Here is a 144,179-nt window from a genome sequence, read left to right on the forward strand (position 1 = left end):
CACAAAAACCGCCAGGCTCTTGAATAGATTGTTGGCCCATGACAGCCTCAGTGAAGGCAATGAGTGAACTTGAGAATTGGCATCAAAGACTGACTGGGCGTGAGAGGTTCACAGCTTCATGTGTAACTGGCAGTGACCCAATGTCAATATCTATGACAGCCGTTATCACACATCAGAAGTGCCAAAAATGGCAGGATTCAATGCAAGTGAACTCCTCATACTGACTCTTCTAGCCATGAAACGTCAAAAGAATCATTGCATCAACCATCATTATCTCTATTTAAAATGACGCTATGATGCTGAGATGTATGCATGGAGCATGGTGGCACCACTTGCTAAGAAAGCACTCATTATAGAGTGTTTATAAGTTGTAACTTATGGCTTTACTAATCATTTACAAATGCTTTATAATGTTCCGACTTTAATTTATGGAAACTGAAGCATACAACAGCTTCACTAAAGAAATGACATTATTTTATATTATATATATATTATATGTAGCATTCATATAAACAATAATGTATACAGAAATATACTATAATGTATTTGTAAGCAGATTGAGTATTAAAAGATTTGTCAACAATATAACTCCTCCTGTTAGCACCCATACGTGGAGGCTGTTGTATAAACAGGTGGATGCAATAGTGATAGAATAGAATATGACATCATAGGAGAAGTTATAACTTTTGGCAAAGACTGTGCATTAATAAATACTTTAAAATGCCTTAATGCTGCATACAACTACACTACTACTGTAGTGTGTTATGTTATGAAAAGATAGACTTTTCACAACCTGGCAACCAAAGGTTGTTCTCCCAAAGGATGATTTTAAATGGATCTATAAAGTATTGGCACCGTTAATAAAGCCATTAGTTACAACTTACAAACCCTTTATAAATGACTATAATTGACAGTGGCAGTTTTTTATTCTGTGATGTAAGGTATTTTTGTCAAATCAATCAATGTTTATGGTGCACAACATGTGACAAATGAGACACTCTGGGCACTATGACCCAGAAGATAGCCTACTCTTCATAAGGAGAGAGAGAAAAAAAAAAAAAAAAAAAAAAAAAAAAGAGAGAGAGAAACAAGGCTGTTATCAGTGGTACTTGTTTGATGTCAGAGTCTGTATAAAATTGAGACTTTGGGTTGACTCACCATTCAACCACAGGGGGCCAGAGGAAGCACAGCTCTAGAAGACTTCTGCCCTACATGCGGATTATCTGTGACATCTTCCCAGATGTTGGGACATCAGGAAGCACTGCTCATCATTTACATTTACATACAAACCTTTTCTGTCTGTTGTGTAGGCCTACAACAGTTAAGAAGTTTTCTTTTATGGCTAAAAAACGGAAACGTTTGAACAGTGGGGAATGGATATTTGCTTCAACAATGTGGCATATGCACATTAATACCTGAAATAGGCTAACAGAAGCAAATGAGGAAGAAAGGAATCAGTTTTTATGTTTAAGACTTACCACCATTATGCCATTTATGTGACCGGATGACACGGATAAAGAGATGTCCATCAAGAGAAATGGCACCTTAAATGACAGATATCTCAGAGGGTGACATCAAATATGAGAACAAGTGACTAAAAGTTATGGAGCGCTCCGGTCAAGTAGAGCCAACTCAGCCGGTGAACACCACAAACGACAGTTGTATTACTGATCCATCCACTGTGGATGTCAGCGCAGAGAGTCTCGCATATCAGATCAGTCTGGCGGTGATTCTTTCCGGCATAACACTCGCCACCACTTTATCCAACGCGTTCGTCGTAGCGATAATCTCCCAGTCGAAGAAACTGCAAACTCCTGCGAACTTTCTGATCGCCTCTCTGGCCATCACCGACCTGCTGGTGTCCATTCTGGTGATGCCCATCTGCGTCCTCTACACGGTTATCCACACCTGGACGTTGGGACAAATCGTGTGCGACATCTGGCTCTCCTCGGACATAACGTGTTGCACAGCGTCTATCCTCCACCTGTGCGTAATCGCTTTGGATAGGTACTGGGCCATCACGGATGCGGTGGAGTACTCCAAAAAGCGCACGCCGGGGCGCGCGGCCGGGATGGTGGCCACAGCCTGGGTCATCGCCATCTCCATCTCCCTGCCTCCTCTCTTCTGGAGGCAGGTGAAGGCGGAGGAGCTGACCAGCTGCAGCGTCAACACGGATCATATTTTCTACACCATCTACTCCACCTTTGGGGCTTTCTACATCCCCACATTGCTGCTTATTGTCCTCTACGGACGGATATACGTCGAGGCTCGGAAACGGATCCTGAAGCAGTCCCCCAAGAAGGTGGGGAAGAGACTCACCTCAGCGCACCTGGTCACCAACTCCCCTGGATCCGTGGCGTCCACAACCTCTCTGCAGTGCGGAAGACACGACACCCAGTCCAGCGACACCGGGTCTTCAACAAGCGAGAACCAGGTGAAAGTGACGGTGTCGGACGCGCTTTTGGAGAAAAAGCGCATTTCAGCAGCCAGAGAGAGAAAAGCGACCAAGACTTTGGGGATAATCCTCGGCGCTTATATCGTTTGCTGGCTGCCGTTTTTCATTTACACATTGGTGGTGGCCACGTGTGAGACATGTTTTAATCCCGAGTTATTTGACTTTTTCACCTGGTTGGGATATCTGAACTCCCTCATCAACCCGATCATATATACAATGTCCAATGAGGACTTCAAGAAAGCTTTCCATAAACTTGTGCGCTTCAAATGCTGCAGGTCGTGAACGAATGCTCCTTCAGTCTCCCATAAGATTTATTTATGTATTTATTTTTGGATATGAAGTTCTAAAAGTGTATGACAATATAGAATAGTAAGAAGGCCATGCAATATAATTTGTGGAACTCATAGACATTATGAGATGTGCATGCAAAAGAAAACATTCATCGTTAGTCATTTGGTCCAGTATGGTGATTTAAAATGCCAGTGTTTATAAAACAAACAAAGAAAATCTGGAGTAAAAGTGTTTCACATAATTTAAAGCTCAAACCACTGCAAGGCAAAATTATTATTATAATTATTTAAAAAGCTTTATTTAATTAAAAAAATAAGATTTACTGTAGTATTGAGAGAGTCTAAAAATTACCTCACAAAATCCATTAAACGTGTCATATAAGCTCCTATTGATGAGCACATTTGCTATGTTGTAGGTTAAATTGAGTGATGGGTTGTTAATATTCTGTATGGATTCCTGTTTGGGTGGTACAGTGCATTAAAGCAATGCACAGCGCGTTATTCCCATGCAAGGACTGACCTATTAATGCCAGTAAGCAGGAGAGATCAGAGAGATCATGAACAGCTGACTTGATAAAAAGGATCCTTTTTGCATTATGTGTAAAAATATGACTCCTACATCGACAATATGTCTATTTATTCTGAAAAACAATATATTTGTATTATGGTCATGGACTGCTTGCTGCTACCCTGTATGGTTGTCCTTTGTTAGTCACAATCATGCATTTGAAAAAAAAAGGAAAAGATTCATATCGGTGTCAAACAAAGAAACTGTAGCTGATATGTAACCAGCAGCGAAAGCTAATCATAAGTTCAATTTTGCAGAACAAACACCACCTTGTTTTACTCTGTGTGTGTGTGTGTGTGTGTGTGTGTGTGTGTGTGTGTGTGCGTGCGTGCGTGCATGTGTTACATTAAATCTGTACCTACAGTATGTTATGTTCATGTATGAAATGGTTTGCCATCTCATGGCTATAGAGAGTGATTTAAAGGATTTGTCAGCGTTATGTGAATTAAAAGGTATGTTGTTCTGGGAATCTATCTGTTCACATTCAGAGATGCTGTGCAATAAAGGCTTTAAAGTATTTGTTTGGCACACTTGTTCTATGAGTGGGAATGTTAATGGCGTTTAAATCATGACTCTGGTCAAAACTTCTTCCAAATCTGCAGTAAAAACATTTCTTTCATTGTTGTTGGCATGTTGAAAGCAGCACAGATATTCTGACAGACCACTTGTAGTTTTGTTTTAAAGCGTTACCTTGAAATGAAATAAAAGAATGGAGTAATGGCCCTCAGCGTATCACGATTATGTCAAAATGAAATCCAACAACCTCTTGAGGCGCTCACTGAACGTGGCAGAGCATTCACTAATACAGATTAATTTGGATGATTGGGCGTCTTTTCACATCAGTTCCTCTTGACATTTCTCTCTAATGTCACAATGAGAGTTTGTTGTGGCCGAGATTCTCACTAAAGTTTGAACTCTCCGCCATCTTCCTGCCCTTTCCGTCTCTTTGCTGCCTTCCTCCAGGCGGAGGAGGACACAATCTGCGTGGTGAACGGCTGTCACAGTTCAATAAGTGATGAGAGTGACAGTGGGCAATGCTCTTCTGGTGTACTTCACACATACAGAATGGGGCACTTATATTGTCAACTCACATGCAAACACACTTTCCATATTATATGAATTTTCATATGGCCCGTCATGCATGAAAGATGAGTGCACCTGAGCAGGCAGACAAAGCATTTCCTGGATTTTCTGGAGCAGTTAACAGTATGTTGAAAGACTGACAAAAGGAAATCTTATGATATATAATATATACACATATCTTCCTTCAGAGGTATTGGACATTAAAACAAAAACTTTTGTTGGACGATGAGCAATAGCAAGCCCTTTGAAGTTTGAGTTACAGGTTACAAGTCCTTGCAGATCACCAGCGCATATAAGTATATAAACAGAAGCTCCTAGAACATAATTATAAAATGTAGGTTTAATTATCAGGCTAAAGAGAGATTTATTATTGCAAAGGTATTTGTGAAGATTCATTAGAAACACATTTTGTCCTCAATCACACCACCTAATAATAAGAAAAAGTAAACAATATAAACATAAAACACTTCAAATTACAGTCACCTGAGTCTCAAAAGACTAAAGTCAATCTCTGTTCTACCTATAATTCAAGTCGACTGCAGACAGTTCGGTCTGAGATTCAGGGTGTGTTATGTCAGTAGCGGCTAATGTAGCCTCGAGCCACTAGCTTCAAGAACCCCTAGATTTCTTTCATTTAAAAACTTGAAGTCTTCAGACACAACTGATGCTGACTCAAATGAGATCACTTGAGGCAATTTATCAGATATTATGCAGCTCCCTCTGGAGCTACAAAAGGCTTTATACACCGTTTTACACATAGAAGTCCCCAAGACCTAGCCTGACAAGCCAGACCCAGATCAAGATGTTGGATCTGGGAACTCACCATTGACGGAGCTCAATTCGAGGGGCGGGATAAACGGTTGTCTTTCAAATTCCCTCTGCACGCAATAGGATATAGAGCTACAACCAGGCAGAGCAACGAAGAAGGTAGCGAAGCTAGTTGATAGATTAAACTTTTGCCGTATCCGTTCGGCAAAACTCCGAACACATCTTCCTTTTTTAAGAATGATTTCTGTGCCGTTCTTTGTTCTTTTCTCAAAGAAAAGCTTAACTCCAAGTCTTCCAGAAGACCGCTGTTCCAAGCAGCAGCAGCCATAAGCCCGCCCACCGACTCTATACACGATGTGATTGGCCTGACCAGAGTTTGGTTTTTCCAGCTCGCAAGTTAACGGAGAGTGCCTAGACCCCCCTGGCTGCAAATTAAATTTGCTGCCGCTAGGGTGCGTCTAATTTCTAGGCTACCCAAGACCTGTAAACAGACTTTGAAGGCTGGAGTTTTACTTTAAAATTCTGGGCAATTTAATCTTTTATTCAATATTTTCATTACACATACAGGATAGCACAAGTGCTCATACTGCAGATGTCACACAGTCCCTCTGAATGCATGCAGAGATTGATACAGAGCGGAGTTGATCCGTTATGGACCAGATAAACATTAATTTAACAAACAGGGTTTATGATTTTGTGTATCCAAAGGAGTATTGCATGGCTCATGTAAGTAACAATGCTTTACCCCCAGCTGCAGAACAGTACACATTATCCTTTTGTTGACACAGAATGATTGCATTGTGCAAGCAAATACATTAATTATACAACCACTTTTTTTTTCTCATAGCTGAATGTACTGCATTGCTGGTTTGCCACAGGTCTGCTGTGGAGTGAAGGATGATGCTGATAACAGCTAGTGAGGCTGAACACATGGATAATGAACCTATAAAATATTCTTTCGCGGAATGTAGTTTGGTTTAACAGCTTTATTGTTTCAACCTTTCTGGTCTAAGAAGGTTCGCAGCATCCATCAGCTGAAAAATGGAGGCACGAGGGCCCATCTGCTATTAATAAATTACCAAGGGGATAACAATTGACCTTGACAGGAAGGAAAACGAGTCAGCATGTCATGTATTAGGCAACGGGACGGTAAGGAGATTGAGGGTGAATAACAATTAGATATCAGTTTTCAGCCATCCTCATTCTGTATAGTTAGCATTTTTTAAGAAATCCTGTTGTACATAGCATCTGTGCTAATGTGACAAGATGCAACTTTTTATTATTTACATCTACTCCTAAAATGTTTGTTTGCAAAAAATAAGCCAGTATTGTTAAATAAAACAATAGGCTAGACTTTGCAACTTATTCGCTTACACATAGTTTTGCACATTATGTTTTTCAAATGTTGACCATTGAATTAAAGCTTCGGTCAAATTAAACCCATTCACTTGCATTGTAGGCATGTGAATGGACATGCACAGACATAAAAGCCTAAACAGTGTGGAAATTCATCATATCAAAACAATTGTCATTAATACCTATTGGCAAAACCATTAATCTATGTTGTACTTTGATCAATACCTGGTGATAACAAGATGATACAGGTCTAAAATTGGACAGTGGAGTCAAAAGTGGAGCAATTTTTCGCCTTGTTTATGCCCACAAACACTAAACACACCTCAGCTCATGTGTGGATGAGGGTTTCACTGAGAAGTGCACACCATGTTATTGTGCATGTTAAATCACAGCCTTCAGTCATGCTTTCTCTTTCCGTGCTTCACAGCAGATCCATTGCCACAAGCAGTTTCAATAAAGTAGTTCAAAGGCTCGCAGCACTTTGCATTAGCTTCTCCTCCAGCTCACCTATGTCTTATCATGTGTTTCTCTGAACCATAAACTGGGATTCCCCTGCAGTCCAAATTAGAAGGCACGCTGTATTTGGCTGCCTTTATCTAGAAAATGCTAGTAATTGTGTCAAATAATTTCACCAAACTGGTAATCTGATCAACTGGCTGTGTTTACACCTGTGGGACCGTCACTAGTGGAGCTTGGTAAATCTATCACACTTAACATCAATACTGGCCTGACAAGCAATATATCACCAAATTAGGCCATTCTATGTGGTGGTGGTGGTAGAGGAGGTGTGCATGCTGCTGAGGATTTGGTTGCTCTATGATCACCCATCCACGCTGCATGTGTGCATCACTGGCAATGGGACCTCAATGTATGAACAGTGAGAGAAAGAAGGGTGTCCTCTGTTCACCTGCATATTGGTTACGCAAAAACCTCATTAACTCAGATTACAGTGTCTTTTGTGTTAAATCATGAATAGACAGAGAAAGTTGGATCACTTGGATGTGTTAAACCCCCATTTAAAGCAATCTGGTCAACTGAGTTTCTTGCAGTTTTTCCTAAAGAGCTAGAGATAAAATGTTTTCACCTGGCAGAGATGAAGTGTGGTTTGATTTGAGCATGAAGTATCATACATTTACACACATGAAAGAATCAGAAATGCATTGTCAGCTACTTGCTACATTTAACAAATATCCTGCTACTACTTGTGCTTTCCATTACTGAGTCTTTCAAGGCACACAAAGTTGAAAGTAAGAAAACTAAACTGTTGTCTAATAAGGAGCTGGTGGGAGTTGGTTGTAGTTTTGTGCTGAACTTGAGATATCCCTGCTCAGCAGTCAAACACACTAAACGTTACTGAGTCCTTGTGGCAGACACTGCTACAACACAGAAGATGGCATTTCAACACAAGAGGTAATTTTGTTTCTCTGTATAGCTCACCTTCCCCTTCTCCAGCACTATGTCTAAAATATATTTGCACCTGGACATTAGTTTGGTATTATTATTATTACATATATATATATATATATATATATATATATATATATTATAAATTATTATTATATTATAGTTTTCTAAGTAATCATCACAAATATTAAAAAACCCAAATCTTTTGGCAACAACAATTTTGTCAGAGGAACAATTCTTGCAATAATAAAACAACATGTCAACCTCACACATAGATGGATTTCGGTTTGATCAAGAGCCTTGAAGAATATAAATGAGGGTTTTTCCCTCACCTCGGGGATAATTTACATATTGTGTATTAACCTTTTGATATTAAGCATGAGAAGGTGCATTGAGATGGAAACATGACTAGCATGTTTGTAATTTCCCATTTTCACAAGGAATAACAATACAAAATGTCACTGAAGCTATTAGCATGACATTTGCCTGACAGAACCTAATTCAGCCTTTTTTCCCCCGCCCCATCTACAAACCCCCAAGCTTCCTGTCACTCCAATAGGCAACATACCTCCTCCCACTCAACCTCGACCGCACTTTAAAACAAGCTTCCTGATCATGTCACACAGTTTAACACACAGGTATGCTGTTTAAGTTCAGGATCAAGAATAATTTACCTTCAATATGCAAATAATAATCTTACCATAATCTCTTATCCACTTTTAGTTTCTTTATCAGCTTTCCGACAGTGTGGGACAGAGAGGTCTTCTGCTCTAAAGCTGTCACACAATTTCTTGGATGGAAGGGGAACATTTTTTATTTTTCTACTCAGTACAAACCTTTGACAAGCATAAGGAAAATAATTCTCCACCAGCTCAGGCAGAAATCAACTACATTTCACTACAAAGCCAAATTGCAGCAAGCATTTAGTCAAATGGCAGCTGATGAAGTTTTAGTATTTGATTCCCCTTTGTAAGTCAACCACAGTATTTATTTGAAGTCTACTATTAAGTATCAACTAGGGATGCACCGAATATTCGGCCACCGAAAATTTTCGGCCGAAAATGGCCCAAAAGGGCATTTTCGGTTTTCGGCCGAAATACTTTTATCACCGAAACAATACGGCCGAAATGTTGTGATGACGTAAACAGAAAACGCGACCTGCACGTGTGTCAGTACCCGATCCGTTCCACCTGCAAAGCGTCTCCTAAGCAAAGAGGTTGAGACGGACCACGGAGTGAAAACAATGAAAAGTACGCTCTTAGAGTCTGTCAGCACACGTTTCAGTGAGATCTGTTCGGATCCTCTGCACTTCATCGCGACTGTACTTGATCCGCGTTATAAAGACCATTACTTGGATGCGGAAATAAAGCAGGGCGCACGAGAAATGATCCAGGCCGCGATGGATGCGGAGAACCCGTGTGGAGACGGAGACGCGCCCAGCGCAGGAGGAGATCAGAGCGCAGAAAAAAAGACTTGTCTCGCTGCACCAGATGAGGGGCATGCACCCTCGTTGTCTGATATGTTCAGTGAAATCCTGCAAGAAAGTGCCTCAATTATTAATAATAATAATAATAATAATAATAATAATAATAATAATAATAATAATAATAATAACAATAGGTAAGCTATTCTGTTCTTAGGCTACTGTATACGTGTCGCGATCAGATTGTAGCCATATTTCTGCTAGATATTTTTTAATTAAACTTTAATATTAATTTATACAATTGCAATGCCTGTGATTTTAGTAAAGTTAGTACACAGTCATAGCCATAAATGCAAACATGGGTACTAAAAATTGGCTTAATTTCGTCGGGTGTTGTGGTTGTTGCGGTTTCGTCTTGGTTTCCTCTTTTGGGTGTGGTTTCGTCGCCAAGAATTTTCATTTCGGTGCATCCCTAGTATCAACACTTATAAAATACAACACATTATGCATGTCTCTGTCAAGAAAAATAAATAACTGTATGACATTACCGGGGATGCAGCTGTAATAGAAAGTTGCATTGACACTTTTCTGACTGATATAGTCCATTTTTTCCCCGGCCTGACTCAAATCATATGAGTTAAGTTGAGCTGTTTTCCTGCAGCCATGCCACAAAACTGAATGGACTCTTGGGAAATCATTAAATGAAGCATGAATTATATCTGCCAGTGTGAGATCATATGGAAAATACAGTACAGCATCTATTGAGGCAGCTGCATGGACTAACAGTCCCATTAAATCTGCAGTTCAAACTGTGGTGACTGTGACAACCACTACACACACAAGGAACCATACTACCGCCTTCAGGTTTTCTTCACTGTGAAGAAATAAAGCATGATCTCAGTGCCTTTGTGGGGTGTGGTCTGATCTATTTACCATCCATCTGCAGCTGCGTATCCAGGTCAACTTTCTCTTATTCCCAAGGTCCACATGTTTATTCCTACCAGATGCCACACCATCTTAAATTGCATATCTCACTTTTGGAGGTGCAGGTCACCCCCATATTAGAGTGATGCGAGCTCACCCTGCAGAGAAAACTCATTTCAGCCCAATTTAACTGCAGGAGTGGTGTCCTAGGGAGTCAGAGGTGTTATCCACCGCACTGCAATCTTCACTGGTCGACCCTGGCGTTCCTCCATAACACATTTTCTGACTATGACTGGTAAGTAGGTAATCAATTTGTCATTACAAAAAAAAGATGGATGAAGATGTTGGCCAATGAGAAATAACCTAAAATGGAGTAGAAGCAGTTTTAGGTTAACCTGCGACTCCTTCTGTGCTGCCTGATTGGTTCTGGTCATTAACCTCATGACTGCCTGATCAGGATTGTTACATTTACATTTAAATCGTATCACTATGGCACTCTTTGGTCCTGAATATTCCATTTGTTAAGACTACATTTCAATATTATGCCCCATGTAAATGGAATAGCCCGCATTTTCTAATGAAATTGAACAGCCTAATTCCATTTAATCACTTTAAATGTCTTCTTTATGAAGCCATGTATACTGAATGTACATGTGCATTTTGAGTTTAACATTATGTAACTGTTTTATGTGTGTACTGTGTATTGCAACTGTATAGTGTATATGTATATTAATATTAATTGCTATGTTCGGTGGTTTTGTATGTATTATAATTTTGTATGGCATGTAATCAGGGCGTCATTGGAAATGAGAGCTTGCTCTCAACTGACCCTCCCCAAATAAATAAAAGTGATCGACCAGAAATATCAATGGCGTTGACTATCAGAAATGCACATGACCAAGATCAAAACTTAGTCCAAAGCTAATTTCTAACTTTGAGGCTCTCTGTGGATGATCTGAATGTGGTGTACCTGTTCAGTAAGAGGTTACAGCATGCACCCTTATTTTTGTGTTATGACAGGTACGCATGTTTTTTTACTTATCTGGACATTTCCATAAATGAGGAATAGCATGTTGGCTGTTTCACCATTTAGAATTTAAATGCAGTGAGAAAGCTGAACATCTTCAGACAAAGCGAGAGCTCTCTACTCTGAGTAAAGCCACGGTGACATGATTAAAAATGTCTGATCCACTTAATCTCAAAGTCAACACACAAACAGGCAAATGCACACCTTAAAAAGACAAGAGCGCAGATAATCTTCATGGCGTTCTTAGATCTGGTACATGCTTCTACATTTTCTGCTTTGACTGGTGTAAAAATATGAGGGCATCACATCAGTCAGGAGCCACGGCAACCTCACAGTAATACACGTGTCGGCCTGTGGTGGATGTAGTTTTGACAGGTTTATATTTTGCAGTGGATTTAGTCATGCTTTCCTCTATTTGGCTGCTCTGGGCTGTAAACAGGTGTGGATTAATATGGCTGGACATGACAAATCCCTGATGGGCTGTCAATTGACCTGACCCCCTTCTTCGCTTCTCACCCTTTTTATTCCCCTGCCATGCAGCATTGTTTCTCTTGATTGATCACACTATTTTTCCATCTTCTCCTCCCTTCATGTCTGCCTGTCACTCTGCCTCTGCTCCATTATCATTACTCTTTTCCTCCTCAGCCTCCCTCCCACCCCATCTCTATCACTGTCTCTCCTGCTGCTTTACTCCATTCCTACAAGATAAAACAAAGCCTGCCCATGGGGAACGTGATAAACAGGCTACATTTTGCATGTAGTTTCTCATAATACCATGGGCTTTTTTGAACTCTGATTGCATATGACGTCTTTAATAGGTCATTTAAAGCTGCCTCAATCTGATATTTCATCACACGTATGATATGCAGATATCTCTTCAGGAGAGAGGTTCCTGATGTATGCCTTGATGTCATGACGTCACATGTTTTCACAATTGTAGCATATTTTTATCTATTCAGTGATTGATATTCTCTGCCTGCAAGGTTGAAGTGTCTCCATATATGATTTGTCCTTGTGCAACATTATATATGAGTGCTTACAATATGTCAACATCCTGGGTGTTTGGAAGTTTGGTCTATCCTGTTGTTTTAATTAGGCTAAAAATACATGTCTCCTGATGAACATTTGATGTGATTTTGAGGCCTATAAGTGAGTTTTAGAGTGAACCTGTCATATGTTATGTAAGATGCACGTGGATACATTTGGATGCAATTAGTGTTTGAGACAAATCCAAACTGACATGGCATTTGGCCAATAAAATGAATTAGTTGTTATTAGTTTGTATTCACTGTGTTACAGATTTCTCTGTGGACAGCTACTGATTGATATTTATTAAACCCTGCTGTGTGAATGTTTAGTGCAGGTTTTCCTATGAAAATGCCTTGCTGGGATTTGTCTTTTGCTACAAATCAGTGACTTTTTGGACTTATTGGAAAACACAGTGTTGTGGTGGAGTGGAGATAGAGGACCCAAATGCAGAGAGAGAGAAGCAGGCAGGCAGGTGATGGTTGGAGCTCAGGGATTTATTTGTACCAAAACAGGGAGCAAACCAACGAAAGGGATCCAAAAAGCAAAGGCCAACACAAGGAGTCCAAACTGAGGCAGGCAGGCAAAAGGCAAAGTCCCAAATCCAAAAGTCCCCAGAGAAAAGGTTAACAAAAACCACAGGGGAGATTTCCAAAAACACATTTGACAGGATAAGACACAGGGCAAGGACACAAACGGATGCAAAATGATCTGACACGAGACAAAGGGAACACAGAGGCTAAATGAACAAATGAGGGACAGGTGATACAGCAGGTGAAAGACATCAGGGCGGGGCAGGACAATCAACAAAGGCGGGAAAACACAGGAAGTAAATTGGACAAGACGAGACAGAAAACCAGACTATCAAAATAAAACAGGAAACCAGAAAAACACAATACACAGAACAAGGAGTAGTACACAGTCAACAGGGTAAACATACACAAACAGGGAAATACAGGAAAAACTAATACAAAGAACGAAAAGTGTACAACACAAAATGCCGGAACCATAACACACGGTTTACTACAACTTGGGTTCCTCAGCTGGAATCACACTGGGGACATTAAAATCACATGGTATGCATCTTTCCAGTGATTCTTAAAAAGGGGTCCGTGCAAGGTTTTCAGATTCATTGATTTAAATTATATTATCTTTTTTTATTTATTTTTTTACAAAAGGCTTCATAGTTCAATGAATATTTACATTTTTAAATCTAAAATAGTTAATAGATGATGTTCTAATCTAACAAATTGTATATTATATTAAACAGACAGAATCTGCATTTTATCATATTTATGCACTAAGAGCTTGTTAGAAAAATTATTCTTAGACCAGTTTTGCTTCAGTTTCTTTGTTAAACCATTTGCATCCTGCTGTTTTAGTATTTCTGTGTTTTAGTATTTCTGTCTTTCATGTGTTAATCATGAAATCTGAGTGACCTTGCAAGGAGCACAGGATGTATCCCTGAAGGCAGAGCGCATAATGTGGAGGAGATGCCGTGCCTGACCAGAGATAAGAAGAAAAGCTACTGATTGCATGAACCGAATAACTAACTTGACTCCCAATTCCTTTAAAAAGCCACTGTTGAGAACACTCTTCAGTCATTTACTGTACTTACGCTGAAGTGCTGTAAACTGATTCTGCTTGCGCAAGTAAAATAACTTAAAGAGAACTCCAGTGATTTTGTCCATTCTTTGATAAATAATTATCCTAACAAGACTTCCCACTTCTCTTGATATGTGTGTGTATGTTCTGAAATGCACTTCAAATTAACAACCTTTCTTTTGATTTGCATTTGATATTTTATTTAGGTACAGGAAGGTCTGGCAATGCAAGACAAGGTACAGTGTTACTTGCAGCTAATTTAATTAATGTCAATTGCATTGTTTAATGGGTATTCTGTGTTGAGATGGTGGAAATGTTTTAAATATACACTACCGGTCAAAAGTTTTAGAACACCCCAATTTTTTTAGTTTTTTATTGAAATTTTAGCAGTTGAAGTCCAATGAATAGCTTGAAATGGTACAAAGGTAAGTGGTGAACAGCCTGAGGTTAAAAAAAAAAGTAAGGTTACCCAAAACTGAAAAATAATGGATGACAGCTTCAAGCACAGCTTAATAGTGGTTGTAATAAGCAAGTCTCAGTTTCAACTGTAAAGAGAAGACTTCGAGCTGCAGGTTTGATAAGTCGAGTTGCAGCAAGAAAGCCATTACTAAGACGTCTAGAAGAAAAAGAGGCTAAGAAACATCGTCAATGGACTACTGAAGACTGGAAGAAGGTGTTATGGACTGATGAATCAAAATTTGAAATCTTCAGTTCATCACGCAGGATTTTTGTACGCCGTCGAGTAGGTGAAAGGATGGTTCCTCAGTGTGTGACATCAACTGTCAAACATGGAGGAGGAAGCGTGATGGTCTGGGGCTGTTTTGCTGGATCCAGGGTCGGTGTGTACAGAAGTGAACACACTCAGGTTAAAGAAATCTAGTTGGTCAGGGGTTCATCCTACAGCAAGATAATGACCCAAAACATAAGTCCAAGCTATGCCAGAACTACCTTAGGAAAAAAGAACAAGATGGTAAGCTTAAAAACATGGAGTGGCCAGCACAGTCACCAGACTTACCCATTGAGCTGGTTGGGGATGAACTGGACAGAAAAGTTAAAGCCAAGCAACCTACAAGTGGCACACATTTATGGGAACTTCTGCAACAGAGTTGGGAAGAACTTTCTGAAGAATATTTGATTTCCATTGTAGAAAGAATGCCACGAGTGTGTTCAGCTGTTATATCTGCCAAAGGGGGCTACTTTTGATGAGTCAAAAATGTAGAATGTATTTTGGTTTATAAATTAATTCCATGATTTCTTTTTTAACTTAAATTGTTCATTTGTTCTATTCTTTCATTTCAGAGTACAATAAGACATTGAACTGCATGAATTTCAATAAAAACCTGGAAAAATTGGGGTGTATGTCTACTTTCTTTCTAATGGCCTACAATTATTTTGTGTTGTTTCACGTAACTAAGGCTATAGAAGTGTAAAAAATGGGCTACGTCAAGTTATAGATAGATAGATGGACTTTATTAATCCCATTTACTGGAAATAATAAATAAGATAAAAAAATTGTGTAGAAGTGTAGAATAAAAATGTACAACCTACATACATGTATATACAACAAAATAAAATATGGTATATTAAATATGAAGTAACCAGTGTGCAATTAGAATAATATGCAATATTGTAATGTGTGTGGTAATGAGATAGTCATCTCACAGACAGCTGTGAATCGTTGTACAGTACAGTTTTATGGAATGTGGCAGGAAGGATTTTTTTGTAGCGGTCCGTGCGATATCAAAGCTGTCAGAGCCTCTTAGAGAAGGTGCGCCGCTGGTGGACCATGGGGTGGAGAGGATGGTCAGGGTTTTCCATGATGGATAACAGTTTGTCCAGTGACCTCCTCTCCACCACAGCTTCAAATGTCTGCTGTTTGCAGCCAATAACGGAACCAGCCTTCCTGATCAGTTTGTTCAGTCTGTTTGTGTTGCTGGCTCCGATGCTGCTGCCCCAGCAGATGGCGGAGGAGAACAGAGCGCTGGCCACAACAGACTGGTAGAACATCTCCAATATTCAGGTAATTCTTACCAGCCCACTCCACAAAGTTGTCCACCAGCGCTCTCTACTCTCCCTCCTGTCCATCCCTTACACCAAACAGCTGCAGAGTCATCAGAAAACTTCTGTAAGTGACATGACTCTGAGTTGTACTGGAAGTCTGTGGTGTATAAGGTTAACAGGAAAGGAGAGAGCACAGTCCCCTGCGGAGCCCCTGTACCACTCACCACCACATCAGACAGAACACGGTCCAGACGGACAAACTGTGGTCTGCCTGTCAGGTAGTCAGTGATCCAGGAGACTGTGGATGCACCAACACTCATCAGCTGCAGCATCTCACCTAGTAGCAGTGGCTGGATGGTGTTGAATGCACTGGAGAAATCAAAAAATGTGATTCTCACACCGCCGCCACCGCCATCTAGGTGCAAATGAGCTTGCTGCAGCAGATAGATGACAGCGGATGGGTCCAGAGAAGATCTCACCTGCGGCCTCAGGCATGCAAAGACCAGCCTCTCCAGCACCTTCATCACATGGGATGTGAGAGCTACTGGGTGGTAGTCCTTGAGGCCAGATGGAGTCGACTTCTTGGGGACCGGGACAAGGCAGGACGTCTTCCATAGCAGCGGCACCCTCTGCAGGCTCAGGCTCAGGTTGAAGAGATGCTGGAGAACAACACACAGCTGACTGGCGCAGGTCTTCAGGACCCTGGGGCTGATGCCGTCAGGGCCTGCAGCCTTGCGCTGGTGAAGCCTCTCCAGCTGTCTCCTCACCTGGCCAGGTGTGATTGTTAAGCAGGAGGGGTGCTTAAAGTGTCTGTGGAAAGAAATGTAATGTGCTGTAGTGGTAGGGGGATTGGGATAGGTGGGCACACCACTGGGGAGTGAGGTGTGGGAGCAAGGGAGGGAGGTAAGGAGGCAGTGAGGGTGTGTGGGGGGTTGGGGGTGTAGTAGAAGAGGCAGGGGATGGCTGTGAGCTAAACTCTTAGACCGCTAGTCCTATTGTATTCTGTTCTATTCCTTGGTATATATACTGTAACTATGTGTTGAACTTTGAACGAAATGTGGGAAACAAGTGATTGGGAGAAAGTGAATGGCAGGACCCTCGTCGTTGTCACAGTTTGAGGTTGTTAGCTCCCTACAGGATAGAAAATATTGCGTTTATAATTTACACTGCGACTACCTCCATGTTACAGCTACTTTCCATTCAAGTCTGAGCATTTTATGGGGGAATTGACTATTTACTGAGTCAAAGTGAAAGAGTGTTTGTGTTATCGTTCATCATTGATCATTTTCCTAATCAAAGTATGGTGTGCATAACCTGCATTACACATTCCAGCGAACAGTTGGTTTCCGTTAATTTATGTATGTTATGAAAATCAGCTATTAGACTTCAAAGTTGCACACTTGGTAATTCATCATAACCCCATCATGTCTGCATTTCTTCAATAGTTGCGCTATTATTGTGTTTTATGGCATTGCATGCATGCATGCACATTGATTGTGCACAAATCAATGTGCATTGCCTCACAATAATAATGTAACACTAACAAAATACTCACTTGACCCATTAGCATGTTTAGAACAGTTGGTTTTTGACACCTCAGTAAAATAAACCAAAGGTGGGGAAAAAGACATTTATGGGCATCCAGTGTGAGTGATGGACCTCTCTCTTCCCTCATTTGTATGTCAACTCTCTATTACCAACTTTCAAAGAAAGGCAAAAAATGCTAAAAGAAAGGACTGATTTATTTCATATTGCGCACACACTCATACAGTATCTCACAAAAGTGAGTACACCCCTCACATTTTAGTAACTATTTTATTATATCTTTTAATGGGACAACACTGAAGAAATTACACTTTGCTACAATGTAAAGTATTAAGTTTACAGCTTGTATAACAGTGTAAATGTGCTGTCCCCTCAAAATAACTCCACACACAGCCATTAATGTCTAAACAGCTGGCAACAAAAGTGAGTACACCCTTATGTTAAATTCCCATAGAGGCAGGCAGATTTTTATTTTTAAAGGCCAGTTATTTCATGGATCCAGGATACTATGCATCCTGATAAAGTTCCCTTGACCTTTGGAATTAAAATAGCCCCACATCATCACATACCCTTTACCATACCTAGAGATTGGCATGGTTTTATGTCGGTTAGCCTAATAGCTGGTTTGATTTGCATTGAGAGATGATTTTATGGAAAGTACCCCATGCCAATCTCTAGGTATGGTGAAGGGCATCTGATGATGTTGGGCTATTTTAATTCCAAAGGCCAAGGGAAGTTGAATCAGGATGCATAGTATCTGGATCCATGAAATAACTGGCCTTTAAAAATAAAAATCTGCCTGCCTCTATGGGAATTTAACATAGGGGTGTACTCACTTTTGTTGCCAGCGGTTTAGACATTAATGGCTGTGTGTTGAGTTATTTTGAGGGGACAGCACATTTACACTGTTATACAAGCTGTACACTTAATATTTTATATTGTAGTAAAGTGTAATTTCTTCAGTATTGTCCCATTAAAAGATATAATGAAATATTTACTTGAATGTGAGGGGTGTACTCACTTTTGTGAGATACTGTATGTGCATCATTAACTACCACATTTCCATAAGCAATCTACCTTATAGTGAGAACAAAATACTGAAATGCATTGCTTCAGGTTCCCGGCAACTTCATCCTTTTGGCATGTACTTTTCAGATTTTCACTTCACATAATCCATCCACTGAAATTGATTTATTCAACAGAAATAATTGATTTCCAAATGTTCCTAAAATATGTCATTTATAGAGTGTTTAGTGGGTCATGAGTTTTAGGCAAAAGTAGCTTTGGAAATAAGAGGTTTATTTCTGAATGAGTTATTTGTGTGTCTGCAGAGGCTGAACTCCTAACTTTCAAACAGTCACTGTGTGGTTTGGACAATTCAACATGCTGCCCTCTGTTGGAGTTTTTTTTTTGCAAAGTCTGCACAAAATTCTGAATTAGAAGCAATTAAACCCTCTGTGACACACTTTAATACTGGATATCTGTAGAGTACTACTGACTTGGCAGGCTTATGGTTACAGCAGCAATCTCTTAGCATGAGCAGGGCTGTAGCTGGGATTTTAGAAACACTGAGGTCATTCATCCAGTTGCTCCAATTCACCCTAAACTGCTTAATTATTTTGATGTTTCATATTAAATGTATTCACTTCACTGTAAATATGAAGTTCTAACTGCTTTATGGGCCTGCTATTGAACCTCAATATATTTTGAGTGCTGGCTGAATGCGTCTGCATCCAGTATCTAAGATTCTAAGCCTTTTTTACTTATTTACTTATTGATCAAATATTTCCTGATTAAACCTAGAAACATTATTTTATTTTATTCAAGCAAAGCTTTTTTGTTTCTTGATTGGAGTCGAAACTGTCAAAACATGCTTCTATTCCCCAAAGTATCATATAGGCACTAATAGAAATCGTACTTTATTTATGTATTTTATTGGTGCAACAGAAATCAAATCAAATTTAGATGTATTACTGAACATAGACTGGAATCAGCCTGTTGCAAATGTGTAAGTATTTAATCGTAAAATCTAAAATCCCCCCAGGTCACTAAACAATCTAATTTCCAGACAAAACCACGAGGACATGACATCAGTGTCACGCAGAAAGATTATCTCATCCCCCACATTTAAGATATTTTACTGCCACTTACTGATGGTTATACAAGAATACAGCCAGACCTGACCTTTTACATGTCCACACAGCAGTCAGTAGCCTATGTGTCTACATAAGTGTTAACAGGTTCAAAGGCATAACAAGTTCAGCGGCAATTATCTCAAGGCTACTACACTTATGAACAGATCTTCATCACAGATTATGGACGACTAAGAACACCCTCACGTATGAACTCCAGTACCAGGTCACAGAGTTGAAGTTGGCACAGACACTTAGACTTCACACTGGCACTTTCACTGCTGCAGGCCTAGTAGAGTGGATCACATCGATAATCAGCCCAGAGGGGATTTTCCCAAAGAGGAGCACTACGACAAACAGGACTCTAATATTAGACATAATGTAGCCCTGAGGCACTAGTCTTTCTCAGTTCTCCAAGGGAAGGTTGAAAGCTGGGACCTCACTGAAAATGATTATCAGAGAGTTTTAATGTTACTTTGAGGTATAGGCTACATCTTATACAATCTTTAGGGGAAAACACAGTATCTACAAATGTTTAATTTATAAAAAAAGAAAATAAACATTATTTTGGTATTTACAGTAAATAGTTATAGTTATTTAATCAGCTCTGTACTGTCTGTCTACTAATATTTACAGTATATTGAACTAATTCAATACATATAAATATGTGATTTTAAGGTAGTTTAACCACACCAATTGCATGAGTTCCACAAGTGTCAAAAATTACAATGGAAGTTATTGCTGCTACTTCATGTTGGCTTTGTAGGGCAGCTCAGATTTTTGTTATGGCCTATTGCTATTTGTAGAACACAACTACAAATGACCATAAACGTGGTCATTACTGACATTCAGAGATTCATGCTTTTTTATTTTTCATATAGGCCTACACCTGCTGGCAGCTGAATATAGTGTGGCTTTAGTGATTGGTTGGTAGGTAGGTAGGTAGATAGATACATAAACATAAATCCATCCATCCATCCATCCATCCGTCCATCCATCCATACATACATACATACATACATACATACATACATACATACATACATACATACATACATACATACATACATACATACATACACAGACTTTATTAATCCCAAACAGGGACATTTCTGAGTTACAGCGGCAAGGTACAACATGCCACACAGCACCCTACAGAACTGGTACTGAGTAACCTAATAATAAATACATTTAATTAATATAATTGTGGATTAATGCATGACATAAACACCATGGGTTGCTGCTGTTGATTATCATTATTCTACAATTCAGTCAATGGCTGGATATACTAGTTTAAAAATGGACCATACAGTGTATGGGCTGGATGCTCACAATGTCCCTCAAGTGTGGAAAAACAACAATGTGCATGTCATGTCATCATGGACCATGTGAATTATGGGGAAATGTGAAAAATGTGAGAAATGGGAAATGTGAAATAGCACATTATATCAAAAAGTATATTCTGATTTTGCATCCGTCCAAAGTAGTTGTCCACCAAAAAAATGCCACTGCACAATGCATACTGTAATAGCTTAAGTTATGGATCATGGATATAACAGCATAGGTGTCTCGTTTTGCCAGACTCTGCCAGCCAGAGAAACCTAGGCTCTGTCCCTAATGAAATAACCAATTCTGACAGATGGCAAGTACCACTTCCCCTCTGCTGCATAATTTAAACTGACCACTCTAATTGGACCATGATTCGAGTCATCAGCCAGCGGGAGAAGGTCAAGCTTGTCTGAGCAAAATCCTGGTTAAGACTGACAAGGATTTGTTTTTCTTGGGAAAAATATCAAAGTGACTCATGAATATACAGTGAATCTCAGAATACATTATTACCTACAAGACTCAGCTACACGATTTGGTTGCTTTTATGCATAAATGATGCTAAAATTCAACAATGATGTTGCATTAGTGTCAGTTTATTTTAGACTTGAACTTGATAATGATGCTTAGGGCCGAATGTAAATGTATTCTTTATCCTCACCCTGAACCAACAGTCTTTGACTTAATTAAGCTAGACTGAGACCTGATATGTGAACCTGACCCTAATCCTGAAGGATTTGGGTCGATCACATACTGGAATGGTCAGGTTTGACTACACAACATATGCAAAGTGTGCAAGATAGGACTTGGCATTCTAAACTTTGTTGATACATGTAAAGTTAAATTTACATTTTCAGTTTAATTTACCTAGGGAGGTGAAGTATTTATAGTAGATTTTATGTTAAAAAAGTCAACATGAAAAAAGCAGTCCTCACAAATGCCAGTGTGGGTACTGGGGCCTCCTTCAGTATATAAATATATGTGGTGTTAGTTTTGTTGTATAATCTTCTCAACCCAACTATGTGACAGCCTGTAACTGTCTGATATTACCTAGTTAAAGTGTTGAAGTCCACGCTAGTAAAGAAGACATGAAGGAAGTTCTTCTGACTACTTTTGTAAAATGTCAAGGTCTTGCATGCAACAAAAGATTTAAATATTATATTGTGATCACCCCTTTCCATTTAAGCTAATATTAAAGCCCAAATTAAATGTTTTCTCTTTTGTTTTTGCTGACAGACATTTTGCTTCATGAATGCAAAGTTAGAGGTACCAAGTGGAGTTTTTGACCACGAGTGGTGCTGTAGAGCATTGATGTCATATATTCTACTAACTTCAGAAGACAGTAATTACCCTGACCTCTGACCTATGACCAACCATTGGAGAGAGGTAAGCAAAATGTATCCCTCAGTAATCAACACAGTATCACAAATATATATCAAATATGACTATGTGAAATATAACCATATAATCTTGAATTCAGTGCATGTGTTGGCTCTCTGATTTTAAATTGCAGGGAATTGAGATTTTTTTTTTGACATGTTAGCAACAACTTCTGCCTCTAAGTGGCCAAAAAACTGAATAATACTGCTTCAAAATGTGTCCCTTTTCATGAAGGAACAATTATTAGTTCAAGTTCAGATTACTGTGTCAGAAAACAGCCTGGATGGATTATGTTGCTCTTGAAGAGGCTTATTTACTGTCGCAAATTGTTAACAACCAACAAGGGGCGGCTAATCCTCTTCACAAGTAGAGGAAGGGTGGAGACTTAAAACATGGAGCCTTCAGCACCCTGATACACCATAACAGGAGAGGTCCCACATGCTTCAACCATTACCTTCAGCACCCAATTCAGCAGAGAGAATAGAGGAACAGAATCTTTGACGGAGACTTTCCTGATCCGGGCTTTTTTCTTTCTTTCTGCGAAGCAACGCCAAATTATCTTTGGATGGGACAAATGTGGAATAAGTGAGCATCAAAAAGACACCTCAGGAAGTGGAGTTGGGGTCATTGGTTCCTCCATCTCACAGGTAACAGTGCAGATAACAGAGGAGGAGGACCAAACAGCATCAGCAACAGCCAACAGGGTTAGATGTAGACACTGCTCTTTACAGGAAGAAGAGAGCCCTGAACTTGGCTGTGCAGCTAGAGTAGGAACAAGGTACATTGTTTGACTGATAGCCGTGTGAACAGCACAGAACAAAACGGCAATCCTGACCTCACTTGGCACCCAAAATTGTTGGCCTGAGAGGCAGGAATTTGCTGTGGGCACCCAGGAAGGATACATCTAAACTGAGAGAGAAAAGAGGAAGAGCTAGGCAGTTGGACAGTGACATGTAGAGGCGAATAAGAACACGCAAAGAGTCTGGGCGTCAGTGATCAACTTGGGACAACTGCAGGGAGTAGTTATCTGGTCGAGGCTGGTTGGCAGATCCCCAAGTTTGTTCAGCTAACAGATGAGGGTCCAGAAGGTGGCTAACAGGATGAGGCCGGGCGGCCACGTGGACTCGCAGGGATTACAAGCAGCAAGAAGAAGGTAAAAGGATTAGACTCAAAACGGAGCCTGCTTTTTTAACCTCGTCACTGTTTGTCACACTGACAGCGTAGAAGAAAACTCCTGAGCCAAACCACCGTCTCTCTACCTCTCCTCCCTCCCTCTGCTCATCTACTCATGCAGCCACCTCGGTTGTCTACGGGAATCCAGCAGCATCCAATAACTAAATTCTGCTGAAGAACTGAGCTGGAGCACAGATAGGAGTGGACTGGACACCCTCCTTTTGGTACATGCTAACTAGCTGAAGACCTTGTCAGCACAGATGTGGACACTGTTGCACACTCTGCTAATGGACTCAAGATAAAAGAGATTGTGGATTTTATTGTTATTTGCAACAGTCTCTTTACAAATGACAACTTTGGGCTTGAAAACTACATAAATTAACCCATCATGCTTTTGAAGTCAGGACTATTCTTCACTTTCTGTCTGTTTACCCTCCAAGCAAGTCGAATCAAAGGTAAAAATCCTGTAGGAAGACTGGTATTCCTGTTGAGATGTTTCTTTCAGTTTGTGCATTTCTGTTATGATTGGAGAAAGCGATGCTGTGTGTATTCACACAGACGTTTGCATTAGTCTTTGCAAGTTTTTTTGTTATTTTTGTTAACAATCTAACTCTTTAAGGCTGCACTCTTAGCAAGTACAGATGTAATTCTGTATATATAGCAGTAAGCCACTAATATATTTCTATTTGCTTCTTTCACACACACGCCAAGAAAGAAGGACCCAACTTTGGAAAATGAAAAAGGTCACTGTTCATTACTTTATGTTTAGGTAATGACAAATTATTATTTGATGTGAAGACCTTTCTGCAGGTTTTCTATCATTGAGGTTCTACTGTATGACGGACACTTAAAGAGATGGTGATCCACTTCAAGGGCAACAAGGTTTTTCTATTTAAAGATCTATCTCTGCAAACTTCATAATGTTAGCTCATCTTCAAACAGATTTTTTTTGCGAGCCAGCGAGCCACTTTTAAGGTTATGGATATTCACTATGAATTATACGGCTGGAGACATATAATAGATGTTCACTGAGAAAGATAGCATCATTTCACAAGTGATAACATTTTCGTCTGCACTGGTTGTCTTGTTTAGTGTGATGTGCTTGGGTGAGCTCATTATCCTGAAGTAAACAAAAGCCATTCTGTTCCCAGTGTCGCAGGACACTAATCTTTTCTGGCTTGTAATTCTGCTGTGAGGCCTTTTTGCGGCTACACTGGGCATTTAGGCCTGCTCAAACACTCCCTCCTCTCACTCAGGCCCTCATGTCTCTGCATGTGCAAGTCAGGCTTCAAGCTTACCGATTTCCAAAAAACTAATTTAAAATGCCTTGCTTGTGTGACTATTAATGGAAACACACATGATTTAGCTAAATTTCAGGCCCCCCTGATCTGCTAAAATGTTTGCAAGTGGAAGGTTTGTCAGGTGAATGGGTCTGCCTGACAGACACTAAACTGGGGGATATTTGCCCACAAAGCTAAAGGCTGCAATGTCAATGCCCACACATTCTTTGCATGTTCTTGGTGTTGGGCCAAATTTGGATTTGAGGAAAACAATGGTGTTCATTGTAGAGGTTATTATTTAGATGTAATACAGTGATTAACACAGTGTTTTCTTTTCTTGCTCTACCATTTATGTCTAGCTAAATATCAATGAATGCCTGTGTTTTTCAATTTTTAAGTTTAATTCTAATTCCTGAATTATGACACAACATACATGCATATTCCTACTTCTGTTGTGGTATGACAGCATAAAGGAGGTTTACACAATGTCAACAACAGATACTGTATCTATACAACAACCACCACAAACTGTGACCTGTGAACACAAGTCTCATTCTCAACAAAACAGAACATTTTAAGCTTCACACAAGGCAGTTTGTTTGTGTGTTAGCATGCCCAGCTACTCAATCTTTTTTTTCTCCCACAACTAAATCTTAACACATATTCAAGTTGAATGATGAGACAATGTCGGAGGGGTGCAAGGGTGTTTTAGTATTGAATTGGTTAATAATATAACATGTAACATCACATACAAAACAAATACAACCGCACAAACAAACTCAGAGAGACTACATCTCTGTAAAACTGTAGTTATTAAAATTCCGACATATCCATTACATAATTATTATTTTTAATATCATTGTTATTATTGTCATAACTAATGGTTCCTTTCATTACTGGTAACTCTTTCATTAAAAAATAGTATAAGGAGGCCATCACAATTTTCCATAGCCCAAGGTGATCTTTACATTTAGTTATTTTTTAAATTAGAATATCAGTATATCCAAAGGTTTTACCAATAGTTAACAAAGATATAAAACAAAGAAAAACAAGAAATCTTCCATATCATTTTTACAAATTTTCTGATGATCAACTAATTGATTAATCAACTAAGCTTATTATTACTATAATTTCATCACTGTATGATCAATGTAATCAGAATTATCTAAATAATTAAATATTTGTATTAATGTTTTATATCCAAATACACTATTATTACCTTATGCAATAATATATATATATATATATATATATATATATATATATATATATATATATATATATATATATATATATATATATATATACATACATGCAAATGCAAATTCACACACTTGCAGCATGTTCTTGCTTGACACTCTCTGGACTCTTTCTGTGTTCTCCTGCTTGTGGTCCAGTGTTCACCATGCTGGACATGACTTAATGGCTGTCGTGGCGATGCAGTATCAATGCACAAAGATTTCCCTCTTCTTGTTCATCTTCACAAAAATACAGCATCTCCAGCTAAAAGTTCTGTGTCTGATGCCAACAGAAATTATATTATTTACACTCACTCTTTTTATTTTTCTGTTATCATTATGTTCCCTAATCCAAAGGATTATTATTTGGGTCCAACGACCTCCAGCTTGTGTTTTGGGGCTTAGAAATCCTGGCTTATTGTCTTAGAAAGAGGTTTGCCACCTGGCATCACAATGAGTCTCTTTCTTCTAAAATAGCTTTATTCAATGGGGTGACTGTGTTCAGGAGTGTTGACTGGCATGCTGGCTTGTGTAATGGTATGGAATTACCTTCCTGTAATTCCTGTGGCCAACTGAGCTTGTTTTCTTTACTAAGGTGAAATTTTCCTCATAATGTGTACAGCATTTCAGTGATATCATTTAAGGAAATAGTCCTGTCTGTTATGGCTGGAATGTTTTTGTGCGGTTGGATTGTTTTTGTTAGCCACTAAAATCAGCTGGGTATCCACCTGCACCTCATTTTAATCTCTTTAAGGTTTGCTTTGCACGCACATCCTTTTTTAGCTGTCATCCTCATGCCTGCACTTCTGCACATTCACACCTGTACGCTGTCCAGCACCACTTCATCCTTACACTTTGGGCCACTGAGCAGCTTCAGTGATGCAACTTGGGTCAAGTCACCCAAGGGCATCTCAGCAACTGCTCCTTAGGTAGAAGAGAGTGTTACTCATTCGCTTTCTCTACACATCGGTGCACTTTCCATGGATTCACAATTAAACCTTTCCAGTCACAAACCAGCTCCTCAAAGCTAGGACCTGAAAGAGATACAAAATTCACAGGATTTCTTTCTGCTAAATTGTCCCTAAATAGACTCTCAGTGACTCTCTGTGTATAATATACTTTTCACTGCAAAGCCAGATGCTATTTATAGGGAGCGGCAGATCAAGCAGCAGTTAACTTACAGTAAGAGGGCTGGACAGATGCCATGAGGTAACTTGTTGGATTAAGTGTCTGTCAAATTAAATACTCCTCCTCAGTGGTAGTTGTTGTTAACTGCCTGCTTCTTGGATACACACTACAAGACTAATAAAGGTAGATATTTAAAGGGAACTTCAGTGATGTAGTATTGCACTTCCATGCAACTTGATAGCGTGTTTTATTATACCCCCAATGCCCATGTCTCTACAAGAAAAGCTTTCTGTCAATATATAAAAAATCTCAAGCCCAATAGAGCTCAGTGTGATTCCGGAAGTAAAAATCTCTTTCATATATTCTAAATCAGGATTTTGATTATTAGCCATAATGTCGTAACCATCCAAGGTAGACTTACCATGAGCTGTGAGATTGTGAAATGGGTTTATGCTCCCCTGAATGTGTATGCTATCAACCTTGTTTGAATAAAAACATGTTTTATTTGTGATGTCATGGAGAAGTACTACACTTAGCGTAACAGCGACGTCTCTGATTGGTTGTTACCAACGCTGTAACGCTGTTACAATGGAAATGTTTACCGAACCTGAAAATGGCTAGTGAGCTGCTACTCTGGAATTCTACGATCGTTATATACACAGTCTTGTACTTTTGCCTTTTCTTATACTTTCGAATGTTTTTCTTACGCATCACTGTGACATCATCAGGGTTGTTGCTGTTTTCACAGGATTTCACGGTTCAACTGATCTTTGTATGTGAAATTGGTTCAGTGCCCCTTTTTCAAAATAACCCTCTGCTTTGCTTGTGATAAAGCAAACTGAGTTTTGTTGCCAGCGAATACTATTTGTGGTTTTGCTTTCATCCATAAGGGCAAAGGCTACATGTTTTAAATGAATAGCTACATTATTAAAAATCAAATATACCCTTATGATAAATAAGCAAGATTTTTGTGTTTGCATCTTGCATAATTTTCCACGTGAGAAATCTCACACTTACATGATAGTCAAAACAATTTCAGCTACTGTACCTATCACGAATTGGTCACACATGTTTTATGTTTAATTGAATACTGAATACTGTACAAATGATTATATTTCTTCCTGAACTTACAACTTCAATGACTGCTCTTGCAGACCTTCATGACCACGGTTTTTCTGGACTCAGAGATGTGAAGTACAGACACTTTCTAGAAGCCTCCAGACCTATCAGACACACCACAAATGTCAGAGCAGAGCAGGACGGCCATCGGACGAAGAGGTCAGCGCTGCTCACCACGGGGGTCAAGGTGTGTCCCCAGGAGACGATGAAAACAGTCATCAGCAGCCATCGGGCCTATTACAAGCTCAGAGGTAAACTGTAGACTTTGATGTGAGCTCATGTAATTGTGAATTAACTTTTTGAAGTTTAACTTTATGCATAATTATGACCTATAGTGAAATGATAAGCCTTTTCTTAACCCTTGTGTTGCCCTTCGGGTCCCAGTGACCCGAAGGACAACACAAGGATTATGTACTTCCGTTTACTTTGTTGAGAATTGCTCTCTAAACAAGGGTTAATACAGCACCTTAGTTCTTGTTTGTACAGCATTTTGGTCAGCTTAAACTGTGTTTAAATGTGTTCTAGAAATAAACTTTACTTACTTACTTTACTTTGTTGAGAATTGCTCTCTAAACCCTGTTTCTTGTAAAGGGAAGTACATAATCCTTGTGTTGTCCTTCGGGTCACTGGGACCCGAAGGACCACACAAGGGTTAAACATTGACTCTGTGTCAAAATGAGAATAAAGCACTTAATCAAACAGTTGGGCAAATTTCTGCTTTCAAGTTTTGTGCAGTTGGAACGAAACGAAAAAAAGATACTCTAATCCTCTCAAAGGTGTATGGTTCTCTTAATCTTATCAACTGATGTACATACATATACATGAAGCTAAATATAGATGTTTGTTATTTGTCTCGAGTGTTTAGAGCCTGGTGACATTGACATGATGCCACTGAATGATGCACTAAAGCTCTTTTAGGGATACACATACTGAAGCACTTCATATAATAAAATTATATGCAAATATTTTTTGTTCAAGAGGGATGAATTGTGGATGATTTAAGAGGCAAAGATTGCTACCTTGGCTATTACAATGACATTGTATAAAATTGTTCCACAACAGCTGCTGTGGCGTATGATTTTAAAATCATCATGGCAGATTAATTTGGTGTATTGGATGTAATCGCACTGCTCATTTGTCAGAGAATAGATTTCCCACAGGCATCACATATCAAATAATGTGGAGCTTGTTTCCCCCAAAAGAGGCAGCTAAAACATACTGTGGCTTCAGGGACTATTTGTGCTCCTGATTTTAATATTCGCATAAATGTCATTGACATGCAAAGCTTTAAATATACAGTTTGACATTTACTGAGACAGGCATTCCTACCTTTTTGTGCTGTCCCATTGATATCACTTTAAATATATTTTGTGATTTATTGTAGCATTGTGCCATTCTAGGCTGTTATGCGCTGCATATTCATATGTGAAGCTGCCAGGAAATGTATCTCTGAGGGGAACACAATCTTATTGCTTAATCGCTAAATCAAACTCCCCACATGCAGAGATGCCAAGATCAATACCAGCAATCCGTTTTATCTTCAGTCATTTGAGTTCTCCATGCTGTAATTTTCATCCTGTCTGCCCTTGTTGCAAATACAGTATATGTAATGCTAGGTCTAGTCATCCTTTATATGCTTTTTAACACACATATACATATATATATATATATATGTTGGATGCATTTTATTCTAAAAAAAACACAAAATTACATGACATCTTTTCAGTTTGTCAGGAAGCAATTTGGGAAGCGTTTCGGATCTTCTTGGACAGAGTCCCAAACTCAGAGGAGTACAGAGCCTGGCTTCACACCTGCCAGCATGAAAACCTCTGCATGGACGACCTGGCCCAGAACTTCAGCAGCTCTCAGGAGCATCTGGACCTGGTGGCCATAGTGAGTCCAGCACCCGGACACAACTGAAATACCTTCAGTAGTCCACTTTTATGGGAACATGTTCATACTGCAAGGCAGTTTTCTCATCAGTCTACAGTGTAAATCTGTGATAGTTAATCTTGTTTTTTTATTTTCAGAGAGTAGCCGAGCAAGCTGAAATTGAAGGGTATGTGCAAACCTTCTTAAATGTTGTGTTAGATGTGAGTTCCCTGTTTCTAGAATCCGCCTTTAAAACAAAATATGTGCATAGGACAAATGTTTTGTTTGTTTTTAACAGTGCAAAGTGTGAATTAATTGGTAAATAATGTAGTGTTTTTATTTTTCGGAGAGGCAATGAAAGCATTAGAGGCACCTCTGCTCAAAATGTTAAAAGAATGTTTGAACCAACCTTTGCCACCCTAGACAGAAAAAGGAATTTTGGGGATATTAGGAAAAAATTAATATTGGATTCTTGACCATGTCAGGAATTTACTAAAGCAAATGTCGTCTATCTAAATTTCTAAGGTAAACATTATTTTATTTTCAGAGTTATCACTGGAACCACAGAGTCAGGAAGGGATTGTGAGTTGAACACTAACGCACCAATACTGTTCAATGAAAGCAATTTAATTACTTTATAAACTATCAATACATTTTCATAACAGCATCATACATTAACAAGTGAGTTGCTGTTTTGTCTCAGGCACATGGACACCGGCACCTTTTCTGCTACCAACTGAGGCTGATGTGGTAAGTTAACCCACAATATTTCAGAATCGCATGTTAAGGTTTTGAATATTTAACAATCCAAGCACACACAAAATCAGGTGGCACTAGTCTAACAACAATGTCATTTGGCTTTTCCTTGGAAGATCCCAGAAGACCCCAACATGATCAAAGAGAACTATGAGGAGTATATTGTTGAGTTTAGAGTCACCATCGTGGACCCGGCATACAATAAGCTGCTCAGTAACCCAGGGGCCGCACAGTACCATGAGATCACACGAGAGCTCACAAACAAGGTGAGAGCCAAGTGTGACTTTACAGACCCACAGTGAATGTTAGCTGTCTGCTTCTTTACATTTCTTTACACCTGATAGCAGAGCTGTGTTTTAAACGCTTTTTAAGAAAATTGTGCGTGTATTATTACACTTTGTTACACAAATGCTGTTTTGTCACCTGTAATCTCTTGGCGGACAAAAAAAATCCTCCTCCGTCTCGCCCTAAATTACTCTCCCCTTATTCTTCCCTCCTTTCACAGCACTGTTGTATCATTATGCAAGCTGTCTTACAACGAGATCAATCTGATTGCCAACTTCTATGGCATTGTTAAGTGTAATTCTCACCTTGTTGATTTAACAGCTTTTAGGTCGCAACCAAGAGACTTTAGGTAAGACTTCTAAATGACCACAAGCCTGAAATAGTAAGATCTAATCATAAAGATTATCTCTGACTAAGAAGGCATTGGACTGAGGCTCTAAACACAGCTCTTAAGAATGACTTCTACTGGTATAAAACCATTAGTATATTATTAAACAGTACAGAGAGGCAAAATATTTTTTTTATATTTTTCAATAAGGTCATAGAGAAATGCAAATAGTGTGCACTTACACTAATCAGGTTCATTCCTAAAACTTTGATGTCAAGCCTTCAAACATAATGGAAATGTTTGCCCTATTTAAAAACGATGTAGTTTTTGTTGCCCATTTTACGGGATTAAGAAACAAGAGTAACGTCATCTGTGTGTACAGTGCCTTGCGAAAGTATTCGGCCCCCTTGAACTTTTCGACCTTTTGCCACATTTCAGGCCTCAAACATAAAGATATAAAACTGTAATTTTTTGTGAAGAATCAACAACAAGTGGGACACAATCATGAAGTGGAACGAAATTTATTGGATATTTCAAACCTTTTAAACAAATAAAAAACTTAAATATTGGGCGTGCAAAATTATTCAGCCCCCTTAAGTTAATACTTTGTAGCGCCACCTTTTGCTGCGATTACAGCTGTAAGTCGCTTGGGGTATGTCTCTATCAGTTTTGCACATCGAGAGACTGACATTTTTGCCCATTCCTCCTTGCAAAACAGCTCGAGCTCAGTGAGGTTGGGATAGCGTTTGTGAACAGCAGTTTTCAGTTCTTTCCACAGATTCTCGATTGGATTCAGGTCTGGACTTTGACTTGGCCATTCTAACACCTGGATATGTTTATTTGTGAACCATTCCATTGTAGATTTTGCTTTATGTTTTGGATCATTGTCTTGTTGGAAGACAAATCTCCGTCCCAGTCTCAGGTCTTTTGCAGACTCCATCAGGTTTTCTTCCAGAATGGTCCTGTATTTGGCTCCATCCATCTTCCCATCAATTTTAACCATCTTCCCTGTCCCTGCTGAAGAAAAGCAGGCCCAAACCATGATGCTGCCACCACCATGTTTGACAGTGGGGATGGTGTGTTCAGGGTGATGAGCTGTGTTGCTTTTACGCCAAACATAACGTTTTGCATTGTTGCCAAAAAGTTCGATTTTGGTTTCATCTGACCACAGCACCTTCTTCCACATGTTTGGTGTGTCTCCCAGGTGGCTTTTGGCAAACTTTAAACGCACTTGACTTTTATGGATATCTTTAAGAAATGGCTTTCTTCTTGCCACTCTTCCATAAAGGCCAGATTTGTGCAGTATACGACTGATTGTTGTCCTATGGACAGAGTCTCCCACCTCAGCTGTAGATCTCTGCAGTTCATCCAGAGTGATCATGGGCCTCTTGGCTGCATCTCTGATCAGTCTTCTCCTTGTATGAGCTGAAAGTTTAGAGGGCCGGCCGGGTCTTCGTAGATTTGTAGTGGTCTGATACTCCTTCCATTTCAATATTATCGCTTGCACAGTGCTCCTTGGGATGTTTAAAGCTTGGGAAATCTTTTTGTATCCAAATCCAGCTTTAAACTTCTCCACAACAGTATCTCGGACATGCCTGGTGTGTTCCTTGTTCTTCATGATGCTCTCTGCGCTTTACACGGACCTCTGAGACTATCACAGAGCAGGTGCATTTATACCGAAGACTTGATTACACACAGCTGGATTCTATTTATCATCATTAGTCATTTAGGTCAACATTGGATCATTCAGAGATCCTCACTGAACTTCTGGAGAGAGTTTGCTGCACTGAAAGTAAAGGGGCTGAATAATTTTGCACGCCCACTTTTTCAGTTTTTTATTTGTTAAAAAAGTTTGAAATAGCCAATGAATTTCGTTCCACTTCATAATTGGGACCCACTTGTTGTTGATTCTTCACAAAAAATTACAGTTTTATATCTTTATGTTTGAGGCCTGAAATGTGGCAAAAGGTCGAAACGTTCAAGGGGGCCGAATACTTTCGCAAGGCACTGTAGCTGTCATGGCAACTACCAATTCTTGATATTACTCTTTTTACCTGTTTTTAGTTTGCCTAATTCTTCGCGTCATTTCAAATGCCCTGCAGAAGTCCTCAATCTTACCACCTTTAGCTATCAGCTGACCTCCATACCCAAATGCACACCTGTTCCCAATCCCTTAATCAGCTTCCTGTCACATTTCCAGGCCACTTCACTTTCAGCTTGTTATGTCTGCATTTTTGGATTTTTGCTTACCTGCATGCATTTCCCCCTTCTGCTTAGTTTGCCTGTTTTGAATAACCACCTATAGACAAGTCATGCTTTGAATTTCAGGCACAGTAAACCTTTTAAACCTGTCTGCCTCTAATTCATGCTTTTACGTCCATTACCTGCAATACTGAGCCTTTACAGTAGCACATGTGCAGCAACTAACGGTTATTTTCATTATCAATCAGTAGGCTATAGACTATTTTCTCGATTAACCATTTCATTGTTTTGTCTATACAATATTAGAAAATAGCATAACACACCTGTTACAATTGTTCCACAGTCCAAGGTGATGTCTTAAAATGTCTTATTTTGTCCAACCAAACTGTCCAAAACTCAAAAATATTCACTTTACTATTGTGGATGACAAAGAAAAGCATAAACATTCTCACAGTTGAGACACTGTAACCAGGGATTGTTTGCCATTTTTGCTTAGAATAGTTGCCATTAATTTTCTGTTGAGCAACTAACTGTTAAGTCGAACCGTTGCAGCTCTAGTGTAGACTGGGTAAACCCAGCCCGATCCTCCCGGCGATTTGATTTCGCCCCTGCAGCTCAGGCTGGAAACCGGAAACCTGTACGTTTATCTATCTGCTTCCGTTACAAATTTGCAGGAACCAATCACAAACTGGCTTATCCACCTGGCGTGCTATTGGGGGGTTTAACATGATGACGATAGAGAAGCGACCAAGCAGCTTCTTGTTTACATTCAACAAGCCGGCCACCGAAGCGCAGCTCTCCATGGCAGCAACCCATTGATGCCGCTGTCGCTGCTGTCACCTGGATTGTTGGTCTGATTGGTTGAAGGACTATCCAATTGCGTACAGAGTCATTTGAACTATGCACGTTGATCACGCCTCTTGTGCAGAGAAAATACAGAGCCGACTCCCCAGACTAATGTTCAATCTAAAAGATTGAGCTTGGTCTGGTGATAGCCAGACTAGCTCTAGTGTACAAAGTAGCAAATGTAATGTGTTGTTTTTATTGGCTGATGTGCTAATGTCCAATGAAAACATATCTTCAAAATGTCATCAATCCTTCAGTAATAAAAATCACTAAATATAGAGATCATGGATTTTACTAGATGGCAAAGCCCAGTACTGCAAAGCAGAATGATTGGAGAGAAAATGTTCATGTTTCTTTCACACTTTTGTTTTTCTTTTATTTAGATGATTCGTGTGTTTGAAAAAGTTCCAGGATTCAAAGAGATTCGTGTTCTAGGATTTCGGTGGGTTTAGTTTTATTAAAGGTTTTCTTAATGGATTAGCTGTAATTGTGCTTTGTAATAATGATTGATTTTTGACAAAACAACACAGTAAATAGCTCAAACATAAATTTCTTATACTATTCCCCTGAAGTGACTTTTATTGAAGCATTATATGGCTCAAGTCTCAAGAGAAACTATAGCATCCACAAAATCCCCTCTTTTGTCTTAGCAGACATCCATTAGCAGTAAGGTCTGTCTGTTCTGAGCGTTTCTGACATGATTTATTCTGTTGATCAGCTCAGAGGATGTGTCTGTGCGTTATGCCGTGGTCTTTAATGGAGAAACAGAGCTCAACGATGAACCTGAGGGTCTTGAGGAGCCTGAAACAGACGAGGATGTGAATGCTCCTAAACTGAAGCACATCATTGTAAAGGCCTTCAAACAGGAACCGTCACTGGACATACAGACACTCAGCTTTGAGGCTGGTAAGCATATATATATATATATATAACATTTAACTAAATAGACTAATACTTTAGTGCTCAGAATAGGATTTTAAAGCTTTATAAATGTTTTAACTCTTCCTTTTCAGTAACCACAGTTTATTCAGTTGCGGAGCTCGGCCTGAACCCTGTTAAGGGCGTTGTATCTGAGTACGACACCGCACAGGCGCCGACAGCGGACAATACTTTCCTCCCTACTGTGGCAGTGATAGAAAACTCTTTGGAAGCTTCTGCAATCAAACCAGAAACACACACCGTTGTGCCTTTCATCCCAACCATCTTCCCAGAAAGCACTCCTGCCGTCATCGATGAGACTCCGTTAACGTCATCAGCAGAGGAGGAATCCACAGTAGATTCTGCTGAGGAGCACGGTGACATTATAACATCAGGCACACATCTGGAAACTATCACAGAGCAAGGAGAGGAAGCAGAGCCAGAGGTGGAGGAGATACCACCAACTGAGCCTGATGACGGAGGTGAGGCTGACCCTGAAGAACAGGTGACAGACGGTAAGGCTGCTTCAGGTCTTGGTTCTGCTGATGGTGGGAAAGCAATGGGAGGATGTTGTTATGGTCTTAAGACACAAGGTACAAGATACAGGAACAGCTGATCGGGGGAAAATAAAAAGAACACACCCCCTGGATAGAAAAGTAAGAGGGAGAAGTACATTTTAGTTGTATTTGAGTTGATGTTACCAAAGAAATTAATATCTAAAAGTAGACAGAACATTTCTAAGAATAGGAGTAGATGAAAAACAATTAAGAATTTAATGCATTTTACTGTGCTTCATTTAGTATTAATATTGTTTAACAACACTTTATTTGATTAGTCTGGTGATGATCCACACTTTACTTGGTGGTGAAGAAGTATTTTTTTCCTTTTTTGTATGCACCATTAACCCCAACATTGAGAGTAACTTTAACTGGCATATAAATGTTCAACTTAATGCTATTGCATTGCTAAGTGTCACATGAAACTCCAAAGACTTTCTAGTGACACATTCAAGCCACTCGATAGTGAGTATCAGCACTGGACTGTACAAACAAAGACTGCCCTATTTTTTTCTTCTTTTACTAACACATATCTGCACAGAACACTTGCCTCGTAGGAAATGGAAATGGTAGTACAATAAGGTTTGGTTTTTTCACACAGAGATGCTCCCTGCCGAGGCAATACATCATATAACAAGCAACCCATTAACAAGCAATGGCCTGCTGGTGGTCCAAACTCATGCTGTACAGCCAAACTTTTTTTGGCTGTAAATTTTAAACTCTAGTGGAGTTTCCAACAAATGTATCAGGGAATGAATTTGGGGTAAATGTGTATGAAATGATGCACTAGACATTAACAGTATTTTAATTTGACGGACCTCATCTAACATGAAAGTTAGATGAAAGATCGATACCACTCTCGTGTCAATGCATTGAGTTTGGAGCTAGAGGTTAGCTTTGCTTAGCATAAAGACTGGAAGCAGGGGGAAACAACTAACCTGGCAATTTTCAACATAAAAAAATTTGCCAACTAGCACCTAAAGCTCACCTATTGAATCTCATCAGTTTAATTTGTAGACATAGTAATGTAAAGGTTACAATTTCTCTCTCTGCTTCCAGTCTTTATGCTCATTAGGCTAATCGAGTCCTAGCTCTTAACTTAACTCACAAACATGAGAGTGATATCAACCTTTTTTTCTGAAAAAATATTGTCAAATCATCAAAGCAGTGAGATATAATGGTTACGTTAGGCTACCTATCAGATGAAACAGAGTGACATGATCCAGCCTAAGAGTGTCCTTGTTTAAATTGCAACAATACATGTATATAACAATTCTTGTACCTGTATACTTCTTTCATACACAAAATAACTCCTTCTGGTCATAACACGTCTTCTCTGAAATGTTTTATTTTACAAGAACCTGAACCAGCTGGTGGGGTCACAGAGGAACACCCAGAGCAACAGAATGAGGACCTTCCCTTAGCAACTCCAGACTCCCAACCAGAAGAAGTAAATACTGATACACCTGTGGAGGTTAACCTGGACCTGCCAGAGTCTACAGAGGTCACAGAGACATCTGTCATAGAAGCAACAGTCACAGTCGCTACACCATCACCTCATGAGGATGTCATCCAAGGCATTGAACCAGAAAAAGACGTGGAGTCTTTGGCATCCCCTGCAGAGAGCAGCGAAGCCCCTGAGGACAGAGATGATTCTAGTGGAGGGCACAGTGGAGCGACCTCGGTCTCAACAGACCTGCCTCCTGAGAACTCAAACATTCAAGAGGATGGAGGGTCAAGTCAGAATGGGACCGAGGCGGATGTGAACGAACCTCTGGAAGAAGAGAGCGGTAGTGGATTCCCCTCAGAGTCTGACGAAGGCCCGTACGAATCCACGGCTGCACCGACCATGAGACAAGCCAGCACCCCTCTGATGACCGCAGTGGATAAGGGCAAAGAGTTAGTGGTTTTCTTTAGCTTGAGGGTCACTAACATGATGTTTTCTGATGACCTGTTCAACAAGAGCTCCCCAGAGTATAAGTCACTGGAGAATACCTTCCTTGAGCTGGTAGGTACACAAGCTTTTGTGCTGGATATCATGCTTTTGCATGCTTCATTCTCATATTTGCTTTTGTAACCCAAGCTGAAAAGTGTGATAAAAGTACAATTTGTACAATATATAGGCCTACTGTTGACGATGATGATATTTTAGTAAGAGAAAAAAATATTTTACAGTAGTCCCAAATTGGTGCTTAATCTAAATTGTGTTGTCCTGCACAAGTGAGGATGCACTTTGCAGCAAGCCTTATCCTCACATTTTTTTAATCCTAAAATAAGCAGTAAATTATAATAAATGATATTCTTTCTTCAGCAAATTGTATTTTTTTTTATAAAAGTGTTAAAGTGTGATAAGGCTTTAACCAATCGCCAAATTATAGATCAAATCCAATGTATGCTAATGCTGTAATTTCAGAGGAGGCATTGTTAACAACAGTATAAAGAAATTATTCTGTTTCACTTAGACACAGCAGTCTGGGTCCAGAAACTCGCCAAATCCTGGAGCTTCCAGTAAATCTGGGCCTGGGAGAAAGACGACTTTAGCCTCAATACCGGTATTTTTTTTTTCCATATTGGAACTACATTTCCAATGCCTCAGAGAGAGCATGACCTTTCTATTTCTACTAACTAACCTTTTTGAAATGCAGTATCTAACAATCTGAAAGCACCTAGCGTTTCTAACATTTCTGAAGTACTCAGCTTTAGTTTTCAGCGTTTCTTTTGTCCTCACATTAGACATTACACCTTCCTGCTGCAGCCGCTCGTCTATTGGTTTTATCTGCGAGTCTGGTTCTAATGTGGCATGCTTGTTTTTGTGTGTTTTGCCTTAATTATTTTGAATTGTTCTAGAGTTTTGTCTTTTTTTAAGGACTGTTTGGATTCTGTTTGACTCATATTCCAGCATTTCCGTTTTGTACAATTTGTGGCTGCAAGGGATTTGTACAAAGTTCTGAGCTATAAAATCCAAAGAGGCTTCTGCTAGTAATTGGAGATTTAAAGAGGTAGACATGCTAAATGGTACAACACATTAGCATATTGATACCACTCTCAAATCTTTAAGTGGTATCAATCTTCTCATCTAACTCTAACAAGAAAGCAAATAAGCACGTTTTCCAAAATGTCAAACTATTCCTTTAAAGAACAGCATTGTAAGCAAAAAATCTTTTGTCATTTATTTGTACAGCTTTGTTAAGCTCTCTGGTGTGATAATAATGTAGCATACACTCATCAGTTATTTGACGTTTGTGTTTATGTGTACAGTGTAAGTGTGGTTAGGCTAGTTAGTTTCTCACCAACAAAATCCAGATTTTATTTTTGTACATTTGTTGCTCATATGTATGTTGTGAGATTGACCGGTGTGTTGGTGCATATTTTGAAGCCTTAAAGATAAATTTGCAGAGTGAATAAATGTGGAAATGAATTAATGTGGAGCAGAATAATTTGATAATAGGCTTAGTTAACCTAATAGAAAAGTCATGCAGCTTCATGCATTTTGTATTGCTAAAACTACATTGCTTTGCACATGGTAGTCTGAATCATGAGACCCAGGTCTGCCTTAGTCATTGTAGGACTCAGAGGTCTGTCACTTGTGGTAAGAAGCTTTCAGTAATTCTGGTCAGTTCCTGAACCACACACATTGTGCTATTAATGGTTCCAATCTGCTTAGTGCGACATCAGTCAGGTTACATCTGTATGCATGTTGCAGTAGTCTTACTGTGTTGGTTATCTGGTATATACATACTATTTGTATATACTACTGTAGGCAACAAGACAATGAAATAAAATAGATAATTTTGTTTTGGAGCATTTGTGTGTAAATGCTAATTTTTAATCAATGGTGATATGTGCCCTTTACATTCAATTTTATGTGGCAAATAGGCTACATTGCACATTGCATTTACATTAGCTGGGTACAAGCAGGTGAGGACTGTGTCTCTTAAAACCTGTACCTTATTAGCGAACATCAAAGCAAGAAGCATTACTTGACATCCTTATTTAGTTTCAAGGCTTACCCCAAGGTTAAGGGAGGGGACATATTTTTAGGCTTGTGCCCTGTGTTATGTAAAGGCCTCAGCCTTAAACTAAGGAGGTGCATCGATACAAATTGGATTGTCTGTTTGCTGCAATGCAAAAGGTGCAGAGTTAATCTGAGCTCCTACAGCTAGGCTTAGTTTTCAGAGTTTCTTTGATGATATAGCTTTCTGAGTTAATAATGTGTTATATTTTCATAATTATCACTCATTTGTTATAGTGATACACAAGACTTTGAAAAGTTGGGGTTTTGGTGATTCATGTTATGAATTTGATCTGTTTTAATTTTGTATTCTGGAACAGAATGCATAATTTTCCCAATTAAGTTTTTGAGTTTTCAATTACTTTTCATAACATATATAGAAATACACAGTGACTGCACTGGATCAGAGAATACAATATGAAGTAGTAGGGATACATAATACAGAAATTACATACACAGATGCATATTACAGGCAAAAATCTAAAACAATAATGAAAATAACACTCCATCTCCAATCTTTAATGGTTGCCCAAACCGTGGTTACTGCAGCTTTCCTCATTAATCAATGTATTTAGCTTCCTGGCAAAACTAATGTGGTCAGACGTTTGAGCTGGTAAGTATTTACCGTATACTGTCTATTCTCACTATCCCATTAGGAATTGTCAACATATTTTCCTTTAAATGGGCTACTTAGGCAGAGAAGGGACACTTTGAAAGAAATATTTCAAACTGGTCAGTGCTGGTTTTTAAATCACTGAAAAATAGCAGGAACTGATAATGAAGCAATGTCAAATAATATTATATTCTGCAGCCCATTTAAATGGACATAATGTAATGTTTTGCTGGATATTGGACCCCATTTGTGATACTGTACATTCCCTGTCTCTCATATATATGTATACATATATATGAACCATTATCCTACAGTGGCTTAAAGTTCCCCCTGCTATATTTGCCTTTGCCTCCATTACTCCTGTACCTACTGGTTTGTGAAGCAACCAATAAAATTGGACATGGAGGTTGGAATGACTTTATTTGCTACGGCAAATCATAAAAAAAAAAACATTTTCATGGCGGCATAATATTCCTTGTGTTTTTTTTTCTTTTTCTTGACATCAGAGAAGGGATGTTTCATCAGGTTTTCCAAAAAAAGAACCAGTAGATACATGTGTAACCTCAGAGAAGCATATGTGAAATTACGGTTGTGTTTGTGTCATGCTGTCTACATTTCTATGGCTAAAAAGGAATCTACAGTATGTCTGTTGTTCCTTGGTCCACAATACAGACTGCACTGAGGTTTGTTGTTAAAGAACTCGGCTCTGACCTTGTGTGGAAGGCAACAGAGCTACAGATTGGTATCTAATCTACAGTGTACGTGTAATACTTGACATATTGCATTGAGACAAATGGATGACCAAACAGCAAGCTGTGTCCAGTCGTACTGCAGGCTGCTGCCCATTTGTTTGGGATGTTGGACCCTCTCGTACATAGAGACTATTAGCTATAGGGAACTAGCCCCCAGTAAACTGTCTGCCAGTGATAAGTGAAGTAACCCGATCAGAGCAGAGCTCCTTAAGGCCTCTTATCTCCCGCTCAACAGCCAGGCCAGCTAAAGCAGTGTAATCGCTCCCTCTTACACTGCGGCTGTTCAGAGCGGTTCAGATCGATGAACATTGATGCAGGTCCATTACTTGAGCTGGTTGACTTCCTCCCCGCCTAAATATCCCCACCATCATCAGTCCGAGTCCATAGCCTTAAAAGATTGGTTTCTCAGTTAGGCTATCTGAGCTGCAAGTCTGTGAGAATAGTTTTCAATGCAACAATATGGAAAATTGTAAGATATGAGTAAAAATGTGGCTGCATAGATTTTATTTTACTCCACAGATGTTTTTTTAAACCAGGAGTTGCTGCTGCTGATGCTGTGTAATGTAAGGCAGGGGGCATCTACAGAAACGTAGCTAAACTGTATAACAGATATAGAAATTGTAAAACCTTAATTCTGTGCCTTGTTTGCCAATCACTTATAGTTGAATACATTTAATTTGATTTAAAGGTAGTGTTTCCTTAACCACATCAAATCATGGTATTCCACCAGAGTTAGAGGCTGCTGAGATGGCAGTTATTGCTACTCTGCTAAGCTAGGGTAACTAACTTTTAGCAGGACTAGTTTATCTGCTATATATATTTACTCCATTGGTAAAACATATTCAATTACTAAGATGTTGGTTTAATTACAGAAAACAGGCAGGAGAAAGTGGTTACATTAGCTTCAGCTAAGGCTATCTCACCAGCTAGCCTGTAGCTGCTGGAGTGTCACTGCAGTTTGGCTTTTACCTGCTTTTCCCCAAAACATCCAAAGCATTATAATTGATATATGATGAAACAGATGTCATAAAGTCAAAGATTCTGGTCAATTTTCAGCTATGTAGTCTATGTGTTGTGGTTTGTATGGCAGTGTAGATGGGATAATGCTGATATACTGGACCTGAGAATATAGCATGCATATGTTACTGTTTAGCACTTCACTAAACATCATATATTATAGATTTGTTTTGGACTTGCGAGTCTTTTTTAGCGTCTGATGTTTTCATCATGTTCTCTGGCTCTTCATTGACTAGAAATAGTGTGTTATACTGCTTATAAACCTAACCCTAATTTTGTTTGAGATCTAAGTACACAGTCATCGCAGTGTTGGCAGGATTTCATGCTTGCATCAAAATTTGATTATGAACTATTTATAGCATTCACACTGTAAAATGTGACCTGAATAATTTTAAATCAGCCTTGCTACGACAACCTCAGTTCTGTCGTTGTGGAAGTTAAACCACAGGTGAATGTGGTCTCTGCTGCCCTGGTCTTCATCTCGGGAGGACACAGATCTTTACTGACACTTGGCACCGACATGAATCTGACATCATTTGATTAACCTAACTATCCAAGTGGGAATCTTTGTCCTATAGGCTTGAGAATGATTCCCTTTTTAACCTGTAAGATGATGCTTGAATGTTGCTTTCCAGGAACACTCACTAATCACTAACTGCACAGAAAAGTAATCTTTCAAAATGAGTAAATTCAGTATGAGAGAATAGTTGAATAAACAGATTAAATAAACAAAGTAATAAATTGCTTTCCTCTTCCTTCGCCACAGCTTCTGCCATATCTACAGTCCAATTTGACTGGATTTAAGCAGCTGGAAATTCTCAACTTCAGGAACGGAAGCGTTGTGGTAAACAGCAAGATGAAACTGGACAAACCGGTACCTTATAATCTCACGGAAGCGGTTCACTGTGTGCTCGAAGACTTCTGCAGCGCGGCATCTAAACGGCTTGACATCGAGATTGACAGTCGCTCCCTGGAAGTTGAACCAGGTGAAATGTCCTTGCTTATACAGTAGAATCCCTGTTGTGTCCTATGTGATTACAGGATGCAGACATCTCAAAACTGTTCTTGCGCTGACTTGTTCATTCATGCTACAAGGTCAGAGTGCCCTGTTCACTACTACTGTCTTTTGCAGTCTGTAGGTGATGCGCAGTATAAATGTGATGCATCTTTTTGCTCGAACGATTTCATGACTGTATCAGACCTCATTAAAAACACACCTTGTTGAAAGCAGGCACCCTCAATCCCATCAATCAAAATGTCCTTTCATTTCTCAGGCAGGTGGACACTGCAGTAATGTTAATGAGCTATCACCTCTCTCTGTTGGTTTCAGCTGACCAAGCAGACCCCTGTAAGTTCCTGGCCTGCAACGAGTTTTCACGCTGCGCGGTAAACAGTTGGACCGCAGAGGCGGAGTGTCTGTGCGATCCGGGCTACAGCATCGTGGACGGTCTGCCGTGTCAGAGCACCTGCGCTTTGCAGCCAGACTACTGCCTGAATGAAGGCCTTTGTGAAATAATCCCAGGGCATGGAGCCACCTGCAGGTACACAAAAGCTGACCAATGAAAGAAAACACAGACAGCATGACCTCGACTTGTTTAAAGGTTTTACATTTTTAACTAGAGAATGTACTAGACTGTACCTTACTCCTATTTCAAAAGCATACCTTAAGTCTTTACAAATCCTTTTCTATCTGGCAGACCTTACTTTGCACTCATTTCACTATTGTAACTATCCTTATTGTGTTGCAAGCACAAGCAGGGACTGTATTGAAATCATTTGCTCAATAGTTCATTCAAGGACGTTAAAGATTTGAGAGTTGACTACTGAAAAACAACGCATTCTCACACTCAGAAGATACATATTAAGCAAATCAGCAGAAGATAAATGTTAAGCAAACATTGATCCGATGCTGTAGAGAGGATCATGTGTATCTATTAGTTTCCTCACAATTATTATTGCTGTTTATAGCAGCCAGATGATAAATCTTGGATTTCTGACCTTTTTTTTAAATACTGTACACCAATAAGAATTAAACAGTGAGAACAATGTTTCTTTAAAGTCACAGTGAAAAACCATTTAGAGATCATCTTGCTTCCCTAGTGTGATACATTCATGTTGAAATAGGATGTTGCGGCAAGACTTAATGCAGAGATCATTCAGTTATTTAATCAAAAAAAAGTGGTTTAATTTGAATTGGAAAGCTTGGAATTACGAAGAAAAAAATCTGTGATGATTTAATTGGTTGGCAGTTTTATGTATATTCGTGAACACATCATGATGTATTTATTCATTACATTATTTTCCACAAGGTAGAAGTAATAATTATTCACATTTCTTGGCATTTCTTTTTTGCCTGGCTATCAAAGTGAAAAAGTTGTTTCCAGGGTGCTTCTCTTTAACCTATATATGTTTTCTCATCTCTTTCAGATGCCCTGTAGGCAAATACTGGCACTACCACGGAGAGCGCTGCAACGAGCTGGTGACGATGCCATTAGATCCTACGCTAATTATGACCTGCCTCGTGGGAAGTCTCTGCTTTGTTTGTGCCGTCATTGGCATTTTGTTATTTATTAACAAGAAATGTATAAGGATCCATAAGGCTGTAGCTTTGGTGTAAGTATGAGCTCTTTTATTTTTCCTATTTTGAACAGTTTTTTGTGTTTCAGGTCATTGCTTTTGCAGTGATTTTGTGATGTTTTCTATTGTAAACTTTTTTTTTTTATTCACCACCTCATCTCCTTTACATTGTAGGCACACCCTTGCTCCCTATGCCTTTGAGAATACTTTGAGGGTGAACCCCGTATTTGAGAATGATGATGGTGTCTTAAGTCAAGTGTCCACATTGCCATGTCCTTCAAGTTCTGCTTCTTCCCAATCCCAACAGTCTGAGCAAGAACATTTTGCCTCAATTGAAAACATACATCTGAGTATTGAGGTACACAATGCTGTGTGCACAAACAACTAAAATTACTGTACTTACCTTAAATCTAACTACAGTAATTTAAACTAATATGCTCTAACAAACTCTCTGCAAATAATTGGATTGTTTTCCTTCTTCTCAGCCTATATATGTTTCATCTTTGTTTCGTATCTAGAACTATAAACTCACCATCAAAGTTGACAAACTGTCTGTTGCTTAAACTCTGTTCAGTGTGGCTTTAATGGTCCTGTGGTACCTTCAGTAGTAGTAGATATTTCTCTCTGGCAGATTCTTATATTGGTTATGTTGCCTGCTTTTGTTCACATTGCCTCTGGTTTTATGATATATTAATGAAGCACACTGTAAACACAGTCTACTCTCTGTCTCCACAGATCCCCAGACAACTCTACACAACAAGATCAGAAAAGTTAGTCTCAGAAATGGTGGACTTCCATCACTGTATACCACACAATGAGGTGAGGACCGAAGAGTAACATGTGATGATTGTTGATTTTGTAGATTTAAGGATACAAAGATACACTCTAATACCAAAACATCCTAACAGAAAAGTTAAAGGGAGAAAATGTGGGATCTTTTTGGATGCTATGATGAAACATGCAGCTCAGAAAATGTACAATAAACAGTATATATACACAATAAAGTATCTTCAGAGATTTCGTACTTTAGCCATTCAGTATGCATTTTAAGTGTTGCTGATATTCAATAACAATAACCTTTACGTCATCAAATATTTTTACAGCTCTATGATGTGTGCAAAGGTAAAACACCTGTGCGTGATGTAGCCCTTGCTTATTTTTCACTTACAAACCAAATCATTGTTGAATTTATGAGCGTTTAAACAATAGCTTTATGGGCAAATGATCACAAATTAACCTTGAAATGATTTCCATGTAGTAAACTCTCAGTGCTTCTGCAATGAAAAATAGTCCCTTTCTTGAGTTAAAGTACATATTTGATTGATTTATACAAAAGCAAATAACTTAGTAGATATAGTTACAAGGGTGTTCTGTCACTTATTATATAATTCCACCTTAAATAAGCTATTTTTCATTCTCCCTCTTGTCTTTTTTAGACGTGGCGACCGCCAAATGAATACAGAACGTGCTGTCTGGTAAGGGCATCAGATAACGAATGTTTTGAAGTAACAGTTCTTTGATGACACCTTGTTCGTCTGAGGAGCAGCCGACACAGCGCAAAACATGAGATAGCAAAGAGAGAAGTTGCTGTTTAACTATATATGGGATGCTATGGTAAAGATGCAGGTACGGTAGATCAGACATATGGTGTTAAAAGTGTTGAGATTAATTGTTCATAGTGATCAAAGTGTCTTGTTAGACAGAGAGCTATGGATATTAAGGTGGACTTAGGTTGTCTTAAAGTGGAACCTAATATTTATTCTATATATTGAATGGTAGGAACATTTCCTGTATACCCTTGGCAAAGGTTGTTCTTTCCTCACAATGAGGTATTTATAATTTACACACAGATACACATGGTGGTATCTTAACTTTAGACTGTAACATGTTTATTTTAATGCTATACTTTACCATTGTTGTGTCCCAAAAAGAGAATGAATGTAAAAGCTGTTGACTTGGGTCATAACATATTGTTTATAGACATATTGGCTGCTGAGCTGTATTTATCAATCTGTCCTGTTCAAAACAACTCTTTCAACTAATCATTTGTGTTTTGAGATTAGGATTTTTTACACATTTTGCATTTAAAAGCAAAGAATAAACAGTTTTTTTTGCATTAAGAAATGTGATGTTTTGTTGGTTTTTGACTGCTCAAAGATGTCTGAGCCAGTTGTGACAAATAATTAAAAAAAGTTGTTTTGATGAGTTAAAGGCTGAAGTCAACCATCTTTGTGGGATAAAAGTACAAAAAGTGTTTGCAGTCAAATCAAGGACACATCTACTTACTGATTATTACTGTAATTTCACTGGGATAGCTCAAATACCTATAATATGAAGAAAGCATGCACTGAAAAGGCCTTTAAGTACAAAACATGTTTCCAGTCAAATCATGGCTCATCAGTGTTTTTATAATCATCTATAGCTGTTTGTTGTCAATTTAGCACAACAGCAGAAAAACCCAAAGATAGTATCTACAAAAAGAGAAAGTAAAGTCTGTTTTAATCCACTTGATCACTTAATGGGAGTGAGCCTCAGCTCAGTGATGACATCAGCATCACATTAGCCTTTGTTGTTTAATCAATCTACACACTAATCTTGTTTGCTGCTGGTACCATCTGAGCACTGATCACAACTCGTTCTCACTTGTCAATTATCTATAGCAACTTTAAGAAAAAGCAACCAGGAACATGGGGGCAAACATTTATTGTCTACAGTATTCCAGTGCAACAGGAGGCCAAATACAACCAGATCTACTATTAAAAGTGAATCATTAGTTCCAGTCGGCTACTGAATCTTTCAGTAAGTGTGAAACTAAATAAAGGTATTGCATGAATGTCCAATGAGATGACTGAAATGTTCCTGCTCTGACCAACACAGGAGTCAAGTAATCAGCCTAATAAAATATTATATGAACAAACATGTAACTAACACACACACACACACACACACACACACACACAAATTACATTATTGCCAGTTAAACAACCCCAAACCAACGAAACTGCAAACATGAAAACTAACTTCAACATGTCCCTCTTGTGTAACAAATGAACGATACAAAAAAGATTCCCTTTTCAAGGATTTTAACAGTTAAAGATGGATTAAAAAGACAAAACTTCTAAGATTGTAATAAACCCAGCACTTTAAATGAATTCATCTTGCTTAAAAAATACATTCTATGACTATATTGAATTGTTATTTTGTGTGCATGTTATGAAAATTTAGCCATGACTGTCCCAAGTGTCAAACATGTAAAGGGAGGACCAAAATATCATTATTATTTGTATTCTTATGAAATACAGTATAAATATATATATGAAAGACAATATTGTTAGTCTCTATTAATTCTACATATTTTCTCTTAACATCTCATTTACTGTCCTTATTGCAGACCATTAAGGTTTCAGGTTAATAGCTAGATAAGCTACGCACCAATTAAGACTTCCTGGGTTTAGTGCAGTGATATTGCAATTTAAGGCACAGTGCGATGATCCATTCAAGCATAGATTGACAAGAAGACTGAAATGCTAACGCTACACCAATAAGGTGTTACACTGCAAAATAAAATATATAAAAAGTGAAGATGAAGAACATCCCGGTATTTAAAAGGAGATGAAACACTGAGTACATACGGTAAGATTGTATAAGGAGCATCTTTGTCTGTGGTTACTTCTTTTCATCCCAAAAACCGCAGGTACACCGCGCTGGCCTTGAATGTGCATGTTTATGTTTGTGAGTCTGTGTATCAGTGTCATGTTTCAGGACGCTTATCTTGCTGCTGCGGTTCACTTGAGGAGACTCTGAAGCATGGCCGTAGCGTACGTCGGGCGGGCCTGCTTGTTCTCAATGGCTTTCTTGAGGTACTGAATTCCATCGCAGCGTTCCCAGATTTCTTCAAACTGCCTGGGCAGGATCTCTGCCCCCCGCTTCCTGGTCAGACCTGTCTCCTCCAGACTCAGCTCACACATCTCCATGTCATCTTTCCCTGAGTAGTGGACGAATAAGGACAGAGGGTTACTGAAAGGACGTGCACTTTATGCACATGTATCCATTAAATGTACATTTACGCACTAAACTCCTGTTTAAAGCTCCTATATAAATCATATCAAGTAGGGCTGAAACAATCATTTTTGGATTTTGCTGCTTTCCTTTGATTTATATACATATTTATAAATTAATTGATCTTTTTTGGAGTTTGTAAGACAAAACAAGTGATTGGAAGGCAATCTGAGGATTGGGAACCCTCAAAAAATAATTGAAGAGATATGAAAGAAAAATATTTGTTTTACACAAAAGAATTCTTAATGTAAAATCACTTTCTTATTGTCACAAACATGTATGTACAGGGTTAGGGTTAGGGTTAAGGAATGCGAGAATCCATCTTTGCATTTTATCCTATCCTATCAGGAGCGACGGGCAGCCACTGTTACAGCGCCCGGAAAGAAATTCAACCTAACATACAGGTTTTGGTGGTGGTGGGGGAAATCATGATTTTTGAAATACCTTAATTAATGCATTAATTAACATATTGTTCCTGCCTTAAGTCATGCATGAGATACTATTCTCATAGTCTCTAGTTCATGAAATACTACATGAATGAATTCATGCTTAACGGAACACGCCGACTTATTGGGAATTTAGCTTATTCACCGTAACCCCCAGAGTAAGACAAGTCGGTACATACCCTTCTCATCTCCTTGCGTGCTGTAAAGCTGTCTGACAGCTCCAGCATTAGCTTAACCCAGCACAGATCCTGCAGGTAACTGGTTCCAACTAGCCTACTGCTCCGAATTGTGACAAAAGTGACAAAATAACTTGTTAAATGTTCCTATTTACATGTTGTGATTTGTAGAGTCACAGCGTGTACAAAAAACAACGTAACATGAGACACAGCCATCTTCTATCCGTAAACAAACCGGGAACTATATTCTCAGACAGGCTTGCTGCGAGCATATCACTCCGCCCAAGTACTATATTCTTCCGCCTGAGAATATAGTTCCCGGTTTGTTTACCGTTAGAAAGATGGCTGTGTCTCATGTTACGTTGTTTTTTGTACACGCTGTGACTCTACAAATCACAACGTGTACATACAATGTAAATAGGAACATTTAACAAGTTATTTTGTCACTTATTCGGAGCAGTAGGATTACTGGAACCATTCACCTGCCTGTTCTGTTATGGGCTGATGCCGCTGGAGACGTCAGACAGCCTTACAGCACACACGGAGATGAGAAGGGTATGTATCATATAGTCATGCATGAATTCATGATAATTCATGTACCTTTTTTATAAAGTGTTACCAAAATAATGGTAAGTTGCAATGCAAATATCCAGATTTTATGATATAAAAATCCAAGCACAAGCTGCCGACTCACCTGCAACCAACACAATAGGTTGTTTGTCTGGGTGAAGCTCCATCTGTCTGGCTATCCAGGGCCCATCGAAGTGGGCGTACCACCAGCCCTTCTTTTTATTCTGCGGGTCTTTGTACTGGTCTGCTGGCCGGATGAAAGGAATGCGAAAATATCGCTGCTGGCGGTTCATGGCCACTTCCTGATGCTGGGCCGTCATCGGAGGAGCTGGGTTCTGTTCAGCTGCAGTGGGAGTGTGATCATTAAAAGATGACATTAGATTGTTGTTTATCTCCAAAGTAGCATTCACAACAAAACATCTGACATTTGGTCCTAAATAACCATAGAATACTCATGTTTTTCCATGTTTTGCTAACAGCACAGAACAAGCTGAGTGGGGCAGAAAACAAAGTATAAAGCTTTCATAATGTACGAGATGAAAAAGGACCCAGGAAATGCCCAAGTAAATATCACATGGAAAAGCCAGGTAAAGCAGCTTTTAGCCTCTTATGAAATGGCTTGATATGACCCCTGCTGCATCAGCAGAGATCCAAGAAGAACAGGATCCAAGTATAAGGCAAACAAAGCTCTGCCAGTATGGCTTTCAGGAGCTATCATATCAAAAGAGAAAGTCGAGTAAATGTAGTGAAAGTAGAAGCAACAGGGAATCTAATGTTCCCATTCCCCCATCAAACTTAATATTTGTTTTCAAGATGAAAAAAGGAGGGAAATGCAGAGCACCGATAAGCTTTAAAGCAGCAAATATAACATTGTGTGTGTGTGTGTGTGTGTGTGTGTGTGTGTGTGTGTGTGTGTGTGTGTGTGTGTGTGTGTGTGTGTGTGTGTGTGTGTGTGTGTGTGTGGCACAGACCAAATGCTTGGTTGACAAAGCAGTGAGCTGTCATAGTAGCAGCTACTGAACTTGAAGAGGCATGGCTGGCAGTTACTTGCTAATTAGAACAAATATTTTGGACGGAGCCAGGCAGAAAGCGGCTGCATTTTCAGGCCTTGGCGTCTCGTCGGCTAATTGAATGTTAGGAAACACAAGGAGATTATTTGTGCGCAGGTCATTATTTCCTGCTAATGACAGCGATTGGCGAAAGTTGGAGAAAATAAACATTTGTCACCTGTAATGTGATATGCCAGGGGTGAAGTGTGCATGTATGAAATGTACGTTTGTGTGCTGCGTTTGTGAATATACAGATTTGTGTTCATATCCACGATAATGCATGAAATTATATTCATTTAGAGCAAGAGGGTGATACAGGGAATAATCTCTACTAACCGTAGTCAGTGATAGATTTAGGAGCTCTCTGATCACTTCCGTCATCGGTACGTTTCTTGTTCTTGGACTTCCATGCGTGATAGACCTTCAGACGGCGGTGGAACTCCTCTCTGCAGGCCGCCAGCAGCTCAATGTCTGTCCACACAACATGACAACAGTGAGCACTCAAACAACTCCACAACACGCAAATATTTATGGAATAGGCATGGAACATACAGGTATTCCCATAGATATAGAACAAGAGTATTCCCTTCCATCCTACGTTCACTGGTCTCAAGGAATTTTCCCTACATGTCACTTGTTTTTCAAGTCCAGTTCTGGACATGTCAAATCATAATTTATTTTGAGGCTTCTGGAATTTTTCATTTTAAGCTTGTAATATCACATTTTACAATATGAAGCTGGACTCTGGTTGAACTAGTCTGGCACTCTGATGAAGGCAAAATAGCCAAAATCATTTAGGGAATCATTTGGGAAGCATTATATTGGAGATGAGTTGTACAACATGTTTAATTTTGATAAAATTGTACTATATACTGTATATAACACAGTATAATGAGGAGTTTAGGGGCTCACACTGTGTGTTTCTTTCCTATAATGAAATTCAAGAAAACATTCACAGCATACAGTTTTAAAGTTATAATTATTAAGACTTCAAACACAGCTTTTTGGTTTTACCACCAAATCAAAATTAGCCAGATGTCCTTGGAATCCCACTGTCCCCAGCACTGATTACTGTATACAGTAAGTGGCAACGATAAAAGGCATTGACAAGTGTGAAAGCAGAAAGGCATCTGCTTTGCATGCTGACTGAGGAGAGGGTTGGCTGGGAATGACTCGGAAGGGCAGTAATAATGATAATTTTCTCTCTCTACCAATAAAATGCATGCTGATGAGTCATAGCAGCTGTGGGAAGGGAACATCCTCAGACTGATATTTTTATTTTTTTAGGCAAGACATCTTGTGTTCACACTCTGTACAGCTGCAGCCTCAGCTCACTTTAGCTATTAAAAAAAATTATGAAGAGAAAAAAATGAAACAGAGTGCAGATGAAAAACGTTTTAGGTGACAAAACATGCTGCTGAATTATTTAATCTAGGCGCTAAACAACTGTACAATACGTTTGGAATGAAAGAAAATGGTTGCATTTCACTAAGAGCTCTTCCACGTGGATCTGTTTGTAACAGCCGGTTCAGCGCACACACACTCTGTTTAGTTGATAAAAGTGGCATCATCCTGATCTCGTTCGGGATTTCTCACCACAGGAAGTGTTGATGACATCTCGCAGCTCAGCATACTTCCACTTGCTGAGGTCATACTTTTTCACACCAGCAGCAGCTTTGGTTGCCTGCACTTGAGGACCCCTGTAGCAAGGAACAGATGAATGTGGGTGTGTTAAAGGGAGAAAAAACTGAAAAAGAAGGTGAGTGTGACGACAGGTAAGAGTGTGACAAGGTGGGAGTGACCAGAGATTAAGCGTTTTAGGTTTCTTATTTTTCAACGATGAATATCGTTTCACAATCAGGGAAGTGACAGCTTCTAACAGAACAGCTCATCAGGTACACAGTACTAAGAGCAACATTTTATGTGTATTTTGTATAAAGTACTTGAAAGCAATACCTGAGTAAAAGTACAAGTATCTTACCAGAAAATAACTTTGGTAGAAGTTAAAGTCACTTTTTAGAATATTACTTGAGTAAAAGTCTTAAAGTGCTCAAATTATGCTCATTTTCAGGTTCATAACTGTATTTAGAGGTTATATCAGAATAGGTTTATGTGGTTTAATTAAAAAAAAAAAACCATATTTTTGTTGTACTGCACATTGCTCCAGCTCCTCTTTTCACCTTGTGTGTTAAGCTCTCTGTTTAAGCTACAGAGTGAGACATCTCACTTCTGTACCATCTTTGTTGGGAGTTGCACATGTGCAGTAGCTAGGTCAGCACTGCTAGCCAGTCAGAAGCAGAGTGTGAGGGAGTGCCACGCTAGCAGCTAGACGAGCATTATAACGTGTGTTACAAAGTGATGCACATTTGTCACAGAAGTAAAGCTGGACTACAACAGAGCTGTTTGGAGCAGTTTGTGAACAGTGTTTTTCGTTGGAGATGGTAAGTCCCTTTGGGGGGCACTTTGTGCTTTTTCACTTTGTAAACCTATAACGTGCACAAAAAACATATAACACAATAAAGGAAAGGGAAAAAGCCAAAAAGCATAATATGAGCACTTTAAGTTATCTGATGTTTACTGTACTTATGTATCAAAAGTAATTTTCTGATATTAAATGTAGTTAAGTATTAGAAGTAAAAGTAAACGTAAAAATTTTTTTTTATTATGGCCTGATTATATCACCACTGTCGTCGTGGTGGTCATCGTCTGTTACCATGGCGGCAGAGCCTGCAGCAGGTGCTTCCATGACGCTATCAGTTATTATGCTTCCTCCTCTTCTTCTTTAGTTTTGGCCTATGTATGTTTGTTTTTTTTGCTTGGCAACACACAGGTATCACGTCACCAACTGCAATGGAGCGTGCATTAACTTGCAATCTAGGAGCAATGATTCGCCAAACCTTTTTTCCATTGTAACAAATTTCTTCTGATTTTATTTTGTAGTAACGAGTAACTAAGATGCTTAGGGGAAATGTAGTGGAGTAAAAGTATACATTTTATTTAGGAAATGTAGTGGAGTAGAAGTAAAAGTTTCCAGAGATATAAATAATGAAGTGAAGTACAGATTCTACTTAAGTACAGTAACAAAGTATTTGTACTTCGTAACATTACAAAACTGATTTTGACTGTGGAATTTCAATGGCAGACAAAATACATGAATATTAAAAGGAAAGCCCTCTTTCAAGCCCTCCTCACTGTCTCAGCTGATTCAATTAAAGACCGGTCAGCAAGGGAACTGAAGAGCAGAGTCTGTCCGTATCATTGCAACCTAATGTTTCAACTCCACTTAAAATGATGAAAATCTCTTCTAATGTTACAACTTACATCTGCTGGCACTTTGTGTGTTTTTGCCCAGGCTTCTTTTAACCAGAATGAAAGATGACTACAAAATAAAAGGAAAATTATGCAGTACTGTAATATATGATTGAAACTGGGGCTGCAGAGTTTCAGCTACTTGAATGCTGCAGCACATCTGAGCTTGTGTCAGCCGTGTCTCCAGCTTCCCTGCTGAGTTGAGGCTGCTAATTCAATAATGCGATGGATTTACCTCCTCTATTTACAGTCGGCATAGCTGCTAATGTCTCACAGAAGAGGATTACCGATCTACGAATCATCAGCCAGATTACCATTTATAATTCATATTGACTGGAAAGATCATTCGGGATCATCGCCAGTCTGGCCAGTGTGTGATGGTGATGATGCTTTATTTTTGCTGCAGCCAGGAAAGAAGAAGTGAGAGTGAAGCGATAGCCAGGGCTTTGCTTTTGGCAGTAGGTGAACAGAAAATGGATGTAGAAGGAAGGAGGTGGTCATCTAGCTACAACGCCAGCAAGTGTGCATACTTCTACTGCACCCATGTGTGTTTTAGCTCAGTGGCGTGCACATGTAACACACGTGACCTTTGGAGCTTCTTTCTTGCAGCAGATCACCTTTTGGTTTCCAGGGGGCAGCTGACTTACAGGGATAGCAGGAGACATCCAACATGATCCCGGGATGCCCGAGCCAACTCTGACGAGATTACAGACTATTGGATCAAATGTAATTCTGTGCTCACCGGACCTGCAGATAAGACCCATGCAGGCTTTGAGAGGACCTATCCTGGCTTTAAACACAGAATGGGGTTAAGGGAATTCACTTCCACTTCCACTGTGGAGTTCAAATTATGATGGAGATTTAGGAATATGAAGTCTGCATGACATACTGTATTTAAATGAGAATAATAGCAGTGTTCAAAATGACTCCGAGCTGCAATCCAGTAAACTACTGAGTGTCTACTATATAGGGAATAATGAATGAGGGAACAAGGGAGTGATTTTTAACACAGCTAGCTTGCAAGATACTTTAAACTGCAGGTAACCATGGGAACAGTACTATGCATTGTGTTCCTGTACATAACCTGTTACCTGTGGTTCCCTTACACACAGTAGAGTACGTCAACACTAGTAAATAAATAAAGTACCATTTTGTACTATTATGAATACTGTACTGTACTTATTTACTGTACATATTTCATAGCAGTGGTCAGAAAAAAATAATATTGTCAGTTGTCACAATTAAACCACTGATATCATTATTGAGATTTAAGCTAGAGGTCCACATGAGTGAGTTAATTAAGACCTACAACAAAACGTCTTACGTAATTATCATACAGTTTAAAGTAGTTATAAACTATACATGTATTTAAAGGACATAACAGAATAACAGATTTACAACAACTCAATGTATGAGTCAGGGGAAGCACACAGACAGTCAAGCTCATGGGCTTGTGCAAAGGACACAGACAAGCTTTATCAACTGCAGACTCATGCAGAGCCAATTAAGATCAGAGAGAAATCAGAGATCACATGCTGCACATTCAGATGCACCTATCATTTATGATTTGGTGGGCCATCTTAATTTTTGTGTGATAATTATCACACATAATTATTCACTAAATGGCATATCTTATGATTCATAAGATTCACATAAAATAACACATACCAGACATCTAAATTTGACTGGTGATTTCATAAAATGAAAGGATTTTTTTTTTTTATTGGCTTTGCATTGCTGGTTTATTTCTGCATCTATTTTAGGGAGCTGAGACATTTATGACTACGACTAGTCCTACTAGGGGATAAGACAGACGGCGAGGGAGTGAGGGATTATTGTTTGTGGGAGGTACACTTGGACACGGGCAGTTATAGTGCCGATATCTTACATGGCTCTGGCTGAGGATGAAGAGATAGGAAGTTCTGAAAATGACTCGTCGCTGAGAGAAAACACAGCAACGGGAAAAATGCAGTTACACACGCATGCTGAGGTTAAGACATACAGTATTGTTCAAGTTATTGTTCACACTGCTTGTTTACTGTGCAAAAGGTTTGCATTGTGTTCGCATATAGAATACCTGCGCAGGCTTGCGTCCAGCTGCCCCTCCTCAGTGATGAGCTCTGCCTCACTCTGAGCGATTCTCATGGCTAACTCTCTGTCTCTTCTCTCCTGCTCCACTATGGTGCTGCGCTGGACCTGCTCCTCGCGCTCCACAGCCAGCTGAATCTCCAACTCCGCCTGTAAACACAAACATACACAAACAGCTTTTAATGTGACTTTATAAAATCTACATAAACCTAGATCCTGTCAAAATACTAATGCTGCACTGTGTGCCAGACCCTTCATAACAATTAGAGCTCTGCTGTGAGCCCAAGCCTGATTAGACATATTTATCCGGAGGGTAGAGCTGCTAATGAAGCTTTACTGGTCATATGTCTAGACACAACAGGGCATACAAAAGACAAACATTCAACAACAATAAGTCGGGACATTGTTATAGAAATTTGACCCAGATTAAAACTTTTTTTACTTTACAGAAAAGAAATATCTTTAATAGTCCAAACATTACTATATACAAATCAATAAATATATCTATGTGAATATATCTGTATGTGTATCTAAAATATATTCATCTCCTATATACTCGCCACTAATGAAGTCCACAATGGATACTTTTCTCTGAGGAGCTTTAAATATGAATGCCTTTCCAGTTAACAATATATTATTTATACTATAGGGGGGTCAAACCAGCAGCAGCTGTGATACATGCCAGTGTGAAGCATGAGAACCCAAACTTGAAACTGTGATGGCCTCAGTTTGAATGTTGAGCTGCTTTATAGCAAGCGCAAGCAGGTTTTATAGACTGCCTTGCATACTGCTCAAAATAGCTTTATTACACAGATTGTATGTTAAATCCCCAAATAACCATAGGGACTCTCTCTCTCTCTCTCTCTCTTTCCAAAAAAGTCAAATCAAATTCATTGTTTGCAGAATAAGACCCATGAGATGTATTGACTTCTTAACTCACATTTCAAGAGAGGATCCTGGGGGGAAAAAGGTATAAAAACATCTCCATAATTTGTTAATGTTCACAAATATTTATTACACTACTTTCAATGATAGAGAGAATACATTGGAAGTCTTCAATTGAGTGAGGTTCCCATTTAAAAAAAACAAAATACTGCAGAGTCAAAGACTGAGTGTTGTGCAATAAATAGGGTTAGGTTAAAAGACATCATCATACAAAGTTTGAAGTGAGCAAGATACAGTGCCAGACTAACCTTTGACACAGCAGAAAATAGCAAAGAACACAGAGTAATATGCCATGAAGGTCACAGGAGACACCCTTAGAAAGTTTACTGCTGCAGCTTTGAGCCTGAGAGCAGTGGATAAACAAACTTTGCAGAGAGTCTCCTGAGACATGTGGCTTATGACAGCCTGGTCTCAACTGTCTCACTACTAGAAAGAAAAAAATAACGACAGCATGCTAATGTCCAACTGGCCTTGGGTGAATAAAAAGGGCTTTAGATATACAGAAGGTGTGATGTGCGTGTAACAGATGGATGAATGGATGGTTAGGAAAGGTGAGACATAATGGCAAAATGGAGGAGGAACAGGTGTGTGTAGTGATAAGACCAGAGGAGAACAATTCTGGAATATAAGGAAATAACAATTACACAAATGACTGGGAAAAATTGAAGGTTTGTGAGTGAAACAGGCAGAGATGGATAATAGTGACAATGTGTAGATGAGCGTAAAAGGCATGATAATGAAACATAGGATGGCGATAAAGGGAGTTGAGTTAGGACAAACTCGGCAGGAAGTGGAATCATCAATCAAAACTCTGCGGGTAATCCACTGGGGATCTGACTAATGTCACGACCCAGCTGTTTCCGTGGGAGACCAAATGAATGTGTCACATCAGAGGGGAGAGCAGGCAGAGTGAGAGGAAACATTAGAAACTTAATGGTGGTTTTGTGTGTTTTTTTTCCTGCTGCCCATTAAATCCAAAACACACACATGTATACTATACTATACTATACTGTATACTATATTCTTAGCAGCCATGGGATTCATTTGTGAGCTCAGTATGGTATTTGAAAATGAACATCATGAGATATGAAATTTACTTTGGAGTTGAATTATTGGGATGCTGTTAAAAGCAGGGACTGTTTAGAAAACATTTGAGAACCTAACCTAGAAATATGGGAAGAAACCATAATAATTCTGCAACAGGAGTAATTTGTCCACAAACAATACTGCACATTATACTGTAGGAACTGACCCAATAAAGGTCCAGCTCAGTCTAGGATTAGGATTAAGTCTAGGAAACCATCTTGCTTTAATGTGATTATAATGGCAGGGTATGAGCACTCAGTCACTGCAGGGGTCAGTGCCCTCATTGGGTGTAGAAGAGAGTGCAGGCAGCCATGAGTTCATAAACATGCACTCATAAATAATCTACAGTAAAAAGTTAAAAAGACATATACATTATACACATAACTTGATATTCAACCTAATTTGGGAGTTTTCCAGGTCCTCTTCTTACATTTATGCCCCCCTTCATAAGTTTTTAGCAGGCGAGTACGACAGAAGACCATAATATAAAAATATAACATTTTAGGGTGATCCAAACCTGTATTACTTTCTCTTCCTCCTCTCTCTTTTTTCTATCCTCCTCATCCTGCTTCCTCTTCAGCTCCATCTCGGATTTCCTAAAATGTTTGGAGAAAAGAAATCTTCACTAAAACTGACAGACAACTTATAGTTCCAAACCTTTACCATTTGATAATCCTCATCTGCCATCACTTACAGTCTTCGGTCGTCTTCCTCCTGTTTGCGGCGTTGCTCTTCCTTCTCCCTCGTTTTCCTCTCTTTTTCCATCTCCTCCTCAATGTGTTTCAGCCTCTCGCTCTCTTCTTCCTCCTGCTTCTTCTTTTGCATGGAGGAGAGCAGCTGCTCTGAGCGTTTCACCAGCCCCTGGTACTCTGTGTCAATCTCTTTCCAGGTCATCACTGCGGCCTAGGGGTCAAGAAAAAGATTAGAATGGCAGGTGATGGTCACAAAATGAAGAAATACTTTTTTATGTCTTTATCCAACTCTTCTCAGCCATACGCCTCAGTGGAGTTCAAAGCCATGGGTCGCCTTGAACACCGTTACTACTAATAATAATAATACTAATATGGGTTTATCAACAATAGAAACTGATGAGATTCCCTCAGGATGAATATTCTGAATTTGTTTGAATAACAGTTTGTTTACTTTCAATCACGGGGAGGGAAGATTTTCAAGAATTGACACTGAGTGCACTTATAGCCTGACTTGGCATATACTCCACCGTTACTATGGCACAACCTTCCCATGGGGCAACAAGGGAAGACACTGACTGACACTGTGACTGTCACTTGCACACTGCAGCCAAAATGCTCAATTCCCCACTATACTTGTCAGACAATCAGCAGGGGGAGAAGAGGTCACCGTATTGTGAAGATTCATTAGAGTAAGTCTCTAACAGTGGCACAGGGAGGGAAGATGACAAGGTCTTGTCTCCAACGTATAGAGGTCTGAATGACAGCCATTGGCATCTCATGCATTATTCATTCTGAAACTCCGTGCCAGGAGCAATTTCTGAGCGCTCAGAATGCCATGAGTGTCAACAGTGGGATAGCTAATATGCTAACAGAGGAAGATAGGGGGAGTGGGAGAGGATGATTGTGGTAAAGGGGGGAGCAAGGAGCTTCAGTGTAAGTCAGGATAACTTGAGGAACCTATGAGCACTCTAATCATACCTGTTGATTGCATACAGAAAACCAACACTATTGGGAAGTCAGTGCCCAGATGTCTGGATAGCACGTGGATGTGTTTGTGATGATTTGCCATACCTACAGGGTCCAATAAGACGGATGCTTATTGCTCAGGGAGAGCTGGGATTTCACTAACCACGTCTGATAATTTAGCAAAACAGACTCTCTAAATTATATTATTGGAGAGGAGAGGATTTCTTAGCTCTTCTTTTTATCCTGAGGTGATTGAAAATATTGATTCTAAAAGAGACAGAAGGGCACAGAACACTTAGGAAAGGGCATAGTGTAGAACAGTAGAACACTGCTTGTGCCAGGGAGTTACTGGTGTGAATGTAGAGAACCATATACATTTGAGGCAGTCATGCCTAAAGCAAGGTACGTATGTGCTCTGAAAGATCTTCCCCAGGTTAAACACATATAAAGGAGAACAGCTAAATGTTTTATTGCTCTCACTGTATCATGCTCAAAGCACCTGAAAAACTGTTGACATGAGAAGCTTTAAAAATCACAAGAGCAAAAATCCACCTTGGGTTATATGAAAGAAGTGAACACAGACTCACCTTTATCTTTGCTAACAGAGTGTCTATGGAGGCAGCCAGCTCCTGAACCTGTTTGGCCATCTCCTGCTTGCCCTCCTTCAGCCCGTTCACCACCTTGTTGAACCGCTCCATGTGTTTCTTCAGGTTTTGAACCTTTACCATGCCATCAATGCTACGAGAGAAGGGAAAAATGTAAATGGACACATGAAAATGTCATTAAAAAAAGAGCAAAAGGCTGTTTAAAAGAGGTGATGAATATATTAAAAAAGTGATTAAGTGCAACTGAGGCAATTAGTGAAATAGTTCTAATCCTGTGTCCCTGTGTTAATTAAGTTATATCTTACAATATAAATTGTATTTTATATTGTAAGATATACAAAAAAAATTACCTTTAAATCCCTCTCTGTTCCCCTCCTCTAAAACATTTTTGAGGACTTTTGAACACGGGGGCATGAACATAAATTTTTCCAATCAAATGTGATTTGGGACGAAGAGCAACCCCCAACCATCATATAGTATGAAAACACACTTGACTAGCAGACCAATATCATGGGTCAGAGGTGTGCATTTGCCTCACAGTTGGCAAAAATGTTGTTTATATTTCCGAGACAGCATGATTGTGTTCTAATTTACCCCCCATCTCTACTTCCTGACTATAATGACGATAAAGGAGGTGTGGGTGGAGGCCTGGTATAAAACATTTCCTCATGCATCCTAACACATACTGTACTGCCAGTCACAATCAAAATCTGATTCTCAAAAACTGAATCTGAAAACCCATCATCTGGATGGTTGGGTTCACAAGAGCAATTTTTCCAAATGCAACCCAATACAGCAAGACATACAGTATTTCCCAAAGCAGTGCAGTAAGACACCATTTCTCCACAGATGACTTTCTAGATTAATTTGAACTCCTAAATGCACAATATGGGAAAGCCATCAAAACCCACCAAGCATGAATCAGTTTAAATAAAAAGCACAAAAGAGTACACGGTAAAAGATAAAAGCATAGGATATGGACAAACAGAAAGACAAATGCAATGTGTGTGTGCTGGGCACAAGAACCAACAGGAGACTCACCGTGGCTTATGCTTTTTCTTACACAACCACATGCGGACAGTCTTCTGTATCTTAATGCAGGCCAGAGCTCTGTACTTCATCTTGTTCCGAACTGTTGAAGATGGGGAGAAAAAAGGAAGAGGATTCAAACAAAGATATATAAAAATACTAGTGGTGGTCTGTCATCTCTTTACTATGTCTCTCTAATAAAGGCCTAAAAAAATCCAGGAAAATACTTAAAGGAGACACAAATATGCATCTGCACAACTTCTAGATTTGAAATCACTGCCATTCCCAACTCTTACATAATTGACAAACTTCTTCAGTGTATGAATATACTCATCTACAAAAAACAAAGGTATACCATGGAAATAGTACAGCAATGCCCTTAGACATTATAAAAACAAACTTTAATGTCTTTAACTTTAACTTTAACTCTATAATGAGTAATATCGATCATCTGGCACAAAAACAAGTAGTGCAGAATATCGTACGACCACTAACTGTGATAATAACGTAAGGTGTTGAAGTAAATAAATGACCAGCACCAGGGACATAAATTTCCTCCGGTCATTTATGAAAGAAATGTGTGGTCAAGCAGAGGCAGTGTTCTGTTATAACTCTAATGCAATTTAATTTGATGCTTTTACACAAATAAGCAGAAGCCAGCCGGCACTTTATTAAAGGCTGGAAATCAATAACTTGAAACAGAGTGTAATGCTTCAAGAACTGCTTTTAGAGTACTATTCCATATTGCTCAAGGCTGCTGCTTTCAATATTCAGAATGAGTGTAAAAGCGTGAAATATGATTTAGTATAGCTATCAGAGCTATATAATAACCTGTTAGGAAATGACAAAGCATCTTATACATGATCATCCACTAGAAAGGGAAATGGCTTAACTAACAAAATAACTTGTGCTACTGCCTTTCTTCAATTATTCTTTTTATTATTATTAATTTGCAGTTTTGTGTAGAAGTCTCATGTGATGTGGCTCCAATATGTTTTTACCAGTGTCACCTCTCTAGAAAGGACTTACTCGGGCCAAGCAGCATATGCATGATGTACATTGCCTAAGTGTTAAGATTTCATGACTTTATAGTAAGTGTCTCTGAAAAAGACATAACCCAGGCAAAGACGATTACATGTTTTTGTCAATGTTTAGACCAAGTGTGATCTGGACACCGAAGTTAGACCATAGACCAACCATAAGAGAAATGTCAAAACAGAAATTCATGACAATCAAAATCATTCCTAAGCCACACTGCAGATACTTATATTGAGGCTGCTTGAGTTACACATCACAAGCTCTGTTGTTCAGTGGATTCAACCCACGTTTGATGACAGACAGGCTGCACCACTGGACCTTCTTCCAGCAGCTGCACAACAACCACTGGTTGACTTTCTTCAGCAGCTCTGCGAGGTGTTCTGGATCAGACTTCATGATCTGGTCAAACTCAGCAAACTGATGCAGGTACACAAACACACAAATTAAGCTATGATCCTTGAAGTTTAAGACATAAGCCTATTTGTAGAGTTCTGCATAATGACCTGCAACATTAATGCACAATCAATTCTGCTGACTTCTCTGTACCTTTCCAGGGCGGAAGAACACTCTGGTCAATCCAAACTTGAAGTCATTGTCGTTTAGTCCCAGAGCTTTGAACAAAGCCTACAGAGAAAAATTCCCATTCAGTGGCACAGCAACTATATTATTAACTATATATATTATTATATAATATATTTGGTAAGAATGTAGGGAACTACATTCTTACCAAATATATGTTTGTTAATCATTTCCCATGTTGCTATAGGCTTTTTTTTTTTTTTTTACAAAACTATATTTTAAACAGATAACAATAATTATCTTACAGTAAACCAACTTTGCTTTTCTCCCGTGAAGGAGAAAACTATTCAATGTATGTAATCCCACCTTGCAGAAGAGTCGTGGATTCAGGCGTGTGAGCTTCTCAGGCATATACTGTTTATACATGTTGTAGAGCTCGTGGAAGGGGGCTCTGGAGGGGAAACCCCCCTGCATCAGGTCCAACACCGACACCATTCCTAATCAAGAAAAAATCATAACCAAAGAAAAAAAAAGGTCTTTTGAAGTGAAACAGCATTGCCTGCAGAATTATAGTACACCATAAAATGTACATTACTGACAATCTACTAAGCAAGCTGAAATCTGTTAGTTTACATACAGCATACACTACTCTGTTTTATCCCTGACAAGTAATTTATCAATGTCAGTGTGTATGTGTGTGTGTGTGTGTGTGTGTGTGTGTGTGTGTGTGTGTGTGTGTGTGTGTGTGTGTGTGTGTGTGTGTGTGTTTGTGTGTGCGTGCAAGTGAGAATAGTTGCATTTCTACATGAGGGTCACTGCATGATAGAACAGTGTTACTTTATTGTAATCACAATCACAGAGGCTGTTGCAGGATCATATTACAGTAGCAGTATGCTACTATGATGTCAAAATACATAATTCACCACTGTTTTATGTTTTTTTAAGCAACATGAAGCAAATAACAGATTTCCACTGCCATCATGGTCCATGGCCCCAAGTGAAGGTGCAACATTTACAAAAAGGTCAAAATTATATAATGTGACAAGGAAACTGTCCAAAACAAGATGACAGTGTACAGTGCAGTATGCCAAATAAGGACAAACTGCACTGAAATATAGTATAATTCAAATGTTACCAAAGGTTTTTCCAGTCACAACAGTTTAATATAATTCAACGTTTGCGGAAAGCAGTAGGAAGAAATGTAAATTTATCCTGCATTCCTTAAACCCGGAGCCTTTCCTTTTTGGAGAAAGGTCCAATATTTAGGTCAAATTCTAGTTATTCAAGGTTATTTGGTATGTCATATTCATATCATGATCTTATCATGTTGTTATATCATGATGTTTCACTATGGTTGTGCATCTCCTGTATTACATAAACTGTAAGTGGGGTCATCCTTCTCCATTAGCAGTAGAGCTACCTTGGGTAAAGATATCCTTAGTAATCTTTTGTATATTTATTCATCCTTAAAATGATAAGTTGTAAATATGACAACTTTTTCAAAACCATACAGCACATTCTGTAAATTTTTGGTCCCACCTGAGCACTGCAACTGTGAGAGAATCAGAGCTCCTTCAAACTTGTGGCTGACCATCTTCAGGTTGGGTTTTACACAGCGAATGAAACTTGAGCCCTATGCACACAAAGATTAATAATTACTTATTGATTCTGAGCAGACAAGCAAAAACCTTTTCTGTAAAATATACAATGAAGGTGACATATTACTCACAGTACTGCGAAGTTTTTCCAGCAGCAGGTTCAGCTGGGTCTGTGTGTGCAAGCAGACCAAAAGGAAATGTTTCGTGATTTATTTTTAATGTTTGTGATAAAGGTAGCTCAGACAGACATTTCAAATTAGGTTGTAGTGACACACATCCTCGCCACAGGTAAGGAAGGGAGCAACCAGAGTTAAAGGCAAAGCAAATTTATCTGTATAGCACCTTTCAACAACAAGGACATTTTAATAATAAGGTAATTTGAAAAATAATATAAAAAGACAGTACATAGGATTTAAAAGGATTAAAACAAAGTAAAATAGAATATTAAAATCAGATTTCATTCATTTGTTCAATGCACCTACTCAATCACCTGGTGATATCGTTGCATAAATCTGTGTCGTCTGCATAATCATGGGAAGGTATTTTGTTGTTTTCTATGACTTGCACTCATGGGTGCATGCAGATGTTGAACAGAAGAGGCCTGAGAATGGAGCCTTGGGGGACTACACATAATTTTTGTACGCTCAGATATGTAATTACCAATCAACACAACATAGTCCCTCTATACCCTTCAAATAGGATCCAAACCAAATTAGCACTGTGCCACAAAGTCCCACCAAGTTTCTAAGTCTGTCTAGTAATATGTTGTGGTCAACCGTGTTGAATATAGCACTGAGATCTAATAAGACTGAAACCTTTCCACTGTCTGTGTTTAAGTGAATTTCATTCAAGATCTTAAAATGTATGTTTTACATCACATTTAACAGACAGAATGTTTCCAACTGTAGAAAATGACAACTAGTCCCACATTTCCTCTCCATTTAACACATTCTAGCTATTTGAGGCTTTTTGAAACGCATGCATCATATTTGTGCATTAGTGATGAAAGCAAAAAAAGCTACATCATTCATAAAGAAATCTCAAATCTGAGGCTGGAGTTGGATTTTTTGGGTTGCTGCTGAACTATAAGACATACAGCTAAAAGTTGTGGATTTTTTTTGGCTTGCTCAACACACTTGTGTGTGAAACCCAGAATGTTTCATTCTTTGTTTCTCTTATTTTATTTTCACTTCCCCTGTTTTCCAACTCCTTTCTTTCATACCTCAAGCTGACTTTATCCAGCTTTATTCACCAAAGAAGGTTTTCTCTGAGGAAAGAGGTAGGATACTAGTGGAAATCTACAAGAGGGGAACACCGAAGGGAGAAAAAAGAGGGATGAAAAGAAAGGTGAAGGTCTGGAGATTATTTAGAAAAGTCTGAAAAGAAGCTAAAAGATAAAGGAGTATTGTGAACTATCTTACTAAATTTTACACTTTGAAATCGGTAAACAGAACCGTTAAGCAGAACATTTGTGTATTTCAAATAGTACATCTAGATAATTTAGCAAAATTCCTTGACAACCAATCAATAGTTTTTATGTTATTCATCTTTAATTTGGACTACGTACTAAACAGTTGGGCAAAACCTATAAAAAAGTGTATACAATTAAAGTGACTATATGTAACTTTTACATTGTTTTTGAATAATTTTTCATAAACTACCTGTAACAGCAAACAAGTCTAACAGTGAAAAGAACGCTATTTTTATATAGTTTTTATTAATGCCTTTTCCCGGGTCCGATTTTTCCCGCAAAGTCACAGAATGATTTAAGACAGGTAGACGGGGCTACAGAGCACACATTCTGACGGTTCACAGATTTTGGCGAAACAAAGGAAAAGCCTGTGTTAGTGAGTCAGTAGGTAAAAGGTAGCAGGAGATTTATACAGGCCTAATTGTATTTTAATTTTATTTTAGAAGTTATCTGTTGTAGTTATGGCTGATACTGGGGTAGGGCCATCACAGAAAAAAAGGAAATAAACGAAGAACTAAAAGGGAAAGTGAAAGACGACGTGAATCTCGGTCTGGCTTTCCACAGATGGAGACAATTACGGGATTGTAAATGATTCAAAACCGACCCCAAATTGGCCCTCAGGTATGTAATATGTCTATTTCATTCATAAAATAACTTAAGATTGCGCTATGTGGTTGTAAGTCAGCAGCCTACATTAAATTACGTCCCCCTTCCATTTAGCACGGACGTTTTATTCCTTTTAGTCCGTTTTTTTGTTGGCCTAATATTTTCTTTTCCTTTGTACTTGTGTAAAGCGTCCTTGGGTTTCATGAAATGCACTAAATAAATCCAAGTTATTATTACGTTGGTTGCTAAAACCAACGCTTAATCCTTTGCTTGTGACACAGTGACAGTGATATTGTTACCCAGTTTGGCTCACGATACATCCAGGCTAAGTTACCGTATGCAACACTTGAAATGCAACGATGCATCTGTAATGTATTCTCTCATTGTAAATGAATGATTTTCTGTCTGAGCAAAACATTCATCGCATCTATATGACCTCCCGGTAACGCTAACTCAGTAATACAGTGGGCAATAAAGCGCCGTAAAGAAAAGAGCAGGTGTGGTAAAAACACTACAGCTTTTGTCCAAAGCGTCCGCTAGAATCAACACAAACTGAAAGTTTATATCCACTTTCAGTTTGTTCAGTTTGTTTATTCCAATAAAGATATTGGAAATATAATTTCCATGTCTTTGACAATGAAAGACATTCAAATTTACAATAACAAAAAGTTTTTGCATCTTAGTGTTAAAATTCAGTGGATTAATGAGTAGTATGAAACAATAAAATTGTATTTGCTTATTATTATTTGTGGTAGTGAAATTGAAAGGTGTTGTCATAAACTAACAATTAGTATTATTCAATTGCAGTTATGTTAAGGACTTTGTCTAACAATCCGAAAATGACAAACTTTTAACAATAACTCTGACCTTGAACTTGTTGCCAACGCTGATGAAGCCGAGTTTGCCCGCCTTTTGCTTGGAGTCCTTGTTGGTGATTGAGTTCTCAAACAGCTCTCGAACAAATTTGTCTTTCGATTCGGACACTAAGCCCTCCAGGGACATGTGGAGGGCATCGTTATTCTTTTCCACAAACCGAGTCTGTGGACACACAAACGCAAATGCATACCTTTATGTAATGGCAGACTTTTATATAGATGTACAAAATGCAAAAACAAATGAAGAATGCCTTAATCCCTGCAGCATACAACATACATCATCATCAATAACTTGATTTGGTCAAGTTATTTATAAGTGTAAGAGATGTATTGTGACATTTGTACCAGGGCAACAAAAGTGTTCGAGCTGGAACAATTGGTGTATTACTTGATCAAATCTAATTTGCTTTGTTCATTGACTGTTGAGTTTTAGTTAGCTTTATAGTAACGCCACTATCTTGGGTAAGGGGTAACTATGTAGGACACATTATAAATAGAGTTGTTTGGTAAAAAAAAAAAATATTCTACTGGAATTTGAGAATACCACCTAGCCCCACATATCTGAGTTAATTACCGTTTCATAGCAAACTGCTCCAGCAAAGTGCCTGACGATAAAGCCCTCGTCATCCCGGAGATTCCTGTGAATGGTCAACTTCGACTTCCTGGGAACCTAGGCAGGAGAGGAAGAAAGCTAATCGTATTTAATGACAGAGCTAAAACACATATAAATTGACTTTACTCTAATCCTATCCATCACCACCTCTACGGCAGTACCACAAGTGTGAGGAAGAGTGAGGAAGGCTGGTTTGAAGAATGAAACTTTTGCAGTGCAGTGAAATCCAGCAAAAAAGTATGAAATTATGGAATACATATTCACACAAACTCTATTATCATTTCTTCTATTGTTAATGAACCCAGAACTCCAGCATTTTTAAGCTCGATTTGCTTCATCAGTGAGAAGAAGCATAATAAATTATTCTTAGTGTAAAAACTGTATAGCAGAATGTTTAGCTCACAGCATATTCAAGCACTTTAGATTATGATTAATGTCTTTCACTCTATTAAATGTATAGAATAGTCTTTATTTGAGTAATAACTCTCCCTGCAGTAGAGTGTGGCTGCAGCAAGCCAACTCTAATCTTAAACTTGAATTAGTGTCAAGGCTACATTTCTAAAAGGATTTCATGCTTGCAGAGATACAGGGCGAGAGTGTCGGACAAAAGGGACAACGACAGAGACAAAGGGAGGGATCAGGACTGTGCGTCATTCACAACACTGCAGTTACAAACAGGCAGAGTAAAAATGATCACAATGACAAAACCAATGTGCAGTTACACCGCTGCCTGGTCTCACAAAAGAACTTTGTGGACAAAGAAAGAGAATAAAAGCAGCATACTGGAGATAAAGCAAAGACAAAAGGAGAGAGAGAATAGGAAGGCAAGAGGGGGGGGGGAGAGGGACAGAGAGCACAGCCATAGGTCTGACCGTCAGTCTGAAGTGGTCTTTATGCTTGCTGTGAACAGCCAGTGTAAAGTGTTGGTCGCTGGGCTGAGGTAGACGGTTCTCTTCATCCAAAATGTCCAGAATTCCCACCAGCTTTGCTTCCACTAGGTCTGGAAACAACAATTATATGTGTATCAGCAACATTTTTATGATTAATGAAGAACGGAAGAGATTGGAGAGCTTCTTGGAACTTATATTAGTGATAAAAAAGGCGGTGCTCTTTAGTAGGGGGCATGGACAAATCCAATAGACATCAAGAAAGAAGCTAAGGCACTCATCTTTTACGAAGAATATATATAAAATGCGATTATATATTGATGTCTATTGGATTATTATGATTGGATTATGATGTTTTAGTCCATCTCTACAATGTGCAGGGAAGCACCAGTATGAAAATGAATGCCTAAGATACTACATGTTAGTTGACAAAACCTTAACATGTCCAAACTGGCAATATTTCCAAGCATCAAATATTTACAGACTTTTTTAAGGACAAAAACAGAACACACAAATTTGTAGGGTATTTAGCGGGGTGAGTTGGGAAGCAGTGGCCATTATTATACAGACGTTATAAAAGCACTAAACATTTAGTTTATGAGTATGCCAATTATTTGAAATTTCAACTGTTTACTGTTCCTCGATGTGAATATTCAAGGCACAAAACATGTTCATCAGGATGCTCATTTAGCCGTATATCTGAATTATTCATGCAGCATGCTGTTTGGAATATAGTCTAATAGCCAAGGACCTCAGAAAAAAATTTGCATGAACAAGCACCTGTGCATAAATCGTGAAGATTGATGAATGAATTAATGGCCAACCCAAACGGTCATTTGCAAGTCATAAATGTTATTCGCAGCTGTCAGTTAACCTCCACCTGAATAATCACAGTCTTTGAAATACAAATCAAACTGCTTTACCTTGATACACTGACTAGGGGGATTCATTCGAGAACAGACACAACAAAAACAAGGGGGTGTAATTTCGTCGGCTTCCCGTTGCACAAAAGAGGCCATAAAACCCACAACTACTCATCACGCTTGTTCCATTCAGACACATGGATATGCAATCTCCTTGGATAATGAGAAGTCGGGATTTTTGTCCACGACAGGTGTATTTTCGCTGCTCTGACGTGTAGCCCACATCACAAGGAATAGCCCAAATAAATGCCATGTGGGTGAGCTGTGACACTTTAACCAACCTCAGTACACTTTATGATGTGTGGGGCTAAACAGACAGACGCATTTTGTGTTTTGCAGCACATGCCCTCAAAGGCCACACTTCATCATGTCCTTGAGTGTCAATCGATGGTCCTGTTTTTCACTTCCGAAGATCACCCAAGTAGATAATAATACACACATTCCTACGCCAGCTCCAGTCCCAAACCAGCTCACGTCAGACATCTTATCAGCTTATCAGTCCTTCATTATGTTTTTTTACTTTTATTTTTTAATATTGAAGTATCTGGAGTTACAACCTTGCTCTATTCTTGTTATGAAATTTTGCTGAGTCTATATGGAATTTGCTTCCTGAGGATTTACGACTTTACCTTATGTCTCTGTTAAAGACTTATAAGGGTTTTGTTCTATTCTTGCTTTCTACCCCTCACATAACTATGTCTTATGTTACACCATACCCTGCATATATACAGTGTTTCAACAGCAGAAGCTCAGAGCGACTTATTTTGGGACCAGGTCTGTCGTATCTCCAAGTTTCTGCAGGAGCTTGTAAATTGATGCTGAATTCTTTGATGAAATAAACCCTTTTACAATCAAGAACAGTGTCGACGAATTCCTCTTCATACATCACCACAGCATTGTTATTAAAGATACCACAATATCAAAGGCTGAGATATATTTTTATTTTCAACAGTGACATTTTCAGGTAAATAGTAAACTTTTGAGAAGTAGTGAAATGTTAAAGCTGCAGAGTTTGAGGATCAACAGGTTGCCTAGAGTCAAGTTAACATCCATCTTACCTATGCAGTCCTGGTTGTCAACATAATGCACCTCATTCACTCCCAGGCCTTCCCTTTGATACAGCTCTTGCTCCTGCACAGACAAGGCCAAACGTCAAAAATCTAAACTAAAAACTGTAAAAAATAAAATAAAATAAAAAGTTTTAATATATAATTACATTATTTCTGGTTTCAGAACATCATCCACCTCGAAAAGCAACAAAAAACAGCAGACCAACAACAATACATTATTTAGATAATGAGAAAGAGGCTTAAACCAGAATTGTGGCGCCTTAATTAAAGACCTTGGAAGAGAATAGCATTAAGAGATCACAGGAGAGAAACACGCCTCATCACGTCCCCTGAGAAATTAGCATTCTAATGAGAGAGGGCAGGAGACACGGAGGGAAACTATAAGTGAGAAAACGGAGCCGAGAAAGACAGAAGAAGCTTAGTGTGCCAAGCACTTCCTCCTGGCTTGGGGAAAGAGTCAGTGAGTTTGGTTCGTGAGTGACATGACATGGCAGGTTTCCCAAGGTAAAGAAGTAAACCACACCAAATCACGTTGGTCTACACGTTGCTTACCCACCTCTTTCAGAATACGCTCGTTGAAGAACTGCTGCAGTTTCTCATTGCAGTAATTGATACAGAACTGCTCAAAGCTGTTGTGTTCAAAATACTCTAAGAGAAGGGAAAACAACAGAAGACACAGAAAAAAAATCATATATTTCAATTAATTTTCCAAAATGAACATCTTTGCGAAGCCTGTGTTAATTATGCAGTCAGAGGAAATTAATTCTCAAGCAAGAGCCCTGGTAATGAAGTGGGTGTGTATGCATTAGGGTACTCATATTAAGAAACATGCTGCACAGACAAGGGTCTCTCTAGTGGACTGAATTCTAAACAAACCAATGACAAAATTAGCAAAATGCAGTCAGTCTGTGAATTTGCAGAAACCCATATTTTCAGTTTGTCTATGCTTTTATTTATATTTATTTTGCTATGTTATCAGTCATGTTAGGCTAAATCGTTGTATGTATTAAGTTTCATTGAAACTTCCACATTTCATTGAACTGCATTCTATTACCAAACCCAGCGATGTCCAACACCCCGATGAAGTTGGAGGAAGTCTTGAAGGGGAAACACTGGTTTACTCGTTTAACAACATGGTCGAAGAGGCGGCTGTACACTGCCTTGGCCAGGGCATCGCGGGCATTGTTTGCTTGTTCCACCTTTAGAGGCACCCTGCAGGGACACACAAAGTGGGGCAGTGAGAGACAGAGACAGTCTGAAACTGGGACGTGCGAGTCTCTTATTAAACCTCTCGCTTTTATTTTTTTCCCCTAATCAACCCAATTTTCATGTGGCAGCAAAACTTTAACTGTGTTGACGTGACACTGTTTTGCCGCATAGATCCCCTTTTGATCTCTCTAGTCAAGTAAGGCGATCGTTTTAAAAAGAGGGTTTCTGAGCCAAAGATGAGGTATTAAAACTAAAATATGAACCTTGAACTCTACTTGACTCACTAATGGCGCTTTAACACAATTTATTTTTAAATTATTACAGAGGGGTTGACTGTATGGACAAAGTGCAGCTCCATAGTGGCCCAGAGTTCAACTCACCTGTCCCAGCTGGGAAGAAGGGGAATTTTAAATGAAAAGGTCTATCCCTTGTTATGATAGATCATTACCCACTTTTTCTTTTGATATTCAACCTACCCAGTCCTCATAAGAAAAAAACTCATCCATTACAAAGAAGAATAATCTATCTATGCCAAAGCTAAGGTACCCTACTCAGCCAGAAAATAGGCAATTTTTTCACCATGACTGGCATTTTCACCCATTGCAATGTTTAATATGCACATTAGTAAGAGACTGCCTGATACCATCACATCAACCACCTCTCCCTGTAAACTTCAACCTGCCGGGGGTAGGGTGGATATGTCTGGGGCTTGATGACAAAGCCAGGCCCCTTTCGCTCCACCTGCTCCCAAAACACCAAGCCTTTACTGTACTGCGGCCATGCTCCCCTGCCTCCTCAGATACAGGCTGCATTATTTATGTGGAGAAAACACTTCCAGGCCAGGCCAGCATCTGGCCCTCCTGAAATATTCATCTATCAAACCTGGCCCCATCACTCAAACACCACATCATCACCAAAGTACAGAGGAGCAGTGCCAATAATACTGCACCACATTCTCTTCTTAACCTGCAAGAAGTCACTACACCCTCCCTCTACATTTGTGTTATGTGTCTGGAGTTTGCTGTGAGTGATTTAGACAGAGACACAGATCACTCAAAATAAAAGGCTTGATTCAGTATCAGGATTTAATCACATCGACTTGCACAAAAAAGAACGCCTTAATACTTCCCCAATCAGTACAGCAGCAACTGCCTCGCCACTGCCTATGTCGATTAAATTCTAGTTGGTTAATCTGTCTAGGATTATGAGCTATTTCCAGAACTATCATGGATTCACTGCCTTCACACAGAGTTCAGTTGTCATTCACTGTGAAAGTGACTTCTGAAGGAACTACGAGGATAATTCTTTCTAAAAAAATTTAAAAAAAAGTTGTGAAAAAGTCACAGGTCTTTGAAGTGCTTTCAAGAGTGCTGTTGTTCTTACTTGATAACTGTTCCTTTGGCGCCCCCTGCTGTAGTGAGCATGACCCTGGTTGTGAGGCTGACACGCAAATCATCCTGGTCCAGACCCAGCAGATCAGCACAGTACTCCAGAGTCTGGCCTGACTGATTCTTCAGGACACAACCACCTGAAACCCACACAAGCCGATTACAATCGGTTTCTCTCCCTTTGTATCAGCCATACTTTCTAAATTACCTCACAATGGGGACACAGCTACAAAGCTACAAAAATATTCGTGGTACCGACGAAAAATAAGCAGAAAAAAAAGTAGGTGGGAGAATGAAGGTTAAAAACTTGTAGCTGTGAATGGGTGATATCAACAGCGTGTTTGAGAGCTAGGTTCAGTGGGTGTTGAGTACTGTATATGAGAATGAGAAGTGAGGGAGAAAAATTTAGAAATGGCCTCAAGAAAAGCTTCAAAGGATACTTATTTAATCCACATAGACTTTGATTGTACAGACACACAGATAGAGAATGAGCCAGAAAAATAGAGAGAGACAGGGTCATGGTTGCCAGGGTAACATTGGTTCTTTTTATCACCATTTAAGATAAACCTTTATTAATCCCTGGAGGGAAATAGTGGTAACATCATCAAATTTCATTTTAACATGACATTTTTTTCTTATTTCTGGCAGCAGAAAAGGTGAAAAAATAGAAGACTTTGGGGGTTTGCATGAACAATTATAAGCATGTGTCTGTAAAGACAAACAAAAGAGTGCTACACCCACAAAAACCACAAAATCTTTCGAAATACTGAGAATCGTAAATATTTATAACTACAGCATCTGTCTCACCTGAGGAGCTCCCTGTTTCTTCAAAGTCAATGTTGCCCAGATGCAGAACGCCAGCAACCACTCTGAACAGGTCCAGCTTCTCAGTGTCGTCCAGCCCAATCTTCTTCATGGCCACACACATCCTGCTGAAGTCACCCTGGTCGTCAAGAAGAGGGTCCTTCAGAGCGCCGACCTGTAGATGCTACAAAACACACGAGTGAGTCAGAAAAAGTAGAGATCAGAAGAGAATATGTGAGAATTCAATTTAAATCATGATTTACTCAAACATAAAGACACAATTCACAATTGGCAATCTGTGTGTGCATGTTCTATGTTTTAGCAACTTCATTAAATCGTTCATAAATAGTGAGTAAATCTGATTTTAAGTTGAATTGGAAGGGACCCAACAGCCTTAAATATAACAAAGACATTTTCATTTCAACAAACCAAAACATTTGACGTGTTAAAATAGCCTCCACCAGCAGCACACAGCAAGCACTATGACCAAAGGCTGCTCTGCTACAGTAGCTTTGTCTCCAAATGACTCAACAAGTACTGTAGAATACAACTAAAGAAAAGAGCCAATGTTATATCTAGTAATATCTCAGGGTATGATGACAGCAGAAAACAATCAGGCATGCAGTGTGAAATGTCACTACAATTCAGAACACTTTTCATTAGGAATCAAGATTATTCATACAGTGATAATTAACGAGAGCTGCACAATTATTACAGAATGTATTGAGAAGAACAAAAGGCTTTAATTGCACCTTTTTATGTTTTATTTATGTGTCGACTATTTTCAAAAAGGAAAATGTCAATCTTTAACTATCTATAAACTATGGGATATATCAAATAATTGTGCAGCCTGTAATGTATGACTGAAAAAAGCTAAGTAGGTAAACATCCATTGTAGTGTATTGTATCTAAGCACCATCAAGCCCCAACCCCGCCCAAATCTGACAGAGACATGCAGATGGAAGAGGAAGCATGCACCCTTATTTTCCTGTCGGACTACAAACAGCAGCATGTAAAACCTGAGAGTCTCAGTGTTTACTTTAGGAAAACACAGGATAAAAAGCAGGCAGCACAACACACTGATAGGAAAAGTAACATCACCTTATTGTCCTATTTAACACAGACAAGGGGAAGGATACACAGACGCACAATTACTTAAATTAGCAACATATTAACATTTACACAACCACACAACTTACATTGCTTCAAGCATTAAGTAATTAGTCACTGTTATTGTTATATTTTGTAAGCACATGGAAAGAATGTTAAATAAAGACCTTTCACATTTAATATACTGTATCTATTCATTAAAATTCTTTAGGTTCTAAATTTGTTCTAATTCGTCTAAAATAATGCTTCTTATAGATATAAAAAAGTATAAATGGAACACGAAAACCCCCAGCTGCCTCTGAAAAAAACATTACAAAAATTCAGTGCAAACAAAACAAATAAGAGTGGATTACAATCATGCACTTCTCTTCATGTACTAGGCTAAACAAATCCACGAGTAAAGCCATTAATAGAGAACTGAAAGCACCTCCTTTGCTTACCAAAACCTGAAAATCTGATTTTCCTTAAACTTTGATTAGCATAAAAGAAGATATTATTGTATCTTAGAAAAGAAGGAGTAAAATGCACATGTATAATTAGTCCCTGAGTGACCAGCATGTCACCCTCTTCTAATTGTTTCATGATAATTATTACACATCTCCTGCAGACCTTTAGACACTGGTTCTTTTTCATGTCATACATAATTCATCAAATACACAGGCCTAAACACATATCTTGGCATGAAATATTCTTATTGACTAGTTCCTGTATATCCTTTCACATGTGCAGCCAATTTCCCTCGAATATGTGTCTGGGATTTGCTATCAGTCATTGCTTGCTCATCATTATTGGAAAAAGAATAATGTACATCTATCTAAAGGTTTAATTGCACAGGAAATAATCAAAAAAGAGTTGCATTACAATACATCCTTTGTTGTCCTTTACATACAGTAGGCAAATGTAACACCAAACTGTCCAAAAATAATTATGTATTGGGTTATAGTGAGTAAGCCAGAACAGAACGTGACATTACCTCAGGACTCTTGCGGTTCTGCATGATTTGTTTATCAGCGTCCTTACTGGCAAAGTATCTGGTGCATCCTCGGTTCAGGTACTGCAACGGAGAAAAATCCACTTAAATACATTCAAACGTAATCAGTGATTTGATAAATTAAATTCAGACACAGAATAAATGCATTTCACTCGTGGTGGCAAGCAAACCTAGTGGGGATATCTGTATTGATTTTCATCGTCTAAAAAATGTACTTTGTTGTCTTCCGATATTGTTCCACAGCTGACTAGTAGTGGATCACATGAAGTAATTGCCTCTGTTGATGTGGGTGTCACCTCAGGGACCAGATATAATGACACTATGATAAACATCTAAAGGAACAGCTTGAGCTGCTTGTTGTTCCGTTAAGTGTTGTTTTGTAGAGCATGTAGAAGACAATAAAGGCTGGGGTGAAAACACCTTTATGCCCCCCCCACCCCCCCACACACACCTGAATTTGCCCCTGCTGAGTTGGTCATTGCATTTAAAAGGGAAATAATTCAATTGAGAAATATTTTGTGACTGAGGAGATTTTGAGGGAGAATCCCTTGACATTACTAAAAACAAGCTTCTGTGACATCTAGTGGTCTTCCATAGAACTGCCAACCAATGTATACTACTAAGAAAAAGAATAGTAAAGTCCATTTAATCACAGCGACAGAAAATGATTTCTGTCGCTTTGAAAAATTACCACACCCCCTCATTTTTATTCCACAGTTGAAATGATCTTGGCTCACAATACAGTATAGTGTATATATTTGACACTGTCTAAGCCCACTGACCCTGAAGCTGTCCGGAGAGTCCAGGTGCAGTTTCTTCTTTATGTCCTCGGATGCTCCGGCACACAGCCTGTAGAAGATGTGGTAGTTCCTCTCGTCGTTACTTTGCATGCAAATCCTCGACTTCTCTAGCAAGTAATGGGAGACAAATCCACCCACAACTGCATTCTGGGAACACAAGAAAAGAATCGGGTCTTAAAATCAGATTTTAAAATTCATGGTCCACACAAAGCAAATTATAGACCAACATGGAACATAATCAGTGACATTCTATTACCTTTTCATTGAAGTGGATTTCCACAAACTTCCCAAAGCGACTGCTGTTATTATTCCGGACTGTCTTTGCATTTCCAAAGGCCTCAAGAAGTGGATTTGCTGAGATTTGAAATTTGAAAAACAGAATCAGGATCACAATGCTGGTTACTAGCTAGTTAGTAGTTGGTAGTTTTTGGTTTGTATTACCTTCTACAATTCTCTCGTCAATATCTTGACCACTTCCATATGTTGTAGTGAGATATCTACAGGATGACATCAACAATGATGAATATGTATCGTAAGGAGATTAAAAAAAAGTTTAAAAGACAAAAACACTAATACCTAATCCACAGTTTACACAGGTTAAATATTACTACAACAGCTTTCCCTTGCAAAGCAGCTCCATTTTTGCTAGTTCAATTGGCAATTGCATCCAGTTTAATGTTGTATTACCACGTTTACTGTTCATAATTTTTCGTGAGACATTTCCAAGGTATTAGCAGTAACTCTCAATGTGTTGCAGTCAAGGTACAGTGGTAAAAATGTCTTGGTTTGGAAAGAGACAAGGGACAATTTGATTTGCAACACTACTTTACGTATATCCTGTGTGAACACACAATCAGAAGGGAGACGACCAAAGGAGAGTGTGAAGGGCAATAAAGATGTGGGATGACTCCCACTCATACCTGAGGACAAACTTAGTGTTTTCAGTCTTTCCAGCACCAGATTCACCGGACACTATGATGGACTGGCTCATCTTGAGAACCTTCATGTCCCTGTAGGCTTTGTCAGCTAAGACATAAAACAAAACATCACTATAAACTACTAAAACAATGTGTTTATATATATATATATATATATATATATATATATATATATGTTTTTATATCACTGCTTGTAGTTACATGTACCCCCTTTCTTAACAGTGATTAGTAGTGAGCTCTCACCTATAGCATAGACGTGAGGTGGCAGAGTTCCCAGTGACTTCCCCTGGTACGACTTAATGGCGTCAGGTCCATAAAGTTTGGGGATGTCATAGTAAGGATTCACAGCTATCAAGATATTGGCCACATAAGTCTGTAAGAGATATAAATACAGGCATGACTATTCTCACTGCATTTAGAGAATGTTAATAAATAGCACAAATACATGTGAATTATTGAATAATGAGAGACAACAGAGGCGAAAACGAGCCCACTGAATGCTGTTGAGACACACCTTAACTTGTTTCCCTGTCTTGCTTTTCCCATCTACCAGCTGACCCTCATTTCCTAAGTGAGCGACTGCGATCAGGATTGGGTTTGCCTGTCTGACTTTGTGACCCTTCTCTAGCTTCCCCTTCCCTCTTTACCACCTGGTACTTCTCCCCCCAGGGAAACAAGGATAGAGATCCTTTCTCCTGCTGTCCTCCAGCCTGTTACTGTATCTCCTTATGATGCAACTGGATAGTAGGGACTTTAAGCCATTGCAGGAGCACATAAAGGATTTAAACTTGTGCAAATGCAGACTAGTAGAGAAGGAGAAGAAAACATACATAGATGTGGTCTTTATTGTACCGCACTCTGACGTTGTTGAGAAGAGTGGCTTCATTTAAGTACATAAGAGAACCTGGAAACAGAGGAAAAAAACAAACCAGACAAATAAAATAGACATTGTTACAAATAACAACATTATTGTAAAAATGAACAGTCAACTGTGTGTTGACTTACAGTTGTCATCTACGTGTTTGTTGACATCATCCTCTGCTGGGAAGACTTGGCTCATCGGAGCAAGAAAGGTCTGGAACGCAAACAGTTTTCATTATTATAACATTCACATGATGTCATTTCCAGGATAGACATGCTACAAGTGGCACTATCTCTATTTATCCCTGCCAACTTTATGTACAAGATTATTCAGTGTTCTTTTAAAAGCTTATGACACAAAACAAACGTTCATTAGCACCACCAAAAAAGGGGGAGACATATTAGGGCATAACAAAAAGCTAAGCAAGAATGCATAAACATTAATCATTTATCATGGTTAAAGATCACAGTAATGATGTTTGGATCGACATGTTCCCAGGTTAAATTAGTTACTGATATTCTTACTCTATTGTTTAAGAGTCTGAGTAAATGGAAATAAACTCAATGGAACAAGCCGGCTGTGAGAGAAACAAGGGAAGACATGGCAGGATAATGAATAATTTGGTGGGAGAGCAACCTGATCTGAACACCTGAGTGAGTGTGTGTGTGTTGTGTGTGTGTGTGTGTGTGTGTGTGTGTGTGTGTGTGTGTGTGTGTGTGTGGTTGAGAAGAGACGATGGTGGTGCTCTGTGCTGACCAATCAAGTCACTTTATTATTAAAAACAACCAAACTCCACTCTCAAGATTTAAACAATCAATCAGACCAAGTGGCATGATTGAAGCAGAACAATGACTGCGTCTGGTTATTCCCTACAGTATACATCAATAATAAACCCTATTTTTCTCCCTTTACATGTTCATTACACTCCTTATATCAATACTACTGCTTGTGTGTGTGAGTGTGCCCCAGTCTGTGCTGTGATGCATGGTTTATTACCGCAAACAGGCTGCAAGCATAAACAGAATCTGCTTTGTGTGCCTGCTACAGTACATTGGCTCAATCTGGACATGCCCATTCACAATAGCAACCATGTGAGAAATGTCTAACCAATAAAATTGACAAAGAAGAAGAGGCAGCCAGGCTGAGGGTTGTGTACCGAGTTGAGGCACTAATGAGCTCCACACTGCAGTAAAAAGACACTCAATGAGGCTTTCATTGCTTTACTGAATGGGACAGAGTGTATGCCTTGCAATAAACTGATCATGATCATTCAAAGTTCACATGTATTCCAAACGAGACTCACTGCAATCTCATTTACATGTTCTACAGCTCAGTGTATTTTGAGTCTTAATATTATGCCGTTATCTGTCAGTTGGGTAAAAATAATGCTAATTTCAAATGGAAATTTGATTCAGCAGGTCTCTTGTAAGTGGTGACATCTTGAGGTTAGAATGAAGTAAAAACTTAAAACTATTTTACCTTCAGAAAAGTTTCAAAATGATAAAAAAAAGAAGGTGAGACTGTATTGCAATGCAAAAAGAGGGTTTTTTGTCTACATTGGTAGATACTTTGACAAAGAGCTCATATCTACATGACTTTTTACCAGAGAAGCATAACGCGTTTGTGAACATAAGGTCAAGAGAAACGTAAAGCTATCAAATTTAGTAATAGACGATTCTTGTAGTGGCCACTTTGATTCTTAATTTTATTGCATTCCATGTACAGTAGCTGTTCCAGTACCAGGGCTCTGGTATTGTGCATGCTGGCTAAACTTTAACAAGCCAAAATGTCTGAGGTGAGAAAAGTCTGTACTGTAGTAGAGCTGTAACAATTCCAAATTCTGCTGTACAATTAATTATCTCAGAAATAATTGCGATTAACAATATAATTGTCTCTTTCAGTCCAATTTAAACATATTTACACATGTATTACTTTTGCAAACAAATTCAAGTTTTGAATGAATTCTAGGATACATCTTTTGGTTAGATCATTGTTATGACTGAGATAATGTAATAACACAAGTACACAGCCTGATGATGTAAACCACGCCTCTTTATCATACAACATTGTATCTTTTTCTTAAATGAACATAAAACTGACAATTACTATTAACAGTCATACACCTTATGATCTTAGCTAATGTTAGCAATTAATTGTGGTTAAACAAAGAAATGGGGATAATGTAAAAAAAGAAAAAGAAAGTTGCAATTAGACAATTATTTAATAATTGTTAGAGGCTTAAACTGTATTGAGAACACTTAAAACTAAACAAAAGCAGAGGCAACTGCTAGAGTACAGTACATGTCTGTTGTAAACATCAGACACATCAGTAGCTGGGGGACACGTGGCGGCTCAGGTGTAACAGGTGGCCTTTACCTCCTAATGAGCAGCTCTCCCTCTAGGCAACACTATCAGCACACCTGCTGCTGCTCTCTTTATTTATTCATGCCTCTGTACATGTGGTCTCTCACGTTTCTCATATTTTACACACTGTTGCGCCTTTCTACCTAAAATCGCACACTCCAGACGGACTGCGACAAAATTACAGAAAATACAAGATTTCGTTTCTTACGCATGGCATTGTAATTCTCCATGAAAGTCTTGTACAGTAGATGAGCTTATGAATGTATGCATTTGTGTATGTTGTGAGCACTCTCCCGATATTAGGCAAACAACTCCCAACGTATGTGAACCACTCAATGAATAAGCAATTCTCATATCAACCAACCATGAGCCACATGAAAGGAGAACAAGCACCAGCCCCTCACCCATATTCCCAGTTGGACTTAACTTTGCCTGTACATGGAAAGCCTGCATGTGTGCATGTTGCCCGTGTGTTAGTATGTGTGATGACCCACCTTGCCCTTTTGGTTTAGTGATTCGATGGTGAGCGTGTCAGCTCCTATGTCAACTATCATCCCCAGCTGGAACCCATCGGCGGGGTGGGGCGCCCACACTGGCTTCCCATCCTCCATGGCTTACCTCCAGTCCAGCACGACCACACAACTGGGAGAGACAGAAAGGGGAAGAAGAGAGGTAATATGAATAAAGCAATGTACATGTGTGGTTCAAAATAGATTATGCAAAGAACCAAACACAGTTTTGCATTCTTACTGAAGTACTTCAAACAAACTGAATTTGCTTCTAAGCTGGTGCCATTGCCTGCTCCCCAGGGCTTGTATTAGCTACACAATATGTATTTCACTTTTTCTTCACAGCTGACAAACAAACGTTGATGTCAGCACTGCTAATTTAACAACTACTTTAAGAAAACAATCATCCCCTGTGATGGTAATTTCTCAGTGTCACTGTTCTGTTTTATTGTTGAGCACCTGATCCTGATTTGCATGGCAGCATTTTCCTTAGTCCTTTAATATCCCTTCATACCCCACAGCACAGACTCTTCACCAAAGTAAGTCATGAAAATTCTTTTAACGCAATAATTGTTTTGTCAGTAAACATTAGCTTTTACTTGACATGGAGGCTAATATAGTAGTTAAATATGACTGAAACCTACTAATGTGCCCCACCGATGCTGTCTGCTTCACTTTAACTTGTTATTCCTCCTTCTGATGGATTAGAGGATTTTTCACTGGGACACAACTGGAGGGAGAACAACACTACCCCAAGTGACCTGACATAAAGTGCGCAGCCAAACAATCCATTTTGAAGCATCTCAGGTCTGTCAGTGTATGTTTGGACCATGCAGTGTCCAAGTTACAGCAGGTAAGAGACAATGCTGAGACAATGCTATCAAACTATGACATCTTGGGGTGAACTATACCTTGTATAGTACTTTCTGCATACTGACTATTATGCAACTAACTCCCAATTAGACAGTTCAAAGTTCCATCAACCATCTGTGTATAACTTGGAAGTCAAACTAAGACAACAACATATTGGCAGATGGCTCTTTTAACCATGCTATTTTTGCCAAAACACATAGCTTTATACATTCAACTGTATGTTAAAATTGTACAACTTCCTTCTATAATTAACATCAGCAGTTGGACCCTGGCAGATTCAGAGCAAAACCAAGTGGATAATGCTGTCCGAATCTTTTGACAATGACAATGTCAAAGATTTTTTATTATATATTATATTCTTGCCAGTTAATCCTAAAACCACATAGTTATTCAAAGTAGAAGTGCTGTTGTTATGCCCAAGTATCCCATTAGCTTCAGGGATTCAAATGTAAGAGAGGATAGATGCTGGAAAGTGCTAAAGCAGACTTCAACAAGGACTCAAAGTTCAACAGGTACATCAACTCATTATAATGGTGGATCCATCCAAGGGAGGGACTAGAGTAGGGCGGGGTATCGTTCAAAAATGTCCGATACTGGTATCAATACCAATACCGTGACTTTGATATCGGTTACTTAACGATTTTTTCGATACCAATTCTATAAAACAAAAAGAAATTACAACATTGCACATTACGGCACATATCTTTTTATTTATTTTTCAGCAGGAGTTTTTCCTGCATGTCTCTACAATGTTTAACATTAGACAGCCAATCACCAGCATTATTAGATCTTGATAGAAGCATGCTGTATGCTTATTGGCTCACTGACGCTGATGGGATTTACTCCTTATGTATTGAAACTGGGTATTGAATGATGAGGCATGTATCGATACTCAACCATTAAGAGGCAATTTGGTCGGTGCCTCCAAAGTATTGAATTGGGTACCCAGCCCTAGACTGGAGATGGTAAGCTGTCTTGACCATCTCCACTGCTTTTCTGTCTTTCTTTTGGACCTAGATGGGGCAGGACCACAATGTTCTGTTAGATCATATGTGTGATGTTGTTTGTGAGCTTACTTTTACTGCTCAGTTGACAAAAAACTGAAATACTTTTTGAATAAACACAAGGTTTAAGTGGTAAACCCATTAAAATGGAGATATAAGCTACAGCTGTTGGAGAACTGTTGTCCCAGCAAAACCACGAGTCCGTATTTTGTAAATAACGTTTAATCAAATGTGTTATTTCTGGAGAGAGAATACAGCTAGGCCTATGTTAGAAATTTTAACAAAAGAAGGATTGTTTTGGAGAACCTCTGTGCACCTTTGCAAATGAAAAAGTACCAAATAGGCTATAAGAATGTATTAAATATGTAACAACTTGTAACAACAAAACCTGGTTTGCATTTAAAGTAAATCATCTTTAATTGAGCAAAGCAGGGCAGAATGTTATCACTGCTTCTACTGAAAGTGAATGTAAGGACACATGGCATTCATTATTATATGGCCTATGCATAAATATAGTAATAATCTTTGTTTATAATATATGTCTTTGCCCAGGTTGGGCCAACAGCTGAGGATGATTTCACACATAAAAAAGGCCAACCCACCGACATGGCCAAAATTAGAACAAAAAACTCAACCAATACACTAGAGAGAGGCAAACTTATAAATGCAATCTGTTGGATCCATAATAGCAAAAATGAATTTAATAAGATACTAGAAGCTTCTTAAACCTTGGTTGTAGAAAGCAGAGCCAGCCGATTGCTTTAACACTAGGATGCAAGCTACAGTCTCTTAATGTCAATACACAAATCTGACTCTACATTTACTATAGCTGGCTGCAACAAGTGAAAAGGCCCCATCTGTTACTTTTAGATACTTAGACTGTGTGTGTACACTACATGGATGCCATATACTATTTTGGCAGTGGTGATCATTTGGTTATCAAACCACATTAAAACATGAGCAGGAGTTTAAAAAAATGCACCAGAAGGAGGGAGGATAAAGATTACTTCCCCAGCCTGTTATCTTCAAATGTGAGATCAAGGCTTTGGGGGATCTTCAAGAGCGTCTTTGTTAGATGACTGATAACCACAAAGCTTTCCCACAGTTACCTACTTCAGTCCAAGTTTAATACAGAATGTCCATAATATACACTATTTTCAAAATTACATGACCACCAAAAGCCTAAATTACTACACACATCTTGCTATGATTTAAATATCCCATTATACTTTAAAAATAAGAAAAAGATGATGCTTACAATATTTGCCATACACCAAGAGCAATCTACTGTATGTTGGTCTGCTGCAAACTCAGTACCATACACAACACATCTGTCTACAGCACTGTACAATGTACCAAGAGCTCTGGGTTTCTCATGCTACTTTAAAAGCAAACTTTCAAACAATCTGGTATATCACTTAGGGAGACGGCCTTCAGCCTGGAAGTCTACATCACTGAATTCTCTCAACAAAACAGAGACCTCATGAGTAACTTTGACTCTGCAGCCTTAAATCCTCTTAGTATTTGACCCTAATCCAGACAGGGAGGTGGTGAGATGCTTCAAGTGTGATCTAACCCAACAAACAAAAGTCAGTGATCAGTTGCGAGACAATGCAAATCAGCAGGGTGTCGCATATCCCATGAAACACAGAGACCCATACAGTACAGCGAAAAGGAAACATAAATGTACACGCAAATGAATGGACACTGGCTGAGAGCAGGACACACAAGCACGCCCCTTGTTTCCTGCCTCTTGTTTCCTGTTCTCTACCAGGCAAAAGGGACATGGAAAATGCATTGGATATAGACAACAGGCCAACAGGATGAAGAAAAATGTGGCAGGTCCACACTTTCAAAAGGTGCATCTTTATAAACCATTGAGACGATAGATTTTCGGTTTGAGAGGGGCTGAGGAGAGGCCAACATGTCAGAAATTGTATAATTAAGCACACAGGAGATTAGTCAAATGAAATATATTCAAGACAACCTCACAGTTAGATGGATTTGAACATGTTCATTCTGTGCAAGAGAATAACGGTACTGAGCCCCTTATAAATAAACCATTATGACTACTGTAGGAGTGATTGGCAAACTAATTATAATGCAGGCAATGCTTGTTAATAATTAAATTACATTATAGGTAGTTAGCATACAGTACGTATGAGACTACAGCAACTGTAGGCTACTCACTGCATCAACGTAACGTTACCTGTAATGATAATATAAAGTAGGCTATCTCAGGCTGTTTCTATTCGCTGAAAAGTGTAAAAGTTAGAGAAAATAAGGGACACTTACGTTCAGGGGGTCAAATTTACGATCAGGGCGAGAGGAATGAGTTTTAAGTCCCTCATACGGATGTGTACTTGTAGCAGCAGTAGCTCAGATTGCTCAGTCTATCTTTCGGACAGAGCTGCGGGTTGTCTGGATGACACCCTGTGCTCGGTGCTCCGGTGAGCACATGTGACGTCACGCCGACAGTACACTGTTGAAGGTGCGTTAAAGTGCTGCTCGTAAGATCCCGTGTCAGTTTTTTTTTGTTTTTTCTGGCTGTGTTTTAATAATAAAAAATAATTAAAAAAACAGCAATACTCCGATCCACCGTTTAGCAGAGTAGAAAATAAGCATTGGGAAAATAGACTAACTTGGCCATCTTATCTTTTAATATCACCACCAACACCATCACAACATTGTTTTTTCCTCACAGCAAAAGAGAAACCATGCTGTGACATTTTAAACCCCTTTACCAGTGTGCAGGGGACTTTGTTGCAACACCCACTTTTTTAAATCTAGTGAGATAGAGTAAAAACTAAATTTAACCAACAATGTCTCTGTGTGCTTGGTAATGTAAGGAATATTTTAATTGTACTGCTCATTGTCATAGAATACACTGTATTTTTTGTTTGATCATAAAAGTGGAGTTAGAGGACACCCAACTACTTCAGTGGCTGCCAGACAGCAAATGTTGACTTGAGAGTCGTGAATATTTCAGAGGCAGGTAATCTAAAACTTTTGGGCGGATTTTTGAAGGAGACATCCAATCCATCATTGAAAGCCGCCACTGGGTTTGTAAATCTAATTAGGATATCTGATACTCCTGCATTGGACCATATCTGATTACTGACACTAGATGACATCACGTAAACACTAACATGACTATTTTGTTCGCAAGTTAAAAGTCCAAGTTCGTATTTGTATGACATCCTAAATAATGCACGACAAAGATAATCACCACTAGACCATTTGAAATTGTGACACATTTTATTTTGGGACACAGTATATCCTAATCGACAAACAACAACTATTCACCATCCACTAGTGTTTTTTTATTTATTCATTATTTTCCACTCTGGTCAAGACTAATACACACAGGCAAACATTGTAATGGGATTTAAAGTCTGAAAAGATATATATTTTTTGTCATTATGGTTACTGTAATTCTAACTGACTGCAAAGAAAAAAAGAATGACTAATGGCACATTCATATCCAAGCCTGTGGAGGGCCACTGCTGTACTTGCATGGACAATGACTCCCTCCGGTGGCCACGACAAGCAGATCTGAAGCCAAATCCCAAACCTATTAACTTTCTTACAGGAAGGCAGGGAAGAGTAAGAGAGGGGACGCACTGGAGAATTGATCATCGCAAGGAACCAGCACACTCTGGGAAAACAATAGTGGCAGAAATGCTATACAAGCAAAGTATCATATTCATGTAAAATCCCAAATGCTTAACTTGGATTGACTCCTGGACACAGGATTACACAAAGCTTGCAGGAAAAGGTTATTAGAACAACATAGATTCAATTTATGTGGCATATTATAAAAAAACATTGTTACTTTGTACTTTTAAAAAATACATGACATGGTAGACATCCAAGGCACTTGACAAAATATGCTTTTCTAAATATCTGATAGTTTTAAGTTTTAAGTATTTATCAGGCCCCTCCGCTGTCAATCACTCGACTACTTTCCCAGCCAATTATCTGTGGGGCCCCAGCTGCTTTGGACTTTATCTGTGAACTGTTTACGAATATCCTATCACACACATTCTGTGGTGCCTGTGGAGGAACATGAAATGTTTCTGTAGGACCACCAGTGTTCAAAGCTACAGCAAGTCTTTGCAAGCTGGCTATACTTCTCTACTTCAGTCTGGAAACACCTCTGCAGGTAGGCCATCCAGATTTTGAAACCAGTTTTTTTCTCAGGGTTATATTAATTTCTGATATAGACGTTCCTAAGTTTATAACAAAAAAGCTGAATATGTATGTGGTTTAGGCAACTGTGATTCTGGATGTATATTTCTATCAAGCATTAATTCAGCTAAAAGATGTGCATGGATTGGTTTAAAACAATGATTTTCTCTCTCTCTTAAACTTGTATCTATGGCTTCAAATGTGTGGTGTTTTTATTTGCACAAATATTTCTCAGGATAAAGAAATCATGTGTTTTGCAGAGGTCATTATAGGTATAGTGATGTATTAAAAGTGTTAAAATAGGATGTTAACTTATGACAGTAGGGGGAGTTCTCTTAGGAATTCAGTAGCCTGCAAACCGGATGGTTTGTAAAACGATTTGTCTTTTCTTAATGCCTCTTGTTTCTTCAGTATAGCCCACCAACCAGCCCATGTAAAGGATGATAGGAGAGAAGCTGTTACTGTCCATAATACTAATGTCTGTGCTGAGTTTACTGACACTACAGACATCGTATGGACAGCACTTGGCAGAGGAGTCCTGCACTGTTCAGATCCTTGTCCCTGGACTCAAAGGCATGCCATTCTACATACTTTAGATACATATAAAACCAAAACATAGAATCTGTCTTCATATTTTGTTGTTATTATTTTTTCTTCTGCAAAAGGAGAACCAGGAGAGAAAGGACAAAAAGGAGCACCAGGGAGACCAGGAAGAGTTGGCCCTCCTGGAGAGATTGGTATAGAATATATTTGCTTCTCAATGCATGGGAAAGTATTAACCATGCACCCAAACTTGCGCATGATCACATCCTCATTTTTTTCAACACTGCCACTAAGCTGAAACTGGGGTAAAGATCACATTGCTTGGGCTGATAATGTGCTGTTACATCACTACCAGGCCATCCAGAGATGGCCAAGTGTTTACATTTGGGTGAGAGGTTGGAGGAGAAATGATTTGCGTAATCCGCTGCTGTGGACAAGTGTTTACTGAAGACCTTAATGAGGAGTGGAGGGTGTTCACATACTTTTTTAAAGAGATTACACAAACTCTGAATTTTAATTAATGTACCTAGTGATTAGTGGTTTAAGAATTCCAGTTCTTTTAATTCTCATTTTGGTAGCTGCAGAAATGCAAGACATATGGCGTTTTAAATAGATTGCATAGTAATAAAATATTCCTGTCATACATAATCTTTTCAGGTCAAACTGGGGTTAAAGGTCAGAAAGGCATAATGGGACGTTATGGAAAAGTGGGCCCGAGTGGAATGAAAGGTAATCAGAAAATGCAGAAATGTACATTTCTGAATGCATCAAGAATTCACATGCAGTTGTTTAGGAATGAATTAGGTTTTTATGAATAATTACATTTCATATCTCAGGGGTAAAGGGAGACATGGGGGATCCAGGTCCAGCGGGCCCTAATGGAGATCCAGGTGAGATATTATACCATGTTATTCAATTTGTCAAACAGTTATTGCTGGATTAGACGGACACATTTGGTGAAATGGGAGAACTAATTAGGACGACCGTGTGGTAATCCCACACATTTTTGCCTTATCAGGTGTTCCATGTGAGTGCACACCAATGAGAAAGATGATTGGAGAAATGGACATTCTTGTGGCACAGCTCTCATCTGAACTGAAATTCATTAAAAATGGTATGATCTTAGCATTCTTTAAAGGTCCCATATCGTAAAAAGTGAAATTTCCATGTCTTTTTGATTATAAAGAAGGTTGAGGTGCTATATAAATACTGTGGAAGTATCAAAATGCTTAATCAGAGAAATGCACACAGCCCATATTCAGAAACGGACACTGTAAACGAGCCATCAGGACTTCGGTACTGTTGTGATGTCACAAGTAAACTATGGGTAAAAAGTGCCGCTACAGTGCCGTTACAGTCATTCCTCTGCAATGACAGAGCAGGCTTTTTTGGGTGGGGCCCCCCTTAAAGAGACAGGCGCTAAAACGGAGCGTTCAGACAGACCGTATGAGAAAAATAATGTTTTTTGTTTGTTTTTTTACATTAAAGCATGTAAACATGTTCTAGTAGAAACCCAAAATACAAGTATGAACATGAAAATGAGCATAATATGGGACCTAAAAAACATTTTAATTTTCATCACTATCAGTTCTCGTGTCCATGCTTTTGCTTCACGTTATCCTCATAGAACTGCAAATGCTGGACATGTCAATGTGAAATTTATAGAAATACTAGTGCTCATTTTTCAGCACTGCCCTCCCCTGCAGCTGTTGCTGGCATAAAAGAGACAGACAGTAAGGTCTATCTGTTGGTGAAGGAGGAGAAGCGCTACTCCGACGCTGAGGTCTACTGTCAGACGAGGGGAGGGCACCTGGCCATGCCCAAGGATGAGGGAGCCAACTCAGCCATTGCAGGGTACATAACCGAAGCAGGCCTAAACAGAGTCTACATCGGCATTCATGACCTGGACCGCGAGGGTGTTTTCACCTACGTGGATCTCTCTGCCATGACCACTTTCAGCAAATGGAGAAAGGGAGAGCCCAACAACGCCTATGACGATGAGGACTGTGCTGAGATGGTGGCCTCTGGGGAGTGGACTGATGTGGCGTGCCATCCTACCATGTATTTTGTTTGTGAATTTGAGAAGGACAGTGTCTGAGTTCAGTCTGTGTTAAAAGGACTGCTTAAAGAATGGATAAATATAATGGAACAAAAGTTCAATGTACTCACTGTGTGTGTGCTACTTCTCTCTGTAAATAGGGTGACAAAATGACATGCAAGTTGTGCAAACTAGTTTACAGTTTTCTACTTTCTTTTTACTTTTCCTTATAAGCATGACAGCTATTTATTTTCTTCATTCACAAAACATCCAGAGTTTTTGTTCTTTTGTATGAATTTTACTCATTTTAAGTACACCCTTAACCTCCTACTCTGGGATTCATTAGTGTTTCATACAGCATGCCAGGCAATGTATAGTGTTTATGTTATGCAAACTAGCCAACGAGCAATATTTGCAACATGACTATCAACCAAAAAAGACAAATAAGCAAATGTATGTAATAAGTTGTTTGTGCATACAATATGAAATTATAGAAATATTTTGTTTCCAGTTGCATGCATTTAATCATAAAAATGTAATACAATATGCATTCTATATTCATTATCATATCATAAGTTATGTGGTGGTTGTGAAATAAAAATTCACTGATAATTTAAAAAGAAAGTGTCTCTACCCCTGAGCTGACTACATTTATGTATTGCAGCAGATTAAACAAATCTAGCAGTGTAACAGCCTCCACCCAGTGGATAAAAACTGTACTGCTTTGTAACAATTTCTCACACAGGGATGTCAAGTTAGTAACCTTAACCATGATTTAGCTCTATTTATGTGTCCCAGTAAGCCATAGCAGCATGACAGTGGGCCACTATGAACAACAACAGGACCCTGAAACTGAAGCAGCAAAAAACTTCAGCCATCATTAATTGTGTTATTTACACGTTCATTTCCTGCTGTTAAGTATATTTTGTGACAGCCTATGCTCCTGTTTAAAACATGTCTACACATACCGTAGTTATTGACGCTAAAAATAAAACTTATGTTTGTTAAGAGATATTAATTTGGACTAATTATTGGAGATTTTTCTATATGAATATTTATTTGGTAAAAATGCTGAAATCCATTTTACGCAATGAATAAAATCTGATGATGTAGACCAAACATATTATACTGAGTTAAATTACCACTCACAGTTTTGCTGTGACATTTATATTATTTAAAAATAATGTATTCTCTAAACACAACAGAGTTTAAAATAATAATAAAAATTAATTACACTTGGTAACAATATGACAGCACAATGTTTGCTGAATGACAAAAACAAGACATTACATACCTTAGGTTAATATGGCATTTTCATATTTGAAAATCCTATATGGTTTAGTTGTGTGATTAATAGAAGTTGTCTTACAGCCCTGGCTGCTATTGTTCTTTAGGACGGGCATCCCAGCTGAGATGATATCCTATTGAGTCCCTCTAAGAAGAGGAATTTGAATATGCATGATTCAGTTCTTCTAATAAAGCACAGCACCAGTCCCATAAGAAATGAATAATTAATGCTTAGATGAATTATGCATTTAATTGACCAGAAGTTGTCTGGCATAAACCAATTAGGTGCCATTGCTGGTGCAATCGCTGGTTACCTTTGTGGTAAACAATTTGGACAGCTCGGTCTAAACAGTGGACTGGCAGACAATCTGTGGTGAAAAAAACGGCCTGCAAATGGGAGATATGGCTACAGTGCACGAACATAAGAAAAGAAACACACCCTGCATCTGATGTTGTAACCACTGCTATATCCACCATGGAAATATCATGTCCGTACAGCAGTAGTGATGTTTAAGCTTGTGCCTGTAATACATGGAATAAAGTTTAACATGTCTTCCAGTGAAGACAGGAGGAGGAAGAAGGAGAAGAAGAGTAGGAGGAACAAGCTTCAGGAGCACTGTCAACAACTCACCCATTAGTCTTTTGGTAAATGTGCAAAGAAAGGTGGAGTGGTAAAGGGGTGAAAGGTATGCCAACTGAATAAGCTTGGTCAGTCAATATGGGTGTATCAATGACTTTCATCAACATCCACGTCAGTGAAGGGCCTCCTGAACATACACAGCACAAAGTTGTTTGGAGACAAATAAAACAATGGGTGAAGTTTAAGTTCTAAGAAGATATAATGGAGTTGGTGGACCAAACCCAGGTGTAAAAGTGAGCCAATACTGAACTCAAACAGGATGTCCCTCAGTTACTTATGTCAGATGTAGGCAGTTGTTTGCTTCATAAGGTGATATATCAAGAGTTACTGCAAATTCGTATTGTCTTTTCTGTCCACAGTGGTCAAAATTATTTATTGCAACTTTAATAAAATGATAAGGTTCTTGCACTACAAAACACACCCCAGATCATGAAGGACTAATGGAAGTCCAGTGATCCAGTGGAGAAAGAAGGACTCTGGGCCAAATTTCCCCAAAAACCTAATAAGAATTAATAATAATAATAATGTTAGCTTGTTGGACATTTTATATACTGTTAAGTGTTATTTTAAAGTAGGATAACCTAATGCAATTACATAACGTGACTCAAATGAATAAATTTAAGCTAGATGTGGTTGCCTTGGAAACATTTAAGTTTTGGAATCAAACATCGAGCTAAATCAACGTTAGCTGCATACAAAAGGAAGAAACCAGCAAACAGCACAGGCGGTGTATAGGTTTCTTGGTGCTCATGTGGAAGAATTGGTTTCCATATCAGATGCTATCTCCAGTTACGTCTCCGGAGGCTCAACACGCCTGCCTTTGACACATTTACGTTTGACACCAAGTGCCATTATTGTTAAACTGCCTCTGTTGGCTAGCTAGCTAAAGTATGCCGGGCACAGCAAGGAGAGGTGAACTGCCGCCGACCAGAACAATAATTGTCTACAAGAACGGAGACGCTTTCTTTTCCGGAAGAAAAATAGTTGTGAATCCGCGGTATTTGTCAACCTTTGATAGTTTTTTGACCTTTTTGACCAGAGGGATTGAGGCTCCTTTTGGCGCCGTGAGAAGGCTGTACACTCCCAGAGAAGGCCACAAAGTTCAGCATTTGGACGACTTGAAGCATGGGAGTGTATATGTTGCAGCCGGAAATGAGAAGTTCAAAAAGCTGGAGTAGGTACCATGCTTTAGGTGTGTATCGGTGTGTGTAACTAGCTATATGTGTTGGTTATACTGTAGCAGGAAGGTCACAGGACAGTATGTCACTGTAACCAAGGACGAGCTCCATCATCGGCCCTGATAATGTGCATTACTTTCGGCCATGTTATGTAAAGCTTGCTTCTTTTGTTGGCTGAGGATTGGCTGGGTTGGTAGGCTATGGGCTATTCCATAGTCCGTAAACTATGTATCCATATCATTAATCTAAGTGCTTTAGGGTTAGACTAGTTAACGTTAGCCTACATTTACACAAACAAATCTTAAATAAAGACTACATTTTAGTTTACCCTTTACTGTTGCGGTTTTATTTGCTGTCTTGACCAGTACAGTCTAGCTAGTTGGCATAAAGTTCAGAGCAGCTGTAAAACTTTTGATTGGCATTGTCAGGTCTAGAGATGTCCTTAATCTATCTTTTATAGATTTCACATGTAACGTTAGCACCTGAAGCCTGGGTTTGAGTCATTTACATTATTTATTATTTAATGCCTTCCAGCTATTGTGAGATAACAACAAAGAAGCCACAGAAAAAGAAAAAAGAGCAGGTAAGCCCACTTTTGGTGTCTGTCTTTGATCAGTTATACTGAAAATGACTAAGCTTAGTCTAACCTTTATTGTCAGGGGATATATGTTGTGTGACCATAATACGATATGGAGCTTTCTGCTGGAGCCTAACCCTGATACCTTACAGTGGTCTGAATGATAACCGGAACCAAACTGATTATAGTCAAGAGTCCTGTTTACACATAAATCATCAAGTTTGAGTCAGACACTTTATTCACCACTGGGCCATATTCATTTTCTGAACCCTAGTTTTGACATTTTCAGATCCGACCTGTTGTTCACAGCAGAATAGTAGTTTCTGCTCGCTGGAAGATAACTACAGACGAATCTTGCACTATAAAGTGAGTATTGATTTTAAGCTGGATACAAAGTTACCCTGAATGTAAAATGGAGAATGTTCTTTGCTGTGTTATGCAGTAAAGAAATATTTCTCCTTCCTTTTCAGCAATTAAATGTTTATTTCTTTGTGTCTTCTTTTTTTGTTGTGTTTCATAGTGTCTTTACCAACGGAGATGCCTTGGTTGCTCCAGCTCGAATACGGATCCCAAAGTATACTCTTAGAAGCTGGGAAAATGTTTTAGCCATGGTGACAGAGAAAGTGCGTCTTCGCACTGGTGCTGTGTTCAGGTGATGTCCAACATCAGTGCGTTATGAGCCCTTACAGTTTTTATTTAGTCATGTACTATTGAGGGCAAGCAAAGGTACAACCTGTTGTTTTTCTGTATTAAGAAAATAGGACCCGACTCTAAAGAATACATATTTTTATGTTTTTGAAGTTAACAGTTCAGTCACAATACTGAATCCTGCCTGTCTGCAGAGTATCAGCTTCTCTAATAAACAGTAGATTGTGGAAATCTGATTACTGGAGGCTTTCCAATCAGTTTTAAATCAGCAATATTTAGCAGAGCGGAATGATTTTTCTAATTAATTAATGATTGGGACCATGTCTGGTTGTGATGTACTCACATGTGTTCATCCAAAACCACTTGTGAGGCAAACACTGCTTTTGATTTTTAAACATGAAGTTTAACCACTCAAACAATATTTGAGACCTCTGTCTGTTTTAGTATCCAAAACACAGTTATTTATAACCATAGTTAAAAACAATCCCAAAACATTGCTCCAATTTGTGGTATTTCTTTATTTGAGTTTCCAGGCTTTGCACATTAGATGGACGTCCTGTCTGCGGCCCCTCTGAACTGGAGAACAATCAGTACTATGTCGCGGTTGGTGCTGAAAAGTTTAAAGCTCTCCCATATGATCACTACGACCCCTGCAGGGATTTAATCAAGGAAACCAACGTGATCAAACAGTATGACACCAATGATTTTTGGTCAATTAAATAAGTTATCTACATATTTTAAAGAAACACTGTATCCCTATTTTGATGTGAAAAGGAAGGATAAAATGTTCGTCAATTTTGGTTTCCCTTTGTCCCCCTGCAGCCAAAACATCCTGCCTGCTATTAGAAAGACAAGACATCCAAAGGATGTGGTGAGTACTATTGCTTCAGAGTTGGGTGTAGTTTGCCATCTGGTTGTTCATTTTCTTGCAACTTGCTCAATTGTTATATTTTTCCCCCCTAAATTCCCTCTTGTTTATAGCTGTAACACCTTTGTAGTATCACAGTTGAAAAGCGTATCTTTGCACACACAGCATTTCAATTAACATTTCCCACGTGTGAGACTTGTTGTGGGGGGTGCAATTCGTTATGAAACAGCGCTATCATCAATCACTGTCTGCAAGAGGCATTGAGTTACCTTTGCTTTCCACTTTGATGGGTAATCCCCACAGAGAAAGGCTGGCCCACTTGATCAAGTGCAGTGAGCCTCATAGACAGATCATATGCACCAGGGGGACTTTACTGAAAAAATCTCTTATTCAAACCAGAACCGGGACAATTTGTATTGTGATTAAGTAGACAGTGAAGTGCTTTGAATCCATATGAGGATTGCGCTGCTGTGGGCCCGAGATGAACACCAAATCACATGGTGAAGATGAGAACATGCCCACTCAGCAAGTTGAGGTGGATATGGGGGGCCCCCCTGTGAGATTCGTGTCTGACATCTGATTTTTCTAACCATGAAAGATGACAATGCTGTGGCAGATGCCAATTTTTTTTCAGATAGAGAAAAATGCACCATGCCTTATCTCTAGCTGTATCTGTGGGTGTCTACCATTATATTCAGAAATACAATGAATATTTATCAGTAATATATTAGAATATGTGAAGAATATTGTATGATTTTTTTCATCCTATTCAAATCTATCCAATCATAAAACAATATATGGAAACCTCACTGTTATCAAACTTTGCCGAACTGAGGTTCAGTTCTTAGTAGGGGTGGTACGGTTCATGAAAAAACATCTGAACCGTTCGGTCCGCTTGTCTCGTCTCGGTTCGGATCGTGTGTGTGCCGCACGGTTCGACGCGTGCGCAATGTTGCCTCGTGCCCGTATGTGACCTCAGACAGTGTGTTTCCCTTTCGCGCGAAAGAAGAGGTTTGGACAAGTTACCAACAAAACGTACAGCGAAAGACCTTGCAAAACATTTCAGACCGTCCTGCCAACCTGTATACATTTTAACATCAATGTACGCTGTAACGTTTTTTTCACTCTAAAGTCGCTGAAGTGGCTGCAGTTTCAATCCTGTCGGGTCTCTGCAGCGGACAGGGCTGCTCAGTTCTCCCCGCGACTAATGCATACACACACACAAACACACACGGTGGATGCAGGAAAAAACGGAGATGAGACGTACAGGAGGACCTGACAGCTACGCTTGTTATTGTAAGTGCAGTGATAAGTTAAAGTCCAATAAGTACTTTATCAAACCGTATGAATGTGTCCCAGCCCAGGACTGTTTTTATGTTTAACGTATTCTGACTTATTCAAAAGACAGAGCTTTAAGAGTTCCTCTCTTTTTCTTTTAAAGGATACAATTTTTGTAAGAGCTACTCTGAAGTTGACCGTTTAATAAATGCAAGTTATTTCAATTGATATTCTGTAATATTTCAATCTTCATGTGCTAAAAAGGCACATAAGTTCTTGTAGATGGCAATACACATTCTCCTTTTTTGCCAAATAAATGAAAAGCTTGTTGAAATCATCAATGTCTTCCCTCTTGCTGTATCAAAATCTCACCTAGCTTTCCTCAGAGATGGTCCCAATAATGTGCTTAAAGTCAAGTCAAATTCAGTTTGTACATAATTACATGATATAACAATATAATTATTTAACAATGTATTCTACATTGTGGATAATTAAGCTATATATCCTATGCTGAAGTATATTTCTGGAGTGTTAAAGATTAAAAGAAAAAATAACAAGAACCGTACAGAACCAAAAACCGTGACCCTAAAACCGTGATACGAACCGAACCGTACCACCTAGTCCTTAGTAGGAAAATCTGAATCAACACTGCTAAGACCATAGCCTTTGCCATTTCACACAGCACCATGAGGTGGAGACAGAGACAGAGCTATGGCTGTGTTTTGCATCCACCAGCTCATTGTAGTATAAGTTATTCAATGGACATGATGCTGCTGCATTTTACTCCCTTTGCCTTCACATCTGAACCTCATGAATTTGTAAACATGATTTGACCAGTTAATAAGGACCTTTCGGAGGGGAAAGATACATGTGACAAAAATTGCCCACTCTGTCCTGATCTGTTGGCTGTTTAGCCTACTGATTACACATACATTTATAGGGTCATGTCCGTCATTAATTTCAGTTTGACCTCACAAAACAACAGCAGTCTGGTTTGAAATGCCTGTAAAAAGATCCTTTAAACCTGCCCACTGAGGCTGTGTAAAATGTAACCTTGCTCTTGCAACCTCGCTGTATGGGAAACTGTGTCTGTCCTGTCCTGTCTGCATCGGCGGCGGAGCGTTTCTGGACCGCTGAATGGGACATCTGGTCTGGAGCAACCACTGAAGTCTAAACTGACGGCTCTGCAGAGTGTGATATTGAAACTCTCCAGCACACCGTGTTCCCATCGGGAGCAAGCACATATGCTGAGTTAGGTGTTCACTGACATGATGAGGTAGAAACTTTTGAGGTAGACGTCGCATAAAGAGAAGATTAATTGGGGAAAGAGGAATGCAACTAGAAAAAGAGAATAATGACGTGCATCAAAGCAAGGTACTTTCATATTACTGGGATAATAACGAATGGTGCAATTGTGCTTCACATGTACTTCACACGGAGCATCCTCTGAAAACGGCCCAGAAAGGCTGACTTAACCTTTTTTAATAGCTGAACTCCCTGACAGCAGCGATGAAATGCTGCTGCTCTCCATCTCCGCTGTTTCTGAATGATGTCATTGGTGAGGGGAAGTAGCAATGCCCTGTGGAAAAACTATACCCCCTCACTGCTGCCAGCGTGTCTGCTCGCTAAGGACCTGGCCCTGGGAGTGGCTCCTTCTGATATCACAGCCAGTATGGCTTGAGGCTGGTCGGTCCAATTGGTTGGTACCCCCGTTTTCCCCTGGCTATCATATCACAGTGTCCTCCTGTTGACTCCTGTTCTCTGCCGCTTGAGAGGGCCACGGATTATTTTCTGCTCGGTCCCCCTGAGCCCCCTTCACACTAACTCTAGCACTCTCTCTCTGTTGGTCTCTCTCTCTGGGGCCTCCTGATACACACAGTTGTCTGCTCCCACAGGACATGGTACTGTATATATGTAATGCAGAACGAGAGGCGAGATGACCTCAGCTTTTCCACTGCTGTGTTTCCAGTTGTGCTGCTACTTGTGCTGTACTCTCCTGGCTCTGCGGCGCCCCTCGTCCTCTGCTTTCCCCTCCCCGAGTGAGACAGTCTTGATTTAACTTTGTTGATTTAAATAAGATCTATTTGCATCCCACCACCAGGCTGTAAACATGGGAAAACAAGTTGTTCAATTTTTCATTGGCCAGATGTATTTTGATTTTGAACTTTATGGTGAAGTTGTTTCACATCACTCACAGGCGAATTGAGTTTGCGAAACTGAATTAACAGCTTACCGCTGCGACAGTAGTGCCACTGCTCTTCTGTCTTTGATCTCGTGCGGTTATGTGGACACTGCAGCGATAGAGGGTGAACTCTCTTTCAACTCTCTGCTGAATATACAGTACCAGGCTAACTTCACTGTTCTTTTTTTGTTTTATTTTTCTCCCTCGGCACACCAACAGCTGTAGAAATTCAAAAGAATATCAACAGACTTTGCTTCTGCATTAGAGAAAGCAAACAAGTGCAGAAACAACACTGTTATAATACCCCAGAGGCCATGTTAGTGAGCTTGCAAACACTATTGCCAGAAGTGTATTCTGGTGGAAGCCTGAGATCACTACACTATCCCCCAAGCCAGCCCAGGGATCCAGCCAGGCAGCTGCAGTAAAGAGCACTGTAGCTGAAAAGAAACATTAAGTCTGCTCTATCCTGCACTCTGTGTCTCTGTAAGGGAGACATACCTCACCTTGCTACCTACAGAGGGGATGAGGAGCCTGTGAGGAGAAAATTGCCTTTTGTGGAAGCATTAATTCAGATGTGTACCCTGCTGTCTGAACATCACTCTGAACTCTCCCCAATGCTGTCTCTCTTTTTCTCTCTCTCTTACTTTCTCGCTCCTTCACTCTCCCACCATGCAACGAAGTCCCAAGCCTCTTTTTTTTTTTTTTCCCTCCCCTCTCCATCAATAACCTTCCGCTGTCTACTGCTGAAGAATAAGTTATTCCCTACAACTCCCTCCCTTTCCCTTTAAGCTTGTTTGGATTTTCATTGTTTGATCTGGCTTGATAAATAAGACAAATGCAGTTAGAAATTCATGGCTGCCCCATTTCATCAATAAATGATTAGTTTGCCACGGTCCCTAGTGATTGATAGGTTGTGCACGGGATGTATTGGAACCAGATGAATTCAATACAGTAGGAGTCACGGGGGAGCTACAAAGCTCATGAAAAATTGAGGTCAATGGAAAATGTAAAAAAAGCGTTAAAGAGAGGAGAAACAAGTTTTGCCGCGATGTGTTTTGTCCTTTTTTCTTCCTCTTTACGAAACAACCGCAAAAAGTCAGTGATGAATCACAAAGAAATGTGAGGAAATCCGCTTTAATCTGTGCCCCTGTTTTCTCCTCTCTTTTGTCTCTTCATGTAGTTTGCTCACACAGGCTTTAGAGAGGACCTTGAGCACACAGCCAGGGGGCAGATGAAGAAACAAGCCAAACCGGAGAGAACCAAACAACAGAGGCAGGTGTCCAGAAACCCAGTTCTCTTCTCGACAGGGGGTAAGCAGAGCAACTCTATTGAAATATCTCTCTCTCTCCAGCCCCCCTGTTCTCATAGTGTTTTTTTTCCCTCCAACACCTCCTTGAATGAAGAATACGTTTGGCTTCTGAAGACAAATGTATGTGTATATGCATGTGTTTGGCTACAGTATGTGTGTGCATGTGCAAGGGTACATGTGTATGGCTCCATTTGAGCAACAGTGTTTTTTTTTTTTTTTTTTTTTTTTTTGTGTGTGTGTGTGTGTGTGTGTGTGTGTGTGTGTGTGTGTGTGTGTGTGTGTGTGTGTGTGTGTGTGTGTGTGTGCGTGCGTGCGTAAGGAGATATTCGTTTTGTGTGTGTTGGGAATATAAAAAACAACAACTAACATTTGGCAGGTGAGCGAGCTTTCTTTGGATTCTCAACCTGTTCTTTTAAGTCCAAACAGAACCCAGCACCCTGCTCTTTGAAAGAAACACTAGTCTTTTCTGTGAATATTAAACAGAACAAGACTTCAAACACCGTCAAGGGGGCTTAAATCATAGATGAATTCAATCAGGTCATTTTGTTGAACATGTATCCAGAAAGCCTTGTTAACTATGTGGGGGGAAAATAAAATGCTGTAATTTTTTTCCTGATCAAAATGGTTATAATAATAATAAAATACAAATAACGCTGACGAAAGATCATAAAGTGATAAAATGCTCCTTTTGGATTGATGGGTTTTAACATTGCGCTGTATAAAAGTAAAGTAATACAGTGACTCAACTTGAAAAACTAAACCTGTACCTAGGGCTGCAGCTGTTGATTATTTTAGTAATCGAGTATTCTACCGATTATTCCATCGATTAATCGAGTAATCGGATAAGAAATACTTTTGTTTTATCGAAGAGCAATAATTGACAATAATTAGGTTAAATTTTCGGAAAAAGCAACATTTTTATTGCCTACATTGCTTACAATATCATATCTCAAAAAACTAAACATATTAAGTGCATTCAAGTGCCATATTACATTGTTTTTTTTAAAGAAAACATTTTTTCAAGTTATATCAACCTCAAACTAAGGCATAGGCCTACATTAAACATACATAAACATTACATTAAGTTGTGCAACTTAACTTTCAGTTTCAACCTGAGACTGATCTGTATATAGGCCTATATTAGGGATGCACCGAATATTTGGCCACCGAAAATTTTCGGCCGAAATACTTTTATCACCGAAACAATACGCCCGAAATGTTGTGATGACGCAAACAGAAACCGCGACCTGCACGTGTGTCAGTACCCGATCCGTTCCACCTGCAAAGCGTCTCCTAAGCAAAGAGGTTGAGACGGACCACGGAGTGAAAACAATGAAAAGTACGCTCTTAGAGTCTGTCAGCACAAGTTTCAGTGAGATCTATTCGGATCCTCTGCACTTCATCGCGACTGTACTTGATCCGCGTTATAAAGACCATTACTTGGATGCGGAAATAAAGCAGGGCGCACGAGAAATGATCCAGGCCGCGATGGATGCGGAGAACTGGCGTGGAGACGTAGACGGAGCAGCGCCCAGCGCAGGAGGAGATCAGAGCGCAGAAAAAAAGACTTGTCTCTCTGCACCAGATGAGGGGCATGCACCCTCGTTGTCTGATATGTTCAGTGAAATCCTGCAAGAAAGTGCCTCAAATAATAATAATAATAACAATAGGTTCTGTTCTTAGGCTACTATATACTGTATGTGACAATCAGATTGTAGCCATATTTCTGCTAGATATTTTTTTTATTAAACTTTAATATTAATTTATACAATTGCAATGCCTTGATTTTAGTAAAGTTAGTACACAGTCATAGCCATAAATGCAATGGTACTAATAATTGGCATAATTTATTTCGGTGTTTCGGTTTTCGGTCTTGGTTTCCTCTTTTTCGGTTTTCGGTTTTGGCCAAGAATTTTCATTTTGGTGCATCCCTAGCCTATATGTATATATTAGTTATACTAAACCTATTTTCATTTATATATTTGATTACAATGCTAAACAGCTCTGTTACACTTATGCTAGTAGATCGCATTGACGTTGTGCTATTATTGTGGTAAGCTAGTTTGATTTTGCAGTAGACACACTGTACAGAGTTTTCGTTTGAATTACTTTTGAACTGATTCCAAAGTTTGGATACGTTATCTTGTTTTCTTCAGCCTGTCTCTTCTCTTAGCCCCTCGCTATTTACACTCTAGCATGTGTCGCCAGCAGCAGACTGAGCAGCGTCTGGTGTGCGACAGTAATAATGATCCGTGTGGAAACACCATCCGTCAGCATACAATGTTGGTAACATTGATTTAACGAAGCTTCGAGGCAAGTCATTTTGCATCGAGGATTTTTTGTAATTGAATTATTCGAGTTATTCAAGGAATCGTTTCAGCCCTACCTGTACCGTACCACAGATAACATGACATGGTAGAATAGATGGGCTAATTGTCACGATTTGAAACCTGCCGTCCTTTTATATGTTGCAACAATGATTGCTGACATTATTAAATGGAAGTGACTATTTGACTTTCTCCTGTTGTGCTCATGATTATTTTGTTGTTTGTAGAGAGGCACAAGTAGTGCAGTTCCCTTTCCACATTTTCATTTTTGAACACTTGAGCACAGCCATAGTAATGGTTTCCTCCCACAACACATACTAAGGCCCAAGAGTTAACCAGATGTATTCTTGTAAGTCTTCTTTAAATCACCTCTTAGAACCCTTTTATACAGGCAATAGCTCTCCAAGCATCATGTGGTACAGGATCAGAGCTTTTGGCACCAGATTTCTACCATCATTTTGCCTTTTCCTAACTGGAGTGTTTCTAGAAAGAAATACAAAAGTGAAATGCCTGACTGAAAAACACAAAGTATATAATGAATAATTGCCTCCTTGAGCTATTAACCACCTGTATATTTTTCTATACAATGTTCCTGTCCTTGTCACTGATTAATCTACCATGCTTTGTTATTTATTATTTAAATGAAATTACTTAAGGCTATTGAAGTAGATTCAAGCTCAATTGTGTGTTTTAATTATTTACATCCCACCCTGTCCAGCAGCCACAGAGTCATTTGTTTGTGACGAGTAATGTTCCCACCTTCCATGCTGTGCTGAGGAATTTTATGTACAAATTCAGGTGCCGATTAACAGAGTCAAAGAATACAATTTTAACTCCCTTAACTAACCCTCCACTTAGTGATACCAGATATACTTCCAAACTCTGGAAACACTGGAACACGCATCGTCATATGTTTTAAGTATTGTCCATAACCATCTTTGTGTCTGTATATGTATGTATGTTTTGTATGTTCCCTTTATGTAATATGTGGTGTACAGTATGTCTGTATGTTTTTATGTTTGTGTGTACCCTTCCTGTAATATGTTATGTGTACTTTTATATCCGGACCTTGAGTCTGTAAATAAAGTTATAATAACCCTGGACTGAAAGTTCACACTGGCTGGCCATATTTGTGGCAGGGCAGCTGAGGCTTTCTGTGGCCCTTTTTGTTTGTGGGACCACTCTAAATAAATAATTGGCCTGACGGCAACATTGATCTCTTGTGAAGTTGAGCAGGAGAGGCAAAGGGAGAGGGCAGTGAGGGATGGAGGGGTATAGAGAGGGAGAGAATGAGTGTGCAGAAGAATGAGACGGTGACTGCTAGCCGATGAGGTAATTGTGATTAATCACTTTTCTCAGAGGGCAGTGTGTTCAATGCACAAAACAAAAGAAGTGAGATGGCAGGAGCAGCGGAGGTGCAGGAAGACCGCCAGGTGAAGGTGGACCTGCCTATTGATCAGGTATAGCACTGCAACCTGAAGAGGTCTTTAGCATACAATCATGGAACATCTTGGTCTTATTTATCTGACAGGAAGTAAGAACTTATTCCAGTCTAAAAACACTATTATCAACATAAATAAACAAAGGCCACCTGGCCATGTGCAGAGTCCATTTAAAAGCTTAAAATATTTGCTACTAATTGTACTCATCAAAATTGTAGAACTTGTTGTCAATGAAGACAAGCAGAAGTACAGGCTTAGTACATCACAACAGGCTTAGTTGGGTTAGATGGAAAAGTCTCTGTCGCTATAGTATCCTCTCCCCATTTTCCTTTTTTTCCATATTTTTCCATATTTTTCAGTTTAAAAAAGAATTAAGAATACACTTCTAGTACAGCATAACATTTTCTGCTCAGAATAAGACTCATGGGCGCTCAGTAGAACAAGTTGCGAAATATATAAATATTTAGCAAAATCAATAGTGCAGTGCCGTGTAAGCCAAGGGGGATCTTGTTTTCTCCCTCCATGCAGGTTGAAGCCAAGATAGTTGACGAGGAGTATGAGAATGGGAGTTGTTCTGTGAGTCCCCGCAAGGCCTCCCTCCATGATTCAGACAACTTGCGTTTGCAGAGGTCTTTGTCTGCAGGTTCCAGGAAGGATGTAAGTACCCTTATGAGTTTTATGTAATTTCTATTTCACATTTAGTTTTTACTTCATTATTGTGTCCGATTTTTTTCATTTGCTCTTGGATTCACTCACATAAAAATGGTTTAACCAGCAATTATGATGATCACCATGTCCATAACTGCGAGAGCGCCACGTAGACCTAGTCTCGCATTGCCAGACCTTCCTCCACAGCGCTGCGAAGGAGGGTCTGGCTAGTCCACACAACATTCCGGGATTGGAGAAAAATGTGCTCTGGTTTATTGGCATTTGTTTAAACCAATCGCAATCGTCTTGGGGACACAATGACGGTGCCTCTGCAAAATAGCCTCGGGCAGGAACTTGTTTTTGGTGGAACGTGTGTACGTTCAAAAGTTTCTTTTTTTGTCGTGCAACAGAAAACAATTGGACAGATAGTCTAGCTAGCTGTCTTGATTTACCCTGCAGAGATCTGAGGAGCAGTTAACCATAGTCCTCAGAAATCGGAGTTTAGAATGCCAACACAAAGAAAGCGGAAGGTGACGGACATCCGACCCAAAATGATAGACATCCAGCGGAATTTCCAGCGGCACCTGAACAATCCCACAAATGAAAGTGTCGTCCATATAGACTACGTAGACCTGCTTCCAGCAGCTACACTTTTGTCTAATTTGTGTGTAACCTATTTCTCTGTTTCCATGGTTCTCTCTGTGTATCGTGAAATGTGCATTTACCAGCGCAGCCTTTCTTCAAGGCAAGGAAACACAGGCACAGGTCACAGTACTGGTACTCGGGGCACAGGTTTAAACACTTTATGTAGTATTATAGAGTGTATTTAGCTTAACTATAGCCACAGACCCTGTATGTGGTTGTATTTGATGTCTGCCCTCTACTCTGGTGATTGTGTGCGTTCACAGTGATGAAGTAGGGCTGAGCTGTTTATACAGATGTTTTTGCATGGATCTGTTGTTTCTAGAAATTACACTCATTTAAATCTACTTATTTTGCTCTAATAATCCTCAAGGGACAGCAATATGAAGCAATGTAACTGTGATGAATGCACACAATAGTTGGGTGATATTACTATTCCAAGCAATTTCATTCGGCTTTGAAATGAGAAGGTATTGAGTCTTATTTAAGCAATCAATAACCTTGAACATTTTGTTTTAATGAAAACTATAATTTCAAGCAGTGGCAATTACACCATAGGGGAATGTTTTGGTGTGGTGATGTTTTTGCTGCTGTATGCACTTTTGCAATAAAGATATTCTTATCGGGGTAATTATTGACTTCTGGGGGCCAGTTATGACCCTGGCTAAAGACCTCATCAATAGTTTAATTCATTACTTATCACTTTAAGTCATACAGGAATGTTGCTGATTCAGATTGGCTATGGATTGCAGGGAAAGACCATTAGATAAATAAGAAAATAATAATAATAATCCCATGTACAGACGCAGCTACTTTTTTGCAATATTCATTTCGCCAAGCAGTTTTTGATTTGTCAGCTAACAGACTGACATAAGGATATGGTAGGATTTTTGTTGCAAGCTCTCCAATTGAAAGCATATGCCAGAACACATCTTAAGCATTAAATCCAATTAACACTAGAATTGTCCAAATTGTGTCACGCAAGTTAAAGGAAGTCATATAACCATAAACTATGGAAGGTTACATATCTATATATCTATCAATCAATCCATCCATCCATCCATCCATCCATCCATCCATCCATTTTTATTGGTCACATGAAATCGTACAAGGTACAATTCCAGTGAAACGTATACCGTAGCTGATCGCAATCTTCACCTTTTCCTCCTTTACATTTGAAAACGTTGACCGGCCGGTGATTTGATTTCCTGATGAGCGACTCATAGGCATGTGTGGCCGCAGAGATGGTCTTACTAGCTTGAGCTCGTCTTCTCCACCTTTTTCTTGATGTATATTCTGATGTTTACATTTGAAAACTTGACCAGCCAGTTGGCTAGCTGGCTAGCAGAGTCGGCCGGAGACTGGCAAATTGATTTCCCGATTTGTAGCCACATGCTGTCTGTCATGCTGTTGTCCAATGTCAACCACATAAAGTCCAACTAATATTTGTGACATAGACAATTCAGTAGACATCATAAGAATTTAAAAGAACACCTAATTTACCTTTTTGTTTTATGTTCATGTGTTCCAGTATTCCAATATTCTAGTATATTCATAAAAGTTGTCCTCAGACCAGAAATAATGATGCTGCAGGTGAAACTCACGAACTTAAAGTCTAACCATCACTGATGCATGCTCTACTCTTTTCTCTTTGAGGCCAAACAGACTGCCGCTGTCTTATTGTCGGCAACCTCATCATTTAGAGGGTTGTGAATAATAATGAGGGATAACTGCACTGCTATGACTCATACTTTGAGCTGAGTTCGGACAGATTTCCTTCCACTCCAGCGCTCATATGTGCTCGCGAAATGCCCTGTGTACTCCGTATATGTGCATGTATATAGTAGATATTGATGACCAAATTCAATTACATGATTACATTTTCAGCCCAAGCTTTAAATGATTTATTGCATTGAATTTAAATAGTGAATACATTTACAGACAGTACACCGGGGAGGCAGTTGTGTGCGTGGGATATTGACCTGTGTGGTCCAGGCCAAATAAAGAATAACGAGATTCAGCATCTCTGCCAAGTGGAGATGTCCGCTGGGAGTGAAGGCAGGCTATCTCAGTGGAAGAGAGCGAAGGATGGCGGGCTGGAGCCCGATGCACATTTATCAAAGCTTTTCTTATAATCACTTGACTGACTTTTGTTAGGCTTTCTGAAGGTTGTGTTTTCCTTTAGAGTGCACTCTGTTAAGGAGTTGATTGATTTCATGAGGGGGGACTCTGTCTATGTTGTAGATGTCATACACTTTGAGGAAATGTGGACAAGGGTAGATTTGTACTCACTGGTGCGGTATTGTGTTTACAACTACCATTTGTTTTGATATAACAATATTGGCTGATTTATCAACCAGTGAGCTAAGCATTTTTTCTTAATTAATATTGTTAGAAATGCCAATACGACTAGGGATGTTTGATCAATTGTCTTCCTCTTCTTAAGAATTTTGTGATAAAAAATCGAATCATTATTGAGCGCTGCATTGATCCATTCCTTTCCTTTTCCAATGTAAGTCCATTTCATTTGTCTTTCAGCTGTTTTTCCATGCTCCTATTCCCCATAGCTTAGGTTAGCCATTTCAAAGGCCTTATTCTCTCCATACAAGGTCAACTATAATCAACTCTAGACAATGTCACCGCCTTGCATTTCCAGAGAGCTAGGCAGAGGAAGACGACTCCTCTGGGCTTTTAAGGACCTACTGCATTATACCATTCAATTACTGTTCATTAGACAGTGTACAGCCATTAATCAGACTGAGATGTTCTGCTAGTCCTCAGCGAGGACAATGAACTGGGGAAATTTATTCTGGTTTCCTGTCTGGGCCACTGTTTAGTGGTAAGGAGAGAGATGACGCTAGAATGCATTGAAGCCTTCAGTAGAGAGACATCCTAAACTGAGCTGCTACTCCACTTTCTGTATCTGTTTTCAAGTGAAGTTCTCTGCTCCATGCAGCCTTGTCTTTGAATTTTAAGAAACATAGGCTCTGTCAGAGATTTACTGCATATGTGGGAGAGTATTACGAATCTGATATATCACTGAAAGGGGAGAAAGCTGACAGATTTACCGATTAGAGCTGCATATGCATTGAATATGACTAGATGATGATATGAGAAACTGATTTATGTTTTCCAGGAGGCTAAAGAGAGGGAGGCGTCTTCCAGGCTTTGCAGAATACGGTCACGGGTCTCCCGGATTTTCAAGGGTAGGTTCATCAAAGCATAAAGCCTGGTAGTAGCTCACTGGCGGCAGCGGCCGCGCTCCCTGCGTTCCCCTCCGCAGCACCTAATGCACCCATAAAGAGACCACTAATACACTCTGCATTACCAGTTCCTCCCTCACATTGCATGTCACTGGATCCGCAACCACCTCTCAACATCTGGGAGAGGTTTACGCCATGCTTTATGGAGACCATCTGGTTGAGTGGGTTTTTTTCGCCTCCCCAATCTCAGATGACTTATTCTAGTATTAAAGGCACCTGCACATCAATGTGTGCCATGCTGAGAGCCTGGGATTATTCACTACTCTTATATTTCCCGTGTTGTTTGTAATTTGGAACCACTCAGACAGAATGAGAGGGATATGTACCTTGTTACTATGAAAATCCATGTTTTCCACCCTCTATGACTTATTATTTCAAGTAGAATTGCATGGTCTGACTTTTATGTGATTGATCTAGAGAAGAACACATCTGACAAAACACAAAATAAGTGCTTTACACATTTGATTATGGGGGGGGCGGGGGGAGAGAAAACAGTGTCTAAAGAAATAATGTGAACTTGAGATTCTCCTTTGTTGGGCGACTATGCCTTTCAGCTGGTTCAGGCAATTTCACTGTAATTGCCTACAAAACATAGGCTTTGGTAGTGAGGCATCCTCAATTGTTCCATGTGAAAATTCCAAAGGTGACTAAATGGAAATGGGATTGTGTCTCCCTGCGCGTGGTTATCACTCTCTGCCCTTCAATCTGAGGTTCACCCTGTCAGTGTTACACCAGGAAAATCACAGCATCCGGCACTAACACCAGGCTCCCTACCTCGCTCACGTGTCATCCGTGCTATCATAAAAGCAGACAAATACATGTACAGGCACACACGCAAAGAGTTACCTAACAGACAGCACTTTACAGCAAGTGTTTTTCCTTATACTCATGTGCATGATTATTACGTATGCACATGTATTCTCTTTCAATTATCCTCATATTGCCAGCACTAGAGGTTGTGATGCATCCGTATACCTAGTCTAGTAGTCTAGTACTGGATCGGATTTCCCTGCAGAATATCAATGGACACTGCAGGGGGCATTTGAAATAAATCACAACCCTTTATTGCTTGCAGACCCACATACTCGTTTTTCTGTCCCTATGACATTATATTGTTGTTGCTGTTTATGAATGGTTCTGCATCATTCATGTCGCACATTCCCTAGCTGTCGCAGTGGATCTGCAGATGACACAGATGCAAGGCTTAACAGGAGACCCACGAGCCATAGTGGAGAGAAGTGGGATGTGAAAGGAAATGCAAGTGATCTCTAACAGAATCAAGCCTGCCCGCCACCTGCTTTGCATCAAAATGTCAATATCTGGGCCAGTTTTTATCCTTGAGAGGAATTTGTCAGCAGAGTGAAAATAGGAGGCATTTTTCTAAAAGCAAATCCACCATCAAAGTACTTCCCCTCGCTCCTTCATATGTACTCTACCAGGGGTATTCCATCTTGACTTCCACATATAAAAGTGAGAGATACTACTGGGTTCAGTTTGGCTGAGATTCTCCTTCAAAAGTTATTGGCACCATGTACAATGGCCTTGTAATTTACGAGAACTGTTAGGGCCTCTGACAGAAGTTGTAAAGCATCTTGACTGATTGGGTAGATATGAGATGTGTGTAGTCATGGCATATTGTCGCCTATATGTGCGCAAGACATGCAGAGAGTTGCATGGCTTGCTCTGTCACAGATAAATTACTCCACACAGTCAAATTAAGTTGTTGTAAATCACCTTGCGGACCCGGGACTAGTCCTGAGTGACGACCTTTACGCCTATTTGACTTTAAGTCTTATTTATGTTAATCACATCTGTATTATACCGACAGTAAAATTGTGTCATATCCTAAAAGGTCATTGCAGCATACGACAGGGACAGAAAAACAGACTGGTTTTGTTTGGTACTATGTGTAAGAAGTCTTGAGAGGCTGGTTTGACTCCTGAATTTTTTATATATACACAATTTTGTTTTTATATTGTCTATTTTGCAGAAAAAATGAAACCTGAACATTCATTGCTCTGATCCACATGACATTCATTCAAGAGGTATGTACTGTACAAACAATGCAATGCAGAGGGTAGTAGAGCTCCACATAGAGCACAGCAGTGTTCATATTAACCATATACAGCATATTCTGTGTTATTAGTATAACTTGTTGTGAGCATTACAGATGATTGGTGTGGATATTAAAATGCTTGTGAAATCCCTCCACAAAGAGCTTCATGATATTTGCGACTCAAGTAATCTATATGGACGTTAGTCCACTACAATACATCTTATGATACAGAATACATATTTATCCTCTGCTTCATTCACCCATCCTTGTAGAGCAAATGGTATCCTTGTGGATGTCTTTGCTGAGGGAGAATGAGAGCCTTTGTTAAGTGCAGTAAATGTATGCTTTTCTTCTCATTCATCATATTCCGTATGCCATGAAAGGCCTTCAAAAGACAGCAGCTCCCACCCGCAACAAGTTTCTTCTTTTTTTATTTACATTGTGAAAAATAATAACTTCTCAAAGACCGTGTGTTGAAAATCAGCCATTGTGAAGTGAGAGAGGCGTCTGTGTGTGATCTCCGCTGCACTCGACACGACAGGCTCTGTGAAGTGCACCACTGCCCGGTTATACATTAGCTTTGATTGCCAGTTTGTTCTGTGCGTAGCCCGTAGCTTTCAACAGCATCTCAAGATGAAAGCCAACCTTGTCCACAGTGTGTCCACTGTAGACTGCTGCTGCTTATTTGCTACAGGCACCATCAAGGGCTTCAGCTCTATTTTCTTTCTATAGTTCTTCACCATGCTGGGATGAGCATTATGTATAATTTATCATACAATACATCCCGAGACAGCGCCCTGTCTCGACTCCATTTTAATTTAATGCCTTTTCTTTCTTTTCTGCATCTTGTGTTGACTGTGGTCAATGTATGATACTACTAAGGTAATTCTTTGTTGTGTCCAGCAGATAGACTTTGATATTGGTGGTTCTCATGGTGAGAGCATCATCACTCAGTGCTTATATCTCTCTCACTCACTCTCCCCCTTTCTCCTTCTCTCTCCTTTTCTTTCCTCTATGAGCCAGAGCCACAGCATACAGTGTCAGACTGCTAAGGACCAGACGTCCTCTTTCTCTTCTGTCTCCAGAAGCCAGCTGCTCATGTATAAGATGAAACCGTGTTAAACCAAATAAAAATGTCTTTCCTCTTGACAGCCCCACTGTGAATATATGGCCTCTTATTTCAGTGAATATATTGCATAATTATGTATGGTTATGAATATTGCATGGAGCCTCACACTGAGTGCATGGTTAGATGCCTAATTGCGGAGTTTAATTATTAAGAAGCAAAGGTCCTGAGCGGGTTTTGTGAGAAGCACTTTTGATAAATTATTTTTTGCAGTTTTCTGATGAATTATTTTGGGGGCTTGTGTCTAATCAGCAGGCATAGTGAACGGTGTAACTGCTCTTGAGAGAGACTTATCTTCCCATGGAGAGGAATTACTATGCTGATTAAATCCACTGAAATCAACTAATAACTTAATGATGTTGGAGTGGATCAAAAGAATGAATCATCGCCTCTCATAGTGGTGGCTATGAAGAACACAAGGGCACGGGGATGGGTACAATGAGGGCTATTGCTGTTGACCTCGGGGCACAGCTTTAATATATCTGCCTAACATGAGGGAGAGGAAGAGAGCATGTGATGGTATGTACTAAAGCAAACCAAAGCACATCATATTAAACACAGTGCAGTGTAGTTGTGCTTTACTTTACACTTTATATGAAGCACTTCAAGGATAAAGTCCAGAGAGGCTGACTAAACAAGGAATAATAAACTAGATCTCCCTCAAGTACTGCCAAAGCCACTAGAAACAGCTGCTTGTATAACTACAGTGCTATTGCTACTGCCGCTTCTTCCTCTCCAGCATGTAACATAACTGAGGCGCCCACACAAAAATTCCCTCCCTAGTTATGTATTCAGTTCAAGTGCACTTAGTATGCAGAAAAGTTTAAGGCTTGACCTCGGTTTTGTGTCGAAAGAAATTTGAAAATGAATAAATCAGGCCTCTCTGCGTGTTACTTCAAATATAGTACTGGTGCGCATGATGTATTCTTCCATAAAAGCTAATGGCTGTAATGCAGACAATAAGAATCATTGACCCACTTAATCGCAGTTCTGTGTCACGCTGTGACAGTGCGAAAGTTAGTTCACCACAACTGTAGGATCAAACGCAGGGTAATAGCTGAGCTCCCTCGTACAAAATGCATGTCGGTCTGGCACTTATAAAATGCAGTTGAGATGCTTTTCGCAAGCCGGCACAAATATGTGAATAATTGATTGATATCGATGTGAGGATCACCTCGGTGTATCCAGTAGTTGTTTGGTTTTGAAGACTCCTGTGAGGGCAGGAGGCTGGCCATCTGTCAATAACACGTTGGTCGTCTCACATGGCGGGCACTCTGACCAGCTCTAACGCCTCAGTAAGCAGCCGAACAATTGCTCTCAACGTGATGTCAAATCAGCTATTCTGCTCCGAGGGAAGGCTTGAAGAAGCTTAAGTGTTTCAGGTGGTCTTCAGTCAGGGGTCCACAAAGTTGTCTGGAATTAATGGGCACAAACAAATTCTGATTGATTATGAATGATGGGATTATAGTGTGTTTACTCTAAAGCTTATTATAGCTTATACCGGTTTTGCATATATTTATAATATATACAAAACACATTTTCCTTTTAACCTTTATCCAGGTAAATTAACCACAAACACCTCTTTACAGCAAATGTCTATACAAGCTATTGGGCACCTTTTTGTGCAATTGAGCAATTTCAGGTTCGGTGCCTTGCACAAGGGCACATAGTGGCTGTTATGGAACTTTTATAGTGCACTCACAGTTACAGCCCGAATAGGACAAAAGTGCCTATGAACTTTTGTATGTTGCGTAAGTGAAATGAAAATTGTTGAAGGACAGGTGGTGTTATAAAATGACCTTTCTCGCCACTGACATCATCCAAAGCCACCAGGAGGCCACTTTTCCCTCTCTCTCGCTCTTTCTCTCTTTCGCTCACTCTCTGTCTCTCTGTTCCAGCCTGGTAGCTGCCCACTGTCTGAAGCAAATGGCTGGAAGCTCAGCTAAAAGCTTTCAGTGTGATAAGGTAATGTGGAGTCAGAGAGAGAGTGAGTCGGGGGAAAAGAGTGCTATATCAGTGAGACCATACTGATTAAACAGTGATGAGGGAATGGTCTAAAAATAAAAAAAACAAATGGAGAATGCTTGATGATATCACTGCACCCAGATTGCTGACTGCAGTGTTTACAGTCATATCCAGATGGCGATGAAGCGGGGATGACGGTGGGAGCCGAGACTTACTGCTGTCCTCTGAACTGACCTTCCTGATGGCATGCTTGATACAATAAAAGCGAGTAGCAATCTGTTTTTGCAAATACATAATGGATTATAAACAAAAGTGTGGATAATGAATTAAAAACGTTCCCATAAGGTTCCTACTGTGCTTTCATTTGTAGCAAAAATTAAGCTTTAAAAGTCAATTTGGCTCATTCATTCAGTAACGTTTCAGCTTTTTTACTAACTATTGTATTGTAGGTGTTTTCCACTCCAGGCTTTTGTACAAATGCTAATGATCACAGCATCATAAGAGAAAAAAACTTTCCTTTTGTGCTTAACTAATTTGTCTGTCTGCAGATAGTGCCACCATTATAGATTGCTGTTATGTCAACCACTCCCTTCTGTCTACTCTCAACTCTCTTTTGCTCCTTTGCAGCTCCCGTCCACCACCAACATTTTGCACGCATACATTTCTTCCCTACTGCTTCCTTTCCTGTCCCACTATTACTTATTTTTTTCCTCTCGTTCTCTCTCCACCCACTTGTTTTCCTTTATCTGCTCCCTGACTGGCTTGTCCTTAGTAAGATGGATGTGTGCATTCCCAGGGCAGATGGCCCTGTTGTTACTCTGTGTACCCGGCTCACACTTTAACACCCGGCCTGCTTGTCTGGCCTGACGGGCCATTGCCTGGGGAAAGGAATCTACTTCTACACCATGCAGCAAACGTGTGTTGTGCAGCTAACCGCATGGGTGCTCACACCTTTTTTGTAAGGGAGTAGGACTCCAGCAGACTGTGTGCCAAATACACAGATGGGTTCTTTCTTTAAGGATCACACATTTTGTTGTAGGAATGCTTCAATATACATAAATTAATTTACATAGTGAGTCATTTATTTTGTTGACATTCAATTATGGATACATTGTGATATTTTCAATGTATTTATTTCCAAAATAGCAGCTTTTTTTATTTTTTATTTTCTTTCTAGAAAAGATCAACTTCAGCCCAGACAACTGTATTTTGATTTCAATATCAAGTGCACTGTCTTGATCCTCTGAAGATTTTTTAGACCAAATTAAAACCAACACGGATTGGCCAATTTCAAAGATTCCTCCAATTGTGGGCAGGAAATGCAACTTTGAGGACTCGACAGTGTCTGTTAATTGTTTAATGTAATCAATGCAGGGCCATAAACTCCTAAAGTCAGGAAAAAGTCAGGAAAGGCCAAATTGACCAGGTATTCACTTTCCTATGGTCTATATATCAGTTTTTGTTTGCAGAGAAATAAAAGATACATATGTATTAACTAATAACCTACCAGACATAATTTAGGCCTGAGTGAGAATAAGATTATCAAAGTGTGAATTTTTTTTTTTATTTAAGTTCTTACTTACCAGAAGCTTACACGTTTGTCTTTCTTTACTAACAGTGATCAGTTCAAGATTTAGGCTTCCTTTGAATAGCCGATACTCATGTAACCTGTTGTTATTTTTAATTCCATCTTCCTTTTGCTGCTTAATTAACCTTCCACATAAAAAAACATAGTGCACTTAAAGTAGGAAGTAGTGTCCCTCAAAATTAACCTGTTATTGTATGTATGTATAGTTTCACACACAGATTCAGTACTTAAACATCAACTGATCTCTAGTTTAGCCAACTGAACTGCTGTGTATGGCCATATTTTAATGCCATTACATGCACACTTTAATTAATTATGAGCACATTTGGGATGCTTCTTTTAACAGTCAGATTAAATGAAACTTCCTTTTTAATAATACTTCCATATCCACTTGCCTTTTTCAATTACAGTATGTAAGTATTGTCATTGACCGGTGTTGTTGCATGTATGTGCTGCATGTGTGTAATCTTTTTATTCTACCTCCTACCGAATAACTATCTCTGATTGGGCACCGTTTTGCATGACGGCAACCTGTTCCTTTTTGATGGATTCGTTCCATTTCATTGCCATGATAAACTTTTACAACTGCTATCATTTACTGGCAGCATGCATGGACCTCTATAAGATATCTGTGCTTGATTTCTACACAGTGATCTAAGGATGATAAATCATCGGTTACGCATAAATTATATCAGTGAAATCAAATGCGGCGTAAGTCTTTTGTGTGGACATGTAAATCCAGCCAGGGATGTTCGGCTGTGCGAAATTGCAGTCTTTGTCTACCCTCTAACCATACAATTTCTTTCATTTCAATCTCAGCACGCAGTAGGAATATTTTCCCTTAGCTGCTCCTATCATATGTAATGAATGTGCTGCCCCAAAGGTGAGAGCCATAATTGATTAAAAACCATAATGTTTTTCCATGCCTCAGTGTAGTCAGTGATAAGGATATCTGTGATATGTGAGTAGGTGTCCTGTGTGTGTGTGTGTGTGTGTGTGTGTGTGTGTGTGTGTGTGTGTGTGTGTGTGTGTGTGTGTGTGTGTGTGTGTGTGTGTGTGTGTGTGTGTGTGTGTGTGTGTGTGTGTGTGTGTTTGTGGGTCTGTGTGGACAGGACGGGACATCAAAGTGTGGCTCTGTTTCATCCTGGCTAATGAAGACGCTGGGAGTGTGCTTCTGGGTCACAGCGGGAACATGCACAGTGAGGTCACTTCAAAGGCGGGATAATGACGGATTAAGTCTAAATCATGGCCGCGCTTTAGTCGCTTTGCATTTTATTAACAAATCACCGCAATATGATTTGGTAAAGATGTGCCTGCCTTAATTTCCCTTGTCCATCTTGCTCTGGGCAAATCCCCTACATCCAGATTAGTGGATCGTGGTGGGCAAAGTGGTGGGCCTTTTTATAAACCCTTGATGGCGATGAAATATTCTTTCATTAGTGTCCATATATCTCCCCATGTATTCATGTTTTAATGCGCTGCTCTCTCTGCAGTTCCTTATTGCTTTGTGTTGTGTCCGTGACAGTGATACAGCTTTCCATTTATGGTAGCCCTACAGCTTGAAAGCAAGATATTCTATCCTTGGCTAGTTCTGTTCTGCATTTAAAATTAACCCACACACCCACAGGCCTTAGCTCTCAGTCGACGAACAGGTAAAACAGAAATTTCTATGTCATAAAGAAATGAGTCATAATGCTTAAACCCTTCGAACTGTACATGAAGTAGAAATGGTTTAGAAGGGGGTGACACTTCAAGATTATAGAGCTCTTAGCACTCTTATGTGTGAAAGGATGGCACATGAATATACTGTTTCACTACCATTCATCTTGTTCAGCGTATAACCCTCACGATCTTTGACCTCAGGCCTGCTGTGCCTGTGAAGTTACAGGTATGTAGGAAGCACTCAGGGAAGTCTAATTGCCGCCGGAGTGATTTATCCTCCCGTGGAGCCTCCAAGAGCACTCGAACGCTCAGATACGCTCATCAACATCATTTCCCAGCAGTTACAATCAAGGGGATCGAGTGCAGGCTAGACACCAAAATGCTTGTTTGTGATGAAGAGGGGCAATGTCACGAAATATTTGATAAATTTCAGCACAAGTTCAGGTGAAATGGGTTCGGTGGTGTTCAAGGTTAGAGAGACAGACTGCACAAAACTCTTCCTGAACATTGTGTGCTGAAACAATGAATAAAAATGTTTTTTTATTTTATTATCGATATGTTTGTTCTCGAAAAACGTATTGTGATTAAATAGGCAACAACCACAGTCAAAGTTTTTGGTATTACTCATTTAGAGTTTTAACACTCAAAAACTCCAGATGAAGCTGATCTACTCTATCAGGACTGTGTGTTGAAGTGAATACTTTAGTAGAGGATTATCGAAGCTGAAACTGGGCTGTCCAGCTTCTGTCCAGTGGAGGGATCAGCAGGGCGTCGTTTGTTGGCAGCTCCCATTTCACCTGTTCTCCAGTGTTTAATTGGCCTCATTATGTGATTAACTTAGCAAATTTACCCCTTACCCTCAAGGCACGGCTTTGAACACTGGCAGACCACAAACCCTCCCAAAGTCACTCCATCACCGAAAACGCAATGTCAGCCTTTAGGCCGGCCATCACATTCCACTGGGAAGTTTTCGTTTTCCAGCAGAGATCCCTGTTTGCCTATATTAACCTCAGAACCTTTGACTCAACACACAGCTTTTAAAATAGCAGTAATTCATTCTAGGATGATTAGCAATATATCATTGTTTCCTTAGAAATGCTCAGTATGCATATTATATTGCTTATCACACTTTATATGCTTAGCATGATTTGTGCAAGCTCTGTAAATTGTTGTATTATGCATGGCCCATGTTGATGTTTGCATTCAGACCTAAGCCCCACGCTTTCAGAAAGTGAGAGGTTTTATACATGAAACATAAATCTGTTTTTATTTCAGGGTACAAAAAAAGTGCATGTGGAGTGAGTGAAAAGAAACAGTAGATTGTCCAATCCAAAACACAAAATCTAATATTTTGAAAGCTCCAGTTGTTTGTTTGTCCGTTCATAGATATTGGTTTCATTTTGTTGATGTCCTCGGAGAATAGTATGGAAAATGGAAGGAAGATGAAAAACAAAGTCCATGATGTTAATCTTTTCTGTCATCACTGAAATCTCACAGGTCCTTTGTGGGCTCCCTGACAGTCGAATGAAATGGCCAGTAAAGTGCCAATTTTACCAGACCACTTGTTATTTGTCAGAAAAGTCATAGGTTCGCTTCCTTGTTTAATAACCAGTGTAGGAGAAGGTGATGAAGGGGGGATGCACGTGTCTGTGTGCAGGGGTAGGGGAGGAGAGGAGTGGTAGTAGGGTAGAGAAGAAGTTTACAAATGGGATCCATCATTTTTCATGCACAGGGGTGACATCCCTCCGTCAGCCAATTTCGCTCCGATAGCCCAGTCCCTTGGTTCATTGATATCTGCATTAGGGACCTTTGTTAAAGGTCTCATCTAAATGCATTGAAAAACGCCTTGCTCCCTCTGTGTACCTCCTTCCTTTAAAACTGTGTGCGTGCATGCGTGTTGCTTGTGCAACGATTTGCCGACTTGGCTTTGTCTACATTAAGGTTAGTCTTTGTGGTGAAGCAATGTGGTGTCACTGAACCTGAAGGGAAGAAAAAAATACAGCCAGTGAGAAAACCATCAACAAAGCCACAACAAAAGCCAGCTGCTTGGAATGCTGTCAGAGCCGGAGCTACGAGTGTTTTCTCACTCTGTTGTCACTGAGTAAGTCTGTAATGTAACAAATTTAATGAATCTATCCAAAGTAAAAGCAACAAATGTAACATGACCTATGAACCTGTTTCAAGAATAGGCCAGAAGGCATTGTGAAGGAGCTTGTTTCAAATTGATATAAATATGACAGTGCCTTCTGCATGAAGTTGGTTGAGTAGACCCATTAACCAAAACACTTCAGAGCCACTTAATTTTATTCCACTAAAAAAAACACCACCCTTCATGTCCTGCACTTTTACAGCCCAGCAGGTTCAAGCCAACCTGACTGTACATCCCTTGCTACTATTAAGAAGATTTAATTTGCTATTCCTGTCCATCTATTTTACAGAGCTATAGTGTGATACAGCAGAGGTGCTGAGGGGCTAATGTCGCTGTCAATCTGCCATCCCCTCAGCTGCAATCTCATGGCTTAATTTCCACACCGATCCGAGTACCCTTGAGCTTTAAGAGGTCTCATTCCCATACTTGAATCAAAATTGCCCCCTAACTCTCATGTCCAGTAATTTCACAACACTTTGGTTATAAGCAATGTTGCGCTTTGAATGTTAGCAGCTGCACTTTCATTTTGGTCCATGAACTTTCAAGTAAAAGGCGAGCTACACACACACTTAGCTCATTTAGTATTTCATTAATATATGTAATGTAAATGTATGTCGAGCATTTCATTTGCAGCTTTAAAGTAGTTAGGCTATATCTCCTGGCACTCTCATTAGATATATTAAGAATAGTAATTAATAAACTTGATAATCTGAAATTGACTAATAATTTGGTGCTTGAGGACATCCCCGCAGTATGGTCCCATAGGGATCCCATTAAAAGTCCTACTGACTACAATCTATAGTTGTGCTATATGATTCAGCCATGCTGCCCTTGCAACAATATTGAAATCCACTTTCAAATGACTTTGGAATTAATAATTTACGTTAAATTTATAGACCTTGTGGTACATTACAATAATTGCTCAGATGTGTGTCCCAGAATGTTTACAAAGAGAATTGCACTGGGAGCATCTGTCACCGCCTGTCACTAGTTTGAAGAGAAAATGTGAGTGTTTGACACATGCTATTATTGTTATCGTCCCATTTCCAGAAATGGTCCAGAAGAGGACAGGTTTTAATGTTAATGTTTTTACGTCAGAGCTGTTTGGTTTTCTTAAGATAAATTAAAGTGTGATTAACAGCACGGAGGCTGTGGATCAAAGGGAGTGGCACCCATTGTTATGCTCACTGTGTTATGCACTCTCTTTTAAATAAACTTATTGCCACCATGTGAGGCGGAAATGTCAGCGCCAACTCAAACAGGCCCAGCCAAACCTCCCAAACATGGTGAGATTGGATGTGATATTAGTGCAAGGGTCACTGACAAAAGAAATTGGGTTTTATGCAGAGCGTGCCTCAAGACACAACACTCCCAAACCAACGGAAAAGCAAAGCCCCTACCCGCTATTTTCGACCCATCATTATTTCTCATAAATCCCCAAACTAGCCAAGACCAGTGCCTTTGACAGCATGACTGATGAGTTTGCCGTCGTGAATGTCAAGAGAAATGGTCTCCTGCACCTTATCTCCCCTATTTCTCATTGTGAGTGAGACTTGGGTTTTTTATGGAGAAAAGCCACGGCCGTTGTGATGAGCATTACCCGGTGATAATGAAGGGCACGCTGCTGTACTGTCAGCCTCTACAGACAGACAGGCAGGGCTGGCTGCTGAGAGACGTCCATTCATGCGTTCATGTGCCCTTATGTCTTTATCTGAAGACCAGGATAAATGAGCATATTTATTTATTTACACTATGTCAGCTCAGCGATTGCCTTATCTAGTGCTGCTTTCATTCATGGAGGGAAATGTCAAGAGGTAATCAAGTCAAATATGTTTTTTGTCAATGCTATTCATGGATCTCAAATTGTAAAATGAAAATATTTGGGTGATGGGTCTCTCTGACATATTTAATTTAACTGGAGATGTTTCCATACTATTTGATTATTCATATGCTCCACCTATAAACCACATATAGTTCCATATAGTAATGGAAAAAATAGAAACCATAGGCCTACATACTTAATGCTTGGTTTTCACTCTGAAAGTTACTTACTTACTTACTGCTCATTGAACAATTATGGTTTGTTAGAGTGGATTCAAAATGTAGTCAAGTCAAGTATGGATTTTTATTTTCCAACACTGCTTATGTTTTTTAAAAAGGAAAAAAAAAAGTTTTGATGAGCCTGCTTTCTAGTCCCATAAGCGAGCCACATATCCCACTGAGGCTAACGTTAAGGGGCTTTTAGTGATCAAGCCTGTAACTTGGCACGCACACCTGACAGTACAGAGGAAGGATACTGAGCTCGGACCTGGGTCTGAGCAGTGCCTGCTAGGCAGGAAGCTGCATATTTATGATGGCTTTAAGAAGCATTTATTGCCTAGTTTCCATCAGAACATTGTCTGCAGAGACCTGACAGCTTTCCTTAGAGATTAGTCTCAGATACCCTTTGTTACGTGACAGTCTGGCCGGATCTCTCTCCCTGCTGGACTGCTTTCTCCCTCTCTTTCTCTGGTTTTCTTTCCCCCCTATCTTTATCTATTTTCTTATTCTCACTCCTTTCCTCCCATTCACTCACTTTCCCCCCTCTATCATTGTGCTTCTCTTCCCTCTCTCAGATGTTTTCCACACTTTGTGTCACTACATGTCCTCTGGTTACACTGATACAAATCAGGGTTAAAACATTTGTTTACTGTGAGGAAGGGACAGAGAGAGAAACATCGCTGTGCTAAATGTCAAGGATGATGAGGTGGGTCAGGCTGGCAGTGCTGTTGCGATTACGGCTGTCTTCGCACGGCATCATCACAAACTCTGACAACCGCGCATCGACTGCACAATTTATGCTCGGGAGAGCTAAGTCTTCCAGTTCCGCTGTTTCACCAAGAAATTAAATTCACATGTTATCTTTGAGAACATCCTTCCTCTTTTTCCCCTCCAATACCAGTGTCAGGAGTTAAGGAATGTGTGGTGTCAAACTGTGCCGTTCAAACCAAAGAATAATGGATTCTGGCATAAGGAATAATTTCTGTCTTTATGGGCAAAAGCCACATCCATGAAAGCACACTCATTGCTTGCTGTTGACGTCTGCTTCCTTCAATAGTTAACCAGATATGTAAGTACTTATAGGCTTTTCTAAATACATAAGAAAAGTTTGATATCATTTTTTAATGACTTTGGACCACAGAAAACCAAGCAGGTTGTCAACTATTTGGCGCACGAAATGACAAGCTTGAATGTGCTCACGCCTACACTCCACGCCTGTGTGTTTGCCCAGTGCCTTGTGTATGAGCTATAAGATTCTTTCATGAGCTGTGTGGTGGCTGGACTTTCATAGGCATGCTCTCATTGAGCACTTAATCAATACCTGTCATCTTGAACTCATCCTCTAAAGTACGCTCCTGTTCTGTGTCTGCCCTGTAATCCATCTCCATACAGCTATTTGAATTTGTATTACACACTAAGAGGCCCTTCTTCACTATCATAAGACTTAACAGATTGTTTAAGGGTCTTCAGTACGTATTTTCATAAGCACAAGAACTGGTTTGTAAAAATCTATACAAGGGCCTGAGGACCTGGGGCACAGTGGCAAGCAGGGTAATCCAGGAACGTGTGGAGAATTTCAGATCAGGAGGAAGGCAATTTTAGTGTCTTGGTTTTTCTGATTGTTTTGTTAAAGCTGGTTTTATTGCTGTTGCTCAGCTCTTCTGTCTGTCTATTTGCTTTGGGTTTAAGGAGTCGCCAAAGGTAATTTATAGTATTTCCCCCCCTAGGAGAGTATTTGATAAGGCACTTCTAAAGCTGCCCGGCTACAGCCTCGAAAAAGGGGAGACACGCTTTGGATTCCGCATGAGTACGGTTTCTAAATCACTGGCAGCTTCTTGTGATTGTACTTTTGTGAGTCTATCTGTAGTAAAGACTGGTAGAACCCTGGCGCAATGCTAGAGCGATTGTAGTTTGTGAGTTTATCTGAGGTAAACATTGATAGTATTGGAAGACACTATGCATTTAAGTGTTTTTTTTCTTCCTTTACTCAACTTCTATGTTCCACTCCTGCAGCTCAGGCTTTTCAGAAACAAATGTGCAGTGATCCATGCTCTTAACACAGTTAAGAAAATAGTTTTTTTGAAAATTAGACCTTGAAGAATTTAGAGTGGGTGAGTAATTGGAGGTCAATAGAAAGCAATGCTCCACGACAGAGCTGAACCTGCTGAGAGAGAGCGAGGGGAGAGGAAGAGAGAGAGATAGGGAGAGGAAGAGAGAGAGAGAGAGAGAGAGAGAGAGAGATAGAGAGGAGCCAGCAGAGTGTCAATCAGTCTGCATTTTGCCCGCATTGCCCCTTAATTTAATCACTGTTTAATTACTGCTGTCCCTTGAGGGGCGCTCTGTTAGGTTCAGTAACTGAGCTTTTTCCCTTCCTCTGCCTCCGTCTCTAGGTGCGTATTTAGCCCTTGGACACTCTCTCTAAAGCAGGCCACTCTCTCAGAAGCCTCAGCAGTATTTCAACCTTACCTCGGGGCCCCTAGCACAAATCTGCTGATGATAATGTCAAGGGCAAGCACATATGCATATGTGTGATGAAAGCTGCCTGCAGGAGGAGAGACACCACAAAAACGCAACTTTATCCAGCAGAGCAAGAGCAGGAGAAGCTGGGAACGTCTTGAAGAACAGACAACCCACCCACTGCCCACCCCTTCAGGACAGCCCCTTCCCCATGTAAGTCTCTTTGGATGTAGTCTCGCTTTGCATGACCTTCCTCCACAGCGCTGCAGAGTAGGGTCTGGCTAGTCCACATAGCATTCTGGGATGGGAGAAAAACGTGCTCTGGTTTATTGGCATTTCTTTAAACCAATCACAATCGTCTTGAGCTGCGCTATCCGCTGGACAGAGCCATGGTGCCGCTGCGAAATAACCTCGGGAAAGAACTAGTTTTGGTGGAACGTGTACGTTCAAAAGTTGTTTTAGTCGTGCAACAGAAAACTCAGATTGGACAGATAGTCTAGCTAGCTGTTTGGATTTACCCTGCAGAGATCTGAGGAGCAGTTAACCATAGTCATAAATCGACCGTAGAACGTCGTGGATATAGACTACTTTGGATGTAATGTGAAATCCAAGAGCAACCCATCATTTAAAAATCACCACTGGAAGGGGTGGTCAGATTTACATAAATGCTCCCTGACACTGTATAATGTGTGCTACCATATCTATGGCCAAACACAGTGCCCATGTTGTGGTTTCTCTGGATTACCAGCAGCCCACCACCACAGAGTCTACACAGGGGCCGCGCCGGGGGAATTACTCACATTTTGCTCTTAACCTACAGCAATCAATATAAATTTAGCATGGTAATGATCAGGTGCAGGGGGTGTAAGTCTCCTGTGCCTGTCTCTCTCTTTTCCTGGTACATGCCACGGCGCTCCAGCTCCCAGAGGCCTGTGGGTAACGCAGCTAAGGCTCCACGCTGCACGTCAAACCACAACTGAGGATTACAGCGGGGGAAACAAACAAGCAAGGCTGTCTCGGAGTCTTAGCGACAGGCACAGGCGATAGCCGGCACTAGTAATAAAGCCACTGATGGCACACACTTATGCACAGACACACACACATACACACCTCAACAGCCCTCAACCCTCCACAGTTCCCTTCCTGAAGCAGCAGAGGTATTTTACACTGTGTTAAGGATATAATGGGACAAATAGAGATGATGTGATGAGGAGTGTGTGTGTGTGTGTGTGTTGTGTGTGTGTGTGTGTGTGTGTGTGTGTGTGTGTGTGTGTGTGTGTGAGTGTGTGTGTGTGTGTGTGTGTGTGTGTGTGTGTGTGTGTGTGTGTGTGTGTGTGTGTGTGTGTGTGTGTGTGTGTGTGTGTGTGTGTGTGTGTGTGTGTGTGTGTGTGTGTGTGTGTGTGTGTGTGTGTGAGAGTGTGAGAGTGTGTGTGTGTGTAGGTGTGACTGACTGATAGATGAGATGCTGTCTCTCAGGACAGTGTCCGCGATGATGACTATCGCCAGGGGAGGAGAGTTGAGACAGTTGTGGCTCCTGGGTATTCAGATTGGAGTGTTGACAGGTTTATTATTGAAGTTAGTTTTTTTCCCATTTTCTTTCTATCAGTGGATGGGTGGTGTCAGGGTGCGATAGTCACTGTCTTCTTCTGTAGTTTCATTCTTGACAGACAACAACTTGTGTGCTGTTTCTACACCAGCTGGTCTCTTGCCACTCTGGCAGCCATCTCAAGACGTCACGAGGAGACGACAACAACAGTGTAGATTAATTAAACAGCATAACATTTATGCTTTGTGTTCTATTTTTGAACTCAAAGTTGTTACGAATTTTACACTGTGAGATGCAGTATTGACGCCAAAATCAAATGGAAATTGGCTGAAGGATTGTGCCAAATGTAAGCCCTCTAAGCTGGTTTGTGTCAAGCAGGATGCCTAGCCAGAGTATCAAGGCCCGTAATGCAATTGACGGCCTGCTGCCTCTGACATTAATAAAGATGGAACATGTACAGGAAATTAAACTCTCACTTTTCTATTGTAATGAGATCTTATCCATCATGATACTGTTTACCTCACAAGATCAGATAACATGATCAAATTGAAGCTCAATCAGTGCCTCACGCAATGCCACCACTGTAACCTGCTAGCATTACTCTTTTAAATGGATGGAAAAGTGAATGGGATTTAAATAAAGACTCTATATGTTAATGGGCAGGGTTTAGCTCCCCTGGTGATCCACTTTCTACAGAGATGGAGCGGGAGATGTGGCAGGGCAGGGGGGAAAGGAGCATGTAGCCGGCACTGAAGACCAATGTCAGTAGTTGTTGTGTTATACATATTTCTAATCTCCGTCTTCTTGCTTTAAAAAATGCAAGAAGGAGGAAAGTGAGCATGTTGACCTCACTAAGTGTCTCAGGCGTCTCTGTGTCCTGGTTGGCCACAAGAGGGAAGTAGCTAGCTACAGAAACAGAAAAAACAGGCCACAGGTTCACAATCACACTGGAGAGATGTAAGATATATTAACTAAATGGTATTATCATCTGCTTTACTTTTACAGATCACTGGATTTTTATTTTCATTACATGAGCCTATGATCTTTGATACAGAAGAGGGGGGGAAGTACTAAGGGCAAGGAGATGAGGCAATGCAGAATTTAATGGTATTGGCTTTTATACGTAATAAGGGGGCACTGATCAAAGGTTCACAATACTCAAAAGCAGCTAGGTTGCACTCAGAAGGGGGACAAAGTGCTCTCCAGCCAGGCTGAGTAAATTGCCAGATCAGCTAATCAGAATTCAACTGGAAGATGTAAGTTAGTCGAGACTAATTGAAGACAGATTTAAGAGGCATCCATCTGGATATGGCAACCCTCTCCCACTCTCTTTAGTAATTTCTAGTGAATACTAATAATGTTTTTTATATAATAGTGTATGTGTGGAGTGGGGAGGGGGAAGGGCCCTCCAAATGAAGCAACTAAAAAGCCTCAAACATACAGGGTGAAATTACTCAGAGGATATCTCAAGCAGACTATCCATTTGCTTGCCCTCTTCGCTGCTCTTGCAGCACGGGAAGGGCGGTGAGGAGCCACGCACTTATGAAAAACAGCACACGTGGGATGTTAGCAGCACCTGCTCAACATGGCTATATGAGCCAATTAGACAAGTATGGGTGTTATCCTCCTCTACATGATTAGAATCAGAATCTACGGCTGTGTGTGGTCCTTCTTGACCTGACTTAGGTTCAGATTGAAAATTCCCTGGAAAAAGGTTCAGTTAATGAAGAGTATTGAGCCACAGCCTGATCAAGAAGTAGGCCAGGATGGATGCAAGCGCAGATTAATGAAGTTGGGGAGATAAGAGTGGATTGAATTTGCATAAGACACTCAACAACAATTAATAGCATTATGTATGTAATATGGGCAGTGTACATACTGCAGAATAAATGGAGTTCTAACCTGTAGACTGTGTACAGTGAGATGCACTATTGCAAGCAGTGGTATTTAGATCCTTTACAGTACTTGTAAAAGTAGTATAAATACTCCAAGTAAAAGTCCTGAATTAAAAATGTTATCAGCAAAATGTAATTAAAGTATACACTTGTGGTGTTTTTCCATTACATGGTACCTGCTCGACTCGCCTAGACTCTACTCGCCTCGACACACTGTGCGTCCGTGTTCCACTGCAGATTTTAGTACCGCCTCAGCGTGGCTGGTCATCACAGCGGCGACCGCAGTAAACTTCCGTGACCTAACGCGACACACACACACAGAACATCGAAGGTGTGTTGTTGTTGCCCCAGCCAGAAGACAAATTTTGTTTCAAATGAAGCTGGAGGCCACAAAAAAAAACACAGCAGGCTAAACTCTTTAAAAATGGCGGGTTTGTTCAGGACACCCCCCTCTGTCGCTTTCACGTCACCTTTTGGTATCGCCTCAGCTCGCTTGGAACCTCGACTGAGGTGGTACTAAAAAAGTACCTGTTGGCAGGTACCAGGTACTTTTTTTCGTAATGGAAAACCAAAAAAGGCGAGTAGAGTCGAGGCGAGTCGAGCAGGTACCATATAATGGAAAAGTACCATTAGAAAAAGTGTTCATTGTGCAGAATGTTTCCTTTCAAATTGTTATATTATTATAGAATATTATATTGTTCTATTTTTATCGAATACAATACAATGTATTTTATTGTTGTAGTTCGTCAATGTGGAGCCAATATTAGATACTTTTTATATTAATGGGTAGATTAGTAGTATAGTACTGCATCATATCATATTTTTTAATATAAAAAGTAACTAGTAACTAAGTGTCAAATGTAGTGGAGTAAAAAGTACAATATTTCCCTCTGAAATGTAGTTACAGTAAGTAGAAGTTTAATGTAGCATTAAATGGAAATACTCAAGTAAAGTACAAATATGACAATATTGTACTCAAGTACAGTACTTGAGTAAATGTAACAGTATACACTAAATAAACAAAAAAATAGATTGAACACTTGTTTTTACTTAGTAAATAGTTGTTACAATAAAGTCACAGCAAAGAAACAGTTAGAGCATTTTGATCTGCATGGACCACATACCATATGTGGGCAGGCTTTAGAGGGATTTAAATGAAATCCTTGAGATTTGAATGGATTGTGAAAAAAAGTGGGAAAATATGGCGCGATACAGAGCTGTATTGAGACTGTTTACCTCCACCCACACCTCCCTCACCTGTGTTGTTAGATCAGGCGGGGAGGATATGGTTTAAATGAATAAATGAGACCTCAACCACATTCTTTGGAAATATATTAATATTGGTCTGCCAACTACAAACCGGCGGTCAAGTGCTATTCAAGATAAGTCGTCAAGAATCATTTGTACATTTTACAGGAAGAGAAAAGGGAGGGATTTTGATATGAAAATATGATTTTTTTTTTTTATTTAGCTTGTAAAAAGAGATACATTCATAATTGACCACAGGGACACAGGATTAGAACTTGTAAAATATATTTTTCATTTAACTGTGTCTTTGTGATTTGGAGCATCCGTGCTGTTTAAGCCACAAAGCTGTTTTTCTTCACATGGTCTTCACATGATCCATGTCTTCAGTTTCCATAGATTCAATTCTGTGACCCTACGACATCATTTTTTCCTTGTGCTTTACAGTGGATCCAAATCTCATGGTGAAAACACTGGGGCAAAGAACATCGTCAATATGACATTCACAACTGCTGTTATTTCCCCCAGGACATGGAATCACACATTTAAAATGATCCTCCAGGGAGATATTTTACAGAGCGATCCAAACTGCTGGTAACTCAAACCTCGCTGTCACACCGTTGCCTTTAACAGACTTTAAAAAGGGAGAGAGAGAGAAATAGGGCAATAGACGTATAGACCCTGTCAGCTGCCACAATCTGTGATTTTATTTGTTTTTGCACAAAAAAGCATGTAAAATAAAAAAAAATGGGCACAATAATAATACAATTTAGATATGTTAAATTATGTGTATGTCCAAGACCTTAGTGTCATCAGAAAAGTCCTAAAAGTCCTGTTTTCATTGTTTTTGAGAGGTGCATATTCACTATTCCACAGATCCTCTGTACCTGAAAGAATACTGACAACGTAATATACTGTAGAGGTATTTAGAGAAAATGATCAATCCTTAAAAGCTGTCATTGTGGTGATTTCATTCAGGATTACTGTCCCAGATGTCAGTAATGATGGAAGCAACAAGAAGGAGTGTTATATTAGTCCCCAATGCCTGATCATAATACCTTTCCTATCTTTCAACCTAACTTTCTCTTACTCCACAAGGAGACATTTTCACTATGCTGCTTTGATATGCCTGGCTGCTTGGTAGCTGTTGTGGGAGGGGGGGGAGAAAACTCCCACCACACCGACAGGTGTCTGATTTCTATTCCCACAGCAAACACCCGCCACAGCTAGATGCAGATTGCCTGTGGAGATCACCGTTTGTGCAAAATAATAGTGTATCTGGAAATACTGGCTCAGGGACAGTCTACATGCGTTTAGATGAGATGTGTGTTTGAGAAGAAATGATACAACAGTGAGGGAGTGATTACGGTAATGATAGATCCCTAACCAGACATTTTTCATAAATGGAAACTTTGGTTTGGGCCTGAAAAGAAGCAAGAATTGGTATGTCAAAGTGTGAGACAATTTAGAGAAAATGATTTTGTACTAAATTGCTGCATCATGGAGATGCTTTAAGGTAATGGAGTTCACGCCTGGACAGAATCAGTCAATCCATGAAAGTATGAAACCACTCTTGTTTACAGACTAGAAGAAGTTTGAGCAAGTTTTTCATCTGGCTTGTCTTAAATGTTTTTTTATGATTGATGGGTTTACATTTGACATAATGCACCGCTGAAGCATGAATAAATGGAATACTTTCTACATATATTGAACACTTAGGTTATATCAAGGCTCTCTTTCTATGCCATTTTCTTCTGGTATGCAAAATGGAAGGTCTAACCTGAGGGTATGACAATATGATTAAAATGGAAGTCATTCCCCCTCCATCCTCACGGCCACTGTGATAAAAATATAAGAAAGTGATTAGGGGTGTAGAAAAAGCTTTGGTTCATATATATTTCATACCATTTGAAAAAATAATCTGACCTATAGACATTGTGGCTCATATTGGATATGGAAGTAAGGAAGCCAACATCTATATAAGACTGCTTAATTTCACTGGAATTACTGCATTATTTACATCATTAAAAACCAAGACTAATGTAAATCCATATTCAGGGGACAAATGCACTAATACAAGGTTGGAGATAAAAATAAGGTGACAGCATGGGCACTTTGCAAAGAGATAACTTAAATCAGCCTGATCAGTCGAGCATAATGTGATGGTTATTACATTGAAGCTGTATATATGGATATCTGTCAGGGGATATGGCATGCTGTTAGTGTGAGATCACATCACATATAGCTTGAGAGTTTGACATCAGAGAGACAGTGGGTGAACTCTATACATTATTAGTGTTGGGATGTGTCAGATTCAATTTTCACTACATTGCTCTTGTGGTTAATAATTAGCTGTTTTGCAACATTCTTCAGTTAATCATGAGAGAGTCAGTATCTTCACCCAACAATTATTCTGTCATCAAAGATTCAGCAATTAGATTTTTCATTTAACTCTTCATTAACTGACTTTTGGTCACTTGGGGGCAGCAAAAACAAGCTGTAAACACTAAAACTAACATAGTAATTCCCTTTTTTGCTTAGTTTTGGTCTCCACCACTGCAACCTGAGGGAAATAATAATTTTTAACTTTTTAACTTTATTTATATAGCAGCTTTAAAAAGAGAGTGCTTTTACGGACAAACAATAAAGTCAAACAAAAGGAAGACAAAATTAAAAACATGGTAGGAAAAAGGCAATTGAAAAACAATAAAAAAAATCTCAAATACAAATAAATACAAATAAAAAGAATAAAAGCAATGAAAAGATAAAAAGACCACATCACATGAAAACAAGTCTATAATAAAAATGAGTCTTAAGAAGTGATTTAAAAGTTCACTGATTCTGCAAGCATTATCTCCTCAGGCAGGTCATTCCAAAGCCGAGGGGTCCTGATGGGCACGGCCATCTTTAGATTTAAGCCTTGACTTTGGAATGGCTAGAAGTGCTCATATGAATATACAGTATAATATCTGGCTCTTTAGCGGCTAAATGCTTCACTATGTTCACCAGCTAGTCTCAAGTAGAAATGCACCGATTGACCAGCTGGTGACCGGAATTGGCCTGTGTGTGTGCTTTGAGATATATCTTTATACTGCAAGGCTATATTTAATTTATTTTTATTTGTTATTTATATATTATTTTATTGCCATTACCTGTTTCCCTGTTTTCATACAGAAGTTTAGTTTGCTAAATATATAAAAAATTTAGTAAATTTAGTTGGATATTGGATGTGAAAAGAAGGAAATGGTTCTTCCATAACATTGCACTGTGTTCCCACACCAGGAGTAATTTATATAGTTCTATTATATAGCGATCGATTATCTGTTGAAAAGATATTCTAGACATGTAAAATGTTTTATTAAAGAAAAGATAGAAAATAAATATTTGTGTGTGCTGTAAAGTGGTTAGAAAAAATGAAATCGGAATCGGCTAAAATCGGTATCAGCAGGTCAAACTCAATGAAAAATCGGAAATCGGAATTGGCCTAGAAAATTGTCATTTTTGCTAAAAAAAAAACCCCAAAAAACAGCTGCCTGTTGCGGCTGAAATTGCTGATGAGAGTCGTGAGAGTGAACCAAAACAGTACAGTTGTGGGTTGGAAAACCAAAACAATAAGCTGAAAGTAGAGCTGAAAGAAACTGCAGTTTAAGCGATTCCTTTTACATGTGAGTAGTCGTATGATCCATTGTTAATATAAAATATTGATTATAGCTGCTTTAAGGCATTTAAAATCACATTCCTATTTGTATACTGTACCTTAACACACTTTTTTGTGTGCAAATGTGTAAGTTGTTACTGCAAACCAATTTAGCTGTAATGTGCAGATTTTATGCAACATGCTATTACAGTGTTCAATATTCAGTTTTAGTGTTGCTACCCCATACACATTCTGCTCTATATAACCAAACCAAGGTGAAGCAGGATACTGACATGCATTAACTTTGACCCTCCCCAAACATTTACATACTCAAAACACAAACCACGTCTGTTGATGCCCCCATAAACATGACACATATGTGATGTGCCTGTCACACACGGGCCATGTCACTGTGACCGTGCGACATTGTGACAAAGCTCGTATGCTTTTGTGCCTATTTTGTGTACATGTGTGAGGTTGAGCATTAAGGTGGTGGGGGGAGGGTAGCGTTTTTGATGAGTGTGATTGTGTGGGCGCATTTATGCTGCCTCACTTTGACAGCGCTGGTCTGGCTCCATCCTGCAGGTCAGCTGGGGTTTAATTGTCAACCTTAAATATTCATGGGCACATTGAGTAGATAAATGAAGGTATAAGCACACTGTAAAATTTTCAATAGGTCAGGTGTCACTGACTTCACCGGATACAATTTACTGTATGATCCGACATTCGCTGCAATGCCAATTAATATGTTAAGAGCATGAAAAGAAACCCTAATGGCATTTTCCATTTATGCATTATGAAGTAATCCACAACGAGATGGATACCGTTGAGACTAAAGGTGCATCGCACTAAAAAGGAGCACTTTATGAGGGTGTTTTATATAGGTATGAATCTATATAATTCTAACATAGACTCAAACCTTTGATTCTTTCAGTCATTACTTTTTACCTGAGCATGTGTTCCCTCCTGATAACCCGAGCACAGTGGTCAAATTATTTTACCGTTTGTCATCGTAGTCTTGGACAATAGTGATTAAAGCATCTGTACTGCAGGCTCACCAGGAGCCAGTTGCTCCAGCTCTTTGTAAGTTCAAACTTAGCTTAGTTAGTCTAATCACTACATTAAAACTATTTGCACCACACAAACTAGGATGAGTTGTAACTTAATATTTACACCTAGCAACTGCCAAGTGTAACTGTTATGTAGTTAACTTACAAAACATTAGCTTATAATAAATCTAATAATATTTGAACGTTCAGACTGAAGAGTGACATGTTCTATAGAATATGGTTGACATATTGGACTGGCACTAGACCTAAAAATGCTATTTAATAACAACATAAACTGGGAATATTTAAAATTGCATTTCACAAATAATACAAAATATACCTCAAATTACAAAATATTATGCTATTGATGACTTACCATTCGTTAGGTTAGCATAATCAGATATTCTGTATTTATATTTGAATAAAACAAAGTTGTACCTAAATTTACAAACAATCATTTTTGGCTGTTATGTTGGTTGCATGCTTGTGATTCTACAGTGACGTCCTTTTCACGTAGTCAATTGTGACAAATGTTTCCTTGCAACCAATTTACACATCACTAAAGTCATTACTAGCTAAGACATGTCTCTAACTTTTAATGGTCCAAATCAATTTAGAAAATCACTAGATTGAAACTAGCTTGTTTCTTATTTGTTAGAAGTTACCAGCTGTGATAACCACCACAAACACTCTGTCGGGTGAAGAATGTAGTACAATAATATAATAATATGATAATGTAAACATGTGAATTATAAATGTTATTCTTCTGTGGGTAAAACAGTGGTATAATATGTTTTGCCAATTATTTTTTGTCACAAAACAGAGTCTTTCTGGACATTAGAGTTTTAGACATGACCAGGTTAAAATTAGTACCTTAGCAACACAATCAAAGCCAACTTAACCTAACTCAGCCACCCAGCTGTCCCCCTCCTGCCAAGGTTAGCATCCCCTCATACTCTGTGCTTCCATCCTTCTCCTTAATGGCTTATTTGATGATAATTAACCCTGAATCCTACAGAGACAGGCCGGTGAGAGATTGATGGCCTCGTCGGCCTGCTACACCTGTTCTGCCACAAGGCTCACAGTTACCAAGCCATGGCCAAATATGACTGCCCTGGAGCCACGCATGTGGATGTCAAAGACAAACACAGGTCCTCCCCAGTGGCCTGGGTGTTCTGTATAGGGCAACATTGTGACCACAACCTCTGATTACACTCATTATTCCACTCAAGGCGGGCTGCTCTGAGGGGCCATACCGCGGTCCCTTTTGTCCCAATTATCTACATTGTCCCTTAAAACGTCTATTCATCTGCAGCTACACATCTTCTTGCATACAGATGCTCTGACTTGCTACAAAAAGAATATTTCATCAGGCCAGTCCTTTCGTCAGTGAATCCATTTAGGGAAGGAAACAAGTGCACATTTGGGAACATGGTGACTGTATAATTGACAGTTAAAGTGATGTAGTTCAAACCACAGCTCAGATGATACCAACACATGTAGCACACTTGATTTTGTTTTCAGTGTCATCATTTATAACAATATTTTGCTGTGGTAGATTACTGCTGTGAAAGCAGATTATCAAGCCAATGCTGAATGGCATTTCCAGGCTTCACACATGTGCCTACTATTACCATTAACAGATGTTAATTACTTCTTTTTTTTTCTCTTCACTTTACTTGAGATGGTCCTCATTCCCGTAGGTGGAGGCTCTGGTCTTCTTCTCAGCATGTTGGGGTGAAGCATGGGCCTCTGTCATGTTTGCTGCAGAAGGGCTTTTGGGAGTGGGGAATAATCAAATGCAGAAAAGTGTTTAATTTTTCATAAACAGAGGAACCACCGAATGCACACAACTAACAATGTACCCCAAAGCAGATGTAGAGCGTTTTTAATTTATGGAGAACTGAGCAAAATGGGCAGATGGAGCAAGAGGAGGTGGAGGCATGCTGAGGGACTTCACTTTTCTCTCTGCTCACCTCACAAACAAGAGAAGCCTGTGAGCGTGTGCCACAACACACACAAACACACTCCCACACACCGCTCAAAGACACGGGCACATGCACAAACGCAGACGTGTACCACCCCCACCATTTACATGCATACTTCCCACCGCCTCCATCCCTTACACCACACACAGAACACATAAACACACACTTGTCCCTCCTTTTTCACCACAATCCCAGTCTCTTCTGTAACTGACAACAAAACACACATGGTTACATCCCCACACACACACACACACACACACACGCACAAAAATTATCCCATCACCATCAGCATCTCACAGACACACTGGCTCAAATCCTCAGGGTTCGACTGGACCCGATTGAGAAAACTCAGTATTGAACTGCCTTATGCGCTCTACAGAGTCTGTAGGAAGTAGACAGGCTTCATTCTGGCGGGCCATATGTAGGTATGAATATGCATGGGAATCTGTCATACAGGCAACAAGCACTACATATATATGATGCCAAAGGTCACCAGTGTGAGGAGTGAAATTAGCTCTCTGTTGGGCATTTGGAGACATGTAAGACTGTTTGGAAGCCGTGGGCGGGCTGTGAATCATGCTAATGTGTGAATGTAGTCCTTGGCTCACTTTTAGAGGACAACATTGATTGAGAAGTTTGGCCACTTAGTATTATGTGTTTATTAGTAGAGGTAGAGGAATAAATGTTAAATCAATTGGTGCATGTTTCAAATACAAGGCTGCACTAGTGATATGGTGGTCCACAGTTTTTGTCTTCCTGGCACAAGGGAGGGTTGGTGCAGCCTTATTTGCATTTTTAAAAGCCAAGGTGATGCTGTTTGCAGACTATTTATTTTTAATGTAAACAGGAGCTCAAACTGGAAAAGTATCTGTTGCATGATAACCCTGATTGCAGACAGACTGTTTCGTAGCTGTTGGGCAGAGACCTTGTATCTCCATATTTCTTCATTTTAATTTCTTTTCATAAATCAATGCTATTGGTCAAGGCGTTTTCATCTGACTTTGTCGAAGGTAAATACGGAGCTTAATATAATGTTTTTAAATTAGCCTTTTTTTCATTTCCTGAGAAGCAAACATTTTGGACATCCAAGGACAATTTGTAATTTGGGGTGACCAACACTAGAATTCCCAAGTTCATAGGTAGATTTGTAATGGCAACCGTCTGTGTCAATGTAACACAGTTTCTTAGTAAGTTCTCTTAATACTGCGGTTTCAGAAATGTGTATGTTACATCGGTAGTACCGGTAACAGACTCAAAAATCCAGTATGGGTCAGTCTCCACTGTAAAGTTATAAAATTGTTTATGAAAAAGATTATTCACTCCTCGAACATACCTGATAAATATAAAACTGCAAAACTTTTACAGCTTTTCTTTTCAAACAAACGTGCATGGACTACAATATCTGCACCATATCGACATGATGCCAGTCATACTGAAGGAGCCTGAGCAGTTTTTCTTTATCTCAGCATCTTTTTTTGGGGTTTTCTATTATTGCCATTTGATTGAACAACTTCCCTCAAAGCCTCTACTACTTGAAATCGTTTTGTTAGAGTAAGATTTGGCCCTATCATAGATGTGTTTCATCTCTCCCAACCAACTTGTCGTTTCATTTCTAAAGCCAGATTCTTCTAGTAAAAAAGAATAAAGACAGAAGATATTTTTGTGAGGCAGGCTGCAGTTCTAACAAGCACAACTATCTCCAGCTTGTTAACTATTTATTTGAGGTGACATTAGACCAGCATTATGCTTCACCAAAACACATGTGTCCCCAGGCATGGCCCAGACGGCCTCACTGTCCCGCAGTCTTTCTGCTGTAAATTCCCCACTTAAAATTTCATGATCTCCGCTCGGCAGGATACCACTTCCATCATGAAAGAGTTCTCAAACCTAATAACCGTTACTACTCTGGCGGAGCCATCAAAAACCTATTTGTTTCAACAAAAGCCCTCTCCCCCATGCAATGCTGCTGGGTAATAATGCCAGATAGATTTTAAGGGCAATGAATTGTGGAATTACCATTTTCTCCTCTCTCTGTCTCTGTCTCTCTCTTTCTTTTCTTTCCTTTCCTTTCTCTCTCTCTTTCTCTCTCTAGATCATTATATGAAACACTTAATTATTCATTGGTAATGCCTGTCATGGTGAAATATTGTCCTATGCCAATCTGAATGCATCATACCGCCGAGGCCTGCCTCTCTTCCCGAGGTTAATGGCACAGCCCTCACTTGCATTAGCTTGGTTAAATGCACTGCACCTCATAAGTCAAAGTTCCCTAAGTGAGTGGAGAAGTCATCACCTCAAGCTCTCTCTTTTTCTTCCTCCTTCAGCACGTGGGCCAGTGAGATCATCCTTGCACAGGAACTAGCTCTAAACACACACACACACACACACACACACACACACACACACACACACACACACACACACACACACACACACACACACACACACACACACACACACAAAACACATGGATCTTTATTGTTTTATCTGAAGGATGGTTTGGGCTTGACAGAGTGGTTGCAGCTGAATGGGGCTTGCCATCAGGGCTTTTAAAGGTGAGGGGTGAATGGATCACTATTCATGCAGTGTACTCATGGACTGAGCATCCATAGATGGCCCCTATAGGGTACAGAGTATTATGACTAAATTAGGAAACTGACATTAGTCATTCCATACCACATGTTCAATTTTAGCGGACATAAACAGTATTACAGGAGATAGTGGTGACAAGATCTCCCGGGTCTGATGCGAAGATGCATGGCATCCTCCTTGTGTTAATACACTCTGGCATGCAATATTTCTTCGGCAAATATGCAGCGCTAACAAAAATGATAGTTTTGTGCACTTAAGCAAATTGCATGTTGATTACATCTTCCTGATATTGCTAAAATGAAATGTATTTTATCATCGGTTAACAGGGTATTACATGTAATAAGAAATCCTTCCGGGATTAAAAAAAAAATGCAAACATTTAGAGGTGTGCCAATAATGGGAAATGCTGACATATGGATAAACATTTTACCAGCATTGCAGCTTTTCTCTGTGGCAAATAAAATGAATACCAAAAACAATTAATTTTATTTGAAGGGAGGTCAATCTGCTTTAACCCCCGCTGAATGAAGTGGCAGAGAAAAGGGGCAAAAGGATGCTGGAGATTAATACCTTGTCTTGAAAGTCAGTATGGATCATTATTTTACAGCCTTCTATTACCTGGTTAAACATGTATGACTTTATGTCAGCACATTATTAAAGGTGCAAGTGATGCTTACCTCACCACTGGGCCATCCAGGAAAGATCACAGTTATAAAAAAAAACAAGTTATTGGAAAAGCTTGCAGTCTTTCTCAGCAGATTGTTTACCCTCTCAAGGGCCATAATAAATACAAGGTGCTAACAGTTGTGATTGGATCTGCAGAAAATAAATAAATTACCTTATTTTCAGATATCATATAATACCTTTGCAGTCATGATATCTATTGAATGTGTTAGTACATGTTTGGCTTCCTATATGAAAGCTTATGACATGTTAAATTAGGCCGGACAAAATCAATTCCATTCACGAAGTGGAGCAACTCAGTGTTTTGCTTTTACTTTCATACTTTAGATGCTCATTAAAACAGAGAGAGAGAGAAAATATCAAGGGGCCTTTAAATCATTTGTTTGTTATTAGTTAATGACTCCTGAAGTCCAAAAGCACATTTGGATGATGAAATTTCTGACCTTCACTTCACAGTTGACTCTTCTCACTGTAGAGCTCATTAGTAAACCATCTAATCTCATTAGACGTTGCTTGGCTAAGGTGGCACTGCAACAAAGTAACCAGCCTCTGTCTCTCTTCTCTCTCTCTCTCTCTCTCTCTCTCTCTCTCTCTCTTTGGTTTGGACCAGGAGCAGAAACAGGTGTGGGAGCAATGTGTGCGAGTCTAGGACAGGCGGAGTCCTCACTAACCCTTCTCCTCTAATTGCTGTGGATGCCAGTATGCTCTCGCTATCCACTGCATTTCATAACAGTTGGTGTTTGGCAAAGAAGCTTTTATGTTTGTTTTAGCTGTTGCTTTGCTACTTACTGTGTCTCTGTCAAAGGAATACTTTTGCATCCGTAGTTGAATTGAAACGTGTGTGTCCCTCGTGGACGTGGATGCCAACTGCTCCAAGACACATAACAGTAACACAGCCACTTTTGACACTGAAGGCCTTAAAGGAACACGCCGACTTATTGGGTACTTTGTCTTATTCGCCGTATTATGGGATTATTTTTGTGCCTTTAATTCCAAGCAAAACTTCTCAAGAGATAAGTCCACACATACCCTTCTCATCTCCATGCGTGTTGTAACTCTGTCTGACGCACCCAGCACTAGCCTCGCTTAGCACAGATCCTGGAGGTAACTGGCTCCATCTAGCCTACTGCTCCCAATAAGTGACAAAATAACGGCAACATTTACCTATTTACATGCTGTGATTTGTATAATCACAGCGTGTACAAATAACAAGGTCACATGAGACACAGCCATCTTCTAACCGTATACATACTGGGAACTATATTCTCAGAAAGGCGAAGCACTGCTACTTCTGCTACTTGGGTGGAGTGATTTGCTCGCAGCACCTGAGAAGCCCCCGTGGTGAGGAGAGTAATAATCACTCCACCCAAGTAGCAGTGCTTCGCCTTCTCAAAATAGTTCCCAGTATGTATACGGTTAGAAGATGGCTGTGTCTCATGTGACCTTGTTATTTGTACACGCTGTGACTCTACAAATCACAACATGTAAATAGGAAAATGTTGATCTGTGCTAAGCTAGGCTAGCGGTGGGGGCGTCAGACAGAGTTGCGACACGCACGGAGATGAGAAGGGTATGTATGGACTTATCTAACTCTGGGGGATACGGTGAATAAGCTAATGTCCCAATAAGTCGTTGTGTTCCTTTAAGCATATAGAGCTAGTGATATCCATGGTGACAACAAAGATAATCCAATTTTTGCTTGCTGTAACATGTTAGTCTTGCAGGTCTAACATGTTAGGATGCAAGTGTTAAATCAATTCATATTAATTCCTGTTACATTATACGTTGTTCTGGAGTCTAATCTCAGTATAACAATGAGCTGGTTTTCTGATGCACCTCATTGATATTTTCCACTCACCACCTCTGATATTATCTGCTCCAAATTTAGGATTTACTCCTCAGTCTGCACATTTTCTGCGCAAGGCTCATATTCCAGATCATGTGGAGCCGTATTTATTGTCACAGCTTATTTAAATAATCACCGGCGTGTCAGCGCACATTATGGCCCTCTGTCAAGGTAATAACACATTGTCATTGCTGTTGGGAAGCAAATATTAAACCATAGATCAACGTTTAACAATGCATAATGGACTTGATCTGCATGTTTCCATTTCCATTTCAGTTGGCCTTCGGGCTATATTAGAATAATTTAATGCTCCAAATAATATGAAAAAAGCTGTTGTTATTATTGCTTTTTTGATAAATAGTTAAGGGAATCAGTTTTACATGTATTATAGAATATGAGGTTGTTTGCATGTGACAGTTGTTTGACTGTGATGTAAGTGAGCCTGCGCCTTTGTAGAAACAGCAGAGTAACAAAAACTGTGTAAAGCAGAAGCACATAAACTATATATGAATCATTATTTTTGATTTATATATGCCTGCGTAAGGTGTTGCATGTTTAAATGAAACAATAAGGTGTGAGAGGTTTGGTTCTCCTATTGAAACCACACCTTTGGGTTGTGTTTTATGTCATATTCTGGGCATTCTGGCACATACAGCACCTAGCATCTTTAATGTTGTTATTGACACATTTACCCAAATTTAAAATGAAAAATTAAAAACTACAATAACTGATTTCTTGGGGCAGTGGAAACTAGCTGTAAACACAACAATCATATTACCTTTTAAGTTGAAATGGCGAAATTCTTAGCAAGCGGTTGCCTTTTTTACACATCCATCAGATGAGGAGCAACATTAGCATTATTTAGAGTCACCAGCTTAGAAGATGAAGAAAAAAAACTTTATTTGGACACAAATTATCAAAAGCAGGTTCTTTTTCTTCATAGCCTATTTGGTGGGTGATATATTTAAAATGTTGTACAAAAATATTAACCACCTAACATTGTGTAGATGTATATACAGTATGTTATAAAAATTGGTCTAGATGCTATATATTTTTGCTGTTTGACATGCAGCGGGGTTTTGCAATCCCATATGGTATACACACACACACACACACAACACACACACACACACACTCTCTCTCTCTCTCCACATATGGCTTGGTAATGATTCTGTTCTGAGTTTCAATGAACCATCAGTTGGAAAATCTCCCTGGCTGATCCTGAGTCAGTGTGTGGTGGGTGCCAGGCCTGCAGCGTTTCCCCCAGGGATTCCTCCTTGGATCAGCTGTTGCTAGCTGAGCCAGCGGCTAACAGAGCCTCGGGGAGCTCCAGGTGGGTCTGATTAGCTCTCCACGGAAGAGAAGGGTCAAGGGAAGGCAGCTCGGGTTACCTTCGCAGAGGTGGAAAGGAAGAGAAAAAGGGGAGGGGAAGAGAGGAAAGCAGTGTGTGGCGGACAGGCAAATGAGTGGTTGCGGGGCAGTGAGTGCGGAATTAGACACATGGCGGGCTGAGGACTCAATTTTCCCGCAATCAGCACGACACCTGGCCTCGTCTTAATTGGTCAGGATACCTCACCTAATCCATTGCACGTCCTCCTCAGTGCCTGGCGCCCTCTAAGCTCCATTCGGCGCTGAGGCGAATGGACAAAGCCACTGAGGAAAAAGGGGCCTCTCTTTGAGACCTAATCCAATTAGATAACTGTTAGAAAACCGTGAGTAGAGTTTCACGTCTCTTAAAAGTAGACACGAACTCTGGCAACCTCTGTGACCTCGGAGAATGCCATCATGTTAGGAGTCGCAGCAGGGACCCCTACCCCCCTCTCTTGATCTCTCTGACCTGAGGGTGTGTGTGTGTGTGTGTGTGTGTGTGTGTGTGTGTGTGTGTGTGTGCATGTGTGTGTGTGTGTGTGTGTGTGTGTGTGTGTGTGTGTTTAGAACGAGACAGAGAGAGGGATAAATGGTGCTGACTCATATAGCAGCTAGTAAACATCTCATCCAAGTCTAAAATAAATCAGTATCTGAAGGGGCTCTCCTGATAGTTGTGTAATGGTGCTTTTGCTTGTTTTTAGTTTAAACTTAATTAACTCTTTAATAATCTTATGTAAACAAAACAAAATAAAACAACACAACACAAGAGCCACTCTAGCATATAAAAGTACAGAAACTGTACCACAGGGACCTATCTGATTTATTCATATTTACAGAATCAGGATTGCCTTAGGTGATATCTTTTCCAGTAAATACATGAATATGTATAGCTGCTTTTTGAGACATGCTATGACTTACACATTTCTCGCACACCGCCCATTTTTATTCATGCAAAACGTTTCAGGCGCCCTATTAAAAAGTCAGAGTTTTCCATTATTGAAACACATCTAAGTAGCGTAAACTTGTGATGTGCCCTGCCAAAGTTGCGTGGCCTCGGAGACTGCCCCTAAATGTTTGCTAAAGGGGGGCACCTGCTGCCCCTCGTAATATCCCATAATGTCCCTGCATAGTGATCAAACAATGAAATTTAATCAGTGGCCTCCAGTCTACTTCCCATAAAAATGTGTTCTCTAATATAAAGTTCATTTCTATGAATATTAAAGCAGCATATCATCTGTTGAATATTTCATTTGATCTCCACCTTTAATAATGCAAAATGAGGAATAGAACATTTGCCCCTTTTTTTCCTTTAGATGATGACTTTGTCCACTATTGTATATATCACATATTACATTACAAGCTGTGGTATCTTATAATATAGGTATTGTTAAAAAAAATGGCACCTACTGCAATGGGCATTACACCACAGCTTAGGGCATTTTAGCTTCCATTGAAATACAGTGAATCAGACTGATGAAGGTTTAAGTAAATGTCTAAAGTGATGCATTGCTTGACACCTGCTCACTTTGAATGAACTTATTAGCTGGGGGGCTGGAGACAGGACGAGAAAGTGAGCAAGTCAAGCAGCAGATTCTTTGCAAATACTGTAAGACAAATATACTAAAATAGTTATGTAAGGACTGCACAACTTTGGATGCTTATTTAGCATAATTGTGTGACATTATAAGGATGCAAATGAAGTGTGTAGACATAGCAACCCTGTTGGAAAAAGCCTTGAGGCTGTCTCCCCTTTGTTTCCTTCCCCTC

The 144,179-nt window shown here is 39.5% G+C and overlaps 5 protein-coding genes across 16 annotated transcripts; 4 read left to right on the forward strand and 1 right to left on the reverse strand.

The window, feature by feature from the left end:
* Window positions 1-1,586: 1,586 nt before the first annotated feature.
* On the forward strand, window positions 1,587-3,830 carry htr1b (5-hydroxytryptamine (serotonin) receptor 1B). Its single transcript, XM_039785283.1, has one exon. It carries the CDS (start codon window positions 1,604-1,606, stop codon window positions 2,735-2,737), a length of 1,134 nt encoding a protein of 377 aa, XP_039641217.1. The 5' UTR covers window positions 1,587-1,603; the 3' UTR covers window positions 2,738-3,830.
* An 18,856-nt stretch (window positions 3,831-22,686) lies between these two features.
* impg1b (interphotoreceptor matrix proteoglycan 1b) lies at window positions 22,687-47,197 on the forward strand. 7 transcript variants are annotated; one of them, XM_039785669.1, is made up of 19 exons: window positions 22,688-23,941; window positions 28,287-28,502; window positions 29,978-30,144; window positions 30,282-30,310; window positions 30,671-30,705; window positions 30,827-30,873; window positions 30,996-31,145; window positions 34,924-34,982; window positions 35,259-35,446; window positions 35,554-35,973; window positions 37,374-38,023; window positions 38,478-38,567; window positions 43,176-43,395; window positions 43,740-43,950; window positions 44,837-45,022; window positions 45,161-45,344; window positions 45,722-45,805; window positions 46,090-46,108; window positions 46,423-47,197. In XM_039785669.1, exons 1-19 carry the CDS (start codon window positions 23,875-23,877, stop codon window positions 46,440-46,442), a joined length of 3,042 nt encoding a protein of 1,013 aa, XP_039641603.1. In that variant the 5' UTR covers window positions 22,688-23,874; the 3' UTR covers window positions 46,443-47,197. The 7 variants fall into 7 exon arrangements, with proteins under 7 accessions (XP_039641602.1, XP_039641603.1, XP_039641601.1 ...); XM_039785668.1 differs by lacking the exon at window positions 46,423-47,197 and having other exon boundaries at window positions 22,687-23,941; window positions 35,554-35,940; window positions 46,090-46,416; XM_039785667.1 differs by lacking the exon at window positions 46,090-46,108.
* A 475-nt stretch (window positions 47,198-47,672) lies between these two features.
* On the reverse strand, window positions 47,673-86,903 carry myo6b (myosin VIb). Of its 2 annotated transcripts, XM_039785664.1 has the most exons (33): window positions 86,754-86,903; window positions 82,567-82,714; window positions 79,852-79,921; window positions 79,677-79,750; window positions 79,090-79,219; window positions 78,829-78,934; window positions 78,350-78,405; window positions 78,165-78,262; window positions 77,891-78,055; window positions 77,091-77,171; window positions 75,011-75,191; window positions 74,199-74,343; window positions 72,661-72,818; window positions 72,163-72,254; window positions 71,595-71,667; window positions 69,599-69,726; window positions 68,688-68,783; window positions 68,106-68,276; window positions 65,293-65,331; window positions 65,103-65,196; window positions 63,930-64,060; window positions 63,591-63,668; window positions 63,332-63,461; window positions 62,019-62,109; window positions 60,960-61,110; window positions 59,409-59,617; window positions 59,232-59,310; window positions 56,673-56,833; window positions 56,484-56,534; window positions 52,883-52,986; window positions 51,623-51,757; window positions 50,362-50,580; window positions 47,673-48,971 (listed from the first exon to the last, which is right to left on the reverse strand). In XM_039785664.1, exons 2-33 carry the CDS (start codon window positions 82,681-82,683, stop codon window positions 48,772-48,774), a joined length of 3,813 nt encoding a protein of 1,270 aa, XP_039641598.1. In that variant the 5' UTR covers window positions 82,684-82,714; window positions 86,754-86,903; the 3' UTR covers window positions 47,673-48,771. The 2 variants fall into 2 exon arrangements, with proteins under 2 accessions (XP_039641598.1, XP_039641599.1); XM_039785665.1 differs by lacking the exon at window positions 56,484-56,534.
* Window positions 86,904-88,498: 1,595 nt separating this feature from the next.
* Window positions 88,499-92,195, forward strand: colec11 (collectin sub-family member 11). Of its 2 annotated transcripts, none has more exons than XM_039785293.1 (7): window positions 88,499-88,623; window positions 89,061-89,222; window positions 89,315-89,386; window positions 89,850-89,921; window positions 90,029-90,082; window positions 90,211-90,306; window positions 90,881-92,195. In XM_039785293.1, exons 2-7 carry the CDS (start codon window positions 89,090-89,092, stop codon window positions 91,288-91,290), a joined length of 837 nt encoding a protein of 278 aa, XP_039641227.1. In that variant the 5' UTR covers window positions 88,499-88,623; window positions 89,061-89,089; the 3' UTR covers window positions 91,291-92,195. The 2 variants fall into 2 exon arrangements, with proteins under 2 accessions (XP_039641227.1, XP_039641228.1); XM_039785294.1 differs by having other exon boundaries at window positions 90,899-92,195.
* Window positions 92,196-93,852: 1,657 nt separating this feature from the next.
* Window positions 93,853-112,729, forward strand: LOC120548786 (doublecortin domain-containing protein 2). 4 transcript variants are annotated; one of them, XM_039785263.1, is made up of 12 exons: window positions 93,853-94,331; window positions 94,870-94,918; window positions 95,202-95,278; window positions 95,433-95,564; window positions 96,094-96,270; window positions 96,383-96,431; window positions 101,069-101,198; window positions 104,884-104,984; window positions 105,495-105,623; window positions 109,393-109,462; window positions 111,510-111,564; window positions 112,595-112,729. In XM_039785263.1, exons 1-11 carry the CDS (start codon window positions 94,048-94,050, stop codon window positions 111,539-111,541), a joined length of 1,230 nt encoding a protein of 409 aa, XP_039641197.1. In that variant the 5' UTR covers window positions 93,853-94,047; the 3' UTR covers window positions 111,542-111,564; window positions 112,595-112,729. The 4 variants fall into 4 exon arrangements, with proteins under 4 accessions (XP_039641197.1, XP_039641195.1, XP_039641198.1 ...); XM_039785261.1 differs by having other exon boundaries at window positions 112,599-112,729; XM_039785264.1 differs by having other exon boundaries at window positions 96,094-96,249; window positions 112,599-112,729.
* The last annotated feature ends 31,450 nt before the right edge of the window (window positions 112,730-144,179 follow it).

This window comes from Perca fluviatilis, chromosome 20, assembly GCF_010015445.1.
Source record: "Perca fluviatilis chromosome 20, GENO_Pfluv_1.0, whole genome shotgun sequence".
Classification (NCBI taxonomy): domain Eukaryota; kingdom Metazoa; phylum Chordata; class Actinopteri; order Perciformes; family Percidae; genus Perca; species Perca fluviatilis.

Coding starts and splice junctions, on each gene's coding strand:
- myo6b (XM_039785664.1), bottom strand. CDS start 82,683: ATGGAGGATGGGAAGCCAGTGTGGGCGCCCCACCCCGCCGATGGGTTC. Junction 78,406..78,828: donor AACACTAAGTTTGTCCTCAG/GTATGAGTGGGA, acceptor GTCATCCTGTAG/ATATCTCACTACAACATATG. Junction 56,535..56,672: donor CTGGACGCAAGCCTGCGCAG/GTATTCTATATG, acceptor GTTTTCTCTCAG/CGACGAGTCATTTTCAGAAC.
- htr1b (XM_039785283.1), top strand. CDS start 1,604: ATGGAGCGCTCCGGTCAAGTAGAGCCAACTCAGCCGGTGAACACCACA.
- impg1b (XM_039785666.1), top strand. CDS start 23,875: ATGCTTTTGAAGTCAGGACTATTCTTCACTTTCTGTCTGTTTACCCTC. Junction 30,706..30,826: donor CACAGAGTCAGGAAGGGATT/GTGAGTTGAACA, acceptor GTTTTGTCTCAG/GCACATGGACACCGGCACCT. Junction 35,974..37,373: donor TGAAGAACAGGTGACAGACG/GTAAGGCTGCTT, acceptor TTATTTTACAAG/AACCTGAACCAGCTGGTGGG.
- colec11 (XM_039785293.1), top strand. CDS start 89,090: ATGATAGGAGAGAAGCTGTTACTGTCCATAATACTAATGTCTGTGCTG. Junction 89,387..89,849: donor TGGCCCTCCTGGAGAGATTG/GTATAGAATATA, acceptor TAATCTTTTCAG/GTCAAACTGGGGTTAAAGGT. Junction 90,307..90,880: donor ACTGAAATTCATTAAAAATG/GTATGATCTTAG, acceptor CTCATTTTTCAG/CACTGCCCTCCCCTGCAGCT.
- LOC120548786 (XM_039785263.1), top strand. CDS start 94,048: ATGCCGGGCACAGCAAGGAGAGGTGAACTGCCGCCGACCAGAACAATA. Junction 95,279..95,432: donor GACGAATCTTGCACTATAAA/GTGAGTATTGAT, acceptor TGTGTTTCATAG/TGTCTTTACCAACGGAGATG. Junction 101,199..104,883: donor AGTTCTCTTCTCGACAGGGG/GTAAGCAGAGCA, acceptor CACTTTTCTCAG/AGGGCAGTGTGTTCAATGCA.